Raw genomic sequence first — 113,257 nt, 5'->3', positions numbered from 1 at the left:
GGTTCAAACCTAACCCTAACCCTAACCCTAGCTTCATGTTTATATCCTGGTTCAACCGTAACCCTTAACCCTAACCCTAGCTTCATGTCCAGATCCTCATTCAACCCTAACCCTTAACCCTAACCCTAGCTTCATGTCCACATCCTTGTTCAACCCTAACACTTAACCTTAACCCTAGCATCATGTCTCCATCCTGGTTCAACCCTAACCCTTAACCCTAACCCTTGCTTCATGTCCAGATCCTGGTTCAACCCTAACCCTTAACTCTAACCCTGACCCTAGCTTCATGTCCAGATCCTGGTTCAACCCTAACCCTTAACCCTAACCCTAACCCTAGCTTCATGTCTACATCATGGTTCAACCCTAACCCTTAACCTTAACCCTAACCCTAAATGTGGGTCCCAATCCTGGTTCAACTGTTACCCTTAACCCTAACTCTAGCTTCATGTCCAGATCCTGGTTCAACCTTAACCCTTAACCTTAACCCTAACCCTAGCTTCATATCTACATCACGGTTCAACCCTAACCCTAGCATCATGTCCAGATCCTGGTTCAACCCTAACCCTTAACCCTAACCCTAGCTTCATGTCCAGATCCTAGTTCAACCCTAACCCTTAACCCTAACCCTAGCTTCATGTCCAGATCCTGGTTCAACCCTAACCCTTAACCCCAACCCTAGCTTCATGTCCAGATCCTGGTTCAACCCTAACCCTTAACCCTAACATCATGTCCAGATCCTGGTTCTGCGTTCCTAACCCTTAACCCTAACCCTAGATTCATGTCCACATCCTGGTTCAATCCTTAACCCTAACCCTAGCTTCATGTCTAGATCCTGGTTCAACCCTTAACCCTAACCCTAGCTTCATGTCCACATCCTGATTCAAACCTAACCCTTAACCCTAACCCTAGCTTCATGTCCAGTGGCTGTTCCCTGGTTCAACCCTTTAACCCTAACCCTAGCTTCATGTCTATATCCTGGTGCAACCATAACCCTTAACCCTAACCCTAGCTTCATGTCCACATCCTGGTTCAACTGTTACCCTAACCCTAACTTTAGCTTCATGTCCAGATCCTGGTTCAACCTTAACCCTTAACCTGGTTAACCCTAACCCTAGCTTCATATCTACATGGTTCAACCCTAACACTTAACCCTAACCCTAGCTTCATGTCCAGATCCTGGTTCAACCCTAAATTAACCCAAACCTAGCTTCATGTCCAGATCCTGGTTCAGACATAACCCTTAACCCTAACCCTAGCTTCATGTCCAGATCCTGGTTCAACCCTTAACCCTAACCCTAACCCTAGCTTCATGTCTACATCATGGTTCAACCCTAACCCTTAACCCTAACCCTAGCTTCAGGTCCAAATCCTTGTTCAACTGTTACCCTTAACCCTAATTCTAGCTTCATGTCCAGATCCTGGTTCAACCTTAACCCTTAACCTTAACCCTAACCCTAGCTTCATATCTACATCACGGTTCAACCCTAACCCTAGCATCATGTCCAGATCCTGGTTCAACCCTAACCCTTAACCCTGACCCTAGCTTCATGTCCAGATCCTGGTTCATCTCTAACACTTAACCCTAACCCTAACCCTAGCTTCATGTCTACATCATGGTTCAACCCTAACCCTTAACCCTAACCCTAGCTTCAGGTCCACATCCTGGTTCAACTCTTACCCCTAACCCTAACTTTAGCTTCATGTCCAGATCCTGGTTCAACCTTAACCCTTAACCTTAACCCTAACCCTAGCTTCATATCTACATCACGGTTCAACCCTAACCCTTAACCCTAACCCTAGCTTCATGTCCAGATCCTGGTTCAACCCCAATTAACCCAAACCCTAGCTTCATGTCCAGATCCTGGTTCAGACATAACTCTTAACCCTAACCCTAGCTTCATGTCCAGATCCTGGTTCAACCCTAACCTTTAACCCTAACCCTAGCTTCATGACCAGGTCCTGGTTCAACCCTAACCCTTAACCCTAACCCTAACTTCATGTCCACATCCTGGTTCAACCCTAACCCTAACTTCATGTCCACATCCTGGTTCAACCCTAACCCTAACTTCATGTCTACATCCTGGTTCAACCCTAACCCTAGCTTCATGTCCACATCCTGGTTCAACCCTAACCCTAACTTCATGTCTACATCCTGGTTCAACCCTAACCCTAGCTTCATGTCCACATCCTGGTTCAACCCTAACCCTAACTTCATGTTTACATCCTGGTTCAACCCTAACCCTAGCTTCATGTCTACATCCTGGTTCAACCCTAACCCTAACCCTAGCTTCATGTCCACATCCTGGTTCAACCCTAACCCTAATTTCATGTCTACATTCTGGTACAACCCTAACCCTTAACCCTAACCCTAGCTTCATGTCCAGATCCTGGTTCAAACCTAACCCTTAACCCTAGCTTCATGTCTAGATTTTGGTTCAACCCTAACCCTTAACCCTAACCCTAGCTTCAGGTCCACATCCTGGTTCAACTGTTACCCTCAACCCTAACTCTAGCTTCATGTCCAGATCCTGGTTCAACCTTAACCCTTAACCTTAACCCTAACCCTAGCTTCATATCTACATCACGGTTCAACCCTAACCCTTAACCCTAACCCTAGCTTCATGTCCAGATCCTGGTTCAACCCTAATTAACCCAAACCCTAGCTTCATGTCCAGATCCTGGTTCAGACATAACCCTTGACCATAACCCTAGCTTCATGTCCAGATCCTGGTTCAACCATAACCCTTAACCCTAACCCTAGCTTCATGTCCAGGTCCTGGTTCAACCCTAACCCTTAACCCTAACCCTAGCTTCATGTCTACATGCTGGATCAAACCTTAACCCTTACCCCTAGCTTCATGTCTACATCCTGGTTTAACCCTAACCATTAACCCTAACCCTAGCTGCATGTCTCCATCCTGGTTCAACCCTAACCCTTAACCCTAACCCTAGCATCATGTCCAGATCCTGGTTCAACCCTAACCCTTAACCCTAACCCTAGCTTCATGTCTACATCCTGGATCAAACCTTAACCCTTACCCCTAGCTTCATGTCTACATCCTGGTTTAACCCTAACCATTAACCCTAACCCTAGCTGCATGTCTCCATCCTGGTTCAACCCTAACCCTTAACCCTAACCCTAGCTTCTGGTCCAGATCCTGATTCAACCCTAACCCTTAACCCTAACCCTAGCTTCATGTCTACATCCTGGTTCAAACCTAACCCTAACCCTAACCCTAGCTTCATGTCTATATCCTGGTTCAACCGTAACCCTTAACCCTAACCCTAGCTTCATGTCCAGATCCTGGTTCAACCTAACCCTTAACCCTAACCCTAGCTTCATGTCCACATCCTGGTTCAACCCTAACACTTAACCTTAACCCTAGCATCATGTCTCCATCCGGTTCAACCCTAACCCTTAACCCTAACCCTTGCTTCATGTCCAGATCCTGGTTCAACCCTAACCCTTAACTCTAACCCTGACCCTAGCTTCATGTCCAGATCCTGGTTCAACCCTAACCCTTAACCCTAACCCTAACCCTAGCTTCATGTCTACATCATGGTTCAACCCTAACCCTTAACCTTAACCCTAACCCTAAATGTGGGTCCCAATCCTGGTTCAACTGTTACCCTTAACCCTAACTCTAGCTTCATGTCCAGATCCTGGTTCAACCTTAACCCTTAACCTTAACCCTAACCCTAGCTTCATATCTACATCACGGTTCAACCCTAACCCTAGCATCATGTCCAGATCCTGGTTCAACCCTAACCCTTAACCCTAACCCTAGCTTCATGTCCAGATCCTAGTTCAACCCTAACCCTTAACCCTAACCCTAGCTTCATGTCTACATCCTGGATCAAACCTTAACCCTTACCCCTAGCTTCATGTCTACATCCTGGTTTAACCCTAACCATTAACCCTAACCCTAGCTGCATGTCTCCATCCTGGTTCAACCCTAACCCTTAACCCTAACCCTAGCATCATGTCCAGATCCTGGTTCAACCCTAACCCTTAACCCTAACCCTAGCTTCATGTCTACATCCTGGATCAAACCTTAACCCTTACCCCTAGCTTCATGTCTACATCCTGGTTTAACCCTAACCATTAACCCTAACCCTAGCTGCATGTCTCCATCCTGGTTCAACCCTAACCCTTAACCCTAACCCTAGCTTCTGGTCCAGATCCTGATTCAACCCTAACCCTTAACCCTAACCCTAGCTTCATGTCTACATCCTGGTTCAAACCTAACCCTAACCCTAACCCTACTTCTTCATGTCTATATCCTGGTTCAATCCTGGTTCAACCCTTAACCTAACCCTAGCTTCATGTCCACATCCTGGTTCAACCCTAACCTTAACCTAACCCTAGCATCATGTCTCCATCCTGGTTCAACCCTAACCCTTAACCCTAACCCTTGCTTCATGTCCAGATCCTGGTTCAACCCTAACCCTTAACTCTAACCCTGACCCTAGCTTCATGTCCAGATCCTGGTTCAACCCTAACCCTTAACCCTAACCCTAACCCTAGCTTCATGTCTACATCATGGTTCAACCCTAACCCTTAACCTTAACCCTAACCCTAAATGTGGGTCCCAATCCTGGTTCAACTGTTACCCTTAACCCTAACCTAGCTTCATGTCCAGATCCTGGTTCAACCTAACCCTTAACCTTAACCCTAACCCTAGCTTCATATCTACATCACGGTTCAACCCCTAACCCTAGCATCATGTCCAGATCCTGGTTCAACCCTAACCCTTAACCCTAACCCTAGCTTCATGTCCAGATCCTAGTTCAACCCTAACCCTTAACCCTAACCCTAGCTTCATGTCCAGATCCTGGTTCAACCCTAACCCTTAACCCCAACCCTAGCTTCATGTCCAGATCCTGGTTCAACCCTAACCCTTAACCCTAACCCTAGCATCATGTCCAGATCCTGGTTCAACCCTAACCCTTAACCCTAACCCTAGATTCATGTCCACATCCTGGTTCAATCCTTAACCCTAACCCTAGCTTCATGTCCACATCCTGGTTCAACCCTAACCCTTAACCCCAACCCTAGCTTCATGTCTACATCCTGGTTCAAACCTTAACCCTAACCCTAGCTTCATGTCTACATCCTGGTTTAACCCTAACAATTAACCCTAACCCTAGCTGCATGTCTCCATCCTGGTTCAACCCTAACCCTTAACCCTAACCCTAGCATCATGTCCAGATCCTGGTTCAACCCTAACCCTTAACCCTAACCCTAGCTTCATGTCTACATCCTGGATCAAACCTTAACCCTTACCCCTAGCTTCATGTCTACATCCTGGTTTAACCCTAACCATTAACCCTAACCCTAGCTGCATGTCTCCATCCTGGTTCAACCCTAACCCTTAACCCTAACCCTAGCTTCTGGTCCAGATCCTGATTCAACCCTAACCCTTAACCCTAACCCTAGCTTCATGTCTACATCCTGGTTCAAACCTAACCCTAACCCTAACCCTAGCTTCATGTCTATATCCTGGTTCAACCGTAACCCTTAACCCTAACCCTAGCTTCATGTCCAGATCCTCGTTCAACCCTAACCCTTAACCCTAACCCTAGCTTCATGTCCACATCCTGGTTCAACCCTAACACTTAACCTTAACCCTAGCATCATGTCTCCATCCTCGTTCAACCCTAACCCTTAACCCTAACCCTTGCTTCATGTCCAGATCCTGGTTCAACCCTAACCCTTAACTCTAACCCTGACCCTAGCTTCATGTCCAGATCCTGGTTCAACCCTAACCCTTAACCCTAACCCTAACCCTAGCTTCATGTCTACATCATGGTTCAACCCTAACCCTTAACCTTAACCCTAACCCTAAATGTGGGTCCCAATCCTGGTTCAACTGTTACCCTTAACCCTAACTCTAGCTTCATGTCCAGATCCTGGTTCAACCTTAACCCTTAACCTTAACCCTAACCCTAGCTTCATATCTACATCACGGTTCAACCCTAACCCTAGCATCATGTCCAGATCCTGGTTCAATCCTAACCCTTAACCCTAACCCTAGCTTCATGTCCAGATCCTAGTTCAACCCTAACCCTTAACCCTAACCCTAGCTTCATGTCCAGATCCTGGTTCAACCCTAACCCTTAACCCCAACCCTAGCTTCATGTCCAGATCCTGGTTCAACCCTAACCCTTAACCCTAACCCTAGCATCATGTCCAGATCCTGGTTCAACCCTAACCCTTAACCCTAACCCTAGATTCATGTCCACATCCTGGTTCAATCCTTAACCCTAACCCTAGCTTCATGTCTAGATCCTGGTTCAACCCTTAACCCTAACCCTAGCTTCATGTCTACATCCTGATTCAAACCTAACCCTTAACCCTAACCCTAGCTTCATGTCTACACCCTGGTTCAACCCTTAACCCTAACCCTAGCTTCATGTCTATATCCTGGTGCAACCATAACCCTAACCCTAACCCTAGCTTCAGGTCCACATCCTGGTTCAACTGTTACCCTAACCCTAACTTTAGCTTCATGTCCAGATCCTGGTTCAACCTTAACCCTTAACCTTAACCCTAACCCTAGCTTCATATCTACATCACGGTTCAACCCTAATACTTAACCTAACCCTAGCTTCATGTCCAGATCCTGGTTCAACCCTAATTAACCCAAACCCTAGCTTCATGTCCAGATCCTGGTTCAGACATAAGCCTTAACCCTAATCCTAGCTTCATGTCCAGATCCTGGTTCAACCCTAACCCTTAACCCTAACCCTAACCCTAGCTTCATGTCTACATCATGGTTCAACCCTAACCCTTAACCCTAACCCTAGCTTCAGGTCCACATCCTTGTTCAACTGTTACTCTTAACCCTAATTCTAGCTTCATGTCCAGATCCTGGTTCAACCTTAATCCTTAACCTTAACCCTAACCCTAGCTTCATGTCCAGATCCTCGTTCAACCCTAACCCTTAACCCTAACCCTAGCTTCATGTCCACATCCTGGTTCAACCCTAACACTTAACCTTAACCCTAGCATCATGTCTCCATCCTCGTTCAACCCTAACCCTTAACCCTAACCCTTGCTTCATGTCCAGATCCTGGTTCAACCCTAACCCTTAACTCTAACCCTGACCCTAGCTTCATGTCCAGATCCTGGTTCAACCCTAACCCTTAACCCTAACCCTAACCCTAGCTTCATGTCTACATCATGGTTCAACCCTAACCCTTAACCTTAACCCTAACCCTAAATGTGGGTCCCAATCCTGGTTCAACTGTTACCCTTAACCCTAACTCTAGCTTCATGTCCAGATCCTGGTTCAACCTTAACCCTTAACCTTAACCCTAACCCTAGCTTCATATCTACATCACGGTTCAACCCTAACCCTAGCATCATGTCCAGATCCTGGTTCAACCCTAACCCTTAACCCTAACCCTAGCTTCATGTCCAGATCCTAGTTCAACCCTAACCCTTAACCCTAACCCTAGCTTCATGTCCAGATCCTGGTTCAACCCTAACCCTTAACCCCAACCCTAGCTTCATGTCCAGATCCTGGTTCAACCCTAACCCTTAACCCTAACCCTAGCATCATGTCCAGATCCTGGTTCAACCCTAACCCTTAACCCTAACCCTAGATTCATGTCCACATCCTGGTTCAATCCTTAACCCTAACCCTAGCTTCATGTCCAGATCCTAGTTCAACCCTAACCCTTAACCCTAACCCTAGCTTCATGTCTACATCCTGGATCAAACCTTAACCCTAACCCTAGCTTCATGTCTACATCCTGGTTTAACCCTAACAATTAACCCTAACCCTAGCTGCATGTCTCCATCCTGGTTCAACCCTAACCCTTAACCCTAACCCTAGCATCATGTCCAGATCCTGGTTCAACCCTAACCCTTAACCCTAACCCTAGCTTCATGTCTACATCCTGGATCAAACCTTAACCCTTACCCCTAGCTTCATGTCTACATCCTGGTTTAACCCTAACCATTAACCCTAACCCTAGCTGCATGTCTCCATCCTGGTTCAACCCTAACCCTTAACCCTAACCCTAGCTTCTGGTCCAGATCCTGATTCAACCCTAACCCTTAACCCTAACCCTAGCTTCATGTCTACATCCTGGTTCAAACCTAACCCTAACCCTAACCCTAGCTTCATGTCTATATCCTGGTTCAACCGTAACCCTTAACCCTAACCCTAGCTTCATGTCCAGATCCTCGTTCAACCCTAACCCTTAACCCTAACCCTAGCTTCATGTCCACATCCTGGTTCAACCCTAACACTTAACCTTAACCCTAGCATCATGTCTCCATCCTCGTTCAACCCTAACCCTTAACCCTAACCCTTGCTTCATGTCCAGATCCTGGTTCAACCCTAACCCTTAACTCTAACCCTGACCCTAGCTTCATGTCCAGATCCTGGTTCAACCCTAACCCTTAACCCTAACCCTAACCCTAGCTTCATGTCTACATCATGGTTCAACCCTAACCCTTAACCTTAACCCTAACCCTAAATGTGGGTCCCAATCCTGGTTCAACTGTTACCCTTAACCCTAACTCTAGCTTCATGTCCAGATCCTGGTTCAACCTTAACCCTTAACCTTAACCCTAACCCTAGCTTCATATCTACATCACGGTTCAACCCTAACCCTAGCATCATGTCCAGATCCTGGTTCAACCCTAACCCTTAACCCTAACCCTAGCTTCATGTCCAGATCCTAGTTCAACCCTAACCCTTAACCCTAACCCTAGCTTCATGTCCAGATCCTGGTTCAACCCTAACCCTTAACCCCAACCCTAGCTTCATGTCCAGATCCTGGTTCAACCCTAACCCTTAACCCTAACCCTAGCATCATGTCCAGATCCTGGTTCAACCCTAACCCTTAACCCTAACCCTAGATTCATGTCCACATCCTGGTTCAATCCTTAACCCTAACCTAGCTTCATGTCTAGATCCTGGTTCAACCCTTAACCCTAACCCTAGCTTCATGTCTACATCCTGATTCAAACCTAACCCTTAACCCTAACCCTAGCTTCATGTCTACACCCTGGTTCAACCCTTAACCCTAACCCTAGCTTCATGTCTATATCCTGGTGCAACCATAACCCTTAACCCTAACCCTAGCTTCAGGTCCACATCCTGGTTCAACTGTTACCCCTAACCCTAACTTTAGCTTCATGTCCAGATCCTGGTTCAACCTTAACCCTTAACCTTAACCCTAACCCTAGCTTCATATCTACATCACGGTTCAACCCTAATACTTAACCCTAACCCTAGCTTCATGTCCAGATCCTGGTTCAACCCTAATTAACCCAAACCCTAGCTTCATGTCCAGATCCTGGTTCAGACATAAGCCTTAACCCTAATCCTAGCTTCATGTCCAGATCCTGGTTCAACCCTAACCCTTAACCCTAACCCTAACCCTAGCTTCATGTCTACATCATGGTTCAACCCTAACCCTTAACCCTAACCCTAGCTTCAGGTCCACATCCTTGTTCAACTGTTACTCTTAACCCTAATTCTAGCTTCATGTCCAGATCCTGGTTCAACCTTAATCCTTAACCTTAACCCTAACCCTAGCTTCATATCTACATCACGGTTCAACCCTAACCCTAGCATCATGTCCAGATCCTGGTTCAACCCTAACCCTTAACCCTGACCCTAGCTTCATGTCCAGATCCTGGTTCAACCCTAACACTTAACCCTAACCCTAACCCTAGCTTCATGTCTACATCATGGTTCAACCCTAACCCTTAACCCTAACCCTAGCTTCAGGTCCACATCCTGGTTCAACTGTTACCCCTAACCCTAACTTTAGCTTCATGTCCAGATCCTGGTTCAACCTTAACCCTTAACCTTAACCCTAACCCTAGCTTCATATCTACATCACGGTTCAACCCTAACCCTTAACCCTAACCCTAGCTTCATGTCCAGATCCTGGTTCAACCCTAACCCTAGCTTCATGTCCACATCCTGGTTCAACCCTAACCCTAACTTCATGTCTACATCCTGGTTCAACCCTAACCCTTATCCCTAACCCTAGCTTCATGTCTACATCCTGGTTCAACCCTAACCCTAACCCTAGCTTCATTTCCACATCCTGGTTCAACCCTAACCCTAATTTCATGTCTACATTCTGGTACAACCCTAACCCTTAACCCTAACCCTAGCTTCATGTCCAGATCCTGGTTCAACCCTAACACTTAACCCAAACCCTAGCTTCATGTCCAGATCCTGGTTCAACCCTATCCCTTAACCCTGACCCTAACAGATCCTTAACCCTAACCCCTAGCTTCATGTCTACATTTTGGTTCAACCCTAACCCTTAACCCTAACCCTAACCCTAGCTTCAGGTCCACATCCTGGTTCAACTGTTACCCTTAACCCTAACTCTAGCTTCATGTCCAGATCCTGGTTCAACCCTAACACTTAACCCAAACCCTAGCTTCATGTCCAGATCCTGGTTCAACCCTAACCCTTAACCCTGACCCTAACTTCATGTCCAGATCCTGGTTCAACCCTAACCCTTAACCCTAACCCTAGCTTCATGTCTACATTTTGGTTCAACCCTAACCCTTAACCCTAACCCTAACCCTAGCTTCAGGTCCACATCCTGGTTCAACTGTTACCCTTAACCCTAACTCTAGCTTCATGTCCAGATCCTGGTTCAACCTTAACCCGTAACCTTAACCCTAACCCTAGCTTCATATCTACATCACGGTTCAACCCTAACCCTTAACCCTAACCCTAGCATCATGTCCAGATCCTGGTTCAACCCTAACCCTTAACCCTAACCCTAGATTCATGTCCACATCCTGGTTCAATCCTTAACCATAACCCTAGCTTCATGTCTAGATCCTGGTTCAATCCTTAACCCTAACCCTAGCTTCATGTCTACATCCTGGTTCAAACCTAACCCTTAACCCTAACCCTAGCTTCATGTCTACACCCTGGTTCAACCCTTAACCCTAACCCTAGCTTCATGTCTATATCCTGGTTCAACCGTAACCCTTAACCCTAACCCTAGCTTCATGTCCAGGTCCTGGTTCAACCCTAACCCTTAACCCTAACCCTAGCTTCATGTCCACATCCTGGTTCAACCCTAACACTTAACCTTAACCCTAACATCATGTCTCCATCCTGGTTCAACCCTAACCCTTAACCCTAACCCTAGCTTCATGTCCAGATCCTGGTTCAACCCTAACCCTTAACCCTAACCCTGACCCTAGCTTCATGTCCAGATCCTGGTTCAACCCTAACCCTTAACCCTAACCCTAACCCTAGCTTCATGTCTACATCATGGTTCAACCCTAACCCTTAACCTTAACCCTAACCCTAGCTTCATATCTACATCACGGTTCAACCCTAACCCTTAACACTAACCCTAGCTTCATGTCCAGATCCTGGTTCAACCCTAACACTTAACCCAAACCCTAACTTCATGTCCAGATCCTGGTTCAACCCTAACCCTTAACCCTAACCCTAACTTCATGTCTACATCCTGGTTCAAACCTTAACCCTAACCCTAGCTTCATGTCTAGATCCTGGTTCAACCCTAACCCTTAACCCTAACCCTAGCTTCATGTCTACATCCTGGTTTAACCCTTAACCCTAACCCTAGCGTCATGTCCAGATCCTGGTTCAACCCTAACCCTTAACCCTAACTTCATGTCCAGATCCTGGTTCAACCCTAACCCTAACCCTAGCTTCATGTCTACATCCTGGTTTAACCCTAACCATTAACCCTAACCCTAGCTGCATGTCTCCATCCTGGTTCAACCCTAACCCTTAACCCTAACCCTAGCATCATGTCCAGATCCTGGTTCAATCCTAACCCTTAACCCTAACCCTAGCTTCATGTCCAGATCCTCAACCACAACCCTAACCATTCACATACATGATGGTAGACAATAGACTTCGACCTATTAATCGGAATGGCCGATTAATTACGGCCGATTTCAAGTTTTCATAACAAACGGAAATCGGTATTTTTGGGTGCCGATTTTGCCGATATTTTATTAATATTTACAAACAAATCATAATAATTTTATACCTTTATTTAACTAGGCATGTCAGTTAAGAACACATTCTTACTTTCAATGACGGCCTAGGAACGGTGGGTTGACTGCCTTGTTCAGGGGCAGAACGACAGATTTTCACCTTGTCAGCTCGGGGGATCCAATCTTGTAACCTTTCAGTTAACTAGTCCAACGCTCTAACCACCTGCCTCTCATTGCACTCCACGAGGAGCCTGCCTGTTACACGAATGCCAAGGTAAGTTGCTAGCTAGCATTAAACTTATCTTATAAAAACAATCAATCAATCATAATCACTAGTTAAAACTACACATGGTTACTAGTTTATCTTGCGTGTCCTGCGTTGCATATAATCGATGCAACACTGGGGGATGATTTATCAAAAGCGCATTTGCGAAAATAGCACAATCGTTGGACGACAGTACCTAACCATAAACACCAATGCCTTTCTTAAAATCAATACACAGAAGTATATATTTTTAAACCTGCATATTTAGCTAAAAGAAATCCAGGTTAGCAGGCAATATTAACCAGGTGAAATTATGTCACTTCTCTTGCGTTCATTCCACGCAGAGTCAGGGTATATGCAACAGTTTGGGCAGCCTGGCTCATTGCGAACTAATTTGCCAGAATTTTACGTAATTATGACATAACATTGAAGGTTGTGCAATGTAACAAGAATATTTAGACTTAGGGATGCCACCTGTTAGATAAAATACCGAAAGGTTCCGTATTTCACTGAAATAATAAACGAAATTATAGTTTCCGGATTCGACCATATTAATGACCAAAGGCTCGTATTTCTGTGTGTTATGTTATAATTAAGTCTGACTGAGCGATGGTAGGCAGCAGCAGGCTCGTGTTTTGCCAGCAGCTCTTCGCAAGCACAGCGCTGTTTATGGTGTAACCGATGTGAAATGGCTAGCTAGTTAGTGGGGTGTGCGCTAATAGCGTTTCAAACGTCACTCGCTCTGAGACTTGGAGTAGTTGTTCCCCTTGCTCTGCATGGGTAACGCTGCTTCGAGGGTGGCTGTTGGGACGGAAGCTATACTGTTACACTGGCAATACTATAGTACCTATAAGAACATCCAATAGTCAAAGGTATATGAAATACAAATGGTATAGAGAGAAATAGTCCCATAAATACTAGATTAACAACAAAATTAAACCTCATACCTTGGAATATTGAAGTCTCATGTTAAAAGGAACCACCAACTTACATATGTTCTCATGTTCTGAGCAATGAACTCAAACGTTAGCTTTTTTACATGGCACATAGCACTTTTACTTCTCCAACACTTTGTTTTTGCATTATTTAAACCAAATTGAACATGTTTCATTATTTATTTGAGGCTAAATTGATTTTTATTGATGTATTATATTAAGTTAAAATAAGTGTTCATTCAGTATTGTTGTAATTGTCATTATTACAAATAAAATTAAAAAAAATCGGCCGATTAATCGGTAGCAGCGGTTTTTTGTTGTATAATAATCGGTATCGGCATTGAAAACTCATAATCGGTCAACCTCTAGTAGACAACCATACCATGTATTGTACATAGCACGAGAGTGTCAAACAATAGTAGGACAGTAGAATATAGTACAGTATAGTAAGCATAACCACAGACATTTTTGAGTAAGCAAAGTATGCACACACATGTTTCATGACTTGTCAGTGGGGATTGACATGTTATGTCTAAGACAATGTACGTGACTGTGTCGATACATGTAACTCTACTAGGACATAGCTGTGGGTTATCTTTAATTGTATGTGGCTCTGGGGGGTGGGGGCTTTAATATGAACACTGTAATCCAGGGTGCTGCATGCCTGACACAATCTCAGATGAGATCACATATGCTGTCATCAAACAAAACGGGGACGGAAGAGAGAAAAACAAGGGAGGACAGGGAGAAGGGAGGCTGTGAATGGAGCAGGAAAGCCACATTAAGGATGACTCAGAGAACAGAGAGATAGGGAGAAAAAAGACAAGTGGGAACGAGGGGGGATTGGAGTGAATGTGAAAACTGTGACAGAAGGTGATAGGAATGAGGGAGGAGAGGATGAGAAGCGAGGGATTTGGAGGAAGACAGGGAATGCATTTATTTTTGCAGGCAATTGCAGGTGTCTGACTGAGGATAAGGTGTGTGTGTTTTTACTATCCTTGTGGGTACCAAAAGGACATTTTGCTGATCTCCACAACGAAATAAGATATTTTAGGATTAGGGGTTAGGGTTACAATTAAGATTAGAGGTTTAGGGCTAGGAGTTACAGTAGGGTTAGGGTTAGGCGTTTGGGGTTAAGGTTAAGGTTAGGAGAGACATCATGCATCCTCTGAATATCATTATCGTTTGTCCACAGAGCACTGACATATCCTCCAGGGAAGGCAAGGGAGAACACAGACACACACACACGTGTTGTGTTGCATACGCGCTTTGAGATGTGAGAATAAGGGCTGCATATGGTACTGTTCAGGGTGAAGTGGCTGATCAGTATGGGAAGATCACACAGAAGATGAGGGGATGAGGAGGAAGAGAAATATGCTCTGGCCAGCCCACCCACATGAGACTGACAGTGCAGTAGAATGATGCTCAGTTTTGGAGACGAGTGCCACAACTTAACACAGGAACTACTGCTACTACTATTACTGAGCACTACAACACTACCAGTGCCATACTACTACCGTTAAGATCAACTCCAGTACTACTACTACTACTACTGCCACTACTACTATACTACTAATACTACTACCAGTGCTACTATTACTACTACTATTACCAGTACTACTACTATGACTACTACTACTGCTGCGACAGCGAATGTTATCAATTCAATTCAAGGGGCTTTATTGGCATGGGAAACATGTTCTCTCTCTATGTTCTTGTGTGATTGCAGCAACTACTGCTACTACTATTACTGAACACTACAACACTACCAGTGCCATACCACTACTGTTAAGATCAACACCAGTACTACTACTACTACTACTGCCACATATGTCCCTTAAATTACTATTAGACATTGTCATTTTGATATCTTGGGGAGCACAAAAATGATCAGGAATCTTTCTATGCAAATGACAGAGGATACCTAAAGTGAAAATCATTCATAACCTCAGTCTTTGAGCTAAAAATATGACATCATCAACAGTCTATCTCAATGATGCCATCTAATTGTAAGTCGCTCTGGATAAGAGCGTCTGCTAAATGACTTAAATGTAAATGTAAATGTAATTCAGCCATTAGTGCGCTAGACTTCTGCATTTAGCAACAAACTACATTCTTTCCTTGCTTTGTAATAAGATAAGTAGAAACCAGGCCCCAGGCTAAGATATTAAGCAGTAGATGTGTATTATAGTATATTATATTGCTTTTGGGAAAAGGGAAAGGGGGATACCTAGTCCTGAAGGCATGCAATGCTGAGATTGCTTCCAACATAGAAAGTCAGGAACATTTTCAATAGTTTCTCAATCTATGGTGAGTTATTCAGGGGATTTGTTGTTTATTGTCAGTATCTTGGTCTTTCCCACATTTATTTTGAGGCCAAGTTGTCTGCTGTTTTCCTGTAGTCGATCTGTTTTATGTTGCATTTGCTTGTGACTTTCAGAGACCAGAGCCAGGTCTTCTGCAAAACCAGGTCCTCCAGTTGAGTGAATGGGCTCCAATGGATCCCTTTTTTTTGGTGGGCTGTGGTTCTCTCCATGGTCCAGTTGATGGCTATTAGAAACAGCAGAAGGGAGGCCTCCCAAGGGGCTCAGCTATCTAAGGCACTGCATCGCAGTGTTGTGGCGTCACTACAGCCTGGGGTTCCATCCAGCTCTGACCGGGAGTTCCATAGGGCGGCGCACAATTGACTCAGCATCGTCTGGGTTAGGGGAGGGTTTGGCTGGGGGGGCTTTACTTGGCTTATCGCACTGCTTTTGGCGGACTGGATGCCTGCAGGCTGACTTCGGTCGTCAGTTGAACAGTGTTTCATCCAACACACGGGTTAATAAACGTGGTTTGGCAGGTCATGTTTCGGAGGGCACATAACTCGACCTTCGCCTCTCCAAAGCCCGTTGGTGTGACGTGGTGAGGTTGGACTCAGGTGCAGAGAAGAGACCAGACGAGGAATCAGTGGTTAAGGATAAACATAATACTTTACTGAGATACGGTAGCCGCAGGATCACAGTACACTTAAAAAAACAAACTCACTAAGTCTCGAAAACTCAGTCAGGAACGGAACGCACGCCGTAAACAACTCCAGCTTCTGCAAAGAGCGACAGAAAACACACCTCTTTAACAGGGACACAATCATGAAATAATAAGACACACCCGAGTCCAATAATAGTCTCTAGGACGGTCTCTGCCGCCCTCTGGTGCCAGGAGAAACCATGACAGTTGGGGAGTTGCAGTGATGAGACAAGATCGAAACTGGGGGAGAAAAAGGGGTTAAAAATAAAAGCAGAAGGGATAGTAAGCAGCTTTGGCGTACTCTAGTTTTGATGTGAAGTGTGTCTAAACGTTTTCTGTTGGAGATGACCTGGCCAGTGAGCCCTTCATACATACTCCTGATCAGATTCACAGATTCACATATTTTTGAGGGACGCCATAGTGTCAAAGTTCCATAGACTATTTCTGTCTAGATTATCGAAAGCTTTTTCGAGGTCTACAATGTTGATGTGAAATGGTGTCTGTCGTTCAGTGCACTACGGGGCGGTAGTCGTTTAGCTCAGTTACCTTAGCTTTCTTGGGAACAGGAACAATGGTGGCCCTCTTGAAGCATGTGGGAACAGCAGACTGGGATAAGGATTGATTGAATATGTCCGTAAAAACACCAGCCAGCTGGTCTGCGCATGCTCTAAGGACTCGGCTGGGGATGCCGTCTGGGCCTGCAGCAGGTTTTGGTAGCGGGCCGTGTCAGTGACACTGTATTGTCCTCAAAGAGAGCAAAGAAGTTGTGTAGTCTGTCTGGGAGCAAGACATCCTGGTCCGCGACAGGGCTGGTTTTCTTTTTGTAATCCGTGATTAACTGTAGACCCTGCCACATACCTCTTGTGTCTGAGCCGTTGAATTGCGACTCTACTTTGTCTCTATACTGACGCTAAGCTTGTTTGATTGCCTTGCGGAGGGAATAGCTACACTGTTTGTGAAAACAATATTAAATTCTCTGTCAACAGCTCTGGTTGTCATGCCCTGATCTGTTTCACCTGTTCCTGTGATTGTCTCCACCCTCTTCAGGTGTCGTATATTTTCCCCAGTGTATTTATCCCTCTGTTTCCTGTCTCTCTGTGCCAGTTCATCTTGTATGTTAGTCAAGTCAACCAGCGTGTTTCTCCCATACTCCTTTTGGTAGTCTTCCCGTATCGCTGCCAACTACAATATGAATTAGCTAATAGAAATTACTATTTATAATATCACGGGTGTGCTCACCATTGATCGAAATAATTGAGTAAAACACTCTAGAAATCAAAAGTAATCCAATGATGGGTAGTTTCTTCGCGCTGCCAGGATTTCTTCTCTCACAGAAACCAAAGATAATAAGAGGAGACAAGATGAGCTTGATCTGTTTATAGCATGTTCAAAGTATGGTGTCATCTACCATCGTTCACATCCCACCATTCATTTCCGCAAGACCTAAAAAATGAGTGAACCCTTACTCATCTCATTTTGTTATAGCATCTTTGGTCCAACAGATTACGTGAAACCCAAAATGCATTGTATGGCAACAAACAATTCCACAGCTGGAATTAGCTTAGCTCATAATCAGTACAACCTTCAAAAAAGTATTTTAAACACATAATATGTGCCCATTACAATCTATGCAAGAATCGGAATGCATGATTTGTCATCCTAATTGAAAACGTGAATAAAACAGTAAATATATAAATAATTACCACACAAAACACTTTCTGACAGTGATTTATTGATACAAGTGGCGAGTGCCGGCAGTCAATCACGTAACCTCTCACTCCCACTCTGAGCCATTCAGTGTTGTTGTTCACCTATGTAGCTAGTGAGCTAAGCTGTAGCATTAGCAATGTCTTTCAAAAGGAGACAACTCACAGATGTGGAAATTCAAGAGATTTTTTAAAATTCTGACTATGAGTCTGAGTATGAAAGTCAGGAATCAGGTTCTGACAGTGAGGAGCTGCCCCCCAACCTTGTAGCCATTGAGAACCCTGAATCTGAGGATCCCAACACAATTCCACAGTCTGCCTGTCCATTGCTTTAGTTGATTTAAAAATGTCCGTCATCTAATAAAAGAGCATCACTGTCTCTTTAAGGCCCAGTTGGCAGCATCAGCCAATCTCCAAGGGTCTCCTGTGTTGAGGGTCATCCTTGCCAACTACCTTGATGGAGAGGAGAAAGGCAGGATGTGTGAGAATGAGAGAGACCAGGGAGCCAGTAATGAATGATGGAGTTAGAAAGAGAGAGAGAGATTAGGAGGGAGAGAGAGATAAATATAGATAAGAAAGGACAAGTGGGATGCAGCTGGAAAGTGTGACAGCTAACAGCTATGGTCTCCCCCTGCCACTCCCTCTCTCCTCGATCCATACCCCCCCCTCTCCATTATCTTCCACTCTCTTGAAAGCCTCCCCTGCCTCCATGACAATGTTGCATAACACTCACCATGGGGAGTGACAGAGACACCAGGAGATAGTGTTCTCACTGTATAATAGAGCTATAACTATACTGTATGTTTTGAATATCTAGTGTCTTATAAGCCCATTATAAGCCCTTTCAGGGTATCTGAAAGATGCAATACCATGAAATAACAAATACATTATTTTTTTTAAATTTAACCTTTATTCAGAATAAATTCTTATTTTACAATGACGGCCAACCCCGGACAATCCCACCCCTAACAGCGCTGAGCCAATTGTGCGCCACCCTATAGGACTCCTGATCACAGCCGGTTGTGATAGAGCCCGGGATTGAACCAGGGTCTGTAGTGATGCCTCTAGCACTGAGATGCAGTGCCTTAGACCACTGCGCCAGTCAGGATCATGTACTAGAACCTCAATAAAAAGGTACAGTAGAAAGTACCACAAAAAAAAAAACACCAAAGCAGTCTTCCGATTCTGTAGTGGGGGAAAAAATCATCAACTTGGTATTTTTACAAGGATATCAAAATCACACTCTCCTGTCTCTCCTCCTCTAAAAAAAAGTATGTATTTTATGCGCTCAGGGACACGCTTCGTGAAGACATGGGACGACCTTCCTCAGGAAGACACCCATCCGTCAATGTGGAGCTCCATTGGAGCGAGCAGTGGCGTGTTGTTGGGCAAAACCTTGAGATGAACCATGGCTCCCTGAGCTAATGGGGAAGAAACACTAGCTGTACTTGGAAAACAATGCCTGGAGATTTGTCTTGTGTAAGGGTGTTATCAGGGTATTGATAGTGTGTGTCTAACTGTCTGTCTGTCTCCTGTGTGAAGTAGGTCTCCCTACTATGGGGTGTGATTCTTGTTTATAAGAGACGGTACTGTGTCTGCCTGTATCAGTCTACATTCTTTCAGACTTGTCTTTCTTCAACATATCTATCTCTCATTTTTGTGCCATCCTTGTTATGCTTCGCCCCTTTTTTTGTCAAGTATATCCACACACAGGGTTTGACTTCCTCTGTTGCGAGTTTGTCATTCCATCCATGATGATGGCCCCGTCTATTTTTATTGTGGTGACATTTGTCACACTGTGGTTCGCAAAATGCTTTGTGCTCTGACCCATCAAAAGCTTCTGGAATCTTCCTGCCACCGACCAAATCAAGAACGCCAATATCTGTAGTCACAACCCAATCTCCTGCCACGATCAAGGATTAACCTTCCACCATCGGTTGGGAAACTGTTTTAGAGGCAACTTTTGCCTTTGGGGATGCTCTAAGAGCTTAAAGGGGTCCTCTAAATGGACAGAAATATTGTCTAGGCAAAATCGTCCTCATTGGAGAGAAAAAGGCACACGTCTCTCCACCCATGCTTAAGGATTTGTGTGTTTTCATGAGATAAGACATGGATTATGCATATAAACCACACAGCAAACCTTCAAGCCAAAATGTGCCAACAATTAACTTCCATAGTGTATCTTTAACACATAGCACTACCGAGGACTGTACTTTGCATGTTTCACTGTAGCTCGATGGGTCCAGCTTAAGCAGAGACATGGGTGACAAGCACCAGTCAATCACCCTGACAACCCAGCTCAGCCTGCAGAGCCGCACTATCAATCTATTACTCCCATCCCAGATAAGAAAAGCTCTAATTACAACAGGATACGCATTTGTACCCTCTGGCACTTCATTTTAAAACCCTATCTAAAATGGTTTCCCCTCACAGAATGAATTTAACAGTAGAGGAACCAAGAGCCGTGGTGCAAATCACACTATATGATAGGACCTTTAACATTACATTTAAGTCATTTAGCAGACGCTCTTATCCAGAGCGACTTACAAATTGGTGCTTTCACCTTATGACATCCAGTGGAACAGCCACTTTACAATAGTGCATCTAGGTCTTTTAAGGGGGGGTGAGAAGGATTACTTTATCCTATCCTAGGTATTCCTTAAAGAGGTGGGGTTTCAGGTGTCTCCGGAAGGTGGTGATTGACTCCGCTGTCCTGGCGTCGTGAGGGAGTTTGTTCCACCATTGGGGGGCCAGAGCAGCGAACAGTTTTGACTGGGCTGAGCGGGAACTGTACTTCCTCAGTGGTAGGGAGGCGAGCAGGCCAGAGGTGGATGAACGCAGTGCCCTTGTTTGGGTGTAGGGCCTGATCAGAGCCTGGAGGTAATGGGAAAACACCTCTGCCATACCTTTCAGAATTGTGCTACTTTGCGATTTCTGTGGTAATGTTACGTTCACACGTTCATTGTTATTGTCGGATTTCTGTGGTAATGTTACGTTCACACGATCATTGTTATTGTCGGATTTCTGTGGTAATGTTACGTTCACACGTTCATTGTTATTGTCGGATTTCTGTGGTAATGTTACGTTCACACGATCATTGTTATTGTCGGATTTCTGTGGTAATGTTACGTTCACACGTTCATTGTTATTGTCGGATTTCTGTGGTAATGTTACGTTCACACGATCATTGTTATTGTCGGATTTCTGTGGTAATGTTACGTTCACACGTTCATTGTTATTGTCGGATTTCTGTGGTAATGTTACGTTCACACGTTCATTGTTATTGTCGGATTTCTGTGGTAATGTTACGTTCACACGATCATTGTTATTGTCGGATTTCTGTGGTAATGTTATGTTCACACGATTAACAATGATGAACATAACATTACCACAGAAATCAGACAATAACAATGAACGTGCTCATCACTCTTTCCTCCCTTATCACCCCCTCTCTCCTTTCTCCAACCTATGAATGAAACGGAGTGAGTGGGATAAAGAAGAGATAGATGGTGAGTTTCCTTTTAGCATCAACACGTAATTCCCTCTCTTTTGCCATTGCTTCTATAAATACACCTCTGTCTCACCCCCATCACTCAATCCCGCCATGTACTGGGATCCATCCGTCCATGTACTGGGAACGGGCGAGGGATGACGGTTGCTTGGCAACCACGGGGTCTTGCGGGGTCACGTGACGTGGGTTTACTGGCACTGAATTCAGGGTTGGTAATACTGGTACACAAAGCTTGGCAAAGTTGCAGGCAGCAGGTACCACATCAGAAACACACACACACGGATACGAACAAGAAGATAGTCTCCTCACATCCATTTACCACGGGGTGACAAGGAAGTGTCTTGTCAACGATTGTAAACTATTACTGTAGACTGAATGTTAGATGCAACATTCCATAACTATTGCTTAAACCCTTACAATTGAAAATGGAAGGAAATGGAAGCCGAGGGAAATAGGGACGTCATTCTGGATGACAGAAAATGGTTGATGAGCAGCAGAGCTGATATGTAGACGAGCGAGGAGCGGGAAGAAGTGTTTGGTGGAAGAATAGTTCGGTGGAGTGGTTCGCATGTAGGTCGCAAGTGGGTTTGTGGGAATGGCTTTCGTCACACTATCCAGCATCTCTCCTCTCTCTCGCTCTCTCTTCTCTCTCCACCTGGGATATTGTCACCACAGAATAGGTTACTCAAAGAAGAGTGGCATTTTACCAGAGAAGTGTCATTTGGTACGTTCAATGCGATGTTAAGGCATGAGGCCCAGTCCCCGGTGAGCTCAGCTCAGTCGGCTAGATGGACCAATGAGGAGGTGAACGATCACACCTCTGAGCATTCACCTTCACAGGCTGAAATCAGGCCCACCGCTCCCATTGGAGGTGAGTCAGAGCCACCAAGCGCTCTGATTGGATGTTATGGGCCAGCCTGTTGCTGGGCTGTGTCCATTGGGGATCGCAATTGCCGTTTCTGCCCCACATTGGGCACCAGGGAATTAATGGAAAGAGGAGCTGGTGGGCAAGACACCTGGTTCAATTGAGAGAGAGAGAGAGAGAGAGAGAGAGAGAGAGAGACCTGGTTCAATTAAGAGAGAGAAGAGAGAGACAGAGAGAGATAATCCTGGGATTGTGTTAGGCAGTTAAAATGGCTGATTTAGGTGAGAGACCCAAGGGGCTCAGCAAGTAGTTAGCACTGATCAAGTATCAGTTGTGTTAATTTGCTCATAATTAGTACAACTGGGTCCACAAAATAAGTGCCCTTTGATATTTTAAGTAGAAATTGTGCACCAATATTGAATATACCCTTTGAAATAGACCACATAAAGAATTCCATAAATCTGGGAGAGACAGAGACAGAGAGGCAAAGAAAGAGAGAGCGAGAGAGAGAGACAGAGAGAGAGAGAGAGAGAGGGGGCGAGTGAAGCCCCTTAGTTCCCACTGCACAAGCAATATACAAATGTCAAGGTAACTCTGATTTAATGCCAGTAGTTAATCCCTTGAGATGGTGGGCCAGTCTCAGCTCTACTCCCCACAGAACACAATGTACCAATACTGCAATAACACATTGTAGACATTTTTTTTCTGCAAGAAACTACTATTTGGGGGCTCATCTGGATTTGAACCCTGGACCTCTCATAGCTCAGTACGCTGTGAATCGCCAGAATGATTCTTAAGAGTGTTTGACAGTCTTGAAATAAAAGCTTTTCGGCCTTGTATGACCTTCGGTTGTTTCCATACAGACATTTTCATTTACAGAATGAGGTATGAAGATGAACCAGTCACCACTGTCTTAATGGTTAACGGTTTACATGCGCCCAACATTGTGCTGATCACTGCAACTTAACTGCTCCCTCTGGTGACCTGTCTGGGTAACACGTTTCTCCTCTGATCTGGAATTCAGTATAATGGCAAAGTCATTATAAGATGACATGTATTTGTAAAAAAATACAAAATCATTTAAAAAGTTGTATTTATTAAAAGGATGGTGCAGCAAAAGTACTTATGTATACGGTGCATTTGGAAAGTATTCAGACCCCTTGACTTTTTCCACATTTTGTTACATTACAGCCTGATTCTAAAATTGATTAAATTGTTTATTCCCCTCATCAATCTACACACAATACCCAATAATGACAAAGCAAAAACAGTTTTTTAGAAATTTTAGCAAATTTATTAAAAGTATAAAAGGATCACGTTTACATAAGCATTCAGACCCATTACTCAGTACTTTGTTGAACCACCTTTGGGGATTATAGCCTCGAGCCTTCTTGGGTAGGACGCTACAAGCTTGACACACCTGTATTTGGGGAGTTTCTCCCATTCTGCAACATCCCCACAGCATGCTTCCACCACCACGATGGAGCTCTATGGACAATTATTTCGACCTCATGGCTTGGTTTTTGCTCAGATATGCACTGTCAACTGTGGGACCTTATATAGACAGGGGTGTGCCTTTCCAAATCATGTCCAATCAATTGAATTTACTACAGGTGAACTCCAATCAAGTTGTAGAAACATCTCAAGGATGATCAATGGAAACAGGATGCAGCTGAATTCAATTTCGAGTCTCATAGCAAAGGGTCTGAATACTTATGTAAATGAGGTATTTCTGTTTTTTTTATTTTTTTAAGCCTGTTATCGCTTTGTCATTATGGGGTATTGTGTGTAGATTGATGAGGGAGAACATATGAAATACATTTCAGAATAAGGCTGTAACGTAACAAAAATTTGAAAAAGTCAAGGGGTCTGAATACTTTCCGTACCTTGAGAGCTATGGACAAGGAAAGACAGCAATCTTTGTTTTAGTTCAATTAACCACTGCCACAAATAGCTAATATTGCAATTTTCATACCAAAAACGATCAATCATTGTCTCCCGTTTAGCATTTTTTTAAATGTCATGCCCAAATATGTTAACGAAGAGTTTATTTGGTGTCACAAACAAGAGGGATTTGACTGAAAAATATTGACAGTGAGAATATCAAATGAATAACATTTTGGACCCATATATCACTTCAACATACCAGACAAACCATTTCAGACAGTGTTTTAATCCCCTAATTACTAAATCAATGCATTATTTTATATATAATGTGTGAAGTTTAATGGAAGGCGGATGTTAAGATAAAAGGAAGACCAGGCAAAACTATGATCTGGAATAGCAGTAAGCTAAAGCCCAAAGGAAAGCATTTTTTTTTAATCTGCAGGAATAAGTTTGATCATAGTTGGCAACTTTGTTGTCAACTTGTTGACCTGTGGATCAGAGAAGGAAGAGGCGTTGTTTGACTCATGGCCTACTTACTGATACATCCACTGGTAGTACTTGGGAGAATATATTTAATCTCCATCACTAAGCGCTCTAACCATAATTGGTGGTGCTTTGATGTCAGACACTTTCTTCTTCATCTCCACCACAAGGGATATGATGTAGCATTAGCTGCCTATTGGTTCCCTTCTCATTCAAATCTACAATCTGTGATATGTATATCTGTTATCCATTATTTTAATTAATTACCCTTTGATTGTCAAATATAATTTGTACATTTTAAAAACATTTTGTTTTTACCTTTATTTAACTAGGCAAGAGAAATCCTTATTTTCAATGATGGCCTTAGGAACAGTGGGTTAACTGCCTTGTTCAGGGGCAGAAAAACAGATTTTGTACCTTGTCAGCTCAGGGATTCGATCATGCAACCTTTGGGTTACAAGTCCAACACTCTAACCACTAGGCTACGCTGCCTCATGAGCTTAGCACAGCTGTCTTCTATCAAGTCCAAAACATGTAAGGTTGTTTTACTCCATTGTAAACAGCCTTTGTAAACCATTTTAAACCACTTTACAGTAGGTTGACAATTATTATGAGGATGTCATGGACTCTCAGTTCTTGCAGCAAGAGCGGCCGTCTATGAATTTGCAGATGCGTTGGAGTGGTTACATTTCCCCAGCCTCAACCCTCACCTGTCGACCAAAACAAGGCTGACGGGCTGCTGTTTTGCTGAAAAAAACTCATCCCAGACTGCACCTTTAACGCTGACTAATCTGTTTAAAGGCCATCGTGTAGAAGTTTGTTACTGGTTCTTTGTTTACCCGACCACCCCCCTGCAGGAATGACTGTGATTGATGTGTTCATGCGTTTCAACACGTGTACGCATGCCTGCCTCAGCAGCTCAAAAATGACAACAATTTCCACAAGCAGCATGCCTAGCGATGCCTAACACTTTTACCGGCTAAATCCTCCTGAATTTGTCTGTGCTTGAGCCTCCAGAGGATCTGTTTACACACATAACCCTCAGATATACTGTAATTTGCCATGGCGAGAGTAAAATAAACTGTGACAGTGGCTGCCGCTTTGAATCGTGCACTGGGGGCTGATATTTTGGACATTGTACTAGCTGAAAATGATCACATTTCATCAGATTACTGAAAGCAGAAATATATTGAACAGAAATATAAATGCAACATGTGAAGTGTTGCTGGCATGTTTCATGAGATAAAATAAAAGTTTGCAGAAATGTCCCCATATGCACAAAATGCTTATTTTTCTAAAATGTTGTGCACAAATTTGTTTACATGCCTGTTAGGGAGCATTTCTCCTTTGCCAAGATAGTCCATCCACTTTACAGGTGTGGCATATCAACAAGCTGATTAAACAGCACGATTAGTCCACCTTATGCTGTGGACAATAAAAGGCCACTCTAAAATGTGCAGTTGTCTCACACAAAACAATGCCGCAGACGTCTCAAGTTTTGAGGGAGCAATTGACATGCTGACTACAGGAATGTCCACCAGAGCTGTTGCCAGAGAACTGAATGTTCATTTCTCTACCACGTGTTTGATACCATTCCACTGAATCCGCTCCAGCCATTACCATGAGCCCGTTCTCCCCAATTAAGGTGCCATCCAACCTCCTGTGGTATCCTCAGTCATGATAGCATTGATTAACTGGTGTCAGCAGACTAATTAAACTCTTCGTCAAAACCAGGAGTAATTTAGGCAAGACAGGCATTCAAATTTTGAAAGTCGTGAGCGGTTTCATTAATGAGCTAAAAAGATGAAAGGAGCTTACAAAATGTTCTCTGTGGTGCTGATCCAAGTGTGAACCAGCAGAGGACGCCATCTTCCATTCTCCTTCTGTCCCGCTTTCACTTTCTACCTCTTATTTAACCTTTATTTAACCAGGAAAAGCCCATTGTATGTAGTTATGTCCTTGAGCTGTTCTTGTCTAATGATGTTCTGTATTATGTCATTCTGTTTCATGTTTTGTGTTGACCCCAGGAAGAGTAGCTGCTGCTAGTAACATTTAATCATCTTCCATCACAATCCATTCAAGCATGTTATTTTCCTTTACTTGAGCTAATTACTCTTAACATGGGGCAATCTCTGCACTCTGAATGCATCTCGTCAGATGCGCAGGCGTTAAGATGTATATCACTAATTAAGACAGAGGTTAACAAATGGGTGGTGTTAGATCTCAGGCTAGGCTATATCACTTGGGTGCTGGACATAGAATGGTAACAGGCACATACATGTCCAGGGCAACGAAGGGCAATCAGTGTAAGTTACCACTGGACATTATAGTGCCACAGGATGTGATGCTGTCAATAGCACATGTTAAGTTGGTGGTTGAAGATATCCCTCCAGAGGTGTGGGGGCTGTGCTTTGGCAAAGTGGGTGGGGTTATATCCTGCCTGTTTGGCCCTGTTCGGGGGTATCGTCGGATAGGGCCACAGTGTCTCCCGACCCCTCCTGTCTCAGCCTGCAGTAGTTTGTGTCTGTGGGCTAGGGTCAGTCTGTTATATCTGGGGTATTTCTCCTGTCTTATCCGGTGTCCTGTGTGAATTTAAGTATGCTCTCTCTAATTCTCTCGCTCATTCTCTCTCTCGGAGGACCTGAGCCCTAGGACCATGCCTCAGAACTACCTGGCCTGATGACTCCTTGCTGTCCCCAGTCCACCTGGCTGTGCTGCTGCTCCTGTTTCAGCTGTTCTGCCTGCGGCTATGGAACCCTGACCTATTCACCGGACGTGCTGTTTTCAACTCTCTAGTGACAGCAGGAGCGGTAGAGATACTCCGAATGATCGACTATGAAAAGCCAACTGACATTCACTCCTGAGGTGCTGACCTGTTGCACCCTCGACAACCACTGTGGTTATTATTATTTGACCCTGCTGGTCATTTATGAACATTTGAACATCTTGGCCATGTTCCATTATAATCTCCACCTGGCACAGCCAGAAGAGGACTGGCCACCCCTCATAGCCTGGTTCCTCTCTAGGTTTCTTCCTAGGTTTTGGCTTTTCTAGGGAGTTTTTCCTAGGCACCGTGCTTCTACACCTGCATTGCTTGCTGTTTGGGGGTTTAGGCTGGGTTTAATTACAGCACTTTGTGACATCAGCTGATGTAAGAAGGGCTTTATAAATACATTTGATTGATTGATTGGATGTTGGTTGGTCATTTAGGAGCCTTAAAGGGCTCAAGCCTGGAGGTCATTGTGACTCATAAGTTGAAGAGAATACGGCGAGAAGTTCAGGGCCTTTAGTTTACATTTTATTGAACAAGACAATGATCCGTAAAACATATAACACGTTTCCCAAAAAGCATCAGAAAAAAAAATGTGGTTAAAGGGAAAGAAAGAAAAATAAATAAATCACAATATCAAGTGTTTGGCTTTCCACAATCAGAGGTTACCCCATGTTTCTTTTTAATCTCGTCTTTATTTTCTAAGAGAAACAAATGTGTAAATGAACAAGCTAAAAATAAAGTAACGAAGGCACGTCTGGCTTGGTGATGAAAAAAAAGCAACAACGAATGTGAGATACCCAAACAAGCAGGGAAGGAAAAAGACCGGATTCAGATGAGTGTTATCGCTAACATTCACGGTTTGTATTTTTGGCATCAAACCTATTGGGGAGGCGGCTAATTTATTGGCGAACAAACACAGCATCTCCTGCTGCAGCGAGAAGTAGTTAGCAGATGCCTTGAGCATAAAACAACAGAACTAAACTAAACAGACTGCTGACTCATTGGTCTTTGATAATAACAAACCCAGGGGCCCCAATGATTGTCTTTTTTAAGCTCAATATATCAACACATCTTCAATTTTGAGTCTTTTTCTTTATAGGCAATACACAAAACAGTATAATATATTTGATGACAATATGAAATACATAAAATACACAAAAAAATGAAATAAATGGTATCACAGTTTATAAAACCAAACAATGAACAATTAATTTCCCTTTGAACTCTGACCTGTGTAAGGGCTATAAAATACAGATGTGATTGTCTGATACTGCAGCACTTTATGCGAGCCCGCCGCCCACAGCCATATGTTTTCAAAATGGCAGCGTGACCCTTTTTGCACAGAGAAGTTGAGCTACCCATAGTTCCATGCAGCATGCAGACATTCCCTTCAAAAGAAACCATAGAGACCAAATCACCACCAAAAGCCAATGACAGTTGCTTTCAAAGTGATTGTCACATCAAAAAACTATAATATTTAAGTAATGCACTGACTGTGATGGAGTATAGAACAGGGGGGTAGGCAGTTACTGTGATCCATTTCTCCATGTGTCCGTATATCTGTCTACCTGTCTGTCTACCCCGTCCGTCTACGTTTAACCATCTATTTGTCTATATCTGTCTATCAATCATTAGTGTCTATAGCATCTATTTATTTACATACATATCTACATTAGTACATGTGCTTTTTGTTCATGTTTCTGTCTTTTTCTTTGTGTCTTTTTATTTAACAAGTTAATGTACTTAGTACAGGCTTTGCTTCTCTCGGTGTCTGTCGAGGTGACACTGACAGATCAACGCCTTCGTGGAATTTTGCGACTCAAGCTCTTTGGAACACGCAGAACCAATGATTTGTTCCCATTACTCAGCAAGAGTTCGACTCAACTTTCTGTTTATCGCACCCTGCAGTAAGCACTCTGTGGAAAGAACGTAGTCGTATGCTGACTGACTTATGTATCAGCCAAAAGATATCTCAAGTCGTGCTGTGCGCGCCTTCTGTACGGCCTAAACCACCCCGCTGCTCTACATCGATGTGTTGTGCTTGAAGTAGACGATACAATGGAGGACTGCAACGACATCGACAACATTGAAAAAGTATAAAGCCTGGTGTCTGCAAGTAGCCTTGGGAAAAGTGAGCCAACTGTTTTGAAACGAGCCACGATCATGCCATGCAGAGTTATAAGGACTAAAATCCACAAAACCGTTTTTATATTCATTGACTGACAACTTCAATACCTGTTAAAGTAAAATGTACAGGTTTTTTTTCTTTCAATTTCACACAGAAACTGACACCCCTATACATAGAGGCTCTGGAACCACCTACACTAGTTATTTTTGATGTGCACACATTTAACCGGCAATATATTAAGCATCAATATAATATTATTTACAGTGTTCATTGATCATTTGGTTCACCTTGACATCGTTGACCAACATGACACGGTCTCACATAATTGTTCATCAATGATGTTTTGCACATTTGTGTTTCAGTACATAAAAGGCTTTAGAATAAGACTAAAATATAAAATATTAAAATACATATTTTGCCATGTGTAAAATATACAGCATATATTAGAGAGCATATTAACCACTTCATCTACGTAAAATGGTGCTAATGGCAGTATTCTCCAATACAGGTCGTGTATTTTGACACTCTGAAAATACAATCGTTATAATTTGAACTTAATTTGACTTAAATGTAAGCAGTAATCTTTCCTGTGGGGGGGAATTACAAGCACATTGATAATTGTGTGGGCATTGTGTGCTTTGCTGTAAACCAAGATGTCACATTTCGTTACCCTAATAATGCAGTATTACCAGCTCTTGCAATTTAGACTGAACCCAAAACGTGAGTCATGTTGCAATGTTATAAAACAGTGACAACCTCATTTTGTTCATACTGCCATAAAATGGCATTTTGGTCTGAGGATGCTTACTGGACGGTGTAACATTGCAACTTTCATACAACCAGTTTCGGGTGGGTGATATTTTTGAATGATGTTTCCAGTGATATTACCTTGCCCGAATCACAACAGTAGGAAACACTGCATTTAGGATTTGACCACATCGGGAGGCTGGAGTTGTGCCGATCTTTCCAGAACCTTGCTCGGACTCTGTGCTGTTCAATGTAACCGAGTAGAGGCACGGTGTTGTTGTTGTTGTGTCATTATGGAGACCTAAACGTCACCTGCTAAACATACATGGCTGCCGACACAAAGCTTTCTCCGCGGGCCACAGTGGCCGACGGCGGCTCGTCGACATGGTGATTGTCCGCGTCAGAGTACGGCGGCAGGGCTTCGTCATTTAGCGTGTCGTCGACATCGGCATACTGTATCGAGTCCTCCAGGACAGCAGGGCCGTCGCCATTAGCAGCCCCACCGCCAACGGTGTTATCATCGTCATCGTCGCACGCATCCAGATCCTGTAACATCAACAGATCCTCGGTTGAACCGGCAACAACAACTCTCAAGATGTGATATGGTAGGAAAAATCCACTCCTGGACCATGCATTGCTCAATAGTTTCACAATAGGTTCAATTTTTTCTAAATAGTCAAGCTATTGAGGTACCGTGGAGAGAGAATGTTATAATATAGTTAAAAAGGGTGAGTGATCTGACGATAAAGTAGATTGAGACTGATTGAGTCTAGAAAGCAGCCAGGTGTAAAGGACATTTCAATTTACAGTAGCCTACAGGTAGTAAATCAATGACTTTAAGCAGCACTATGTGAAAAAGGAGAGAGTCCAGGGTTGTGTTCTTTAGGCACCCAATGGCAGACAACAGACTAAAACATGGAGTAACTACCTGGACTTAAATACAACAAGAAACATTCATTTTTGTTTTCTGGTGTGACCTAATGATCACGACCTAGAGTTTGGGGGATGTCCCCTTACCGTGACAGGCTCTCCGCTGGTCTCGTAGTAGACGTTACTGAAAGGCTGGGTCTCCGTCAACTCCGTCAGCACTGAGTCAGTGACAGGCTTGTTCAGCTGTGGGGTAGTGGAGAGGTAAAAGTCGGGTTAACTGGGCCACTCATCTCCGTCTGCTAAATGACTTAAATGTAAATGTAAAAATTATCCCAATTAAGAACTGCACTACCGCATGTGGTTATGAAGCACTATATTGGATCACTCCAATAAAGTATCCTTCTGCTCGGCAGGATACATTACGAGTAAGAATTTCAGATTAGTCCCATGTACCGGGTAGTGCTGTGACGGACTCCCTTAACTTCACTAGGCTAGGGGGCACTATTTTCACTTCCGGATGAAAAGCTTGCCCAAAGTAAACTGCCTAGTACTCAGGCCCAGAAGCTAGGATATGCATATAATTGGTAGATTTGGATAGAAAACACTAAAAAGTTTCCAGAACTGTTAAAATAATGTCTGAGTATAACAGAACAGATTTGGCAGGCGAAAACCTGAGAAAAATCCATCCAGGAAGTGTGATTTTTTTAATGTTTGTAGTTTTCTATTGAATGCCATTACAGTATCCATTGACAGGACTCAAAATACAGTATCCAGGACTTAAATTGCACTCCCTATGGCTTCCACTAGATGTCAACAGTCTTTAGAAATTGTTTCAGGCTTGTATTCTGAAAAATGAGAGAGTAAGACCACTCTGAATTAGTGGACCCTACAGTGTCCCAGAGATTTTTCATGCGCGCGACCTTTCTTGTATACCTTTTATATTGACGACGATTATTGTCCGGTTGAAATATTTTATTTGAAATATTGAAATATTTTATATAACGTTTATTTAGGCTAAAAACAACCTGAGGATTGATTATAAACATAGTTTGAAATGTTTCTATGAACTTTACGGGTACTATTTGGATTTTTCGTCTGCCTGTTGTGACTGCGTTTGAGCCTGTGGATTACTGAACAAAACGGGCAAACAAAACAGAGGTTTTGGGATATAAACAGGGACTTCATCGAACAAAACAAACATTTATTGAGTAAATGGGAGCGTAAAGCGTCCCACGTACCCTAGTGAGGTTAAATAACTGCAGCCACACTACTCCCACCTCTTCCTTTTTGCGGCTCATTCCAGGGAGGATTTGCTTGGTAGGAACTCTATGTTAGAGTGTATAAGCGCAGAAGTATACCCACAGCTATTCAATAGTTTGGAGCAGCTAGCTCGAACACCCACAGAGAGCAGATGGTGAACCCAGTAGTAGACTGGTCTGCGCCGCCTTTGGAGAACGCATGCGCTTAGCGCGCCTGGAGGGGATGAAGGCCACAGTACAGTCCTCCCCATCTGATGACCATATTCCTCCCTTCTGGGGTAATGCTTAGTTGCAGAAGCACCCTATTGGCCGCCCCCCCACCACCACCAAACTCAGTACGGCTGAGGAGTTGATCTGCCTTGAACGTAAGGTGCAAAGTCTGCGGGAGGAAGTGGACGCTTTACGATGGGATGATGGCGACAAACCTCTCCACCCTGGAGACGAGTTGGGTGACGGTGCTTCAGTGTTCCAAGCAGATCAGGGATCGACCCAGTTCACAGCGCCATCTGTAGCTGGGAGCGCTGTTACGGAGGCACCTCCGGTGGTGAAGGAAGAAACATGGGAGCTTTTAGGTAGAGTGGCTAACACCCTTGATATCAAGCTGGAAGAAGCACCATCTGAGCAGCTCCTTATCCCCATCTGCCCCAAGTTCGCTTTTGCTATCCGCGAATACAGGAAAAAGATTGGAGGGCGCTTCTGTTTCGACAACCAGACCAGGCCGTGGACTAACCTAAGGAATGCAGATTCCTTGGGGTTAGAACACTATCCTGTGATGGATGACATAGTAGCTGCCATGATCTTCCCTGACAAGGAGATCATTGGCAAGGTGCATCGCCTCAAACCAGGACCTGAAAGAGTAAGCAATGAATGGCTGCAATACATTTTCGGCACCCTCTTCATTATGTTATGCCTCCCAGGGGGTGGTCACAAGCTTCTTAACCTCTTGAACCTATAGGGGCGCTGTGTCATTATTGGATAAAAAGACGTGCCCGTTTTAAGCGCAATATTTTGTCACGAAAAGATGCTCGACTATGCATGGAATTGACAGCCTTGGAAAGACACAACTCTGACGTCTCCAAAACTGCAAAGATATTATCTGTGCGTGCCCCAGAACTAATGCAACAGGCGAAACCAAGATGATGTTTCATACAGGAAATGCCCCGGATTCTGAAGGCGCTGTGTTCCAATGTCTCCTTATATGGCTGTGAATGCGCCAGGAATGAGCCTGTGCTTTCTGTATATTCCCCGAGGTGTCTGCAGCATTGTGATGTGTTTGTAGGCATATCATTGGAAGATTGACCATAAGAGACTACATTTACCTGGTGTCCCGCCCGGTGTCCTGTGTGCGTAATCAGTAAGTCCATGCGTGTTCCATTTCTTCAGAAGAGAAAGTAAACTGCCACGATGGATTTTATCGTCGATAGATATGTGAAAAACACCTTGAGGATTGATTCTAAACATTGTTTGCCATGTTTCTGTCGATATTATGGAGTTAATTTGGAAAAAAGTTTGCGTTTTAATGACTTATTTTTTTTTTTTCCTTACCAAAACGCGATGAACAAAACGGAGCGATTAGTCGACAAATAATATTTTTTGTAAAAACGGAACATTTGCTATCTAACAGAGTCTCCTCATTGAAAACATCTGAAGTTTTTCAAAGGTAAATGATTTTATTTGAATGCTTTTATGGTTTTGGTGGAAAATGTTGCATGCTGAATGCTAACGCTAAATGCTACGCTAAATGCTACGTTAGCCATCAATACTGTTACACAAATGCTTGTTTTGCAATGGTTGAGAAGCATATTTTGAAAATCTGAGATGACAGTGTTGTTAACAAAAGGCTAAGCTTGAGAGCAAATAGATTAATTTCATTTAATTTGCGATTTTCATGAATAGTTAACGTTGCGTTATGGTAATGAGCTAGAGGCTGTATTCATGATCCCGGATCCGGGATGGCTCATCGCAACAGGTTAAGGAGGCCACAGAGGTGTCAAGGCTACTCATTATGCTCCAGACAGACTTGACACATGCCAACGGCAAGAATTTGGCTTCAGTGGTGACTTCACGCCACCATCTTTGGCTGGCACAGTCTAAACAGCCACTGCCAGTTCAAAAAACATTATTGGAGTTCCCCTTCATGCCAGGTTCCACCTTTGGGCCAAGGATTGGCAACATCATACAGCAGACTACAAAACTGCTCAAAGACAGAGACTTTGCAGGAGTTCTTGGCAACTGTGTGCCCTACTGCCGCCACTTGGAGGAGCTGGAAGGCAGGGCAGGATGTCTCGAGGATGCTCCAGCAACGTCTTGGTTCTCCTCCTCCCAAAGCCGAGACTACAGGGGCAGGAAAATGGGAACTGGCATTTTACGGCAGATGGGGTGAGGAAGGAGGCACTCCGGCTGGAGATCGCCATCCTAGCGGCTCTACCTTCCTGTTTTGCGTCCTTGCTCATGATCGAGGCTAAGTGGGTTTTACTCCACATCTTTCAGTTCCGAAAAAGGACGGCAGTTTTCGGCCGATCCTGGACCTAAGCGGCCTCAACAAATGTTTAAAGGAGCTCAAGTTCAAAATGCTCACGCCAGCACGGGCATTGCAGGCAATCTTGTGTGGCTAATGGTTCACCACACTCAATCTGAAGGATGCGTACTTCCATGTTCCTGTTCATCGATATCACTGGAAGTAAATCCGGTTTGCTTTTAAAGGATTGGCTTACGAATTCAAAATCCTCCCGTTAGGCCTATCACTGGCGCCTCGTACATTCACAAAGTACATGGATGCAATCGTAGCACCTATCATGTCCCAGGGAATTCTAGTGCTGAACTACCTGGACGACTGGCTGGAGCGTGCCACAGCAGACAAGGATAATCTTAAAGCACATTCAAGACCTGGGCTTCACCATAAAAAGGGAAAAGAGAAACATGACACCCTCAAAGATGATTATCTTCCTGGGGATGTTGATCGACTCAACTCTTATGAGAGCACGTCTCCCTCGGGTGAGATTGGGGAAGATGCATGCCTACCTAGACCGTTTCCAGTTTGTACAAGCCATGTCCATATCAGAGTGCCAGAAGTTACTCGGCCTACTCATGTCGGCTTCTCTGTTGATTCCGCTGGGCCTTCACCTCAGGCCACTCCAGAGATGGTTAAACTCTAACCATCTACACTAGACAACACAGACATTGTCAGCCATCGGTGACGAATGGATGTGTAAGGGAGGACTCTGTTGAAATAGTACTCACTTCTTTCTGTTGGAGGGTGTGACACTGAACAGAGTCCACCGCAGGGAGCTAGTGTGCACCGATGCCTCGCTAGCGGGTTGGGGGGCAGTGTTCACAGGCATGGCAGCGAGCAGACGCAGGAGCCCCCAGTGGAGTGGCGAGCACATCAATGTGCTGGAGCTCAGGGCAGTTCGCCTGGCACTCCAACAGTTCCTGCCCTGCATGGAGGGGAAGCATGCCCTGGTCAGATCAGACAAGACCACGGTAGTGGCTTATATCAATCAACAGGGGGGACTGAGATCACGGCACCTCCACGAAATGGCTCTGGAGCTCTTACTGTGGGCTCCGACCCGCTAAGTGTCACTGCGGGCAGCGGACATGCTTTCGAGAAATGGCCCAGCGGAAGGGGAGTGGAGTCTAAATGCTCAGGTGGTGCTACAGCTGTTCGGGAGAACACAGGTGACCTGTTTGCATTTCAGAAGAACACTCACTGTCCCAGCTGGTTCTCCATGTCAGACCCTCTAGGCCCTCTGGGTTTAGACGCCCTCGCTCACGATTGCCTGGCAACGACACTTTATGCGTTCCCACCATTTCCACTAATCATAGCTACGCTAGACAGGGTCAGCTTGAAGGGCCACCGGCTGCTCCTGATCCTGGCTGAGACGACCATGGTTCAGCCTCCTGTTGTCACTCCTCTCTGGGACCCCATGGCAACTACCACTGAGACCCGACCTGCTCGCTCAGGCTTGGGGGATACCGTGGCATCCGCGCTGCCTCCAGCTTTGGGCTTGGCCCGAGAGAAGTAAATGGGCAAGTTTAGGCATTTAGGACAATGTGGTGAACACGTTGCAGAACGCCAGGGTTTCCTTGACCAACGTATTATATCAAATGCGGTGGGACATATTCTGGTGTGGGGGTCATAATGTTGCCCCAGAGTCGTGTGATATACAAATGGTTTTATACTTTTTCTTTTTACAATCACTGCATGATGCAGGCCGAGAGTCATCCAATTTGAGAGTGTATTTGGCCGCAATTTTGGCATGTTATGACGACCGCCTGGAGGGACCCATGGCCACCCATTGCTCCCCAAGTTTATGAAGGGAGTTAGACGTCTGCGTCCAGCGAAGGCCTGTTCGGTGCCAAACAGACCTTGATGGGGTGGTGTCAGCACTTGCGCCGCCAGGTCAGCGTCTTTGAAGCACCCATCCATGAAGGTGGCATTCCTGTTGGCTATTACCTCCACTAAGAGGGTTAGTGAGTGCTGAATGTTTCCAAATGGGTGCCGACAAGGGGAGTGTTGCCATCCGGCCCAGCTCTCCTTCTTACCGATGGTCCAGTCTGACAGGCATGTGAATCGGCCCTTACATTTGTCCACATACGTACCTCCGACGGCTGCGGGTGGGCTAAGATTTCCCCCAAGTGTGTTGTGCCCGGTGAGGCCACTGGAAACTTACATTACACGGACTAAGACAATACAACAGTTGGATTAGCTGTTCGTGTGTTATGGTCAGAGTTCTGGGGAAGAGCCTAACGATACAGAGACTCTCACTTTGGATGTGGACACTATTACTACAGGTCGGACGGCCTCTGCCATCTGCTGTAGTGGCGCATTCCACTAGAGTAGCAGCTACATCGTGGGCCTTGCTCTGAGGATTTCCCCTTGATGACATTTGCGCCTCGGCCAGTTGGGCGTCATCTAGAACTTTTGTTAGATACTATCGAGTCAATGTTGCTGCCACCAACCAGGTCGGGACGGTCGTGTTGTGTGTTGCCTCCACTTCCCTGGAGGGGGAAGGAGGGACACAGTAACCATGACTGCCCTGATTTCAGTCCTATGCAATTTTACTCTTGTCTGGCCATGCCTAGTTCACAGATGAATCTGGTATTATGATACCATATTGGAGTGATCCAATAGCTGACATAACCGTGGTTACATACATAACCTTCGTTCTGTAGCACTATATTGGATCACTCCGATCCTCTTTTCGGTGATATACTGCGCCTTTTGAAGAGGACACGAGGTGGGAGTACTGTGGCAGCAGCTATTTAAGGGGGTCGGCCGCAGCACTACTCGGTATCCGGGACTAATCTGAAATTCTTACTCAGAATGTATCCTGCATAGCAGAAGAATACCATATTGGACTGATCCAATAGCTCACATAACCGTGGTTACATACGTAATCTTTGTTTATGGCCTTCACTAATAATGAGCCCTGAATGACAGGGACGTAGACCCCTCACCATTTCAGTGGAGCTGCCGGCCTTCACAGGGGGAGGGGGCTTGTGCTTGGGAGGACCACTGATTGGATGAGAGAAGAGAGGGCAGGAGAAGAGGTTAGTGCTACTCACTTTGTCCATACCTAACAGATTCATTTTGGACTGAATAAAACTTAATTGATTGGGAGGAAAGATAGGTATTTGTTAAGTCATATATTGAAAGAAACAATTGCTGGGAGCGGAATACTCACTCCCCATTCACGGCGTTCTGCTTGCGTTTACGGACCAGAATGATGACAGCGCCGACGATCGCCAGCAAGAAGAGGACCACACCAATGATGCCTCCGATGATGCCAGCCGTAGACGGCCCTGCTGTAATCTTACGCTGCTCTGAAAGAGAAGACGACGCGGAGGACTTAGGATTTAGTCCAATTCAAATGAACGTGTCATTTGAATTGGGGATAAGGGCTGGGAAAATGTGTTAGAATCAGAATCCAAATGAGAAGTTCTAAATAAAAACAGCTGAACTGCAGAACAGGGGCCTGTTCAGGAGGATGTTCTAGAACATTCGGATAGATATGTATCACAGAGAACAGATATGATTGGTCATTCTATTTCTATCTGCAACATCCAGAACGTTCATCACTGAATACACCCCAGGAAATCAGCTCTGTTAGGCATTTAATCCTTGCCAGACATCTTATCATCCGCCGATGTTCCAAGTAGACCTCCGCCTCCTTGCTCAATTATGTCTGTGTTTGTGATTTCCAGAGGGCACCGAGGCTGAGTGAGGCGTCTAAATTGAATGTAAAAGCCTCTCATTATGTTGGTTTTAACCAGCTTGCAGTTTCCACAGATGGCCACTGGGGGCGACAAGATCCCATTGAGGATAATAATGGTGTACTTTCTCTTTGCGGCCACATGGTGTGCAGTTGCCAAGCTAAAGTCTCACTGCTGATAGTGAGTGAGAACATACATTACTTTGTCGATTCTCCCTCCGGCTAGGCTTGCATCCATATCAAAGATTCCAAATATGGGTGATTCCACTGGGAGTGGTGCAGTCCCACGCATCTGTTGTGTGTGTGTGTGTGTGTGTGTGTGTAGAGGAGTCTGCTGAATCTACGACCGGGGACACATCCAGAGATGCACCCTCATACAAACAACGCCAGTCACAACTGAAAAGAGACCGGCCAGCTCCAATCATTATCACGAAAACATTAAATGGAGGGAGGAAGAGAGAGAGAGAAAGATGGAGTGGTGGCCAGGGCTGTCTCGGTCCTAAATTGTTCTCTCTCATTCTCACAGCTGGATACGTGGACACACACAGAAATCTATACAGACAGAAGCCCCCCCACCCCACCCCATTGGCATCCCTCTGTGGGTATCCTAGCCGTTTATCTGATGTGCCGGATATCAAAGTTTACATTCGCAGTGTTTACCATTGATGTTCTCCACTGATAAACTGTATTTTCAATAAATAATGAGTCATGTTAGTTACTGCATCAAAAACAAGCAGTCTAACATGGAGGAAATTAACTGGGTTGTATTCATTAGGGCAAACAGCAGTAGAACGCCTTAAAACCATTGACGAAAAACTAAAAAACAAGCTGTTGTCATTGCTCAAGTCCAGATAGTCCCATCCCTGTTTCTTATGTTCAGTGCCTAATGAATATAACCCTGTTTGAAGGATGGGGTGGGCTGAGGGAAGGACGTAGAGAAACAGAGGATTGGAATGGCTGGAAAAAGGAGGGTAAAGATACACACCTACCCCGATGCTCACGGGTTTGGCTTGGCAGAGAACAAGGGCCAAGACAGGGTGGGGTAAGAAGAGAGGGGGGAGAAAGAGAAAGGAATGAGAACAGATTTTTTTTCAGGCTGGATACAAGAATGGGGTGTGGTGGAGTGGAGAGGATCTCAATGAAGATTTATTAGCTCACATAACAGATGTGGTGAGAATAGACAAACCTCTTAGCACTCGCAAACACACACACATACACACTAAGACGCACACCTAGCCAGTCATCCTAACATATTCTACAGCATATCTCTTCCAGTTGAGTCACTTACCACACACAGAATAGCTAGCTTTTACCAACTGAATCAAAAGGGGGAGGCATTGAGTGTGTGATGCTATCCTGTCAGCCCAGATTGAAAGAATGAGACTATCCCGAACCTCCATCACATGCTACACAGTCACATATTAATGTGTCTCACATATAAATAGATGTGGGAGGATGGAGGGATAGAGAGATGGAAGGGAAGAGAGGGAAGGATGGTGCTAGGAGGGAAGGCAGAAGAGAGTGATAGGGGTGCGAAGGCCCTGCAGTGGGGCCAAGAGGCAGACTTTAAAGGTCCTCCGTCTCCATGGGATACGGTTTAAGTGACAGGGAGGAACAACTAGTGAAACAACCACTCACAGTCGGCCGGGCCTTCATCGCCATTGGCATTCTGCTGCTACACTCCTCCGCAAAACTCCCAACTGGAACATCTCTCTCTATCGCTCGGTCTCCATCTCTCTCGCGCTCCATTGCTCACTTTCCCTTAACTGGCAAGTAAGCTCTGAAATGTTCTCTCTTAGTCAGACACAGAGGTACATACACACACACACAGGCAGACAGAGCCCTTTTAGGACCATTGTGCCTCCTCTAGCTGACTGAAAACTGATACATTCAAAAATGGATACATTCAAATACTACATAATTACCCTTTAGTTTAATAACTAACCATTAAAAACGTGTACAGTAAGTGCTGGAGCTAGACGGGGAGCGAATGAGTGAAGGAAAGGACAAAGAATGGAGAGGGGGAGAGGGAGGGAGAGAGAGAAGACTAAAAGCTTCACAAAGATAACGATAATGGAGATATGAAGTTGAAAATCTGTCGACAGGGGGAAACATTATTCGGCTCCTTACTGCCTTGTGCTTAGAGGCCAAAAGAGGATTACCACTGACAGCAACCTCCCCCTCCTCTAAGTGTTTTCTTTACCCCTCCCTTTCTCTTTCTTCATCCAACTCTCCGTCCCTCCCTCTTCCTCTCTCCCCAACCATCTTAGTGACCTAGTGTGTTCCCGGCTTCCCGCCTGCACCATCGAGCCAAGCCCTCCCTCCCTCCCTCCTTCCTTCCTTACACACACACACACACACACACACACACACACACAATCCACTTTGCAGGACAATCTTTGATTGGAGGACAGTCTTGCAGGAGTGCTTCACTGATGGGTTCGTTAGCATCCCACAAGCATACATCTTATCTTACCCCATTGCTCACCAGTGTACTATACAACGCAACACACACTCACGGAGACCTTTAGCACCGCCAGGGATGACAGTTGATCCAAAAGTCATTGGACCGTGACGCCTCATGGGAACACTCACAAACAAAGGTAGCCTAGAGGGTAGGAGCGTTGGGCCAGTAACCGAAAGGTTGCTGAATCGAAGTCCCGAGCTGACAAGATAAAGAGCTGTCGTTCTGCCCCTGAGCAAGGCAGTTAACCCGCTGTTCCCCGGGCGCCGAAGACGTGGATGTCGATTAAGGCAGCCCGCCCGCACCTCTCTGATTCAGAGGTGTTGGGTTAAATACACAAGACACATTTAGGTTGAATGCATTCAGTTGTACAACTGACTAGGTATCCCCCTTTTCTGCATGTGTACGTTTGTGTCGCTCTCTCTTAGGGTTTAAAAGTGTAGCTTTTATCCAAAACTATCAAATGCCAACGATGCTCTCTTTTTTTCCAGGCCGGTCAATTCTCCCTGTGTTTCGGTTTCCCTCCATCGGTCTGCCACTTAGTGGATTAAAAACACTCTCCTAGTTCACCTCCTCAAATAGCATGACTGGACCAGAAAATTGTGTTTCTCTACGAAAATGATGCCGAAATGAGTTTATCATTGTTGCAAACGCCTCCAACCATTCCATTCCCAGGGATTAAACTAGGTCAAAGAGGCGCGAGACAGCAACACCCACTTCAGAGGCTTCATTTCGGCTCCAGCGTAGCCCACGTCCCCTGATCTTTGCCTTAAAACAGGTCACGTACCGAGCGACTGCCACTCATCTGGGTCAAGTAGACCAGGGCTGGGCTTCGGGGCCCAGCCATGGCTCTTATTACCTGGTAACCTTCCGCATACGTAATGAGGCCTGGGTGTTTGCGGAGCCACAGAGGGCTCTTGCCGGGTCAAGAGAGCAGTGTGTGTGTGTGTGTGTGGGGCTCAGAAGGGCATGAAGCAGAAGGTTTAAGCTCCACTGAGCTGGGTGTCTCCAGACCAACAGGCATTTATACTAGCGTGTCTTAGTGGCCACTGCTGCTGGTGCCAAGTAGCATCAAGCAGAGCCACAGCTAATCTACTGAGATCTCGCCCCAGTTAGTCCCGGTGCATTTGAATAACTATCTGGAGATTAAGCTGAGGTCAGTCAGTGACACTGCATGCGTGTGTGTTTGTCAGATTGTGCAGCTATATGTCTGTATGTGTCAGTACATGCTACTGTCCCCTGTGTCATTCATAGATAGGTGTGTGTGTGTGTGTGTGTGTGTATATATGTATATATATATATATATCACACACCTACCTATATAGATATATCTATGCGCGTGTGTGCCCCGCTGACTGACACTATTCCCTTCAGCACCCTCCCTCCATCCATCCATCCACACCCCGTCCGCGGGGAGCAGTATGCTTCCTGCCATCCGGTGCCACAGCAAATCACAGCCCACACTCTCATCCAGCCACTGCTGGCCCTGGGCAGACAGTCTTACCCTTCTCTCAGCCCAAGGGCTCCACCACGCCCCCCCGGCTGTCCTTGGGTCATCTGTCCCTCACTGAGTGACCTTCCCCTCACACAATTAGACACAAGGATAGCAGAAACACACAAAGATGGTTGACACACACACTTCCAAAGTCTCCTCCTCTCCCTGCTGTTATATGCAGTGTCAGTCCCTGATACACACATTGCCAGTTACAATGACACAGGGAACATATGTGGGGCTAAAAACAGTTTAATAGGCTGAAACCCTCCTGATACAAGCCTTTTCCCCTTTACTTTATACTTTGAGAGCCTCTCTGTGTTTGGGAACTGTTTTAGGGGGGGTTTAACAACATGCCATGGATTGTGTGTAGACACCTCAGGTATGCAGGTATTTCCGCTAACAGTAAAAATAATGGCCACCGCTTTCTTCCCACAAAATACAATTGCAGCTTGTTTATGTGTGACTGATTTGTTGCAGCTGGAGATGTTATCATTGGACAGACCCACACACCCACACACACACACACACACACACACACCCCCTGCAGGACTAACATCTGATTTTTCTTAGTCTGACTGTCGGGAACCAGGCGCTTCATCATCCTCCAAAAATGCCTCCCTCCGTCCCCCCCATCCCTTCCTCTCTACCCTACACACTCATCCATCTCCTCTCTGTTCCAGTATTGTAAAAACTCTTGTTGTAAGTCCCCCCCCCCCTTCTCCAACAAACCACAACAGAGTTTTTCAGAGAATGGACAGATCAGAATGTGCTGACTCCAAGGAAGAAGCCCAGAGTGCACTTAACCCCCATTTGTGTCTTTTAGCATCTAATTTGCTTTTCCCGGACTGTGGTTTGGAGGGGAGAGTGGGATTGAAAGAATGAAAGCGAGAGAAAGAGAGAGATCAGAAAGAGCGAGAGAAAGAAAAGGGAAAAATGGTCTTATGGAGAGAGAGAGAAAAATGAGCTCCCTTGAGTGCATCGGTCTGAGACGGTCTGTTAGCTGTTAGCCGCTAACCACTAATAGTGTAGCAAGCCACAAAGTTTTGCTACGCTAACGACGGTAAAGGTCTCTGGGATGGCTAGCCACGGCGGAACTAAAGGGCAGGTCCTGCGAGGCCACGGCTGGAGTGTGTTTAATGGAGCTTCTCCATCCTGGAGGGGGAAATCAATAATCTCCAGGCCCAGGGACATGTATTAGTCTGTGGCGACCTAAATGCCAGAACCGGACAAGAACCTGACACCCTCAGCACACAGGGGGACAAACACCTGCCTGGAGGTTACAGCATTCCCCTCCCCCATATGCCCCCTAGGCACAACTATGACAACATAACCAACAAAAACGGGTCACAACTCCTGCAGCTCTGTCACACGCTGAGTATGTACATAGCCAATGGTAGGCTTTGAGGGAACTCCTATTGTAGGTACACCTATAGCTCATCTCATCAGTAGTACTGTAGACTATTTTATCACTGACCTCAACCCAAAGTCTCTCAGAGCTTCCTCAGTCAGCCCACTGACACCCCTATAAGATCACAGCAAAAACCAATCTACTTGAACAGAGCAATACTCAATCATGAGGCATCATAGCCAAAGGAACGGAGTAATATTAAGAAATGCTATAGATGGAAGGAATGTGGTGTGGAAACCTACCCAAAAAAAACAAATTCAATCCCTTTAGACAACTTCCTGGACAAAACGTTCCACTGTAATAGTGAAGGTGTAAACTTGGCAGTAGAAAATCTTAACAGTGTATTTGACCTCTCAGCTTTCCTATCAAATCTAAAAACATTACAAACAGAAAACTAAAGAAAATGAGCGACAATGACAAATGGTTTGATGAAGAATGCAAAAACCTAAAAGAAATTGATATTAACTAAAATACAGAAACACACCAAGGAACGTCAAATCAGCTCATTATAATTGAAGAATCCATAGACTAAACAATTCTAGGGAAATTGGAAAACACTAAACAAACAAAAATGAAGAATTATCTATCCAAAATGGAAATGTATGGGTAAACCACTTCGCCAATCTTTTTGGCTCTATAACAAAGAACAAACAGCAAAAACATATACAGATCGTAGAATCAACTATTAAAGACTACCAGAACCCAATGGACTCTCCAATTACCTTGAATGAACTACAGGACAAAATAAAAACCCTCCAACCCAAAAAAGGCCTGTGGTGTTGATGGTATCCTCAAAGAAATTATAAAATATACAGACAACAAATTCCAATTGGCTATATTAAAACTCTTTAATATCATTTTTAGCTCTGGCATCTTCCCCAATATATGGAACCAAGGACTGGTCACCCTAATCCACAAAAGTGGAGACAAATTTGACACCAATAACTACCGTGGGATATGCGTCAACAGCAACCTTGGGAAAATCCTCTGTATTATCATTAACAGCAGACACGTACATTCCCTCAGTGAAGACAATGTACTGAGCAAATGTCAAATTGGCTTTTTACCAAATTATCGTATGACAGACCACATATTCACCCTGCACACCCTAATTGACAAACAAACCAAAACAAAGGCAAAGTCTTCTCATGCTTTGTTGATTTCAAAAAAGCCTACGACTCAATTTTGCATGAGGGTCTGCTATACAAATTGATGTAAAGTGGTGTTGGGGGAAAAACATACAACATTATGAAATCCATGTACACTAACAACAAGTGTGAGGTTAAACACACATTTCTTCCCACAGGGCCGTGGGGTGAGACAAGGATGCAGCTTAAGCCCCACCCTCTTCAACAAATATATCAACGAATTGGCGAGAGCACTAGAACAGTCTGCAGAACCTGGCCTCACCCTAATAGAATCTGAAGTCAAATGTCTACTGTTTGCTGATGATCTGGTGCTTCTGTCACCAACCAAGGAAGGCCTACAGCAGCACCTAGATCTTCTGCACAGATTCTTCCAGACCCGGGCCCTAACAGTAATCTCAGTAAGACCAAAATAATGGTGTTCCAAAAAGGTCCAGTCGCCAGGACCACAAATACAAATTCCATCTAGACACCGTTGCCCTAGAGCGGTTTGGGTCAGCACACAAAAAACTATACATACCTTGGTCTAAACATCAGCGCCACAGGTAACTTCCACAAAGCTGTGAATGATCTGAGAGACAAGGCAAGAAGGGCATTCTACCCAACCAAATCATGAGAAAACAAAAAGATAATTACTTGACACATTGGAAAGAATTAACAAAAAACTGAGCAAATGCTATTTGGCCCTAAACAGAGAATACCTGACCACTGTGACTGACCCAACCTTAAGGAAAGCTTTGACTACGTACAGACTCAGTGAGCATTGCCTTGCTATTGAGAAAGGCCACCGTAGGCAGACCTGGCGCTCAAGAGAAGACAAGCTATGTGCACACTGCCCACAAAATGAGGTGGAAACCGAGCTGCACTTCCTAACCTCCTGCCAAGTGTATGACCATATAAGAGACACATATTTCCCTCAGATTACACAAATCCACAAAGAATTAGAAATCAAACCCGATTTTGATAAACTCCCATATCTACTGGGTGAAATACCACAGTGTGCCATCACAGCAGCAATATTTGTGACCTGTTGCCACAAGAAAAAGGCAACCAGTGAAGAACAAACACCATTGTCAATACAACCCATATTTACGTTTATTTATTTTCCCTTTTGTACTTAACCATTTGCAGATTGTTACAACACTGTGTATATATACACATAATATGACATTTGTAATGTCTTTATTCTTTTGGAACTTCAGTAGATGTAATGTTTACTGTTCATTTGTATTGTTTTTCACTTTTGTATGTTATCGACTTCACTTGCTTTGGCAATGTTAACATATATTTCCCATGCCAATAAAGTCCCTTGAATTGAATTGAGAGAGAGAAGCGTAAGTAACAGGAGAGAGAACACGAGAAAGAACTGTATTCATGACTTCTGCAAAACCAACAAAAATCTTCTTAAAAAAAAAATTTTTAAAGTTCCATGTCTGGTGGAAGTACTCATATTGTGAGTCTGTTGTTATGGTAGCAGTGAGAAGCTGTTATCATGTAGGCGGGAAAAGACCAACAGTCATAGCCTACACATGGGACACAGATACAGGATCTGTGCAGGTCTATACGGCTTTGAGCTGATGTACAGTACCTGTACAACACCACCATTTTTATGACAACAATGACTGTTATACACAGAGGAAGTGAGTTATCACTGAATTATAGAATATAGTGTATTGAATGTATATAGAACTGTCAATGCCAATCCATTTATTTATTTTTTAATCTACCTTTCTACTGTATCTTAATGGTTCACCACATTGTCTATGGTGAAGGCTGGGGTAAGGAGGACTTACTAGGTTATTGTTAATTACCAGCAAGCATGCAGCAATCTGAATGGCGGTTTACAGCATCAAAACAATACTGGAAAATATATTACACTATTTTGCTGCGGCGTATGTTGTGGAAGGTTCTACTGAATAGAAGGAACTCGTCCAAATCATTTCATCCAAGTCTTCTCATACTGTGCATCATTTCATACAAGCATTTCGTTTTCATCACAACACATTCGGTGAAAGCCACACCTATTCTCCTGTGTGAAGAACAAGTGTTTTTTTCCCTTCTCTTTGTGGTAATTATACACGTATGACAACGACTGCATACTAATGAATCAGAAGCCATATCTAAAAAGGCAGTAACTAATAGCGGAGACTCCATTGCGTTTGCTGAATGGGTTTCTCTCTTTATATACCGCAGATCATCGCCGCACGGGGGTTTCTGGTGGCTTTTAACGTAACTGAACACTGATGTTCAGGAGTAGTGTTAATGAATGGGGCAGGCATCAGGGTAGGAGTAACGCCGTTATTTCTACACAAACAGATAAACACACACACACACTCATAATATAATGTTACTGTACACAAGCCCAGGCGGCAGCCAGAAGCATTAACTTCTTTAAGTGGGCACCGCAGCAGGCATTATGTTGGGCTGCAAACTAAAGCAGCGGAGGAGAAAGACTCGGTAGAAACACTGAGTGCCTCAGAGAGTAAACAGTAGCCACCCATTAGCCCCGATCAAACTGCATTAAGACGAGGATTCTCGAGAAGAACATGTACTTTGTTCACGTACTGCCATCAGCGTAAATGATCATTTGTTAATTGACCCGCCGTACAAAATAAAAGGCAAAACATTTTTTTTTTTTTTTTTTTAAGTGAAATACATGGGTCGGTACAGGCAGAAGAGGACTGTCCAGCCCTCGGAGCCTGGTTCCCCTCTCTAAGCATCTTACCGATCACTGTACCTGTACACAGCCAATCTGTAAACAGCACACCAAACTACCTCATCCCCATATTGTTATTTATCTTCTTGCTCTTTTGCACCCCAGTATCTCTACTTGCACTTCATCATCTGCACACCTATCACTCCAGTGTTAATGCTACATTGTAATTATTCTGCCTCTATGGCCTATTTATTGCCTTACCTCCCCTACTCTTCTACATTTGCACACACTGTACATAGATTTTTTTCTATTGTGTTACTGACTGTACGTTTGTTTATGTGTAACTCTGTGCTGTTGTTTATTGTCGCACTGCTTTGCTTTATCTTGGCCAGGATGCAGATGTAAATGAGAACTTGTTCTCAACTGGCCTACTGTACCTGGTTAAATAAAAGGTGTTCTCAACTGGCCTACCTCGTTAAATAAAGGTGTTTTCAACTGGCCTACCTGGTTAAATAAAGGTGTTCTCAACTGGCCTACCTGGTTAAATAAAGGTGTTCTCAACTGGCCTACCTGGTTAAATAAAAGGTGAAATAAATAAAATAGGTTTCCACTCTGCTGCTGCTGCCTCTACATTGCTTGCTCTTTGAGGTTGGGTATCTGTATAGCACTTTGTGACAATTGCTGATGTAAAAAAGACTTTCTAAAATACATTTGATTGATGGATTCTGGAACACATCTGCAGACTAGCTAACACTGCCGTTGGACATTTCACAGCGCTCCTCATACCGCTTGGCACTCTCGGTCTGACTAAGAGCAATGGATACGAAGGATGAGCGTTTCTGAGGAAGCCATCCAATTCATTCAGAAACACTAGTTCTGTCAGAACTCTCTCCGGAGAGCAGTAAACCATGGAATCATTGGGCCATTTAAAAATCTACTACTGTATGTACAACGTTCGTCGTCATCAGAGTCTTGGGGTCAAAGGTCACAGCTCTTGTTAATCGGAGCGCTGACGCTTGGTTTATGAGCAGTGCTTGATGCTAATGGTTACTAATGATACGGCCTAATTACTGTGGTGGCTAGGCTAGCGTGAAGGAAGATGAGCCCCAGACAGAAACACACAAACACTACTGGCGTGGTAAAATGGAAGCCGTTTGAAATACTCTAGTCGGAGTCAGAGATAGTTACACTAGTGGAAGTAACACGTGGACGTCTATGGGCTCTGACAGATACTTAGAGGATGCTCTCGCTTTCACACACAACCAGGAGTATACCACACACACACACAATTCTGTTAATCAACAAAAAATGTCAGGCCACATGCAATCATTGTCGCACCTAATTATGCATTCAAGCACATGGTATCTGTCACAGAGCACTTGCAGGCCACACACCAGATCTGGGATAACTATAGCTTTAACTATGCTTTATGGAAAGTGAACACTAAAATAACACATCCTAGATCTGAATGAACCTTTTTCTTTACATAGTTGAATGTGCTGAAAACAAAAATCACACAAAAAATATCAATGGAAATCAAATTTATCAACCCATGGAGGTCTGGATTTGGAGTCACACTCAAAATTAAAGTGGAAAACCACACTTCAGGCTGATCCAACTTTGATGTAATGTCCTTAAAACAAGTGAGGCTCAGTAGTGTGTGTGGCCTCCACGTGCCTCTATGACCTCCCTACAACGCCTGGGCATGCTCCTGATGAGGTGGTCTCCTGAGGGATCTCCTCCCAGACCTGGACTAAAGCATCCGCCAACTCCTGGACAGTCTGTGGTGCAACGTGGCGTTGGTGGATGGAGCGAGACATGATGTCCCAGATGTGCTCAATTGGATTCAGGTCTGGGGAACGGGCGGGCCAGTCCATAGCATCAATGCCTTCCTCTTGCAGGAACTGCTGACACACTCCAGCCACATGAGGTCTAGCATTGTCTTGCATTAGGAGGAACCCAGGGCCAACCGCACCAGCATATGGTCTCACAAGGGGTCTGAGGATCTCATCTCGGTACCGAATGGCAGTCAGGCTACCTCTGGCGAGCACATGGAGGGCTGTGCGGCCCCCCAAAGAAATGCCACCCCACACCATGACTGACCTACCACCAAACCGGTCATGCTGGAGGATGTTGCAGGCAGCAGAATGTTCTCCACGGCCTCTCCAGACTGTCATGTCTTTCACATGTGTTCAGTGTGAACCTGCTTTCATCTGTGAAGAGCACAGGGCGCCAGTGGCGAATTTGCCAATCTTGGTGTTCTCTGGCAAATGCCAAACGTCCTGCACGGTGTTGGGCTGTAAGCACAACCCCCACCTGTGGATGTCGGGCCCTCATACCACCCTCGGGGCGGCAGGGTAGCCTAGTGGTTAGAGCGTTGGACTAGTAACCGAAAGGTTGCAAGTTCAAATCCCCGAGCTGACAAGGTACAAATCGTCGTTCTGCCCCTGAACAGGCAGTTAACCCACTGTTCCTAGGACGTCATTGAAAATAAGAATTTGTTCTTAACTGACTTGCTTAGTAAAAAAAATAAAGGTAAAATAAAATAAATAAATGGAGCACAAAGGCGGAGGTAGCGGTCCTGCTGCTGGGTTGTTGTCCTCCTACGGCCTCCTCCACGTCTCCTGATGTACTGGCCTGTCTCCTGATAGCGCCTCCATGCTCTGAACACTACGCTGACAGACACAGCAAACCTTCTTGCCACAGCTCGCATTGATGTGCCATCCTGGATGAGCTGCACTACCTGAGCCACTTGTGTGGGTTGTAGACTCCGTCTCATGCTACCACTAGAGTGAAAGCACCCCCAGCATTCAAAAGTGACCAAAACATCAGGCAGGAAGCATAGGAACTGAGAAGTGGTCTGTAGTCACCACCTGCAGAACCACTCCTTTATTGGGGGTGTCTTGCTAATTGCCTATAATTTCCACCTGTTGTCTATTCCATTTGCACAAGTGGACAGTTTGATTTCACAGAAGTGTGATTGACTTGGAGTTACATTGTGTTGTTTAAGTGTTCCCTTTATTTTTTTGAGCAGTGTATATTGGGGGGGGGGGGGATATTTACTTTGGAGGTGACAGCAACTATTTCAATACATTCCCCCCTAAATTAATACTCCTTTAAAACAATTTGAATACAGATCTCAGGAAGTGACTACTTTTCAGAAACCATTAGATTTTCTGCTTTCAACAAATGGCAGGGCTGTATCTGGAACTCTATGTTGAAGGTAGAAATATAATGAATAGCAAACGCTATATCTCCTAAACTATTCCAATCTGACAGTCATTTCTGATCTACACTACACATTTCTATCTGAACATTCTGTAAATATCCATTCTTCTGAATGTTCATTGTCCCCGGTTTACATAATCAACCTGAAACGAAATAACCAATTATATTTTTTACAGATACACTAAAAAGGTGTGATGCTCAACGACTGTACGCCACTGAAGATGTTGAAAGCAGCAATTCATTTAATGATACCTGAAAATACTGCAGAGAAATTCCAAAGCCATTTGCAAACAGCAAGTTGGATGCTTAGGAAAAACAACTGCAAACTTCTGTCCATGGTAGGGAAAGTGTTTCAAACATACACTATACCATCTTTAAAGGGATAGCTTACTCAAACATACACTATACCATCTTTAAATGGATAGCTTACTCAAACATACACTATACCATCTTTAAAGGGATAGCTTACTCAAACATACACTATACCATCTTTAAATGGATAGCTTACTCAAACATACACTATACCATCTTTAAAGGGATAGCTTACTCAAACATACACTATACCATCTTTAAATGGATAGCTTACTCAAACATACACTATACCATCTTTAAAGGGATAGCTTACTCAAACATACACTATACCATCTTTAAAGGGATAGCTTACTCAAACATACACTATACCATCTTTAAATGGATAGCTTACTCAAACATACACTATACCATCTTTAAAGGGATAGCTTACTCAAACCACAACTAACATGATTTTCCTTCAACCTTGGCTGTGGTAAAGAACACTGTTTTGGGATATTTAGTTTCCTTTAGCAGTATTTTGTATTTATTAGCATTCTCAGTAACATTTAACATTAAACTGTTCTTGTGCCTGTGTAATAAAATAATATATAACACTTTGGTAAATGCATTTTAATTGCTTAATGACCTGAGAGTTTTTATAAGTACTGTACACAAGAGGAAGTGACTTCCTTATTCCACTTCCTTATTCAACAATTATAAAAGCAATTTCCAAAGTCCTATGTAACAACAATGTTGCTATATTAATAATCGCAAAATTACGACACATAAGAATTTGATGTCACGTGTCAGTGTATTACGTTGTGTCTCACTCATTCGGAAAATATATTTGTTAGTTATTTGGAAGCTGCAACAGTGGTTCACTCTAACGTTGAGGTGATTCCATGTTCCTCATGCATTTAATTCTAGGCTATAGGCGATTAAGATTCATATCTGAGAGCCCTCCAAACCAAGTGCTATTGGCCATATATTTACACTAATTTATGTAACTACTGTAGTGTTTGGTTCTTCCTAAAATATTTGTCAGCCATCAAATAAACGTATTTTGTTTTCAAATAACTTGCATATATTCAAATAACCAAAATAATACTTGAAGGTTTCTGAGACCTGTATTTGAATATCAAAGAAAATGTACGTCTTTTAGTTGAAACTCTATATAAACTATATTCACTACCTCGAGTATTCTTTCAAATAAACTACAAAATACAACTATTTTCTTCCCAGGTCTGCCACACACACCTATGCATATGGTGCACACACACACACACACACCTTAAATCAACAGGGTCATTAACACAATAAACTGTGCTCTCCAGTGTCACCGCGCCTAATTAAAGTAGCTTTATACACCGGCACCTTCTCGTGTCCCCAAAGTAGGAAGATAAAAGCATTCAAGACTGCAAAGACAAAGATGTTGCTCAACACAGCAGGGGGGGGGGGTTCCAAAGAGGAAAAGGAAGACATCCTGTGTGTGTAGGTGTAATTCACTGGAAATACACCTTTAATGTACAACCTGCCTCAACTGCTGAGCCTTGTGTGCTAAAAATCTAGAAATCGCAATCCTCTCCTGTCTATGCACATGGGAAAACACACAACACATTTTAAATGGGTCTTGTCATTTGGGGGGGGATTATGCATAAGGGGGCGCAAAACTATCTCCCTGACATCTTGGCAGGTTAGCGCAACCCTGGCATTCCAAAGCGAGGATTTTGAAGCATGTCAAACCCGGTTACCTGTGGATACCGGAGGCAAGCGGAGTGCTAACGCCGGGGAGACGACACACAAACACCTACACAGGTGCACACACCCACGCAAACATGCGCTCAGATACACAGCCTCGGGGCTACGTAGCACGTTGGTAACAAGCGTGCAATGCCAGCCACTGGGCTGCAGCCCTGAACATCAAGACTGCAACAGAAGACCCATACAGGACCATACACAGCACACTTCCAGTGAATATCATACATTTACAACAACAAAAAACACACTGGCGCAGGGAAACCTCACGTTCCCTACTATACACTAATACCGTTGACCTAAATAGTTTGACTGGTTGTGTGTAACAAACACAGTACTGTAGCTTGCATTCTCTGACAGTGCAAAAAAAAACACACAAAAAACATGGGGATATTACCAAAACTGACAATACTTAAGTGCACTGCACTTAAATAGGAATGAATTTGGAATGCACCAGATGGCATTTGCATTGCGTGCCTTGCATGTATAGTGCATAACTGCTAAGTTTGAATGGGTTTTAACCCACGTAAACGATCACAGGCTCTTCATAGCCCTCTTTTACAGTTTGTGAAATAAAATCTGGCACAAGTACTGTATAATGAGTCATACAGTCTTTATAGAATCATCTCTGTATGCAATGTCTGTGCCTTAGCATAATTGGGGCCAAAAGTCATGAAAGAATCCTGCACATTCCTCTCACCATCGCTCTCTTCCCAGCTCAATGGTAATACAATGGGCTCCAACACCCTTTAAAACAAACACAACCGAGGTCTTCTTGAATACAATGGTCCTCTCTACATAATAAAAAAAAAACACTATTGATTTTCTACCATGTGGCTAATGTGCCAAATAAAACAAGTGTTATTGCCTGGTTGGAAGAATGTGAGGTAGTGTCAAGCAGTCGTATGACAACTGGGCTTAGAAGGAATGTGATGTTAAGGCATCCGACATGAAACAAACAGTGATTTATATTCAAGGCCATGTTAGCGGTAGCCTCCGTGCTCAGGCAGCCTAGCTAAGCTAGCGCTAACGCTAAGGCCTAGGAGGAGACTGGAGCCTTTCAGGGGCAGCCAATGGCGGGAGGAGAGGAGGGAGAGGAGCGGACACCAGAAACCCTTTGACGGAGGCGAGATGGAACACACACACAGTGAGAGATACGGCTACACACACAAGCACACCATCTCCACCACTACTCAACAAAGCAGAGGGGAGATGGAATAGACACAAAAACAATTAAATACCTACAGTTTACACACATACACACAAGCCATATTCAACAGAACATAACTCTGCAGCTCCACAGCCCTTCAGATTTGAAACATACACATCCCCTTCTTCCTCCACAGCCCTTCTTCCTCCACAGCCCTTGGGCAGAGGGTAGGAAGCCTCCCCAGAGACAGAGCATGTTTCCACTGCTAGAAAGTGACTACAGGAGAGAGGGCTACTCAGTCAGGAGCACAGAGGGGGGTGGAGAGGGAGGGGAATCAGGAGAAATGTGTTGGGAGTCAGGAGGGGGAGAGGGATGGGGGGGGGGGTTGATAACTCACCAACTGGGGAAATGTGAGGAGCAGACCACACCGGCCCCCAATGGCCCCTCAGGTCACACCAAGTGCTCTGTAGTCCTCCACCGATCTCTCTCCATTTCTCTTACTCTCTCCATCTGGCCTTCTCAGCTGTCCGGGTGCTTCAGACGTCTCCATCCTCCTCTTTTTCTCACTCTCCTCCGATCTATGTCTCTCTTTCCCATCTGCCGTGTGTGGAATGTGTGTGGATCTGTGTGTGTATATTCCACCAATGTCATGTCGGTCTTCTTCCACACAGATGATGATGGGGTACTGTCATGGGGCACTGGGGGGGGGGGGGAACTGGTTACACCCCCATCTTCACACCCCATGACACTCAGTCAACAACAACCCCCCCCGCTGAATATTAACATGGATTATGATTAACATGGCAAGGTGTGTGAGATACATGCAGAACCGTCGGACACACACCGACAAGACGTAGGCATGGATGCAGAATGTACAATAGATCCCATGCACACAGCAAGGGGTTGCATTGGTCATTCCTCACACAGCAGAGCGCACACACAATTATTACACGCTGTAGACACACACAGCCTCTGCATGAAAAGAAAAGTAGTCCATCCTGAATCCTCAACACACAGCAGAAACAGACATAGTGCTGTTCAACTGTCAAAAACGCGCACACAGGGGCGCACGCAATATACAAATGAAGTTGGTTGTTCCGCAGCACGCAGACACGACAGCGCACGTTGCTTACTGTACATACAGCAGCAGACACGTACACAGAATAAAGCGAGCTGGAGCTCACAGCCTCCTCAGTCCTCCCAGTGAACACGGCACATCAACACACTGACTGAACCAGGCTCCCAAAAGCATTAACACTCTTGGGCTTTTTGCTATTTCATGGCAAGCAGCAGGTTGTTCTATTATTCATAGTAGGAGAGAGAAAGAATGAAGAGGAGTGGGAGAGACACAGAGAGAGGGGGAGGACAGAAGGAGAAAGAGAGAGCGCGCAAGAGAATGGGAAAACACTGAAATGGGCTTTATGAATTCTGGGCCTATAATCATATGCGGCACATTGCATTTGGCTAAAGTGCCTGAACACATGGGAAATCCAAACCAACACACACGGCGGCGGCGCGCCCCGTTGAATAAACGTAAGAGCTTATTGTGCACAACACGCCACAAACACTGAACACACACCGCAAATTATTATCGTCAGCATGGAGAGCATATGCGCGTTAATAAAGCGTGCTCACACACTGCGTATGGAAATGCCTTTATGCGCTGAACAAACTGAAGACGCTCTGAGCACACAACGCAAGTTCAGGCGTGTGTTGTGAACATACCCCAATGCACAGAGGACCCGTGTTAAATAAACAGAATTGTGAGAGTTCCAAATGTCACACAAGCTATATAGAGAGCGCAAGGATTGACCGTTGTGGACTCTGCTTCGAAACTGCTTTCCCCCAGAACAAACAATCTCTCTCTCACACACACAGTGATGCGAATCCCAGCAGGCACTACAGTAATCATCTCCGTGCGGTTAAGTGTATAGGGCAGGACGCCAATGACCCGAAGGCGAATCTTCTTGGTCCAAGACATGATCCGGACAAACAAGCACTCCACGGAATACAGCAACACATAGCTAAATAAAGGTGTAATTCATTTTACAACAACGGGTATGACATAGGGAAGCCCAGGGGACAGAGGATACAGAGACCCATAGACCCACATGGCAGTTTGAATATGTGTGGTAACCCACTGACTTGCCCATTGGGTAACGTGTCGCCTCATATGGCCTTGCAGACAATGCTAAAATCAGTCATTCGGACCGCCAATGCGAGAAAACTACATTTTTACTGTGCTGCCAAAACAATGTAACTAGAAAAAAATATGAACTGGTGATAACGTTAAGACTTTTTAAATGTCGTAATTTCTGCACAAGGTCTGTTTTCTTTAGTATGCAGCCCCAGGGTAGAGTGTCAAACTCATTACAAGGAGTGTCCGCTGGTTTTGGGGTTTCCCCTTTCAATTAGGCCCTAGACAAGCAGGTGAGGGGAGTTCCTTGTAATCAGTGACCTTAATTCCTCAATCAAGTCCAGGGGAGCAGCACAAACCTGCAGACGCTTGGCCCTCCGGGGAAATGAGTTTGACACTGATCTGTATTGTGCTGATCTCGATGATTTTCTACAGTACTTCAAAAAAAAAGTCACCTGTTAAACAGTGAACATTGACAATAGTCCATTTTGAGTTGAGCCCTTTTTTCGTGCTCTATGCTACAGGAATCGTGTTATTCTACTGTATAGGATTCATGCACTGCAGGCTACATTGAATTTGATTGAATAGATGGATGAGCTTTGAATTGAATTAAAGCTAGTATTGTATAGTATTGTACCCCATAACCTTATTCTAACTATGGACAGCACACTTCGTATTAACCAGATCCTGTTCACACTCCCTAGTCATATTGAATGAGATTGAATAGATTGGGCCTCGAATTGAATTAAAGCATTTTGTACGATGTTGTATAGCTTTAACTGAATATAGCATTAACATAGTGATAAAGATCCCTGTTGCACTCGTCGCACCATTTAAAATGCCCTCTGGCCTGAAGGTCGTTCTCCCGCCTCCTCTTTATGGGTGACACACAGCAAACTGCGAGACGCGCTCTGCCAGGCGAGTGGCGACCCAGTGGGAGAGAGACAACCAGACTGCCAGCCCGTTCAGATGGCATCCCCACGACAGACAGAAGCCCGGGCACATATCACAACACTGACGCCAGTACAGCGGTAAATGGGTCGTGGGGCGTAATAACGAGTGTACAAGGCAGGCACAACGGAAAGGGTAGAAATGACAGTAAAATATAGGGGTTTTACAGTGCTGCCACCCAGTCATGGGGACAACAGGTCATTAATTGTGGATAGAGGCATGGTTTGACTTCCCTATTAGTTACTGTGTCCGTGGGGGAGGGGGAGACTGTATAGTCTGCTGTTGCTCTCAGTAACGACTGTCATGACATATAGATCAGTGGTGAGAGAGAGAGAGAGAGAGAGAGAGAGAGAGAGAGAGAGGGGGGTGAAGAATGATAGAGAGACAGAAAAAGATGTAAGAGAGATACAATGTATGTGCGTTTGTGTACCTAAAACAAAGACAAAGCAATAACCCAATTCCTCCACGAAGGAATTGACAATGAAACCGAGATACAAAAAGGTCCGACAATTCTTCTAATGGATATTCGCCTGGGTGCGCGGCTCCACATGGGTGCCCATTACCCAGCAGTCAGTGCTTTGAGACCGCAGGGCCGAACCGCCCACTCAGGATTTAGTGTGTAATCAGGCCGAGCAGGTGAGCCACGCTCGACTCGCCGTCTCTACTCGTCAGGCTAACGCAAGCGGAAGGATGGATGGATGGAGTCTTGGACGGGTGATAGAATGAAGGAGTGACAGCTGGGTCAACGGCAGGGAGGGAAGAATAGAGAGATGGGAGTCATAGGATGGACTCGTTTATTAAGATGGTAAAGACGGTGAGAGGTAGTGGCAAGATGTCTCCATGTGTGCTGAGGGAAGAGGCCTTGAGAAGCGTAGCCATGATAAACTGGATTCTGTTAGTGATTCTGCTGGGTGAGAGGGGGAGACAGCGTGGGCGTATGTGTCCACAAGACAGAGCGATGGGGAAAACAGAGGAAGAAAGGTAATGAAATGGAGAAGAGGAAGAGTAAGAGGGAATGTGTGTATGAATATTTATGTGTTTACTGTACATTCGTGCGTGTACACTCCCACAATCACGTGTACCGTGAGTTAACCAAATAAAGATCGACGATATGGATTGAGTGATGTGAAAGTGGATACGAGACTCCATTATAGCAGAGGCAGTGACTAGACGAAGATGGAGGGAGGGATGAAAGACAAATTAAACTGATATCCCGGGTGAAGATCCTGACAATGAGACATGATCCGTTGGCTGGATGAGAGATGGAGAGGAGATGGAGAGAGGATAGACTGACATGACAATACCTCAATTTCCCCAGTCTTCAAGATGAGAACGTGAGTGAGCGTGTTCAAGAGGTCGACGGATGGATGGAGAAAATGAGAGAGAGCAAGACAAGATATGAAGCAATATGGTGATCTGCACAATGACGAGTGTGAGAGTGACTGATAACACAGAGAAAGCTGACAGGGAGAGGCGGTGAAGGGAGCGAAAGAAAGGAGCGAGAGAAAGACAGGTGAAAAGATGGATGATAGAGAGAGATGAGAGATGAGAATGGACAGAGGGGTTGAGTGGCTCTTCACCACGCACTGAATTGGTAGGTACATATTTAAGGAATGGAAAAGCTCTCCCTCTCTCTCTTGATGCTCTCTGATGGAAAGGTATAGGGTAAACAATCCAAGCTGTTTTTGTTCAAACTCATCCTCAGATTCTCTAGAAGCTGATAAGATGTTGAACCAACAAATTCAAAGGCATTCCCACAAAAACATCTAAAATGATAAAACAGGCATTCCCACAAAACTGTAGAAACGTTCTGTTCAGTACAACACATACATAGAATGAGACAAAACACACACCCTATATACACACACACACACCCAATCATCCACCCACCCACGCACACAAATCTACAAACAGACCTACACACATCAATCAGCAACCCCCCTCCACACACACTCCCTAGTCAACCAATCTTTGATTCCCTCTGCAGAGATGATGATTAGAAGAAAAAAACCTACAATGGAAAATCAACCCAGAACGTACAGAAGCGAGTCATTTTTTCCTCTCCATCTCTTCTCCTGGTTATGATCTAGCGCAACTCTGGAGTGGGAGCTGCCTGTTGGGAATCATTGCTGGCGGGGAAAGTGCTGGATTAAACACGGAATTATCTGCAGAATGCCTGGAGCCACACACACACATAAACACACACACACACAATCGCGCACACACCCTCCACTTCGCATCAAAATCATTTCCGTCTCACAGATCTATTCTTAGGCGCAAGAATATCCCCTTCCTCACACATACTAAAACTCATACAGGACTAGCGGAATGTTGGAGAACCAGAGGCGCTGTTGCATAGCGCTCCATCCGTGGAGCGAGTCGCCAATCTCTGTTCCCAACCATTCGAAGAACACCAATTAACCATGACTGGATTGAGGTGACGCCACGGAAACAGGGTTATTGTGGTCTGTCGGATGGAGCAATGGGCTGATGACCCAGGAGGCTTGCGAGGGACATAAACTTAAGTGGAGGGAATGGAGTGCGGCACCATTGTGCCTCTGGAGAATCGGCTTGAAACTAAACTCTGTACATAGCTTGGTGAATAAATAATGAAAGTTAATTGGGGGACAGAATATAAATGTAATGGTACTCTAAATATAGTGTTCTGGAGGGGGAGAAAACATCATGGCGGTGGATTTAAAGGGGCACTCAACAGTTCTAACAATAAAGTGGCACCTCACCACTGTTTTGGGAAACAGCTCAGGGATAGGGTGGGTTTACATTTACATTGTTAACAAACAGGAGAGTATAACAAGCTTATAATTCAAGTTCTGATCGGTTAAGACAGTTGAACTAATCTCATGAGGCACGTATATAAAAAAAGAAAATACTAAAAATCTCTACCTCGCTCGAAACAGGGCTGCCAGACAAGCTCTTCATTGCTCTACACGAATTAGCGTCAACCAAAAATGCACCAGAATCTCTCATAGCTTCCCGTTTAACATTACTATCCAGTGTTCTTTAGGAGTGTTATATTTTTTCGAGAAACTACAGTATTTCTCAGTGTACTAGCAACAAGCATAACCACCAAACCAGACAGGCAAATTCAAGGCATCTGATACCACCAAGGACACATCTACAGTTTTATATAGAGCCATCACTGAACTCACATTTCTTAGGCACAAAGTAAATCCACCTTCAAGAAAACAATAAGTACTGGATCGACCATATGACTGGGGAGATACTAGTGTTACTCGAAATTCTACTGAATGTTTAAATGCATTACCTGTCAGCTTTTTCATTCTCTAATGTCTACTTGTTAAATGATTGTTATGTCTTTTTTGTAAATGGTAATTGTTTGCAATCTCTTTTTAGTTCTGTGTTGGGAGCCCAGGAAGATTTGCTGACATTATGGCATCAGCTAATGTGGATCCTAATAAAGTTATGTTCTTCAAGAATAAATGGATATACAGTGAGGGACAAAAGTACTTGATCCCCTGCTGATTTTGTACGTTTGCCCACTGACAAAGAGAGACAGCGAGAGACAGTATAACAACAACAAAAAAATCCAGAGAAACTTATGTCAAAAATGTTATAAATTGATTTGCATTTTAATGAGGGAAATCATTATTTGACCCCCCCTCAATCAGAAGGATTTCTGGCTCCGAGGTGTCTTTTATACAGGTAACGAGCTGAGATAAGGAGCACACTTTTAAAGGAAGTGCTCCTAATCTCAGCTTGTTACCTGTATAAAAGACACCTGTCCACAGAAGCAATCAATCAATCAGATTCCAAACTCTCCACCATGGCCAAGACCAAAGAGCTCTCCAAGGATGTCAAGGACAAGATTGTAGACCTACACAAGGATGGAATGGGCTACAAGACCATCGCCAAGCAGCTTGGTGAGAAGGTGACAACAGTTGGTGCGATTATTCGCAAATGGAAGAAACACAAGAACTGTCAATCTCCCTCGGCCTGGGGCTCCATGCAAGATCTCACCTTGTGGAGTTGCAATGATCATGAGTACGGTGAGGAATCAGCCCTGAACTACACGGGAGGATCTTGTCAATGATCTCAAGACAGCTGGGACCATAGTCACCAAGAAAACATTTGGTAACACTACGCCGTGAAGGACTGAAATCCTGCAGCGCCCGCAAGGTCCCCCTGCTCAAGAAAGCACATATACATGCCCGTCTGAAGTTTTCCAATGAACATCTGAATGATTCAGAGGACAACTGGGTGAAAGTGTTGTGGTCAGATGAAACCAAAATTGAGCTCTTTGGCATCAACTCAACTCGCCGTGTTTGGAGGAGGAGGAATGCTGCCTATCACCCCAAGAACACCATCCCCTCCGTCAAACATGGAGGTGGAAACATTATGCTTTGGGGGTGTTTTTCTGCTTTGGGGGTGTTTTTCTGCTAAGGGGACTGGACAACTTCACCGCATCAAAGGGACGATGGACAGGGCCATGTACCGTCAAATCTTGGGTGAGAACCTCTTTCTCTCAGCCAGGGCATTGAAAATGGGTCATGGATGGGTATTCCAGCATGACAAGGACCCAAAACACACAGCCAAGGCAACAAAGGAATGGCTCAAGAAGAAGCACATTAAAGGTCCTGGAGTGTCCTAGCCAGTCTCCAGACCTTAATCCCATAGAAAATCTGTGGAGGGAGCTGAAGGTTTGAGTTGCCAAATGTCAGCCTCGAAACCTTAATGACTTGGAGAAGATCTGCAAAGAGCAGTGGGACAAAATCCCTCCTGAGATGTGAGCAAAGCTAGTGGCAAACTACAAGAAACATCTGACCTCTGATTGCCAACAAGGGTTTTGCCACCAAGTACTAAGTCATGTTTTGCAGAGGGGTCAAATACTTATTTCCCTCATTCAAATGCAAATCAATTTATAACATTTTTGACATGCGTTTTTCTGGATTTCTTTGTCAGTGGGCAAACGTACAAAATCAGCAGGGGATCAAATACTTTTTTCCCTCACTGTATGTATCATCCATTTAAAAGTACAAAAATGGATAAACGGTGCCTTCAGAAAGTATTCATACCCATTGACTTATTCCACATTGTTGTTACAGCCTGAATTCCAAATGTATTAAAATGTTTTTTTTTTAAACTTTTTGCATATGTATTGAAAATGAAATACTGAAATATCTAATTTACATACACCCACCGTTCAAACGTTTGGGGTCATTAAGAAATGGCCTTGTTTTTGAAAGAAAAGCATCTTTTTGTCCATTAAAATAACATTCAAATGGATCAGAAATACAGTGTAGACATTGTTGTTGTTGTAAATGACTATTGTAGCTGGGAACGGCAGATTTGTTATGGAATATCTACATTGGCGTACAGAGGCCCATTTTCAGCATCCATCACTTCTGTGTTCCAATGGCACGTTGTGTTAGCGAATCCAAGTTTATCATTTTAAAAGGCTAATTGATCATTAGAAAACCCTTTTGTAATTATGTTAGCACAGCTGAAAACTGTTGTTCTGATTCAAAAGTAATAAAACTGGCCTTCTTTAGACTAGTTGAGTATCTGGAGCATCAGCATTTGTGGGTTTGATTACAGGCTCAAAATGGCCAAAAACAAAGACCTTTCTTCTGAAACTCATCAGTCTATTCTTGTTCTGACAAATGAAGGCTATTCCATGCAAGAAATTGCAAAAAAACTGAAGATCTCGTACAGCGCTGTGTAGTACTCCCTTCACAGAACAGCGCAAACTGGCTCTAAGCAGAATAGAAAGAGGAGTGGGAGGTCCCGGTGCACAACTGAGCAAGAGGACAAGTACATTGGTGTCTAGTTTGAGAAACAGACGCCTCACAATTCCTCAACTGGCAGCTTCATTAATAAATAGTACCCACAAAACACCCGTCTCAACGTCAACAGTGAAGAGGCGACTCCGGGATAATGGCCTTCGAGGCCATTCTCTGTCCAGTGTCTGTGTTCTTTTGCCCATCTTTTTATTGGCCAGTCTGAGATATGGCTTTTTCTTTCAAAAACAAGTACATTTCTAAGTGACCCCAAACTTTTAGCGTACACTATCGGTCAAATGTTTTAGAACACCTACTCATTCAAAGGTTTTTCTTTACTTTGACTATTTTCTACATTGTAGAATAATAGTGAAGACATCAAAACTATGAAATAACACATATGGAATCATGTAGTTACCAAAACAAAGTGTTAAACAAATCAATATATTTTAGAGTCTTCAAATAGCCACCCTTTGCCTTGATGACAGTTTTGCACACGCTTGGCATTCTCTCAACCATCTTCATGCGGTAGTCACCTGGAATGCATTTCAATTAACAGGTGTGCCTTGTTAAAAGTTCATTTGTGGCATGTCTTTCCTTCTTAATGCATTGGATCCAATCAATTGTGTTGTGACAAGGTAAGGGGTATACAGGAGATAGCCCTATTTGGTAAAAAACCAAGTCCATATCATGGCAAGAACAGCTCAAATAAGCAAAGAGAAACAACAGTCCATCATTACTTTAAGATATGAAGGTCAGTCAATACAGAACATGTCAAGAACTGTAACTTTTTTTTCAAGTGCAGTCGCAAAAACCATCAAGCGCTACGATGAAACTGGCTCATGAGGACCACCACAGGAATGGAAGACCCAGAGATCTCTGCTGCAGAGAATAAGTTCATTAGTTACCAGCCTCAGAACTGGAGCCCAAGTAAATGGGCTAAAAAGGACCGTAACCTTACTTGCTCCTGTAAGTCGATTTGGATAAAACTTCTTTGCAGCAATTTGACCATGAATGCCTGATTTCACAGTCTTCAAATAGCCACCCTTTGCCTTGATGACACTACTAAAGGACACCAATAAGAAGAAGAGAGACTTGGGCCAAGAAACACATGGACATTAGACTGGTGGAAATGTGTCCCTTGGTCTGTAGTCTAAATTGGACATTTTTAGTTCCAAACGCAGTGTTTTTTGAGACGAGGTGTGGGTGAACGGATGATCTCCGCATGTGTATTTCCCACCATAAAGCATGGAGGAAGAGGTGTTATGGTGTGGGGGTGATTTGCTGGTGACACTGTCTGTGATTTATTTTGAATTCAAGGCACAAGTAAACAGCATGGCTACCACAGTATTCTGCAGTGAAACGCCATCCCATCTGGTTTGCGCTTAGTGGGACTATCACTTGTTTTTCAACAGGACAATGACCCAACACACCTCCAGGCTGTGTAAGGGCTATTTGACCAAGAAGGAGAGCGATGGAGTGCTGCATATGTTATTTTAATAAATGACCAAAAATGTATTAAAAAAACTGTTTTTTCTTTGTCATTATGGGGTATTGTGTTTAGAACAAAAATATTGAAACAATTCTAGAATAAGACTAAGGTAACAAAATGTGGAAAAGGTGACTGCGTCTGAAAACGGTCCGAAGGCACTGTATACGCCTCATCACAATTCGCTCTCAGCGAATCTACAGACAGTTCCTTGGACTTCATGGTATAGTTTCTGCTCTGACATACTGTACACTGTCAACTGTGGGACCTTATATAGACAGGTGTGTTTCTTTCTAAAAAATCATGTCCAAACAATTTAAATTGGCCAGAGAGTCCAATCAAGTCCGGGGGGGGGGTATGAATACTTTCTGAAGATATCAGCAAAAGCAGATTGCCCCCTTTAAATAATATAAAATTGAATCGTGAGCTTAAGATAGTGTACTGGACGGAGGAGAAAACATATATGAAATGGTAGTGAGTTTAAAGCCCTCTAGACATTATATTGCTGTGAGCATTGGTGCAGCACTGAGCATGACTATCACTTCACAGCCAACATAAAAAAGGTTTCGATAACTGGTGCTCTGACCATCATTTCGCAGGGAACGATAGGCACCAGAGAAGCGATGGTGCAGTGGTGCGTTTCAGGGGTGTCGGTCTTATCTTTTCAAGCCAGAGAGAGAAGAGAAAGAGAGCAGCCGTTTGGTATCTCCCACCCTTTGGCTTTTGTCACCGCTGTGCAGAGAGCCGAACCAAAAATGACATGTCCAGTCTCCAAGTGCCCACGGTCAACTTCCTCTCCCTGTCTCAGTGTCACTTCCTTGCTTCTCTGTTCCGAACCATGTCATTGTAGCTAGCGAGCCAGTGCTACCCATTACCCACTGCCTTGGGATCAGTTAGGATTAGCTACTGTAGACCGCGTAACACCACATACCGACAGGTGACCACTTTGTGGGTGGTTGGTAAATGCTGATTCCAGATCAGCTGGAAAGCTATCACTGGACTGTCCATTACCCACAGTCCTAGGATCAATTAGCTTCACCCACATCACCTCAGATACTGACAGGTAACCACTGTGAGAGGTTAGTGGAGGCTGATTCCAGGTCAGATGGTAAGCCATAGCACCCCAGGAAACACATTGAATCCTGTTGCTACATTTGCCTTATCAAAAGGTGCTTCAGCGAGGTAAGCTCGCTCGGAGTTTTCCCTCATGCGCAGGTTCACGCGTAAGACGCCACACCTGCAAAATGTGAAATCCACTGCTGATGAAGTCACAAGGCTTATTTTAATTTCACAAAAACAGCGAGGGACATGGGATCTTTCACACAGGTATCACACATTACTGTAGGCTTTTCCTGGCAGCTGCTGTTTTTAGAATGACCTCGTACCCCTGCACATCGACTTGGTACTGGTAGTCCCTGTATAGGGCAGCAGGAAGCCTAGCGGTTAAGAATGTTGGGCCAGTAACCCAAAAGGTCGCTGGTTTGAATCCCCAAGCCAACTAGGTGAAAAAAAATCTGCCGATGTGCCCTTGATCAAGGACCGTAACCTTACTTGCTCCTGTAAGTCGATTTGGATAAAACTTCTGCCAAAAATACTGAGTGTACAAAACATTAGGAACACTTTCCATGACACTGACCAGGTGAAAGCTATGAGCCCTTATTCATGTCACCAGTTAAATCCACTTCAAATCAGTGTAGATTTTTCAAGCCTTGAAACAATTGAGACATGGATTGTGTATGTGTACCATTCAATGGGTGAATGGGGAAGACAAAGTATTTAAGTGCTTTTGAACGGGGTATGGTAGTAGGTGCCAGGCGCACCGGTTAGTGTGTCTGCAGGGTTTTTCACGCTCCACAGTTTCCCGCGTGTATCTAGAAAAGTCCACCACCCAAAGGACAACTTGACAACTGTGGGAAGCATTGGAGTCACCATGGGCCAGGAACTCTTGACACCTTGTGGAGACCGTGCACAAACGAATTGAGGCTGTTCTAAGGGCCAAAGGGGTGCAACACAATATTAGGAAGGTGTTCCTAATGTTTTGTACACTCAGTGTATATAGCCATGTTATTTTTACTCGTTATTGGTATTCACTGTGTATTTATTCCTCGTGTCACCATATATTTACTGCATCGTTGGAAAAGGACCCGAAAGTAAACATTTCACTGTTCGTCTACACTTGTTGTTTACAAAGCATGTTACAAATAAAATGTTACTTGATTTTGATTTGAGCTCTCAGGTGCTGTGACAACTGACAGCAAAAACGTGCCACACAGACACAAATGTGACCGTTTCTGATGAGAAACTGAGAGAACATTCAGGAGGCGGCGAACTAGTCAACCAGTGAGCAAATCCTGTTCATCTGTCCATCCCGCTGAGAGACTGACCTGGAGAAAAGACGCTTTAGGCCATTTATCTGACAATCTATGTCAATCCATTCAGCCTGAGTGGCGCGGGAAAGGTGAGAGCAGAGCAGCTAGGCTCCAGGGCGGTCCACACAGGGCTCAATGAAAGGCCCCCTGCGGCCGTCCACAGCCCTGCCGGTCCATTAATACTGGCCAGCCAGAGTCATTAGTGGCCTGTCGATATATTGTAGGCAGGCAAGCTGCCGGCAGACCCGAACTTAGTAGACTGTCAAGCGTTTCTGCTAGCCCTGCCATCCTCTGGCTACGGTCCCAACCCCAAAGGTAAATAACGAACTACAGGTCATGTGGGCGAGAAACTTATTGGCGAGTCAAGGAAAATTATTTAAAATATTCCCGGCATTCAGCATTCCAGTGCAATTGTATGGTCTACTTAGTATATACAATGACATTCCACAAGTAATGCCATGGGAGAATGTGTTAGGCTGTTTATTTTACAGTTTTTGTATCTCAGTTTCAATATAATTTATAATTCATTTCTAATTTGGCATGGAATTTTTACATGCCTGGGAATTCAGACATGCCTGTCTTCCATTCATACCGGGGGATAAAGGGTATTTTCTAATGAAGAAAATAATTAGCATAGACGGTGACCTACAAAATCCATAACAATTCACATTCTCTAACACATAGGTCTCGTGAGGAAAGAAATCTCAGTCACTGTTCAAAACAGCGTGGAACTAATCAAATAATATGCAAACACATTGTTTGTGCGTGTCAGCTCTACCTGATTACACAATTTTGAAAAACTACATTCCATTACTTAAAAAATAAATAAAAAGAGGTCTAGTTCAATCGTTATGCACCCTGGTGCATTATTTAACATTCAGCCTGTGTGCCCCGCCAAAAACAATTGCTATCCTTCCACCTTGTCAGTTGACACCCAAAGATTGTAGATTGTCTGAGGTAATTGTTTGTTGCTTGTCATTCACAATATCTAACCTTTCAAAGCCTTTACATGCCAGCAGACTTGAGGTAGGTTGACTTTCGGAAACTATTATTCCACACCGTGTACAGCAGGGATCATCAGCTAGATTCAGCCACGGGACCATTTTTTGTTGAGCGGATGGTCGTGGGCCAGACCATAATTAATTACAAATCATTTGCAGACTGCAAAAAGACCAAAGAGATCAATTATGTTATAGTCAAATATTCTAAAACCTTGCTTACGTTTGCATATGATCACATGAGTCTTTCTATTTTGGGGCCAAATTGGAGAACCCTGGGGCCAGTTGGAGAACCCTGGGGCAAGTTGGAGAACCCTGATGTCCAGAGATCTTCAAAAAGGTTATTATTTTCACTACCGTTCCCTTAACTGAAACTATGCCATTCATGTCACAATCGCCTGCATTAGGTCAACAAGGTTAAAAGGTCTGAATGAAGAAAGGGTTTGACAGAGTCCCGCAAAGAGGCGTAGTCAAGGCGACAGACGAGGACCTAAAGTGGCCTCAGGAGGACCATAAACGATCTCTCTCAGACTACAGTCAAGGATGTTGTGGCAATGTAGTACCACAGGTTTGTCTGAATAAGACACATTATTTAAGTCCATCAATATAATTTGGAACTGTAGCCAACATTAAAAATAACACCATCCAGCCCACTTGTTATAAACAACTCATTCAGGGAACCCATCAATGCATCTACTTGAGAAACTGCTCGTTGTCATCAGTAGTCTTGGCATGATGGTTACGCTACGTTTATTATAGGATCGTTACACATCAATAACCCTATGGTATCTCTAGCACTCTGGGTAATTACACTGGTCTAGATAGGGATGTTGTGGAACAATGTGATAAATGTAACATAAAGAACAGACAGTTCTCTGTGTAATACAGTGGCGGTTGGTGCCGTTTAAGATGAGGGAGGATGATTATTTTTTTATGAACATGGCCTTATTACTATTACAGCATATTGGATGACTTTTCATACTCCATTCACCCGGCTCTATGTAACATTGATAGGTTTAGGCTACTACATGACTCTCATTTTCCCTGTGCCCATCATGAGGTCGCTACAAACTAGCCCAACGTAGGTGCACAGGTCGAGAGGATTGAGTAATAATGGTAACAGTGACACATTCAATACCACCTTGCAGTCTTGCCTGCATCTAGCTGATCTAGGGTGTAATCATTAGTCCAACGGTTGCAAACAAGAGTTTCTATTGGACAAATTCAGATATGTTTATCCCCGTTTTGTTCGTTACCGTTTAAGAAACTTCTTCTTTTTTTTTCAACAGAATCGGCACAATGAATACATCGCTGATCACACACAAACAGTTCACTTTCATACCAGACACACACAAACAGCTCGTTGTGTAATATCTATAGATAATTCCTTCTCTCGTCTGTGCTCTCCTCCGCTCACATTTTCCCTTCGCTTGTGGACTTCAGTGCAGAACACATCCACTGTCTGTGACCAGGCGAAAAATAAGCTTTTAAAGCCAAACCTTCATACCATGACTGCTACACACAGCCTACATCGTTGTCGGGTTATAGTCAACATAGGCTATACTACTAGAACTAAGGCGTTAGTAAACCCGCTACAATCATGCAGAACAGTGTGATCAGCAACAATCAGTTTAGCAGTTACACCAGCGAGCCCAGGTGGCTATAAATGAATAAAGCCAAAAGCTTACCTTTACTTGGGAGAGTTCCAGTGTCAAACAGCCATAGCCTCCCTCTCGGTTAGAGCCGGGTGTTTGAGTAGGCTAAACGATCTAGCTGCATTTGACACTAGCTAAGTAAGTGAAAGTGAAAATAATATATACTATGAAATATAGCTAGCTCTCTCTCCCGCTCTTGTTCAAAACTGTTCAACTAGTCTTTCTCTCAGAGTCGACTACTCACCACATGTAATGCACTGCAGTGCTAGTTAGCTGTAGCTTTCAGTACTCGATTCATTCTCTGATCCTTTGATTGAGTGGACAACATGCCAGTTCATGCAGCAAGAGGTCTGATCGGTTGGAGGATGTCCTCTGTAAGTTGTCATAATTACTGTGTAAGTCTATGGAAGGAGGTGAGAACCATGAGCCTCCTAGGTTTTGTATTGAAGTCCATGTACCCAGAGGAGGATGGAAGCTAGCTGTCCTCTGGCTAAACCATGGCGCTACCCTGCAGAGTGCTGCTGAGGCTACTGTAGACCTTCATTGCAAAACGGTGTGTATTAATAAATTATTTGGTCACGTGAATATATTTAGTTTAATCTAAAAAGGAAAACTTTTTGTTTCACTATTTTGTTTTTCTGAAATTCACTGAGGATGATCCTTCTCTCCTTCCTCTGAGGAACCTCCACCGGTGTAGTAATTACAATCGTTTCAGTTCTATATCGAGGCAGACCTAATAACCGCAAGGGCTAAAGCAAAACATTGTCGATATGCATGCTACATAGACAATCAAATTCACAGACGGACCACTACGCTGTCGGAACGTCACACACAAGACTCAAATCATATTTAGAAACCCATCATACTTTAATAACACTAGAATACAAAAATAAATGTGACAGGACAAACTGGAACGAAACACCCACAATGTCAGATGGCGATACAGAGAACATCGTTATACTAGCAGCTTGTAGTGAGAGACAAACATCTGGGAATATAGGAGCATTTTAATATTAGTCATATTCTCCAGGTCATAATCCCGTCAATATTGTGCTCAAGAAAAGAAGAAAAAAAACATACCCCACTGTAGAATTTAGCCGAAAAAATTGAATATCTTATTATGCCAGCAACTGGGCTAACATGACCACATCAATTAGTCATGCTTGTTGCATGTTATGTTCGATTTATTTATACTATGTACACGAGGGACACGGGGAATACTGCATGTGGTGGAATTGTGAATTTAAGGCTTTGTTTGGTTGTCTTTAGTTTAGAGTCGAGCATGAATTGTAGGCTGTCGTGACCCATTAGGCTTTTTAAAATGACCACCACCACTGCCCTTAGACAGGGAGAGTAATTTCATCCCAGAAACGTAACTTTTTATTTCATGTGAAATTGGTGCTGGGTTTACTTCTTAAAAACAGGGAAATGGGGAATTAAAGGTTTTAAGCCTCTGTAGAGAGAGATGTTCTCTCTCTCTGTTCATCTTAATAGCAAGATGGAGAATGATGATGGAGCCCAACGAGGAACAAGCTTGCCCCTGCTAATGGGAGGCATTGCACTCAAGGTGTGTGTCAGGTCGGGGAAAGATATTTGTGTGTGTGTGTGTGTGTGTGTGTAGGTGTGTGTGTGTGTGTGTGTGCGTGCATTCTATGGGTGAAACAGATCTTGAGAGAGGGTGATTATATGCTCTCACGTGAGTTTATCTGTGGAAGAAAGAGAGAGAGAGAGTGTGTGTGGAGAAGATGGTGAGAGCAGCTTAGAGTTCAAGGCCCTCGATAATATAATGTACCAGTAGGCTACAAGATACATGCATTGACACACATGTAATTACAGTAAGGTCATTTGTATTCATTGGTTATTTTGCAACCAATTCCCATAATAGTAGTCTGTGTTAATGGACCAATTTACCATAATCTACACAGCACTTCTAAATAACATTTCTTATCGGAAGCCTCGAAGATAAATACACACTTACTTCATTAAATGATTTTTTTTTTTTACATCAACAAATACACAACCAACACTTCACATAAGACTGTTAAAATGCTTATATCCATTCGCACAAAACATCATAAGGAAGACAAACCGTTCATTTGGACACAGTGGTGATGATCTGATAATGTGATATGAATCTGTGATAAAAAAAGGCAAAGGAGGAGGAGTCAAACACAATATTTTCAGAGCAGCGGCCCGGATACCAATACCCAATCAAGTTTCCATCTGTCAAGGGGTGGCACAGGAGACCACTCCAAAGGCCCTTTGAGTCACTCCAGCTCCGCCAGTGAAATATTCATGTCCATGCGGGTCCTCGTGCTAAGCAGTTTCCTATCACCGTCCCCCAACCCCTTCATCAGTGAGGTTACTGTGCATGAAATGAGTGATGAATGACTCCCGAGATAAAATCAGGATAGGCTTAGCAATCCATATGTATGAAATTATGCAAAAACAACTCCTGCATAATATTGAGCTATTACGCGGTGAATCAGCGTGTGGGATATACACACACACACACACACACACACAACGCAAAATCCACTCGCCGACACAAATCTGTTCAATCACGCTACACACACCCTTGCACAATTGACACACTCGTCAGCACACCCACACGCGGCCGCTGCTTTAAAGTGTACGCCGCTAATCCGACAGTGGAACATACTGCGGGTGGGGTTAGCTCCTTACCCTCGTTCCAGGTCTGGCAGAGAGTCAAATTCGGTCCACTCAGAACTCAAAAACACATATGCCGGCAAGGCTTAGAACTAATGGGCCTTGCACATGGTCAGAAATACCCCCACACACAGTCACAGGCATATTTAATGTGTTACTGCCCCCTTAGAAGGCCAGAAGGCCAGAAGAGATTACACAGAGACGCAGCAAAAAAATGACAAATATAAATACTCTACTAAGTATTCCGCCCTGCTAAAATAAAAAATAATATTTCTAAGACTAAGTAGATAATTGATCATAGACGGTCTACCTCATACCACCTCATAATTCCTACTGTATTCGGGAGCAAAATATCGTCATTTCAGCCCTATGTGCAGCTTGGTTTAACTGGATTAAATCGCACAAGTACTCAATACCAGCCTCTCTCTCTTATCCCTCCGCACAAGGTAACGCGCAACACTTTTATGCTTCTTCCACTCCTGAATTAAACATGCGGGGAAGGAACAGCTTGTTCTGGTAAAAACAGAGAGGGAAATATTCCGCCTCTGCCTCTGATCCTCGAGCGTCGGCAGCGAAACATCTCGTTGCCATTAAAAAGACGGCGCATTGATCGACTTGCCGGGGAAATGGAGGGTGCTCCCGTCTAATTGGTCAAACTGACAGGCAGAGCAGGAGGCCCAGTTAGAGATGGGTGTGCCTGTCCATCTGTCAGTGGGTCTGTTATCTGTCCCTAGGCAAACTAGACACGCTGGTTTTGGACCCTAAGCATGGTAGGCTAGCACACCTCGGACGGTGCCAGCTGATCCGCTGATCACAAAGAATCACAAAGCCATTAGAAAGAAGGAAAAGTGCATGAAAATAAAGTTGGAAACTAAGTTGGTGGGAAGAACCTCGCCTAATAGTCATTAAAACCGAACGTGCTTCAACGAGGCCCTTAAGGCCCAAACATCTTGACAATACAAAGACCATTACATAACGCTGTGTATGAATGCCTGTGATGATGCACATTAAGCAAGTCACAGCTTTGTTCCTTGCCCTCCACACCGCGGTTCCCCGGAGGACATCTCGAAGCAGTAGCAGTGGTTATAGAACTAGTGTGACCATCTACGAATGCGTCTAAAGTTTTCCCATGAAGGTGACATTGAACGGTACGTTTCCTTACCAAGAAAAAGTCTGACTGACTGACTTCGAGACGTCTAGTCATTCAGCAGCGCCCTCAAGTCATCCCTCTGCTTGTCCATCAGTTACAGAACCGTTTCAACTCCTTGTTTTGTTTCTGTGGTGATTTCTTTTAATAGAAAATAATCATAAGCGAAGCATGTCTCTAGAGTAAGCAGGGGAAGGGTGGTTGATGGGATCATTCCAGACAGGTGGTTGGAGGTTGGTGTTGAACTCTCCTCCCTGTCCTCAGCTCTCCCTCCTGGACCCTGTTGGTTGACCGTCCCTCTCTAGACGTAGATGGCAGTCCGAGAGATGACCGACCCGTCCCGCTGTGACTCCATGTCGTCATCCAGGTAAATGCTGACCCCTCCCATCTCGTCGTCGCGCCGGTGGATGTGATAGGCTGGCGCCATGCCCACGCTGAAGCTGTCATAGCGCTCCTCTTCCTCCTCCAGGCTGCCGTCGAGTGCGTCGAACTTCCTGCGCTCCGCCTCATCCATTTCGCTGCTCAGCAGGATGTCGTGGGCGGTGGGGTTGGAGCCTGGCGGGCCGTGGAAGTCGTTAACCTTGGCCAGTGCTCCGGGGTCACTCTCGCGGTACGTATAGATGGGCCCATTGATGTTGAGCCCAGTGCCTCCATTCTTGTTGCCAGCTCCGCCGAAGAGGCGGGCTTTGTTCCCGTAGGGGCCTGGCTCTCCGTTGCCGGGGTAGCCGCGCCGTTGCCGGCGACTGCGGGTCACCAGGACGGCAATCAGCGCGCTGACCAGCAGAAGGGCCAGCAGGCTGCCGATGATAGCCCCCGCCACCACGCCCACGTTGGACGGGTCCACTATGGCCTCTGCAGAGGGGGGAGGAGGGGAGCAAAAGGTAGAGGGAGAGAAAGAAATGGATGGAGGAAAGAGAGGGGGGGGTTGGTTGGTTTTTAATGGGCCTCTTTCCGTAGGAGTAGTACTGTTGTTCTGGTGCTCTCCTGGTGAGATGCGGTCAGTGAGGTGGTGGTGTCTCGATCAGTGTTGTAGCGATTTGACTGGGATTGATTCCTCCCCTTTAGCTGCAGTTTTTTTGCAGCCCCCCGTTGCCCATTTCTACGGTCCTACGGTTGGTGTGAGCCAAGTTTGAGCCGGTCCAACTCTTGTTTCGGTAGAGAAACAAAAAAAAAATGAGGAACACATTTTGTGACACACGATGTGACGAATCCCGGGTCTGAGATTTTGACCGAGGCGTACATCAGGCACAACAACGCAGAGACAAGAGAGAGGGACAGGGACAGAGATAGGGAAGTGAAAAGGGAGTACAGAAGTGGTAATGACTGGCACTGTGGTCATGCATGATGAAATACATCAACATACTGCTGCCCCCCCAGCACCAAATGGGTCAGTTAGTTTAACCCCAGGCTATGAGCGCTCCCCCACTGTAAACCAGGAACCAGTCCAATGGAGGAAGTCAACTCAGAGCCACATAACGCTATAAGAGGCTGAAGCCCACCTGCAGTTTGATCCATTCCAAACTCCGACCTCATACAGGGCAGCTTGGAATGCCCTGCCAAGACAGAGGGCTTAGGAGATGCTTGGCCTTGATGTCTATATCTAATTCTGGGTATGGGGAGGCGAAAGCGTCAAAGCCATGGCACAGGGAGAAATAGGACAGGGGTAGTTGGGAGTCAGGATTAAATCAACCAGAAAGGGGTCAAAATGATCACATCGAGCTTATATCACCGCCTATATTACTGTCGCGACAGAGAGATTAGGGGAAGAGGAGCACAACAGCAGATACCACCTGAACAATCTTTTCCTGTTTCGGAGAATCACAAATTGGCAAACAGGAAAGAGATTCTCCGAAAAAGGAAAGAGGCAGGGAAAATAACATGGATATGGGATGATATTGAAAATAATGATGAGTACGATTTCAGGTTCTAGCTGTACGGTACAGGTAAAGTACCCATATGTATAGAACTGTATATAGTGTGGGGGGTCAGAGCGCCTTCCCAACCTCTGCATGCACATTCACCTCAAATCTCCTGTCCCATCAACCCCAAATTCTCCCTTTCCCTGAAAGTCTCCTGTGTTTCCATGACAATCTCAATCATTTCACATTCAAGGAGACGACTCGGAAGCGCGCCAGGCATTTCCTCAATCACTCCAATTCCCTCGCTTTCTTTTCAGCCATACGGGAGCGGACACAAAGTCTCTCACACGCAAAATGTATTTTTTACTCCTCCATTTTAGTCCACAGCCAATTTAATCCCCGGTCTCTCTTCGGATATTGAGTTTCTAAATGATTTATTTCTGAGAACGCCAGGCAGATGTGCTGAAACTAAAGCAGAGAAAAGATGCCTTACTCAATGACAGCCACTACCTCACCCTCGTTTCATCTGGAACCTTTACGTGTCCTTTCAGTAGTACATTCTCACACACACACAGTTGTCTCTTTAATTCTCTCACATACGTCTCTGCCTCGCTCACACACACACACAGCAGTCTCTGCCTCGCTCACACACACACACTGTGTTGTCTCTTTAATTCTCTCTCACACACACACACACACGTCTCTGCCTCACTCACACACACACAGCAGTCTCTGCCTCGCTCACACACACACTGTGTTGTCTCTTTAATTCTCTTTCTCACACCACACACACACACACAGCTGTCTCTTCTCTGAATTTAATTGAGCTGCTCCCTCGCCCCCCTACAGAGGTGAGGAACGCTAGGAGGTATCCCCCCCCCTCGGTGACATCCCCCCTTAGTCACTCTGCTTCCTCATCCACCACGTCTTCTTACCAGCTGCAGTCTCTATGCAGCAGTAAGACTGTATTCACCCAGTTGGCAAGTCCTCTTAAATGGACTTGCTGGCTGCTTTTAGGATGTGTCGATACACACAACAAGGGAAGGGTGAACTAGTGTAGCTCCGAGAGGGCCCCTCCCACTCAGACACACCACCACAACGTCAGCTCGGAGGAAATGAGCCTCTGCTAGGAGTTACTGAAAAGAAATGACTGCATCGTAAAAACAAAAGAGATGCTGTGAGCAGAGATGGGTGAATCTGGATCGGGTATTGATTCTCACCGTGCCTGGTGGTATGTGGCTAGATGTAAACGCACCGCAAAAGGCTAAAACACCCTGTTAATGTGTATACTCTGCATACTGGATAATATAAACCTTCAGCAGTCCGTCAAATATTATGGGGTTACCGTCTAAACACATCTGATTGGTTTAGCTTAAAGCTTATTTTTTTACATTTAATTTGAACATTTATTTAACTAGGCAAGTCAGTTAAGAACAAATTCTTATTTACAATGACGGACTACACTGGCCAAAACCGGACACCGCTTGGCCAATTGTGAGCCGCCCTATGGGACCCCCAATCACTGCCGGTTGTGATACAGCCTGGAAATCGAACCAGGGTGTCTGGAGTGACGCCTCTAGCACTGAGATGCAGTGCCTTAGACTGCTGTGCCACTCGGGAGCCCCCCACCAGGCTTATTTAGACACCAATTCCACAGCGCATACATAATGTAAACGTTAGCATCTGCTTGTCTTAAGACTCAATAAATTCATAACATGAACGTCTCTATTTTTAGATAAAGGACTGATTCTCAATCAGCTCTGTGACTACTGTGCTAAGACTGCACTATACACAGGCACATTTATTTTGAGACCCATTTTAAGTTGGACAAATCTGCTGCGATGATTGAATCCAGACCTTGGCTGTTGATAGAGATCAACAAACAGACACAGTTTAATAGCAATGTAGCAATCTGCCTCAAAATGAGGTATTCTGTGTTTCCGTGAGTCATTCATGGGGAAGCTAGAGAGCGAGAGAGCGAGAGAGCGAGAGGAAGGAAGGAAGGAAGGGAAATAAGTGTGTGGTTTCAACTTCATTCTCTCAGAACAGAGTGAAGAGGCCCCAAAGCTGGGGTAGAGGGGGAAAAGCAATCCCCAGTACTAGTCCTGAAGGATTTAGGGCACTCGGTCTTCCATTGGCTTCCCATTGATTAATGATGGGGGATTATTGAGACAGATAGTCATCTGCTGTGCCATAGAGCTAACCCTCTGGCTAATTGAAAGGTAGCTTCATGACCCTGGAGGATTACAGAGCTGCACTCCTCCAGCCTGAGGCTATGCAGATAGGGGAACTTGTTTGTGCTGGGTCAGGGCAGTTGCATTTATAAGCCAGGAAAAATGAGGAAAATGACAAAGGCACAAAATGGCAGCGTGTGAGCGGTTACGGCAACGGCAAAGCATTCGGGATTAGACTTTATCATTCAAATTGAAATGCAGCCGCTCACAGGCAAGGCAATCATTGCCCTTTGCTTGGGTCTTTAGACGCCTGGCACGAGAATGCCAAAGCAGGCGTATCGTTCGGTCGTCCTTCAACGGCTGAGGCAGAGTGGAATTGGGGAGGGGGTCACTCCTGAGAAAGTCAGGTTGCTACTGGAGGTAGGGTTGGTGGAGGACTTGATTGAGAACATGGCCCCAGTTCAGAAGGAAGCACAGGGTGGTTGTTGACATTTGAATGAAAGTCAAACAAAGTCTTCCTGACTAGTAAGTAATGCACTGAACCACACACATTGCTATCAGAAATATATACTCAGATTCTTAGTCAGATGCTCCACGCCTCAGGCTTCATTCAATCATTCATTGTGTTTTGGCGAGGAGGTAAAATATATATACTTTTTATATACATCTTTAAAATTGACCAACCTTGGACCTCAGCACTCCACCTGACTGGGTTAACTTGCAGAGCTTAAAAGGGATAGTGCAACATTTTGGCGACGAAGCCCTTTTTCTACTTACCCAGAGTCACATGAACTTGATGTGCATGCTAGCTGTTCCAGTAGACTTCTAGTCATTGTGCTAGTTAGCTAAACTACCTTCAACTTCCTCTGCACGCAGACATATAAAAATGGCATCCATGAGTTCATCTGACTCTGGTTAGGTTAAACAAGGGCTTTTCCTCGAATCGCAAAAAAAAAACTCACACTATCCCTTTAAGCTCTGCAAGATAACCCAGTCAGCTGGAGGGCTGGTGTCCAAGGTTTGTACATTTTGCTAGTTCTTTGGGGCAAATGATTTGGGGTTAGTTCTTTGTAACACACGTCTTCAGGCAAGGTTACTGGGTCACATTGGACTAGCTCTGCAAATGGGCAGATGTTCATGGTAGATATTCTCCAACTTGTTCATTTGTACCTTCCCGCCAGGTTCTCCATGGGGGCAGACTTAGCCTCTCTCTTGGTGCCACGAGGTAGCCTCTGATAAGCCACCGTGGCCATGTGCCTGCTCTCTCCTTATCTCCCTCACAGAGATGAAACCTCACGGTCTGGCAATTCTCACTGCACCCCCTTAACTTCTTGGTGACAGGGGTATTGAGTAGCTTGGATGAATAGGGTGCCCAGAGTAAACTGCCTGCTACTCGGTCCCAGATGCTAATATATGCTTATTATTAGTAGTAAAAGCTTTTTTGAAATCTGACACAGCGGTTGCATTAAGAACAAGTTTATTTTTAATTCTATGTAAAACGTGTATCTTTCATCAAAGTTTATGATGAGTATTTATGTTATTTGATGTGGCTCTCTGCAATTTCTCCGGATGTTTTGGAGGCATTTCGGAACATGGCGCCAATGTAAACTGAGGTTTCTGGATATAAATATGAACTTGATCAAACAAAACATACATGTATTGTGTAACATTGAGTCCTGGGAGTGTCATCTGATGAAGATCGTCAAAGGTTAGTGATTAACTTTATCTAAATTTCTGCTTTTTGTGACACCTCTCATTGGTTGGAAAATGGCAATGCTTTCTGTGACTAGTTGCTGACCTAACATAATGACATGTTCTGCTTTCGCCGAAAAGCATTTTTGAAATCGGACACTGTGGTTGGATTAATGAGAATTGTATCTTTAAAATGCTGTAAAATACTTATATTGTTGAGGAATTTTAATTATGAGATTTCTATTTTGAATTTGGCACCCTGCACTTTCACTGGCTGTTGGCGAGGTGGGCCGCTAGCGTCCCGAACGATCCCAGAGAGGTTAACTTGGCCACAACTGAGGCGGGAAATAAAATCTGCTCAATGGAGATGGATTAATCTAGATGTGACAATTTATTAAAAGGGGAACAGTGGCCTCCAGCCAGCCCAGCCCCGAGGAGGATGTCACCGGAACGAAGGCTACAATACAGTAGGCTACTAGCCCGGGTTTATGTCAGCAGACATTTCAGTGCCAGGATATCCTCGGTCTAGCTTCGTTTATTATTCTGTCCCTGCGGAGGCTTGTGTGTGGGTCCAGCGGATGGCTTGCCTGAGGAAGTGGTGTGTGTGTTCTTCTGATCCCTTCAGAAGCGTTCCTAGTGAACAGCGACAATAACGCCATGCACCGAGCCAGCTGGACCACCCACTAAGGAGAGGGGGGGACTTGGAGAGAAAAAGAGGTCGCGACACCCTGCCAGGCCATTGAAAGTTTAGCAGGAGTCATCTCAGAGTTCTATGGGACTTTTCTGTTATTGTTTTCCCTGGCTCTCCCTCCCTACACGGACAGATCCAGCTGGCGCCTTGTCGACACAAACGCGCCAATCTCTGACACGTGCCCGCTGAGCAAGTGTCAAGCGAGAGAGTGGTGCTTTTTCCTTTCGTCAGCAGAACTCTGTTGTTGTGTTCACTCGGAGGAGGTGGGTCACGTGACCGAGCGCTCCTCTTTAAAAACGCAGAGAAGGGACTTTGTGCTCTCCACCCTCGTTACAAACCCAACCTTAAAGGGGTGTTATAAAAGCCACCACCCCACAGATAAATATCTCAGTGCTTCCATCAGAAGTTAAAGGGAACACAGAGAGAGCTTTTAGCAGGATTCGTGAGTCAAAATTTACAAAAAAGGTAACTGATTGTGTTTGTGCTACAAAGTGGTTTCATTTCAAAGTTGCTTCGTTTCAACTGTGTTCCTGTGCACAAAACTCATCCCGCCATGGGATGAAACAGAGTTCAAAGCCAAGGACAAAGTCAATGGAGGTTGGACCAGGTTGTTTTCCTGGGTACTTGCAAAGATGTGGGGCTGGTGGGAGTGCCAGCCAGCCCTGATACCGTAGTCACAAGACAACACTGCCAGCACCAGAGCCTTACTTCTACCCCACCTCCCACACGTTTCAGCAGTGTGCGCCTACAAAGCACCTTTGTTCTCAAAGGCAGACAATTCAAAATCTCTAAAAGGATTCCCACGGATTCTAAATGTAGCTTTCGCGTCGTCTTTGGCGAGAACAAGCTCTAACTGCGTTGGTTCCACTGAGCTAAAAAGGCGGCGCCCATTTTGACCAGGCAGAATCCACAATGTAACAAAGTCAAAGCTCGCCAACGGAAGGCTGCTTCCGTGTTAATTGGATCAATGTGTGAACGCATGGGCACAGAGAGAGGAGAAACCCGCAGCATCTCTCTGAATACATCCATTTGAAAAGGAGGAAAGATCTGTTGAAAGTGCATGCAGAGGAAGAGCGGACTCTTTAATTGAAGGGGGGAAAGACCTACACTGAGGATGTTAGGGGGGAGAAAAGAATACCCGGCAAACTGGCTCACACCAACTGATTTCCCCGCATGAATAAAATAACCCTTCTCAGAACCCCTACGAGCCAAACCTTCACCCAGTTACCTGCCCAGCAGATGACAGAGTGAACTGAGTGAACGTTAATCTCTGACAGTGTGAATGATGGAAAAGACCAGCCTGCAGGAGTTTAGCTCTGATCCCAGTGTGTGTGTGTGTGTGTGTCCACAAATGTTTGTCTGTGTTGCACATATGCTCGTGGGTGGGATTGTATCATTGTGTGTATGTATCATTAAGTAGGAGTAGGGAGGCAGCTGTCACATGCTCAGTGGGTTTGACTCACCGATGACCGCTGTGGTGACCTGGTGCTTGCTCACTCCCAGCCGGTTCTTCACCTCGCAGACGAAGGTGGTGTTCACAGCCTCGTCCACCTTCCGCACGATCAGCTTGTTGGCGTTGATCTGCACTGTGTCAGGCATAGGACCTGACATGCTGTGTGTGGGAGGGAGAGGGGGAGTGAGAGAGAGAAAGAGAGGAGAGAAGCAATTTTGGAAGAACCACAGCCATATAACCCGTTCCTGTTCCATATTTCCCTTCCTAACTCAGAACTTCTACTGGAGGAGCAGGCTGTCGGCTGCAACAACAGTCTATCTATCTAACAGCCATCTGTCTAGCGCCACGAGACGAAACAAAGACCATGTGGTAATAATCAACAAGAGGAGAAAAACAAATTAAATATGGTTTTCTTTTCCATTTAACTGCTGCAGAGATACTTGTGTTCCCCATTAAGAGATAAAAGCAAGCTGCTGGGCCCCAGAGGACAGGCAATATTGGTAATCTAGCAGATCAGAATGGAATTGTTAATTGATTGTTTATGCCTGACTGACTCCTCCTGTTGTCTGGGATAGACAGGGGAGACTTTGTCTCAAGTCACTCTTCCATCTCCGGGTGAATTAAGACCAAAATGGGGAAGGATACTACAAAAGTCTGGGACAGTCATAAGACGGATACTTCGTAAGTCTGGGACAGTCATGAGAGGGATACTCCAAAAGGTCTGGGACAGCTATGGGAAGGGATACTCACACTGTCCAAGTGACGGTGGTGGGGGCAGGGTTGCCAGTGGCCTGGCAGGTCAGGACAGCGTCGGTTCGGCCGATGTACCAGTTGTTATCATAGCCCACTATGGACACAGTCGGGGGATCTGAGAAAGAGGAGAGAGAAGGGAGAGAGAGAGGGGAGAGAGGGGAGAGAGAGCAGAGAGAGAGAGAGGGGAGAGAGAGGGGAGAGAGAGCGGGGAGAGAGCAGAGAGAGAGCGGGGAGAGAGAGGGGAAAGAGCAGAGAGAGAGAGGGGAAAGAGCAGAGAGAGAGAGGGGAGAGAGCAGAGAGAGAGAGAGAGAGAGAGAGGGGAGAGAGAGAGGGGAGAGAGACAGGGGAGAGAGGGGGAGAGAGAGGAGAGAGAGGGGAGAGAGAGAGGGGAGAGAGAGCAGGGAGAGAGCGGGGAGAGAGCGGGGAGAGAGCGGGGGAGAGAGAGCGGGGAGAGAGAGCGGGGAGAGAGAGCGGGGAGAGAGAGAGAGGGGAGAAAGAGAGGGGAGAGAGCGGAGAGAGAGCGGTTACTGCAAGTGAACACTGATTACCTACTGGGGTGCAGGAGTGGAAGAGGTTCTCCCTAGATGACTAGGGACTGATGTCTCACACTAGGTTAAAACAAACACAGACCAGCCCTAACGTGCTTCTGAAATGCAGGTTGTGAACCATGCTTGTGTGATGAATAACCCAACCTTGTCTGAGACCTGAAACCTACTGCCTATATTTTCTTTAAGTGTTTTTTTTTTACCCACTTGGTTGAATAAGATGATTATTCAAACAGTTATTTGAGTAATGCTTAGGCTTCGGCTCAGAGAGTTAACATTCTTGTGCCGTGGGTTTCGAAACCCAGTCGTTCACGCTTACACTCGACGGCCAACTTCATGGGGAAGGTCTGGGGCTTGTCCTGGGTGCGCTGGCTGATTATGCAGGTGACCTCCTTGCCGTTGTCCTCTGGCGTGGGCACTATGAGGTACTCGCTCCTCACAGTCACCGTGCCGTCCGGCCCTTTTACGGAGGTGGTGTTTTCAGTGCCACCAACCGCTCCCATCCACTTGATGGTGGCCGCTGGCTTGCTGTCGGCAGCCTCGCACTGGGCCACGACCACTGGTTCGCCGCTGGTGCTGGCTTGGACGACAACGGGAGATGCCGAATTCTTGGGTTTAGCTGAGAGAGAGAGAGAGAGAGAGAGAGAGAGAGAGAGAGAGAGAGAGGGAGCGAATGCATGAGTGAGTTTTTATTTGTTGTGCACATACAGGAAGTGTGATCCCTCTGAGAGTTGGATAGAAGACAGAGTGCAAGAGAAAGGCAGGGGCGATTCAGCTGGCGAGGATGGAGAGCGGGGCGATCGATGCGGCGGCTTAACAAGGTGGGCGCATTGGAACTGATGCGTTTCGTGACACCGCATTCATTTGAGGACACCATTAGTCATCGCACCGGAGCCCTCTCTTCGCTGAGTGCAATTAGGGCACAGACTGACAGAAAACAAACACCAGCTGCTCACCAAGCATGACCAGATTGGTGGTGCCTTGCTCATTGCCGCTGGGGTAGGTGGCGTACTCGCAGGTGTACCGCCCGGCGTCGGCCATCTTCAGGCTGGTAATGGTAATGGAGGGGCTTGTCAAGGTGCCTTGGATGAAGCGGACACGCCCAGAGAAGGGAGATTCGGGGAAGCTCTCGCCGTATGTGGGGTGAAAGACGGCAATGTTGTCCCGCTGGCCTTCCGTGGGCTCCCATATCCACGACACCTGCATCCAAGAGGAATGACAAGGAATTAGAGGGTTGCAGGATGGCAGTCAATGCACATAGTGTCTATCCACATGTCCAGTCGATTTCACAGATCCAGAGGAATGATATAGCATACGGAGAGAAAGAGCAACAGACACACTGACAACAATTTCAATGCAGAAATGTGTTCAACATTGTTGCAACATTTTAATAAAAACTCTAGACAACATCTTCACAGTACTGTTCTCCCTTTTCGAGGAAATTTCGGAGGGCAATGTTTGCCTTTCTCTGTGCCAAGGCTGACGTGCGCGGCGGGCTCTCTCATCAAGTGAGATCTGGCTACCTGTGTGAGCTTGGTGTTTCCTCCGTCGACAAACTGACAGCGGAGGTCGACCGACTCGGTGGGGTACGCCTCCACCTCAGTCTCCACCCTCACCCGCTGACACGAAGCAGCTGTGGATGGATAGAGAGAGAGAGAAACAAATAAGCATTATCAGCCTCTCATTTTCTGGTTTACAGGACCACCTCCCCTTTCACTACCAGTGTATAGTACAGATTGATCAGTACAGTATGTCGCCAATCAGCTCGACAAGGGTGGGCAAATAGGGTGGCTGAGTCTTAGCGGGTGTGCATCTAACTGTGCCAGTGCTGTGATTGTGAGGAGTGGCTGGGAACAACTCATACTAATACTGAGTGTAGAGTGATTGAGCAATGCATACATAAGTGTGACTATGCCTGCCTGCCTGTCCGCCCCCTCCCGCAGGGAGACAATGGGGCCGGGGCTGTCATACTGATTCGTCTAGACCGAAAAAAAACAGCAATCAGCTCAATTTAGAGACTTTCTTTCTCAGGATCTATTTGGATTGCACCTCACCGCCGCCCCCCTCCCCATCGACATCTTAAATCACTGGGATCAACATGAACCATCCAGTTTCAGGATATTATTCACAGTGGTGAAAAGCTCTCTCTGTCGCAGGTATAAGTTCCAAACTGGCCACATTGCTGAACGAGAAGCAGCATTTCCAGTTTGGCACTTACAGTGCATTCAAAGTATTCAGACCCCTTGACTTTTTCCGCATTTTGTTACGTTACAGCCGTATTCTGAAATTGATTAAAAATACATTTAAAAAAATCCTGTTTACATCCTGTTTGCATTGATCGTCTTTAAGATGTTTCTACAACTTGATTGGAGACCACCTGTGGTAAATTCAATTGATTGGACATGATTTGGAAAGGCACACACCTGTCTATATAAAATGCCAAAGTTGACAGTGCATGTCAGAGCAAAAACCAAGCCATGAGGTCGAACAAATTGTCCGTAGAGCTCCGAGACAGGATTGTGTCGAGGCACAGATCTGGGGAAGTGTACCAAAACATTTCTGCAGCATTGAAGGTGCATGAACACAGTGGTCTCCATCATTCTTAAATGGTTGAAGTTTGGAAACACAAAGACTCTTCCTAGACCTGGCCGCTCGGCAAAACTGAGCAATCTGGGGAGAAGGGCCTTGGTTAGGGAGGTGACCAAGAACCCGATGGTCACTCTGACAGAGCTCCAGAGTTCCTCTGTGGAGATGTGAGAAACGTCCAGAAGGACAACCTTCCCTGCAGCACTCCACCAATCAGGCCTTTATGAAGCCACTCCTCAGTAAAAAAGGCACATGACAGCCCACTTGGAGTTTGCCAAAAGGCACCTAAAGGACTCTGACCACGAGAAACAAGATGCACCGAACGCACTGTATACCTGCATCATCACACCAGATTATTGTTTATAAGTATCGAAATAGAAGCCTCTGACTCACACAATTACCACCCAGCTCATTTCCTGTTAATGGCTTTCTATGATTTCCAGTAAACTGATTTCCTTGTACATCAGCCTTTTAGATAAACAAGGTATGACTACTGTGAATCTTTAAATTTAAAAAATATACACAAAAAAAAAGGTCAACCCAGCGAGATGACGTTGCAGGCAAGTAAACACAGTGGGTCCATTTCGACAACGACTACGAGCGTTGAAGTGCGAGGCTCAACTTCTCAGCCGTTTTGGTCCTGTAGCTACCACACTGTAGCAGCGTGGAGTGCAGCCGCGTACGTGCGCAGATACTCTGTGCGACAGTGTGAGAGCAAAGTCTTGCATCGCGCTCATCTCAATATCTGCGGTGCCGCTTGTTGCAACGTCATCTCACCGAGTCTACCTTTGAGGTGCTGTGTATGAAAGACCCGGCATGGGCATCGCCTTGAACCGGTGCCTTCTGCAGGCTAAGCTAAGATGAATAAGTGGAGGCAGGTTAAGATTCTCTACGTCTTTCGTTCAAAAGCACTTCAGTGTGAGTTTGGAGATGGCAACCACAGGAGTTCCTTTGAAAAACAATGACTTCCAGCGTCAACAGAAAGCGGGTATTAGATCTGAGTGAGCGCACTGTCACGAAGGAGAGCTGTGCTTCAGTTCAATACGGGCTGACAGACATATGTAGAAGACCAGAGAAACCCCAAATCATTATGCCCGGCTTCTTACTGGGCAGTATTGACCGTCATATCACGAAAAAGGTGTTATTCTATAGTCCTGTTATCAAGTCTACTGCGTTCATGTAGACATTCTTTCTCAGAAATTTTCCTTGATCATTCCTGCATTAGTCAGGAATCATTAGGGATCATTAACATCACTAGGCAAATGGGAGTGAGCGATAGCCCATTGTCACATGGCTCATTTAACAGGCAGACTTGAGCCTATGGAATACATGCAGAGCCAACGTCACATGCATCTTCCGGCTTGTAAAGCAGCAGTGAGCAGGAAAGAAAAAATAATTACCACCTCAACCATAATCAGTCGTGTTATCCACACTGGGCCAATTACAGATTTCACGCATGTACGTCTCCCCTGCTGCCTGATGGCTTTTACTAACGCTCACCTCGTATGTACAGTATTTGGCAATGTTGGCCAACGTGAAATGTGGTTAAGAGAAAAAGCTGTGGAAATGAGAAATTATTCGAGGAAGCTTCACGACCTGGAGTCCGGCTCATTTAAAAGGCTTGGTCGGTTCTGTACGCGGAGCACCCTTGACATTTAACAACCCGAACAAGCAAAAATATAGTTAGTCAAGCGCATAGGCGTAATTACCGATATTTCTGCCAGAACGATGTGAAAATGGCAAGTGGGGAAGGCATACAAATTAATAACAAGGGTTCAGGGAGGAGGCGCTCTGCTGGAAGCACTTGAAGAGCCGTGTTATTTCAGGCTGGATTGGAGACAGAAGAACAGGTACGGGTTCTGGCTGAGTTGTCAGGCAGCCAAAATGAAGAGGGAGAGAGAGAGAGAAGAAAGATGGAAAGGGAGGGAGAACGAGGGAAAGAGGGAGAACGAGGGAAAGAAAGACAGAAAGGGAGGGAGGGAGGGAGAGAGCAACAGAATGAGGGAGAGAGAGAGAAATAGAGATCTAGGGAGGGAAAGAGGGGGGGGGGGGACCGAGAGAGGGGAGAGAGAGAAAGAAATGGAGATGAGGAGAGAGAGACAGCCAAGGCCTGCAGAGGCGGTACTAGAGGAGGGTGGAGGGCATAGGTGCAGAGAAACTACAGAGTGAGCTGAGAGAATGGGTGAGTTGCATGTGGGCACTGTTATTTTTCTTCTCTGTTTTTTTTTTTTTTTTAAACACCAAAATAGATGAAAAAAGAAAGCAGGAAAGAGGACAGAGTGCTGCTGTGTACTTTAGCCCAGAATATGTCGAACACGAAATGAGTCGAAAGCAAAGGCACTTTTCCCACCCGCCACCCTTTATGTGACTGACCCCTGTGATGAGCGTTGGTGCAGTGATGCCATCTCTGCCATATTAAAGCAGACCTCCGGTGAGCCGGCCCCCCCCACCACACACACACACACACACACACATCTGAATCCATTAGCTCTGCAGGTACACTGATCACAGCCAAATGGGCCACGCTAGAGGATTAGGCCCTGGCAGCTAGGGTCTCCCTCACTCTCTGCCACTCACCTTGGTATCCCTCTCTTCTATACAAACACACAAGGCACACCTTAACATGGGGCAGAGCACAAACTCAACAAACACACACCGTGCAGGGACAAAGACACACCTCGCAAAGATAGACACGGACACGCACGCACACACTCAGAGGGACACGCACGCACTCAGAGGGACACACACTCAGAGTGCCTCCAGCTGTTTCCCCCGGACTCTCCTGTCGATCGGACAGACACTAAGCAGACTGATCCTCTCAACTCTACTGCCGGCGAGCTCTCGCTCTCCAATTCTCCCTTTCTCTCCCGCTCTACCTCCCTTCTGTTCAACCCCCCCCCCCCCCTTCTCTCTTCATCTCAAGGTCAAAGTAGCGCTCTCTTCCTCTGCATTCCCCAATCCCTCAGTCCCCAGCTCTCTCTCATCTCCACCACTTTGCTCCATGTCAGTGTGCCCCTCTTCATCCACCGCCCTTCCGCGTTTCTTCCTTTTATCTCCCAGGGTCTCAAGTCGTCTCCCTTTACCTCCAATGTCCCGTCACGTCGTTCATTCCCTCTTAAGTCCCTCTCCTGCTTGTACACACCGACTCACTTTCTCCCCTCTCTTTGTGCCGTTCTGCTACCTTGTTCATTTTTCTATTCCGCCCGACTGTCCTTGTAAAAGGGAGGATGGTGATATGTATGGAGTGTGTGCACAAGCTATATAAAGAGAAAATGAAAAAGATTCAGTGTGTGTGAGAGAGAACTGGCGATTGCAAGATCTGCATAGCATACAGTGTGTTCCACTCGGAGTGAATCCTCCTCCCAGAGGACCCAGAGTGGTTCAGTAGCCATGCATCACGTCTGTGGAACGTCTCTCCAACCACACGGCTACAGCTCTACTCCCCAGCCCTCCTGTGATAAATGTATTTGTGGGCCTCAGCGCTCCCTCTCACAAACCTGCTAACATACCCCCCCAAACACAGCCTATCTACATACAGACAGGAAACAAGAGATAGTCATTTGGCTAGAGATACACGCTTATCAAACATGCATGAATGTGGACGTAGGATATGTACGTCTTCGTACTTCTATATACAATTATTTGATCATTCCTCTTCACAAAAGCCCAAAACACAGCCCTGCAGCCTTGGCGCTCCATTCTGCCCAGTTAATAATTCATCCGTCTGGTTAAGAGGAGAGAGCGCTCCCTCTTAAATTATTGACAAGCAACATCTACACTGCACCTGACCAAGGGGAGGAGGACTAAACAGATGGGGAGGAGGAGAGGGTGAGGGTGCGGCAGGAATGAAATGAGAGAGAGGGGGGTATAGGTGGATTGGGTGAGTATGCAGAGTTTCCCCATTATTATAAAAGCCTCGTCGATGCCTTGTTGCCACGGACTCCACTGCTTCGGTCACCGGGGGCCGCAATATTCATTTGAGAGCCATTAGAGTCAGTCGCTTGTCTGCCGGCACACAGCACTGGAAGTTAATGAGTGAATGGAACAGAGGCAGCGCAGGGTGAACGTCAGCTGACAGAGAAAAGCACTTAAGGCGAATTAAGTCCAGTTGCACAGCGTTGCGCCAGGTGACTTTGTCACACGTCAACGATCGTCTCTATTAAGAGTGGTCAACGACAAGCCCGACCCCGCCCACGTAAATGTCTTTGATCGAGGTCTGTTGAAAGAATGGACGCCACGCCTTCCTTACGTCCTTGCAACAAATACGAAAGGGAAAAGATATGTAGGAGCTGGAGAAATGGAAAGGGAGAAGTCCTTTGTGCACATTTGACATGGTTTAGACAATGCCTTTTTTTTCCAGTGGTGGGGATGAACCCAGATATTCCCTATTACCACATGTCAAAGCCATAAAGAAAAGCCACACCACCACAATTACAGGGCACCCACACCGGTTCCTTTGCCAGAAATCCCAGACTATGAGTTCCAAATCCCACAATCCATCCAAAAAATGACACTTCCCAGAATTCCACCTTGGCTTTACATGATTTTCAATTAAGAAAAAGACGTTGTATTGTCACATACACTGGATAGGTTAAATGAAATGTGTTGTTTTAACGAGTGTTTGTCAACTATGGCAGTGTTTCCCAAACTCGGTCCTGGGGACCCCAAGGGGTGCACGTTTTGGGTTCTCATCAAGCTTTGATGATTTGAAAATCAGCCGTGTCGCTCTAGGTCAAAAACGTGCACCCCTTGGGGACCGAGTTTGCGACATGCTGCTCTACGGGCTGCCGTGAAATGTATATCTGTCACGTGCCGGAGAAAATAACTATCTGGATAGGGATTAAAGTCAGCGTTTTAGAAGGGTATTTATTCCTGAATCTACATTTAATCTTATAACTAGAAATATGGGGAATAATAAACTCGCTTTGCGAGGGTGAGAAACAGAACAGGGGAAGGTTGGGTGGGGGTTGGGCTCCATTTACAGCCAATCATCACATTAAGAAAACCACCCAGGAGGAGAAACATAGAACTACATTAACCTCTTGCTTCTACTCGGGACGCTTGCGTCCCAACTAGAGCTCTGGAAATGCAAATGCGCTACGCTAAATGCTAATAGTATTAGTTAAAACTCAAAAGTTCATTAAAATACACATGCAGGGTATCGAATTAAAGCTACACTCGTTGTGAATCCAGGCAACAAGTCAGATTTTTAAAATGCTTTTCGGCGAAAGCATGAGAAGCTATTATCTGATAGCATGTAACACCCCAAAAGACCCACAGGGGACGTAAACAAAATAATTAGCATTTCGGCGTTACACAAACCGCACAATAAAATAGAAAACATTCATTACCTTTCACCATCTTCTTTGTTGGCACTCCTAGATGTCCCATAAACACTATTTGGGTCTTTATTTCGATTAAATCGGTCCATATAAAGCCTAGATATCGTTATATGTAGACTGTGTGATAAACAAAAAAAACATAGTTTCAAAACGTAACGTCATTTTTTAAAATTCAAAAAGTCGACGATAAACTTTCACAAAACACTTCGAAATACGTTTGTAATGCAACTTTAGGTATTAGTAAACGTTAATAAGCGATAAAATTCATCAGGAGGCGATGTAAAGATCATTAGCTGTCCGTCTGGAAAAATGTCCGGCTAGAAACTCAACGAAAATATCCGGTCCTAGACCTGAGGAGATACGGTGCCCTGCATGTGTTTGACCAAGAAAAAACTCGAAGGGAAATGACTCTAGACACCGTGTGGAAGCTGTAGGTACTGCAACCTCAGTCAATTAATTGTGGTTCACCTTTATCAATGGGTTCAAGTAGCGCATGGATATATTTTCCCATTTTCAGTGATCAGTTTTTCCTGTGCTTTTCGATGTAAATGCCGTTCTGGTAAAGCCACAGCAGTGATTTAACCAGTTTTATAAACGTCTGAGTGTTTTCTATCCACACAGACTAAGCAAATGCATATACTATATTCCTGGCATGAGTAGCAGGGCGCTGAAATGTTGCGCGATTTTTAACAGAATGTTCAAAAAAGTAGAGGGTCGACTTAAGAGGTTAAAGGGCAAGAGACTTATCCACTAGAATGAAAATAGGCAGCTTAACCCAAGTACAGTTGAAGTTGGAAGTTTACATACACCTTAGCCAAATACATTTAAACTCAGTTTTTCCACAATTCCTGACATTTAATCCAGGTAAAAATTCCCTGTTTTAGGTCAGTTAGGATCACCACTTTATTGTAAGAAAGTGAAATGTCAGAATAATTATAGTAGAGATGATTTATTTCAGCTTTTATTTCTTTCATCACGTTCCCAGTGGGTCAGAAGTTTAAATACACTCAATTAGTATTTGGTAGCATTGCCTTTAAAAATTGTTTAACTTGGGTCAAATGTTTCAGGTAGCCTTCCACAATAAGCTGGGTGAATTTTGGCCCATTCCTCCTGACAGAGCTGGAGCTCAATTTTCTATAGGATTGAGGTCAGGGCTTTGTGATGGCCACTCCAATACCTTGACTTTGTTGTCCTTAAGCCATTTTGCCACAATTTTGGAAGTATGCTTTGGGTCATTGTCCATTTGGAAGACCCATTTGCGATCAAGTTTTATCTTCCTGTTTTGAGAAGTTGCTTCAATATATCCACAATTTTCCTGCCTCGTGATGCCATCCATTTTGTGATGTGCACCAGTCCCTTCTGCAGCAAAGCAGCCCCACAACATGATGCTGCCACCCCCATGCTTCACGATTGGGATGGTGGTGTTCTTCGGATTGCAAGCCTCCCCCTTTTTCGATCATCTCTAGGAAACAGAACGCATCTCCTTCCTGAGCAGTATGACGGCATTGTGGTCCCATGGTGTTTGTACAGATGAACGTGGTACCTTCAGGCATTTGGAAATTGCTCCCAAGAATTAACCAGTCTTGTGGAGGTCTACAATTTTTTTTCAGAGGTTTTGGCTGATTTCTTTAGATTTTCCCATGATGTCAAGCAAAGAGGCACTGAGATTGAATGTAGGCCTTGAAATACATCCAAAGGTACACCTCCAATTGACTCAAATTATGTCAATTAGCCTATCAGAAGCTTCTAAAGCCATGACATAATTTTCTGTAATTTTCCAAGCTGTTTAAAGGCACAGTCAACTTATGTATGTAAACTTCTGACCCACTGAAATTGTGATACAGTGAATAAGTGAAATAATCTGTTTGTAAACTATTGGAACAATTACTTGCGTCATGCACAAAGTAGATGTCCTAACCGACTTGCCAAACTATAATTTGTTAACAAGAAATTTGTGGAGTGGTTGAAAAACGAATTTTAATGACTCCAACCTAAATGTATGTAAACTTCCGACTTCAACTGTATATATTACAGACCGATCACTCTTCTGAACACAGATGAAAAGATTCTGAGAAAGGTTCATGTTTGAGGAAGGTCCTTGGAGGAATAATTAGTCCTGCTCAGACTGGGTTTATTTCATACTGCATTGTTACATTTCAACCAGCAAGCCATTAAAAACGGGTGATTAACATACTGCGGGTTGTTCTAGACTCATCTGCTCAATTGCCTGGTTATTGATTTTGTACAGTGGTCTTATCGGTAAACTGTAGTACTCCATCAGGGGGGGAATCTTATTTTTATTTTTTTATTTTACCTTTATTTAACTAGGCAAGTCAGTTAAGAACAAATTCTTATTTGGCCTAGGAACAGTGGGTTAACTGCCTGTTCAGGGGCAGAACGACAGATTTGTACCTTGTCAGCGCGGGGGTTTGAACTCTAACCACTAGGCTACCCTGCCACCCTAATAACAGCGAGGAATAACAGCGTGAACCACCGAGGACAGAATACCCCGCACCGCAGATGTTGGCCTACGTCGGTTGCGTTTTCTTTTAAGTAAGCGGGCACAAAATGCAGCTCAAATATTGCGCAATTGCTTCCCCCCCTCCCCAACATAGTAGTGGGTGGGAGGCCATCAACGGCTTGTAAACGATGTGGATTCAAATAGCAGCTGATTCACTCCAGGCACTGGGCTAAGCCCTAATGAAGTTACTTTCCCTGTTTTGCTCCAGTCAACCCGCAACTGCTTGAAATGATGATGCTACCATCGGTTAGCTAGCTGAACACCAGGAAACTACTGTATTGGCACACTACGACCCTGAATGGGAGGCAACATGCAGCGAGTGCACTACTCAACGGAAACGACCTCCGTTTCAACTCCAGACGGCAGTCAACGGCCGCACACCATTTTCTGCCAATACAGCAAACCTGACATGCACTGCACAGTGTTTTCATCGACGCGCCTTAGGTATAGATTTGGTGACGTTAGATATTTAGAACCGCAGCAAGGACATTGTCGTGAGGGTAAAACAGCTGTTCAGGAGTTCAGTTGCGTCAGAGCCAACCTGGTAGAGGTTTCTCTCGGCCGTGTGTCAGGAGTTTTCACTCTGGGCCGGTAAATCACAAACACGCGGGTCGTGAAATAATGCCGGCTTTGTGATTTAAGTCCTCAAATTAGGGGTCTTGCTGCTTTTAGCCCTATTTGGCGATTCACACCGATTTAAAAAAATAAATTAAAAATCTCTGGCTCCTGGGCTGGGGCCGGGTTGCTCTCTCTCCCGTTGATTACATTCATATCTGGCTATGCTCTGATCCCTGGATTTCCCGGATCGGGGGCACAATCTGTCAGGTTGGGAAGAAAAAAACATAACAGGAGAAATCTAATTAAATAGCATCAGTTCCTTGGGCTAAAATATACTCCTCGTGTCGAGCACCTGTGAACGAGACGGTGGAAGTGTCCTTTTCACCTCGACTCCAATAAAACAGACGCGACTGGCAGGTCATAAAGCTGCAGTCACTTCTTCCTCAATAAAAGGACAGATACGATTGCTTAGATCACCGTGGCCAAGGTCCCTGGATGTCACAGTCCAGCTGATCACACTATGTACCTAAATGAGGTGGGGCGTCAAGAGTCCACAAATTCAGTTTTGGTTTCTGGTGACTCTCTGGCCACAACAAACGTCTTAACTTCCGTCTCAGTTCCATCTGTATAGCAATCCTAAACTCTCTCACACACACACACACGAGATATTGTACCAGTGCCCTTCAATGAAAACATATCAAAATGTCCTTGGGGGAGATTAGTCTGGACGAGAGACTGTACAAATCCCTCCCCTCTCTCGGCAACAATATCAATATTTTCATGACTCAATCAAGCCAACCGTAAACAAGTCGTAAACAGAAGGTAATTGGATCCCCAACCCAGATCCTGATTTCCAGGAACGCGTGGTCGTCAGGGAGATGTGATGGAGTCAGTGTGGACGAGGCGAAGCAGCTGTGAAGCTGAACAACAGCTGTTCTTTCTCAGTCACACATCTGGTGACAGCCCGCTCATCACAGAGCAGACAGACTGCCACGGGTGGATGGATGGATGGATGGATGGGGGGGGGGGCAGACTCTAGGCATGTAGGCCTATACAAGGATGGATAATCACATATTAAATTTAACATATTTGCAAAGCTATTATTCTATCCTCAACAGCAATGACGAAGATATGCCTTCACATACAGATGATCACGTGTGAGTACAGAATCTGAGGTAGGGCAGTTTGACAGTGTCGATATGCCGAGCAGTGAAACTAGCGTACGAGGATGAAGAACGACTCTTAATGTACAAGACAACAGGTTTGAATGGAGAGCTGGTAGGTATGCTTCCAGAACATTCTAATTCCAAACAGGCTTCTCCCCAGGAAACCTTATCACTTGCTAAGCCCCAGTCTCTCTTCACTCCGCCTCCCTTCAGTCCCATCCACTGAGTCTTTCAGGCTGTCCTTCCTCTCGGTCACTTGCTTTCGTGTTTCCCCTCTCTCTACACCACATCAGTCTCCACCTCAAAAGACAAAACAGGAAATACCCCGCCAAGTCTGGAGAATATCCATCCATCTGCATTTCTTTGAACACCTTGCCAAGCCTCTGTCACAGCACAGATAAGGCATGCAAAGCGATCATAAACGTGACAGACGCACGCAGAAACAGAATAACAAGGTTATGGTTGCTCAAACCATATACCCACCGGACAGTTTATTAGGTACACCACCCCGTTCAACGAAAATGAATCGCTCCTACAGACTGAGTCACGTGGCCGTGGCTTGCTATATAAAGCAGGCAGACAGGCCTGTTTACTGTTCAACTTGAACGTTAGAATGGGCAAAACAAGTGACCTAAACGACTGGGTGTGGTATGATCGTTGGTGCCAGGCGTGCAGGATCCAGTGCCTCCGAAACGGACAACCCTCCTGGGCTTTTTACGCACGGCAGTGTCTAGGGTTTACAGAGAATGATGGGCCAAACAGAACATCCAGTCAATGGCAGTCCTGTGGGTGAAAACATGTCGTTGATGAGAGGTCGAAGGAGAATGGCAAGAATCGTGCTAGATAAGAGGCAGGCCACAGACAGACAAATAACGGCACAGTACAACAGTGGTGTGCAGAACGGCATCTCAGAACGCACAACTCGTCGGTCCTTGTCACGGATAGGCTATTGCAGCAGACCACACCGGGTTCCACTCCTATCAGCTACAAAACAAGAAGAAGCGGCTCCAGTGGGCACGCAATCACCAACACTGGACAACTGAGGAGTAGGAAAACGTTGCCTGGTCCAACAAATCCCGGTCCATGTTGCGTCATGCTGATGGCAGAGTCAGGATTTGGCGTAAGCAGCATGAGTCCATGGCCCCATCCTGCCTGGTGTCAACGGTACAGGCGGTCGTGTAGCGCCATCCAATCTGCAGCAACTGCGTGATGCCAACATCCCTGTGGATCGTTTCCGACCTATAATACATTCCCCGGACCCGGCACTAGATGAGTGTACCTAATAAACTGGCCGGTGAGTGTACACAGTCACTGTGGTCTACCAAGGTCTTTACCCTGTCTGATTTTAACATAAATATCCTCATATAAAAATATCAGTGAAGCAGTGCTCTCCACATTCACCCACCTTTTTTTGGGGTAAATGGGTATCAGTTTACAGAGTCAATGGAACTTGACCCCTTTTCATGTAGCAGCATGTTTCACCACTATGACCGTGGGACTGATTTCTCACATTCATCAAAAACCAGGGCAGAAAGAAAAAGAACGCTAAAACAAACTGGTCAGGAAACTCAGGCGGGTCCATTTTCTGTGTGGTCTAACATGCTAGTCTGGCCAAGGTCTGTGAGCTGAGCAAATGGCTGCACGCCGCGGTGAGGTCTTCACCAGAGGAAATACCCATGATGCAAAAAATGGTGTTTTGTTATTCTCCCGGTTTTATCTTGGTATGTTTATTTGGTAACAGAGGTCCACGCCGAACAACTGAGCCGTTCCTCTACCCACTCAGCACTCTACCCTAACTCAATGGGCAGCTGCACAGAATCCTTGCGTCACCTGACTCACGGATAGAGATGCACAGGGTGTGTGGAGTCTATCCATTTCACTGTCAGCTGGATCAGTAGCTCGGCACAGACACAGCTCAATTCAATTCTAACCAATGAGGGCGGTAGAAGAACCCTTGCATCATTTGAATTTACTGATGTCGATTCACAGGGCGTTTTGAGTCCATCCATTTCAGTGTCAGATCAGTACATCTGAACAGATTGCCGCTCAGTTCCGACGATGCGAAACAGCCTCCGACTCTCCCCACTGGCTTCTGTGGAAATCTCCCACGCCAGGCCTCCCCATTCATCATCACCCCAGTCTCGCCCCTCTCTGATGTGCTCTCCCAGAGTACAGACCTTCATCACTTCAGCTCATTAAGGAGAACCGAAGACACCTTCCCTGTCAGCTTAGCACTCCCCCCTCCCCCGGTCTTCGATTACATTACTTATGAGGCCACCCCACCTCTCTGCCTTCTGTTCCGCCCTCCGTCTCAGTGACAGATCATCTCCTCTGTTAAGGCAGTTAAATTCCCTCCATTATCTGTCCCTTCTCCGACTCCTTCCTTTCGTCTGCTGCGGTCGTTTCGCTCTTTCCTGCTGTTCTTACTCGCTGTTAGCATTCACCCCATTCTGGTTCTTCACGCAGCTCCCTCCACCTCTTTCTTTTCCCTCCATTTCCTCTCCTCTGATTTCTTCCTGTCAGATCTCCCTATTCATCAACACCTGTGTGTCGTTATCCCAGTGGGTAAATAGAGGCAGATTGCCCGACTGTTTTTCCTATGCACAGTTTCGAATTCAGCCGAGCATCCTCCGATCCAAACCTACACCACAGTATGAAACGCCGTACTTCTGATTCCGGGTCAGCTGTTATGGACACCTCGTCAGGAGGAAGCCTGCGTGGCGAAACAAGGCCTCCGCTCGGGCTCCCGGTGTGATCGCTAATTAGGCGCATGCCAGCTTGTTCCTGTTCCTGTTAACTCCAGCACGGCCCCCCCCTACAGTGTCCCCGGAGTGTAGGTACTGTCTAATGAAGTCCTGTAGCAATCACGGCTAATGGAGCCGTCACAATGCTTATTCCAACAGTGCCGGAGCATGGACCCTCTCCAGCATTCGCTGCCTTAGCCGATGGGAGGCGGCACCGCGGCACAGCTTATCTGGCAGACGACTAGAGTGACAAAGATCCAGAGTGACAGTCTGTGTGCGAGTGTGTCTGTCGGGGTCAATGGCAGCGGTGTCACGGGAGATTCGTAGCGATATGATGACACATTAGCCCACATTTGTTCTGGAAGGAAGGAGTGTCCACTGAGCGATACTACACTAGCACTGAGACTGTGGCCCAGGATAGAGTGACTGTTCCATTCACAGTCATTCAAAGTGTCTGCCCCGAGACGCCAAATTGGCTCTCTTGTTCCACTACTACCCCAATGGCAACGAGCTTGGCGGAGGCAGTGTGCCATTTACTGAGGTTTAACTCATTGTTGACGTTACGTTGAACTTAATCTGTAATCTCTTAACCATTTTATCTGCAGGCTGACCGCACTAACGAAGAATGGAATGCCAGAAATGGTCGCGCTGATGAAGGGCCCATTGCATTCCCTCCCTCACATTTGCTCTCCTTCACTTCCCTCCCGTTCACATCTGAATAAATAAACATGGGGTGGAGGTGTGGGAAAGTAGGGCACTTCAACCTGGATGTGATGTACCAGCCGCTCTCATTTGCAGAGAGAGGACAAGGAAAGACAGTGTACGTAAACACAGAGAGAGAGAGAGAGACAGAGAGAGAGAGACAGAGAGAGAAAGACAGAGGTGTTACTGCGAATTGGAGCAACTATGTGAACACTAATTACCTACTGAGGTGCAGGAGAGGCTTCAACAAAGGGGAAGGAGAGATTGAGCATGAGATTTAGCATGTCTGCTAATTTTTATTTATTTTACTAGGCAAGTCAGTTAAGAACAAATTCTTATTTTCAATGACGGCCTAGGAACAGTGGGTTAACTGCCTGTTCAGGGGCAGAACGACAGATTTGTACCTTGTCAGTTCGGGGATTCGAACTTGCAACCTTTCGGTTACTAGTCCAACACTCTAACCACTAGGCTACCCTGCCGCCCCTAAAGAGGGGAATGGTTTGAAAAGGCAAATAATCAGGCAGTCTGTGCCAGAGTGAGCTAAAGAATACAATATAACATAAGACATGGAGGGCTGGGTTTAAGAGGTAAACAGACAGTAGATGGAGGGCTGGGTTTAAGAGGTAAACTGACAGTAGATGGAGGGCTGGGTTTAAGAGGTAAACTGACAGTCACTGAGTCAAGGGAAGTGGAGAGGTGGGGGGCGAGAGAGAACAGGGGAGGTGTAGAGAAAGAGAGAACAGGGGAGGTGGGGGGCGAGAGAGAGAACAGGGGAGGTGTAGAGAGAGCGAGAGACAAAGCGGAAGGGGAGCGTTTCGACATGAAGACAGGGGGTACAGAAGGGCCACATTTCCACAAAGTACATTAATCTATGCCGGCTTAAGTATTTCATTTGAGGGCGAAAACGTTCCTGTGGGCATGACATGCAGGCACCGTGCCCCTCCTCCTTTACTCTTCTGCTCCCTCCCAAGGCGGTGTCTATTTAAATCGGGGAGTGTCATAGCTCTAAATCGCGGCTGCCGTCACAGTCTTCTCTTCCCCTCACTCTCCTCATCCCTCTGTCTGCTCACAGCCTGCAGCATGTTTAGCCCGTCTCTGGGAGAGAGCAGGAGAAAAGAGAGGGAGAACAGAGTGGGAATAAAGTAGTCCCTCTGCCCCGGAGCGTCGGGCCTAGTGATGATGATGAATTAATGAAAATCGCTGACAAACTCTTGGGCTGCAAACGAGTGTAAGCACACGCAGAGGGGACGTGACAAAGGGCAAAAAAAGCAAAAAGCATTGCGTCTGGATAAAGGAATGAATAGAGTTGGGCCGCAGCCAACCGGGCGGCGCCTGAGGGGGTTTGGGGCATACTCCGGGGAGATGATTCCAGAGGCAGAACGTGGACGCATGCCCAGAATACCCCCCCCTTCACCAAAATACTGGCACGCGCTGCGCCCATGCACACAGAGTAATCATAAACACAGCTCGGTTGCACCGCGAGGCCCCAATAAAGGGGGGGACCGGGGAAGGAAAAAGGCCCTCGGGGGCCCGCGGGGTGGTTTTTAGTTCAGGGGAGGTCTTCAGCAACACGCACTAATGCTCTCCACAGGCAGAATGTGCAGCGATACGGCAAATAGCAAAGCTGGACAGAATTATTTTTATTTTTTTCCATAGGTCTTCACTCATCCGGTTTCTTCAGCGACAACTCCAAGGCACAAACCCCCCCAGAGTCTTCTGCATCACATTCTCCTCAGGTTTCTCCTGTCATCGTCCTTTCTCTGTCCAAGGGAGATACCGGCGCCCACTCCACCGTTACCTTATCCTGTCTGACCTCCGTTGACCTCTATCTGGTATGTGTCACCGTCTTCTCTTCCCACACACGGAGAGCGGTCTGATTCGACCCCACAGCTCAATACTGTCAAGGCTCCATTAAGACTGGAAACCATTTGGATTTAGCACCAGGTTCCTCACTGAGAGGAGAGAAAAAAACATGGTCGGCTCTTCTAATCTGGTGGCAATTCTCATCCTGGGTATGTAATTAGCAACTGAGTGGAAAAGGTCACGAAATTCAGGGCCTTTTACCAGACGCAAGGAAATAAAACCAACGATTGTTGGACGACTGCGCGGGTTTGGGAAGTCCCTTGGGATTGCGTTGTCGGCCTCGACTTCGTCGGTGCACTATCATTAGCAGCATTGTTATTTCCATACATTAACAGGGAGGCTTAAATATGTTTTTTTTCTCCCACCCACATGAATAACATTTCATTCTCCACAGTCGTGCTGGCCTTGAGAGTTCAATTAGTGCTACGTTGCTCTTACAGAACTGTCCTTGTGAAAAGAAAGTGAAGTACTACTAAGTCTCTCTTACCTATTGACGATACCGCTTCACAAACATGGTTTCTACTAAACCAGGTCCAGCCCGAGTTCCTGTCGCTACAGTACATTCTAGATATAGGACGTTCCGTGCCACAAGGACCATTGTTGGAAACTGAATCTCATCGGAGTGAAGCCCACTTGTCTTTCACGCCATAATGGAAGAACATTTACACAAGGTCTAATGATCGCGGCAGCGGGGGGGGGGGCTGTCTAATGGGATCAAAACCCCAGCAAAGTAGCTATTCACCTCCATTCATGAGTGGCAACAAAAAACAGGCATCTCCTCTCTGCAGTGCTGTTTCGCAGGATAAAACACAAATGAGAGCCACTTAAAGGTTGATCTGGATCCAGATTTGTTTAATTTTTTTTTTTTTATCATCAATGAATCCCAAGGGCTACAGTTCAGGGGCAGGGGAGAACAGATCCCAGAACAGCAGGAGAGCTCGTCTCGTACAGGTTCGACACTCAGGCTTCAAAAGGGACTCTCTCTCTCTCTCAATGCTCTGTCACAGTGATGGTGGGAGGGAGAACATTCGCAATCTATTCCGTCTGGAGAGGCCAGGGCTCCATTTTTCCAGATAGACTACATGATGAATAGGACAGCAGATGACCTGTCACACAGTCCACGGCGCAGGGCTTTGTGGACTTCTGAAGGCAGGGGGGCAAAGGGCACCAGGTAGGAAGTCGTACCTGCAGGACAGGTCAGTCTAGGTCCTCCGGGTCATCTTTTTAAAATGTTCGCTCAGTGCAGACACACCCTATATACACACAGTGTGCAATATACCCCTCCCCCCTACTAAAGCCTGCAGTCTGAGTCAGGCAGCAGTAGGGGTTCTGAGAAGCTCTGACACGCCACGTTAATTAATCATCAAACGCGACACTGCAATTAGTCTGTGCTACATTGTTCTGATTTATGGTGCAAAGACAATGTTTGAGCTGGCATACGTTTTCAGGCAGAAGAAATACTTTTTTTTTATATATCTTCATTCATTATGAATGGGGAGACGCGTCATCTTGGCTACGGGTCTAAGTGCTGAAAAGAGGCACGCTATTGAAAATCCTTTTTTGTGTTGTTTAAAATAAAATTTTAATTGTACGAGGAAATAGATTAGATTAGCAAACACAGACCAGCGAGAACGGCGAATGAACAAACAATACTAACTGTAATCATCTTTGGTCGTTATGGGGTGTCAACTGCATGGGGCCTTTTCTCAGTGAACTCTCTCTCCCTGAGCACACACAAACACAGCATTGAGAGGGAACAGCGAGGACAATGTAAGAGCGAGACAGCTGCAACATCACGGGTGGGTGGGGGGGGGGGGGGGACAGGAAAGTCCTAGTTGAAATAAGCACTTCTTCCAGCCATTTGTACTATGATATCTGGGTTCAACAACTCAGGCTGAAAATCATGTGTCAGAATGACAGGAGCAGACAAATAATCTATGGCAGAACTGGGAAATTCGAGAACGAGATAAGGAGGGCGAGTAGCGCCTTCTCTTAGATATTATCTCACTATGTACATAGTTTGGCAAAATCAGGGCATATTGCTCAAGACAAGACGGTAAACTCGATTGAATTGAGCAGGGGGGGAGAGGAAGAGGAAGTGAGACGGTCCAACTAATCTGCTCTGCTGTGTCTGGACTCGGGGTGGTGGAGGGGGGGGTTCAGAGGAATGGCGTGAAAAGATAGGAGAGAGAGAGAGAAAGAAAGAGCAGGGATGGATAAGGAAATGGTGGCTGGAGAGGCCGAGCACAAAGAGAGAAAGATTGGACGTGGCGAGAGGTAGAGAGAGAGAGAGAGAGAGAGAGAGAGAGACGGCAATAGATGGAGGCTTGTGGCCTCGGTCTGAGGGTCACCATTACAGATAAGCACTCAAATAAACATGACCATGCCTGACCCGCTCAGCCACCGAGTCAGCGAGGGATGGAGGGATTTCAGGGGGAAAATATGAAAGAGAGAAAGGATCACCGCAACAGAGAGCCATGGAGGGTGCCAGGGTTTCATCTTAGAGGACGGGCTTTAATGTGTGAGGGAGAGACAGAATGGGAGTTGGAGAAAGACAGAGGGCAGAAAGCCAATTTCGCTTTTCACAAGTAATCACGCTGGTAAGCATTTTACAGGAAAAGAGAGCGAGACGTTTTTTAAAAAGTTTTTTTTTAGGACAGTGTCATTCCAGACAGCATTTCTCAGCACTGAGCAGACACTCGGCAGACTGTGGGGCTTGCTGAACATCAACAATAAAACAATCAATAGAAACCAATTCCTGCTATCGAGGCACATTATGCCTGGCTGGAGCATAAATTCCTGGGAAAATGTTGGATGAAACCTTTATCATTCACCTTTGAGCGGCCCAAGGAATCTGTTGCATGCCTGAAAGGCACAAGTTAACACCTTCCCGTTACTCACTGATTACCTGGTCGCACTTTGAACAGAGAGTAGGAGATGTGAAAGAGAAAAGATTGAGCACACGCTATTGTTATTTACTGCTGCTCTTTATTTATTTGTTACTTTTTTATTATATATATATATATATATATTTTTTTTTTTTTTTGGGGGGGGTTCTTAAAAACCTCATTGTTGTTAAGGGCTTGTAAGTAAGCATTTCACTGTAAGGTCTACGACACCTGTTGTATTCGGCGCATGTGACAAATACAATTTGATTTTGAGAGAGAGAGAGAGAGAAGATGGAAGACAAAGAGGAAGGAAGGGAGGGATGATGAGCATAAATGCAAGAGTGGAGAAAGACAACAGTGAGGAGAGAGGCTGAGAGAGCGATTATGTTCAACAACCCCGCGAACCACCGTAATTGTGCCGTCTCGCTCCACTGGCCATATAAGGCAATGGGATGAGTGAGCGAATGGGTAACCTTAACCTGCATTGATTCAAAACCCTTGCTACACAGTGCTTTCCAGACAAACAATATATTTGCTGTGGACGGAAACCACCGCATACACAAATACACACAAACAGTTGCCAATGAACTTGTGAACCTTGCTGCGAAGCTAATCTGGAAATTCTTCAAATTCAGCCAGAAAGGCAGATGACCCCCAGCAGTGGCGAAGCTTGCATTCTGATCACCAGGTGCGATGCAATGAGCGCCACGCCATGTGACACACACCGACTGAGCGATAGCGACTGATGATGAAGGTGGGAGGCCTGCCATGTCTTCCCTTTGGCAGAGTCCAGCCTGCATCATCCGTGAGTCACAGACAGACAAAAACCTGAGCGGAAGAATCCATGCCATCCCCTTCTGTAATCCACCCAAACAAACAAGCTGGCCAGGGGGGGCTTGGATAAGGAGGCGTAACGCGCCGTGAGAAAGCAGGTGCGCCAACGACGGCGTTACTGCCATGCCTTACATAGCACGCAGTCACCTTGGCTTGCTGTGGCGCTCCCCAGAATACGCCACTGGCGGTGGGTTATGTACTGCATATCAGTGGGTGAAAACAACCACAGTCAGTGGAGGGTCGCTGCCATTACCACGTGTTCTAGATCGGTGAAATGGTACACACTAAAAGGCCTTAACCGTTTCCCCTCTACCGTGCCGTCATAAGACTCGGACCCGCGTCTTCCTCCATAGTCTCCAGTGGACACAGTCCAATAAACCCAGAAGCTATAATAAGTTCCAGGAATATAGTGAGAGGTTGGCAATTCCCCCCAAACGTGTCGAGTTCAATATGGAGGCTAGATGGTGTTATTCCGATCATTCTGTGTTCCAGTTGGATCAGATCATGCCCGTGTCTGATTAACTGTGTTCAGTGCCATGTGCTTGGATGATTCTGCCAGCCTCCTGTGTAGGAATGTGTGATGCTGCAAACAGTAAGTCACCTTAGCATGTGCTCACATTTCCCACCCGTTTAAACGGTCTTAACTGTTTAAACATTTGTGTAGGCCTGGATTTTATACGCCAGGTACATCGGATTGGGCCTACTAGAAATGGCATGCAAAAAAATGTAACGGAGCATACTTGAAAAGAGAATGCATCTTATTAGCAACCTCTGCGGCAATCACTCACCCAGTGTGAAAACTGGGCGAATATAAATCACACACACCCCCCCGAAAGTGATCACCATAGAAACCTCCCGCGCTATTAGGCGATCGTCACATTTCTAAAAGCCTCTGTCTGCACTGGAAATAGACTCAAGGGGGGCTTGGACTGCCGGGCCTAGACATGCATGTCAGTTTCATTTGCCAAACCCACTGGAAAATGAAAGCAACGTTTATGTTTTTGTTTGTTACCAAAAACAACATGGGGCTTTTGCCAATAGTTAAGTAAAAAAAAGAATATATATATTTTTTTTTTCGCTCAGTCATAAAAATGCATCCTGGCAAAAAATGCATATTTTCATTTTTCCATGCATGCCATTTTATTCCATTCCATTTTTTGCTTGGATGCCTGGGGTTGAGGGAGCTGCACAAATGAAAATCAGAAGGCGAAGGAAGTGGTAATAAGATCTCTCGACAGGAAGCAACTAGATCCATTTGTGTTTAGTCCTCAAGTTCAAGTTGCCTATAGACTCAACAAAAGTGAACTGATACAAAAGCAGTGAGGAAACGTGGCGGTGCTTTAAGCTCCTGTTTGACCCGAACCAGAGACCATACACCGTCTATTCCACATCATAGAGGGGTTACGACCTCGATCGTGAAGACAAATCAGCATGTGTTTTTGTCATGCCTTTCAACAGCCAGACAGAGCGGTCCCCAGGTCTGCAGAGACCAAATGTCGTGATGAAGTGCTCGAAGGAAAGCACACTGAAGTGGCGAGGACAAGCGTTGTGCTGCAGCTGTCAGGCACAATTTTCAAATCAACCCCCGGAATTGCTGAGGGATATAAAAGTAATTAATAAGGCTTGCACTGGCCCAGCGGAAAGAAAAAAATAATAATTATACTCTGTGTCTGTTTTAAATAGAGAAGTGCCGCGAATACATTTTCACCCCGACCCTGGCTGAGAGAGATGTTGGTGTGCAGAATGAGAATGACGTGTTTAACGCAGGAGAGTCGCATGGAGCCAAGTCATACATTCTGATTTAGGAAGAGGGCACATGGACGGGCGAGAGAAGAGTTGTTTTCCTAGCCCACTCAGAAATCCATCTCTTTAGCCTCCGTTTTATCTCAAACTGCAGGTGGGTGGAGAGGTTTTTGAAAAAAAATCTGTAGTTTATCCGCCACCATCTCGGTTGCATCAAGCAAGAGGTATTGACCTAACCAACTTCCTGCAAACGATTTAGAAGTTACTCAATGGTGGAGAGGGTATTTATTTATGGCGTACACATCTCATTACTTCTCCGTAAGACTACTCGTGTATGATTCTATTTGCATTCGTTAAATCACGGCATTTCTTCACCCATTTATGCGGGTGCAGTTCTATTCCATTTCCCTGTAAGATTATCTGGGTTATTCCACAGTAATCCTTGGAGACGGTTTACTGTTAATAAAAAAATTAATTTAAATGATTTTCTTTTGATAATGCTGTTATAATAGAGTTGGCTATTGTCTTTGAACACACCTGAAAACCTCTACATGCAAGAAGGAAACGGTGGATACAATTCCCCTACAGCAAGAGGCCTGATTTGGTTGAGCTGAGGACGTGCAGGGACTTTTTCGCAGTTTGAGTTCCCCACCCCCTCTGCCAGAGTCTCTGACAAACCAGACATCTATAAACAATGGGGCCCAGAACTCAGGGGGGAGGGGGGGGGGGCTTTTAATTCACCAATGACTAAAGCCGCTCCAACAAAGGGCCCGGACGGGAGCTGGAGCACAGTCTGAAAATAGGCTAGAGGGAGAGAATGGGCATGCTGTGAAAGGGCTGGAATTGTTTTATGTGGGTATAGGATGGGGGAGTGTTTGTTATATTAAGTCTATTCGTGATGCTTTAAAATGTTGCTTGAGCTCTGAAATCGTAAACATTCAGAAATGGTTTCGCTTCAATTCATACCGTCAGGTCTTACCAAACGGACACCTGTTTGTAAGGACTTGTATGGACATAAAAAGAGCAAGTAGAATTCCTAGAGAACTGGAATATGCTTTGGGTTCCTGAATTCAACACTTATCAAATAGAACACGAGCAACAGACACGATGGGACACCTCAATCCCCCAAATGCATGCCTGCCAGTAAAGGAGTATCAATCAAATAGATTTGACCTGTAAACCCATGCAAACCTCTACCCAGAAACTCATAATGACGACTAAAAGAATCCGGCTGCAGTAAATGTAAACACAAATAGACTAGGGCTACGCAACACTGTGCATGCACTGTGTGATCAACCATCAAATGGCCCTAAACCCTAACAGGCTACAAACAAGACAGCTGTACTCTCTCAGGTCAAACACCAGTCCAACCGTATGTGACCTCATGCTTTTTTCTTCTTCATATCCATGCTCAGGTTTTGATAGTTAGGCTTGCAGTCAATGCACTCTTTAATTGTGCTGTGTGCAGGTGAGTTATTGGATACATGACAATTGCCATTGTTGTAAGGCTAAAACAAAGGAGTGTTGAGGGTATATGTAGTTGCCATCTTCCTTTGTATTTCATTCAGTTACCATCTTAAATTGTACAGTTTTGACATTGAAGATTTGGGGCTACGATAGAGGACACCACACAAAACGACCATTAACCATTCGTACAGCAACACCCTGTTTCTCATTTTCTGACTTCATTTCTGCTCGTGTAAATGATCAGTTAGACCACTATTGTCTGAATGAAACGTGTTACCTGAACAGATCTGAGGAAACCAAAACAGACCAGAAGAAATCAACCGGGGGGATAGAAACGGAACATGCACACCGGCAAGGTGATTCAGAACAATCACACCTGCTGTCTAAGCGCTCTGAGAAATAAATACCCCGGGAGGCCACACCTTGCACGCATAACATGGTGTACCAAAACTCGGGACAAAAGGAACCAGGCGGTATTGTGTACAAGTCAACTTCCACAACAGGTCTTGAGAAATTCACCACCGTCACCCCTGAAATCGTGTATGACCGTGTGGGTGAACCACACAATGTGCATGCTTTTCACATGGGACCGTGGATGGCTCTATATGGCACATGTCGGTTGCCGATACCGAACCTTTGAATGAACGTGACCCATAGTAACAGAGAAAGAACACGCAGAGAGCGGTAGGCTAATAAAATAACCTGAGATGACAGAATATAAGTAAATGTTCATGTTTCTTACCTTGAATAATCAGAAGGATCGCTGCTGTCACCAACAAACTGTTTTTCATTGGTGATGCGGGGCAATGTTTAGCGTATTCTCTCGCCATTCTAAAAAGACAGGGTGGACATGAAATCCCCACCACCACACCAGAAGGCAATGAATATTCCTTGACTGATTTCTCAGGGGGGAAATCTAATAGGAATAAACCGCAAAACAGACCGGAGTCGGTAAGTTATGGGTTACGGACCGTTTGCTCTTCAGTCCGACGTCTTATTTCCTCGATTTCAAATTCCAGTGCCTCTTGACAGTCGCACAACAGCATTCAAAACCCCTCCCTGTGTGGTGCGTACAGGTAGAGGTCTACGGTGTTTGTTACTGTTGAACGGGAAGAAAGTCACAATAGTGTTCCACTCAGCATTCCCACGCATTCTGGGAGATTGATTGTGATGTCACAGAATCGTCACAATAAACCACCAAAGCGATCTGAGAAGTTAAGAAAATAAATGTGTCTCTAGAACTTCAACATAGGAAAGCATATCAACTATTTTTTTGTATTATTCCAATAGAGAACATTCTTTCTTATTCCACTGACCTATATGGTTTGTGGATAAATATAGGTCTCCATAGAGATCCATTTTCGCTGTCTTTTATATACATTTTTCCCTGTATGATATGGGATGAATGATATCACAGTAGTGGGCTACACAGTGGATAATTGGGCTATTTTGAGTGAGCGGCAACAAATGATTAATATGTACTGTATTATGCTGAGACCACAGGTTGAAAGGCAGCATAGATAGATATCAAAATGCTTCCGTTAAATTGATCATCACCAACACTCATTACTATGAAGCATGCAATTCAGGAACGTCCTCAAAATAATATTTGCAGAACAAATATTAAGCTGACCAGCTGTTTCATAAGATTTTGTCTAAAATAATACAAGTAAACCATTTTAGTCATTTAGCAGACGTTCTTATCCAGAGCGATGTACAGAATTGAGTGCATACATATATTCATTTAAATCCTCTGTTGATCAAAGGCACTCACCAATAATATCAATAAGGGAAACTAGTCAAGAAAAAATAAGGAGCAGTTGACAATTAGTTGCTTGATTTTCATCATCAACAAGCTGCACAAAATGTGGTATTCAGTCTATTGATGATTATAGACTGGTGTTGTTCGTCCTAACGTAATTTCTCAACTTGTATCCGAGATGTCACCTATTTAAATATCTATGCATAAACACACCGTCATAACCTCCTTATGTATGTATGTATACATGTCGCTCCGAGGAGAATGTTGCCTCAGAATACGGCCCTGTGATTGGTACTTCCACAAGCTGTGAGATACTTTGCTATTAGCAGCTCATTATCATAGTGTTCACCAGCTGACTCACTGTCTTAGCAATACTCTCAATCAAATCATTAATAGTGGTGGAGCATCGAAAACCTTCTGTCCTCTAAACTAGTGACCACCCCGTGTGTGGGTGTACACAGCATACAAATCACCAACTACAGTGTGCCATCTGTTGTCAATTTGATGCAATTGCGGCCACATCCATCGCCTTGCGTTCAGGTCGTCCTGGCCTTGGCTCCTCAATCTCCTCCCAGGCAGGAATATAAATCAACTACCACCCCCTATCTGGCTGTCAGCTCAGACACCTATTGTGTTATTTACCCAAGATGCTTTGTTCCACCGCTGGAGCTAGGCAAGCTAGCAAAGTGCTCTCTCCCTCATTGTTTCCGTTGTACAGGAGTCCATGAATTGTATATGTGGTCCTCCGTTTTCACTCCCATTCCAACAAGCCCCAAGGCCCATATGGTTGCCATCTGATTTGTGTGGATATAGATTTGTATGTTTTTCTAAGAGGGAAGGGAACCCGCAGGTTGCCAGATAATCTTTCAATCTACAAACATGTGGAGCGGTGGGCGAGAGGTGGCTGTCCATCACGATAAGGAGCCTGCTGACATGGCTGAGATTGGAGGTTGAACACAACAAACAGCAGGAGACCAGAGCTGAGCTGGATGCCATCATTGTGCCTGGGCAAAATGGAGGCAATGTTCACCATCACTCAACCAAGGGTCGATTGGGCTGGTCATGTCATCTGCAACATCAAGCCGGCACAAATGTAGGTTTAAAGGGTCTTAGTCAAAAATGATTCTTAACTTTACCCCTGGGGTTTATTGGGGCTTTATTAGGGTGTGTGTTAAGGTCATCTCCGTAAAGACCAAGTGGGGGGAGCAACAAAGTTATTACCTCCAACTACCGCTAGATATTGTCTTAGATGTGCTGGTGAACTTTAAACACTGAAGTAATGCACTGTTTCAACTAATAAAATGTGCCTTTCTGTCCCCAAAACTCTGCCAATTGTCTGAATGGCACGACTGATGGCTCAACCCAACATTCTGGAAGAAGGCTTCAATTGAAGACTGGTACTTCCACTGTGAAAAATCTCATTTGGTAAAACCATGTCATCAAAAGAGACGACTACAGTAAATGCACCTGATGTTTGGTAGCCTCTTCCGTCTCCCCCTCTCTCCCCCCGACCATGTCCGTGCCATTTGATAAATTGCCCCTGTGGCCAGAGATTGGCTCAGAGGAACCCGATTGATTAAACAAGCTGTCGCTTAATGTGATCGTGTGTCAGGCGGAGCGACACGTTTGCCCGCCGTAAGTCTTAGCCGTGGCGGCCTGCTTAATTTTGTTGAAGTGTTGATCTCACATATCCCTCCTCCTCCCGCCATCTTTTCCCTCCCCGCGATGACTTCCTTCGTCCCCTTTTCTTTTCATGCCATCATTAGAGTTGAACCTTCTCCCTTTCCCCTCCCCTATTAGCTGAGCTGTAGCTAAGTGTTGCTTCAGTAATGGTACTCCAAAGGAGCAGCAGATAGTTCTGTTCGCTTTAATTAAAGACATTAAAGGGCTGGAGAGACATGGAGCCCCGGGGAGGAAGGGTTCTCACCCCTCCTGAAGTACTCTCTCTTTCCTCCCCTCCCGCTCTCATTCTATCTTTCATTCTCTCCGTCGTCTCTCTCTCTCTCTCTTTCCCACTCTTTTCTAGTCTTCTTCAGCTATCTGTTTCTCTCTCGGTGTCTCCGCCACCTCATCCCTGGTGTTCTCCGACTCATGAATACCTTCATTAGTTTAGTACCGTGGACTTTGTTTACAGTTAATTAGTGTTTTCCCTGCTCTTTTATTTCCAGTACGCTTGTTGCCGGATTTAAGACGTTGTGTGGGTTTGAGTTTCAGGCACAAGGGTGGTAGCTGTGTTTTTGTGAATATATACTGAGGCCCTTGTGTGTGTGTGTGTGTGTCATTTGTCTCACCTGAAGTGTATACATTCATGTGACACACACAGAGAGGCTTTTGTCCTCGTGCTGAGAGAGCCTCTCCTAGAAGTCGTTGTTGCATCTGGTGCGTCTTGTTTCTCCACGTTTTGCCTTTTTTTTTTTACACGCTTCATTTGCATCTGTTCTGTTCCCTGTACGGTGTCGCTGGCCCCTGTTTGTGTGTCCGCTCATCCACTCCTCATCCACAATGCACAGCTCACACGCAAACACAATGGCAGGCAGGCGCTCTGATCGTCTCACATCCGCTCAACACTCCTCCATAAATAGAAAGACGGCTCCCCAGGGGGAGAAAACAATGTTTGGAGGACAGATTAAAGGGGGGGGGGGGGGCTCATTGAGGCAGGGGCTGGCTGGCTAGATGTGTGAGTCTGGCGAGATTGCCAGTCCGGTTTAATTTCCTCACATTCTCTCCCAGTGTGAGAGAGCCTGTGGGTTTTACATCCCTTGTACTTGACACATGTCCGCTGCTTGGCCCCTCTGCCATTTTAAATAGTAGGCATTTTACTCCCATCACATATAGACTTAGCTAAAACAATTACTGAGAAGGGATTGAGACACGAATACTCATTTATGTAAGCAGCAGAGCGGATGCTGAGCAAGTGTATCACATAATTGGCAGTTCAACAGCGGTTTACCCTTGTGGAAGAAGACTAAGTGGGCACTCCTTCACAGCCTGCAATAAAGCAACTTTGCCATTGCTACCATTTACTTTTATCCACGGAGTCTCAACTCACTTGTTATGACTCAGAAATAGCCATGTGGGGAAAGTGAGATGGGAGCCTGTTGATGACAACAAACACACATTTTTTTGGCATGGACCCCATAGGTGCAGTTAAATACAATCTTGTTTTCATATTAAGATTCACGATAATAACTATTCTAGGGGCGTTAACCTCACGACCCCAGATCACTCAAACGCTAGAGGTTTGATACAGCCAAATTGTTTTGAATTATAATCCACTGCTCTTTGTGATGTTTTTTTTTACCCCCTTTTCTCCCCAATTTTGTGGTATCCAATTGTTAGTAGTTACTATCTTGTCTCATCGCTACAACTCCCGTAGGGGCTCGGGAGAGACGGACGACGCTAGGCCAATTGTGCGTTGCCCCACGGACCTCCGAGTCTCTGGTGGCACAGCTAGCGCTGCGATGCAGTGCCCTAGACCACTGCGCCACCCGGGAGGCCTGCTCTTTGTGATGTTAACCTCACGACCCCTAGATCGCTCAAGATGTTACAGTGCAGATACAAGCCCACTTGCTTTGAGATTCGGGTGGACTGGAGACTGATGGCTGTTCTGTTCACCACCTGTGGACTGAGTTCAGAGAATGAAGCATGCCACCCACTGTGGGATGCTGCTGTGTGAGTGATGGCCTTTGTGTGTGTGTGTGTGTGTGTGTGTGTGTGTGACTGGTCATTTCATTGCATGTTGTGATACCAGTACAGTATGTGTTGTATGCTCAGGCAGCATGTTAAAGCCTCTCTGATGAGCCGAACGACAGATTGGCCGCCATTAAAATGTCATGTCCAATTACTGCCACATTTACTCTCCCCTCCCTCTGACATCAGGGCCGTCCATCAAAGTTGGTTATCTGTGACATAAAGCCTGGTCATGTGGAATGATCATCCCTCTACAACGGGCCAATTAAAAACACGTAATAGGTGTTTCAGGCTGATTTTAACCCAAGTTAAGAATTTGACAACAATTTTGTGACCACGAAACATGGCCATGAATGTATGAATGGACTATCTCTATCCCATTGCCCGCCTGTGGTGATAAGTAAAACAATTATTCTCCCCTCGGTTCTGCTAAACGTCATTTATTTAAACTTTTTAGAATCGTACTCTTAGAACCTGTTTTTACTGGCCGTGTTTTATTAATTATTGAGAAAGAGTTACAACTTTTAACTGGAAGCATTATAGCGCCGAGAGTTCTATAATGCTATCAGACATTTATTTTCATGGCCCATTAATATTGTTTGACTGTAATTGATACACTCATTAAATTGAACACAAGGCTTACGAATGGTGGGCTCATTGTGTTTCAGGCACTTACCTCTCAGGCTGTACTATTGCGTAATAGGGCTTTCCCTCCTCTTCTGACTGGTGCTGGAGGCCCACCGAATCAGGGTCAGGATGGGGTCAGGAGGAAATAGTAAGCAGACAGGATCTTGGGGGAAATGGCAGCTGCTCCAGAGTGATCCCAT

At 45.2% G+C, this 113,257-nt stretch overlaps 1 protein-coding gene across 2 annotated transcripts; it reads right to left on the bottom strand.

Moving 5' to 3' along the window:
• Positions 1-27,923: 27,923 nt before the first annotated feature.
• LOC115131626 (poliovirus receptor-like) lies at positions 27,924-108,116 on the bottom strand. Of its 2 annotated transcripts, XM_029663475.2 has the most exons (10): positions 107,721-108,108; positions 84,088-84,197; positions 83,521-83,764; positions 82,884-83,183; positions 82,017-82,134; positions 81,277-81,425; positions 38,103-38,241; positions 37,876-37,933; positions 31,304-31,399; positions 27,924-30,832 (listed from the first exon to the last, which is right to left on the bottom strand). In XM_029663475.2, the coding sequence occupies exons 1-10, from the start codon at positions 107,806-107,808 to the stop codon at positions 30,602-30,604; spliced, it is 1,533 nt and encodes a 510-aa protein (XP_029519335.1). In that variant the 5' UTR covers positions 107,809-108,108; the 3' UTR covers positions 27,924-30,601. The 2 variants fall into 2 exon arrangements, with proteins under 2 accessions (XP_029519335.1, XP_029519334.1); XM_029663474.2 differs by lacking the exons at positions 27,924-30,832; positions 31,304-31,399; positions 37,876-37,933; positions 38,103-38,241 and adding an exon at positions 70,424-74,249 and having other exon boundaries at positions 107,721-107,809; positions 107,950-108,116.
• Positions 108,117-113,257: the final 5,141 nt, after the last annotated feature.

The sequence above is a fragment of the Oncorhynchus nerka genome, linkage group LG7 (assembly GCF_034236695.1).
Source record: "Oncorhynchus nerka isolate Pitt River linkage group LG7, Oner_Uvic_2.0, whole genome shotgun sequence".
NCBI classification, from domain to species: domain Eukaryota; kingdom Metazoa; phylum Chordata; class Actinopteri; order Salmoniformes; family Salmonidae; genus Oncorhynchus; species Oncorhynchus nerka.
Note: the sequence above shows the minus strand (reverse complement) of the source record. Positions and strands in the feature narration are given on the sequence as shown.

Excerpts from the sequence above, each read along its gene's own strand:
- LOC115131626 (XM_029663474.2), bottom strand. The coding sequence starts at position 107,808 with ATGGCGAGAGAATACGCTAAACATTGCCCCGCATCACCAATGAAAAAC. Across the intron at positions 83,184-83,520 it reads CACCAATCTGGTCATGCTTG|CTAAACCCAAGAATTCGGCA; the intron begins GTGAGCAGCTGG and ends TCTCTCTCTCAG. Across the intron at positions 81,426-82,016 it reads ACCACCGTCACTTGGACAGT|CATGTCAGGTCCTATGCCTG; the intron begins GTGAGTATCCCT and ends TCCCACACACAG.